Source organism: Pogoniulus pusillus, chromosome 25 (assembly GCF_015220805.1).
Source record: "Pogoniulus pusillus isolate bPogPus1 chromosome 25, bPogPus1.pri, whole genome shotgun sequence".
Taxonomy (NCBI): domain Eukaryota; kingdom Metazoa; phylum Chordata; class Aves; order Piciformes; family Lybiidae; genus Pogoniulus; species Pogoniulus pusillus.
This window is the reverse complement of record NC_087288.1, coordinates 17,491,591-17,605,361: the sequence shown is the minus strand read 5'-3', so window position 1 is coordinate 17,605,361 and position 113,771 is coordinate 17,491,591. Positions and strand designations below refer to the sequence as shown.

The following is a 113,771-nucleotide window of genomic DNA, read 5'->3' as shown; positions in this document are numbered from 1 at the left end:
TGGGCTGGAGGGCAGAAGGGCTCTGCAGTGGGACCTTGACCATCTGGACAGATGGGCAGAGTCCAAGGGGATGGTGTTCAATAGCTCCAAGTGCAGGGTGCTGCACTTTGGCCACAACAACCCCATGCAGAGATACAGGCTGGGGTCGGAGTGGCTGGAGAGCAGCCAGACAGAGAGGGATCTGGGGGTGCTGATTGATACCCACCTGAACATGAGCCAGCAGTGTGCCCAGGTGGCCAAGAGAGCCAGTGGCATCCTGGCCTGCATCAGGAATGGTGTGGCCAGCAGGAGCAGGGAGGTCATTCTGCCCCTGTACTCTGCACTGCTTAGACCACACCTTGAGTGCTGTGTTCAGTTCTGGGCCCCCCAGTTTAGGAGGGACATTGAGATGCTTGAGCGTGTCCAGAGAAGGGCAACGAGGCTGGGGAGAGGCCTTGAGCACAGCCCTACGAGGAGAGGCTGAGGGAGCTGGGATTGGTTAGCCTGGAGAAGAGGAGGCTCAGGGGAGACCTTATTGCTGTCTACAACTACCTGAGGGGAGGCTGTAGCCAGGAGGAGGTTGCTCTCTTCTCTCAGGTGGCCAGCACCAGAACAAGAGGACACAGCCTCAGGCTGCACCAGGGGAGATTTAGGCTGGAGGTGAGGAGAAAGTTCTTCCCTGAGAGAGTCATTGGACACTGGAATGGGCTGCCAGGGGAGGTGGTGGAGTCGCCGTCCCTGGAGCTGTTCAAGGCAGGACTGGACGTGGCACTTGGTGCCATGGTTTAGCCTTGAGCTCTGTGGTAAAGGGTTGGACTTGATGATCTGTGAGGTCTCTTCCAACCTTGGTGATACTGTGATGCTGTGATACTGTGATCCATGTTGCTTGCAGGCTCAGTGTGATTTCAAGAGCAATTTAGCCACTGCTGTAGTGTATGCAATCCAAACAAGCTTCCCAAATAACCTGACTTGGCAGCCTTGCTGTTTCCTCCCAGGACTGGGTATGCTGAGTTGTATGTAAGAAGTTAAACTGCATCCTACTGGCTACATCTGTACTTGTGGGTTAAAGAAGGGCAGCACTTGGGACAATTTGATCATCTAAATATTGTTAGAAGGAGCCATGGTATAGTTTTTGTGCAGGTCAGTTAGCATTCTTCCAAGGAATGGTCAGGCATGACTGGGGAGTTGGCACACTCCAGGAGCAGACAGCTTGCATGCAGCAAGTGTGCTTTGCAAGTTCACAGGATTTTTGTTAACACAGTCAGTTTAAATCAAAAAGAACCCTGGCACTGTACAAGTGAGCTAGCTCCAGCTCAGTTTGGACCTTGCCAGACATGAAATGACTCCATTCAGCCCTTGCTTCTGCACTGTGCTCTCAAACAGGGTATGATAACACAGAGGCAATATTGAGTCATCAGAGTTTGGTATGGGAACAATTTATTGGCTCTCAACAACCAGACCAAATCTGGCAGGGGCAAAAATGAGCTAGTGCTAACAAGACCAGCTGTAACCAAGCTGGTGTACAGATGGGCCTCTCTGCACTGGTCTCTGGTAGCAACATACCTTAGGAGCTAATTCATAACCCAAGTGGTCTGTTGTTAGTCTTGATCTTACAGGCTTGCCTACCACCCAGGGCACCAGTGGCCGTGTTGAAATAGCTTAGTGATGTTGAACAAACCAGCCCTGGCTCATGAGATTCAGTCCTGAGATACATATCCAGCTGCAGCTCAGGACACTTGATGCCTTTGACCTGTCAATCAAACAGAGTGATCTAAAATAGGCAGAGATTGTTGAGTATTTATGGAGAAGTGTATTTGCATATATATATGTAAAGATATACAGCCCCCCCCCCACACACACACATATGTATATATATGACAATACTATGGGGGGAAAAAAAAAACAGAACAACAAAAACTTTAAATTATTAAACCCCCTAAACCCTGACCACCTCTCAATACAAACCTCATACAAGACAAAACCATTTTAGACATTTGTTTCAGCCTAAAACTGACAGCAGAAATAAAGCTGCAAAACAGGATCACAGATCACAATTAGCTGCTCCAGTATGGGGCAATTGCATGGGGATTAATGCAATACTTATGTTACAATCCTCTTTTCATATATGTGGCTTTTATCTTTTGTAGGTTTGGTGTTTGGTTGGGTTGATTGTTTCCTTTTTGTCTGTTTTGTTGCCTGAATGTGTCCAGAGAAGGGCAGCAAAGCTGGTGAGGGGCCTGGAACACAAACCCTATGAGAAGAGGCTGAGAGAGCTGGGGGTGTGCAGCCTGCACAGTCTCAGGGCAGAGCTCATTGCTGTCTACAGCTCCCTGAAGGGAGGCTGTAGCCATGTGGAGTTGGTCTCTTCTGCCAGACAGCCAGCAACAGAACAAGGGGACAACACCTAAAGAACTTCCACAGGATCTTATATCCCTGTTTGGTTAGTGCCAGGCTGGATGGGTGGGCAGAGGCCAATGGGATGAGATTGAACAAGGCCAAGGGCAGGGTTCTGCACTTTGGCCACAACAACCCCAAGCAGCACTACAGGCTGGGGACAGAGTGGCTGAGAGCAGCCAGGAAGAAATAGACCTGGGGGTACTGGTAGAGAGTAGGCTGAAGATGAGGCAGCAGTGTGCCCAGGTGGCCAAGAGAGCCAATGGCATCCTGGCCTGCATCAGGCACAGTGTGGCCAGTAGGATGAGGGAGGTTCTTCTGCTCCTGTACTCAGCACTGCTCAGGCCACACCTTGAGTGTTGTGTCCAGTTCTGGGCTCCTCAATTCAAGAGAGATGTTGAGGTGCTGGAAGGTGTCCAGAGAAGGGCAACAAAGCTGGTGAGGGGCCTGGAACACAAACCCTATGAGGAGAGGCTGAGGGAGCTGGGGGTGTGCAGCCTGCAGAAGAGGAGGCTCAGGACAGAGCTCATTGCTGTCTACAACTACCTGAAGGGAGGCTGCAGCCAGGTGGGGTTGGTCTCTTCTGCCAGGCAACCAGCAACAGAACAAGGGGACACAGTCTCAAGTTGTACCTGGGGGAGGTCTAGGCTGGATGTTAGGAGGAAGTTGTTGGCAGAGAGAGTGATTGGCATTGGAATGGGCTGCCCAGGGAGGTGGTGGAGTCACTGTCCCTGGAGGTGTTGAGGCAAAGCCTGGCTGAGGCACTTAGTGCCATGGTCTGGTTGCCTGGATAGGGCTGGGTGCTAGGTTGGCCTGGATGATCTTGGAGGTCTCTTCCAAGTTGGTTGATTCTACGTTTCTGTGACCAGTCACACATCTTATCTGAACTCCAGGTGGTGCTCATTGTCACAATAGGTTGGATAGATGTTCATTCTGTGTAAGATGATCTTGGCCTCTGCTTCATCAGTCCAGAATGGTCATTAACAAAAGAAACTTTGCTCCCTGGAAGACAGCAGGGACTGTAGTTTACAATATATCTGCTAAACCAAGCAGCATTATCCCTGGAGAGGTGAACAGTTGTGTTGCTTGGCCCAGCTTGTTGCATTTTTGTCTTGTTTAGTTTGGGGTTTGAAAGTCATTGATGGCAACACAGGAGATACACCACAGATAATGCAGACATTCTGCCATAGTACTCTGCTGGTTCTTGCTGGTTCTCTCTTTCACGTAGTCTATTTACTTCTTGGGTCCAAAATTGTCCTTTCTTTGCCTTTTTCTTTCCCTCTTTTTTCTTTTTTTTGTTTAATCATGCATCACTTGGGTCCCTCCTCTTTGTGCTTCCAGCCTTTGTTGTTTGCAGTCTTTAACGATGACCTTTCAGTTAAGAGCTCACCAAAGTGTAGATCATGCTGGACGTAAAAGAAAGACACACTATGAAAGTATCCTTTTGAAGCACACAGAGCACTTTGATTTTTATAACCCTTTATTGCCTGTTCCCCAGGTCTGACTGTAATGGCCTGTCCTTCCCTTTGCCCTCTTTCATTCTCTCTAAAGCATCTTAATTGTGGTGTCTTCAGGACAGGCACCAAAAAGCACTTAAGAAACAACAAATTCATCATCGACATCATACTTCACCACAAGCTGTGTTTGAGCTTATCAAAGTGCAGTCTGATATCTGATTTTGAACAGTGAAGAAACAAAACCATTTTGCTTTGTTGGGCTTGATCTTTCTAACCCCAAGCAGCAATTCTCAGCAGGGCAGGCAAGGATTCCTGCAAAACTGCATTATTTTGTTTCCTTTGGGGGGGTAGGGAATAATTCCATGCAGTAGAAGAAACACAAAATGCAGATACTAGATGGAGTAAACCCATACCTATTAAAAACAGCTCTGAAAAATGAAGAAACTGGAGTGTATGAGCACAGCTCCATTTTACTGCAGTTCTAATTCTGACAACACCCAGGAGAGCACAGCAAAACTGAATGCAATTAATACTGTTTTGTTTAGCATCAGGCAGCAGATTTCGGATTCTGGCCACAGTTTAGGATGAAAGAAGCAAGGTTCAGAGGTAGCTGCACAGCAGTAGAGTCCCAGCTGAAATGCTAGACCACACTACAAAGCTGACTCTGACAGAGCCTTAGTCAAAACCAAAAGGTGGGATTAAAAATGCTTCTCTCTCCAACCGTGCCTTGCCATGCTTCTCTCTGCATCCAACTCCTCGTAGTACCACCAGAACCTGTCTAGCATAACTGCCAGTCTTTCCTGAGAAAAGGGCTGGAGGGCAAAGGTTCTCAGCCTAAACCCACAAAGCTACTGGATGCTAAGCTCTTGTTCAGGTTCTCATGCCCCATCCAGCTTAGTGTGTGATAGGCACCTGCCAGCTTCTCTGAGTCTGGCCCCTCTGACCTTTTCTCTCGCATGTGTGTAGCCACAGGGACACACACACACATGTGAGGTGGTGGAGGCACCGTCCCTGGGGGTCTTCAAGAAAAGCCTGGCTGAGGCACTTAGTGCCATGGTCTGGTTGATTGGATAGGGCTGGGTGCTAGGTTGGACTGGATGATCTTGGAGGTCTCTTCCAACCTGGTTGATTCTATGATTCTATGTGGACAGAAAACTTTATCCTCATAGTATTTAAAAGCACTATTGAGAAACAATAACCCACAGTAATGAGCCCTCAAGATGCTGGTAAAACCAGAACAGATCATGGAACAGTAATCAAAGAAGAAATAGTATTCTCCTCTTCCACCAGCATACAGACCTGTCTTAGAGAGGGCTAAGTGCAAGGTTGGCCTGAAGAGGTGCTCTAAGCAAAAACATTATGGGTGAAAGAGAAAGGCATCACCAAACAACATCTCCATTCAAAGCATGTTAACCTTTGATGGCAAGCAGTGTTATGGGGTGCTTACAGGGTTCCTGCCAAGGCCTTACCACAAATATGCTCCTCACATATTCTTGTACTGGGGATCTGTGGCTGTGCTCTAAAGACATCAGCCAGTGGAAAAGGCAGAGGGGACAGCACAGAACTAGTGTGTATCTCTTCAAGGATGTATTTACATTAGAGGTTTGGACCATGCACAGCCTTACCCTGCCAGGACAGCATGCCTGTAGGAATGACTACAAGCATGGGGCACCCCATCTTCCTGCCTGCCTCATCTACTTACTATTTTGAGCATCCCTGCACCAGCAGATGCTTTGGTTTTTGTATGATTCTATTGTATTAGAAGAACATTATCATTTTTATTTGATGTAAGGTAATTATCACAACATTTTCTATTTCACCCATCATAGGAGACCGAGCAGAGGAGCAGTAATCTTTTCTCTTGGGTTGGCCCTGAGATCTGGCTGAGGCCTTGGATAAAGGCTTAATACACTATATTGAGGTGTCAGTAGATACAAGCACATGCTGCTCTAAGTGGGAATCAAGATCAGAAGCAAGTTGTTTAAGAAAATGGGCCAAGTGGTTGCAGTTATTTCTACACACAATTCCAGGTGCCAAATGAAAAGCAGCTACTGTTTCCTTAGTGAAATGACCAGACTTACCAGTACAGGTAGTAGAAGAAGGAAAGGAGATAAAAAGCTAGTTTACACCAGGCTTCTTTTTGACAGTAACTCAAGGTATCTGCATTCATGACTGCAGGTGGATCATAGGCTAGCTCTGAACTATCTGCTGGGCAACGAAAATACCTGGAAGAGCAGGAGAAGACATCTGGAATGATTCTGGAATAGCATGTATTAAATATCTACAGACATACACCCTCCTGATCACCAGCTCAGAAGGCAATCCTCTTCCACAATATAGGCTCACAGGATGTCAGGGGTTGGAAGGGACCCAAAGAGATCATCCAGTCCAACCCCCCTGCCAGAGCAGGACAATCCTATCTAACACAGATCACACAGGAACACATCCAGACAGGCCTTGAATGTCTCCAGAGAAGGAGACTCCACAGCCTCCCTGGCAGGATGTTTTCAAGTCTACGATGCTAACCAAAGCAGACCATTCTGACAGTTCCAAGCCACAAATGAATGTGGACTTCCTGTGTTCTATGGCTTCTTCAGCTTGAAACAGCCTCCCTTCCTACCCAGTTATTTCTGCATTAACCAGGAATAACTTGCAGATTGAGAGTGACAATATACACTGGCTTGTGATCACAGCATGCAGGAAGGAGTACTGAGCTTCAACTGCACCTACACAACTGACTCCAGACATGATGAAAGGTGACAGTCTCAGCAAACTAAGAGCTCAGCTCCTCCAACTTTGAAAGGCAAAAAAAGTCAATATGGAGTAATGCTAATTGACTAATGCTTTCTATCTGATCTACAGCAACAAGCTGATCTAGTAGGTGTCCCTGCTCCCTCTCCCTGGCAGGGGGGGTTGGAAGAGAATCATAGAATCAACCAGGTTGGAAGAGACCTCCAAGATCATCCAGTACAACCTAGCACCCAGCCCTAGCCAGTCAACCAGGCCATGGCACTAAGTGCCTCAGCCAGGCTTTGCTTCAACACCTCCAGGGATGGTGACTCCACCACCTCCCTGGGCAGCCCATTCCAATGCCAATCACTCTCTCTGCCAACAACTTCCTCCTAACATCCAGCCTAGACTTTCCTCAGCACAACTTGAGACTGTGTCCCCTTGTTCTGTTGCTGGTTGCCTGGGAGAAGAGACCAAGCCCACCTGGCTACAGCCTCCCTTCAGGTAGTTGTAGACAGCAATGAGCTCTGCCCTGAGCCTCCTAAGAATTCTGTGATGCAGCAGTGCTCAAAAATTCATCACACAAATAATTTTGATTGGGAAATGTTTTTCTCTTCAAAGAGAAATTGTTCTCAGCAATGAGAAAATCCCAGCAAAAGAACTTTTGTTTTGGAAAAGGAGCTTTTTGTCTCAGTTGCTTTCCAGTGTGAGGAAGGGTAAGCCAAAGTTAATGAACTGCTTTAAGGTCAGCATGAAGCAGATTGCTGTCTACAGCTACCTGAAGGGAAGTTGTAGCCAGGTGGGGATTGGTCTCTTCTGCCAGGCAAGCAGCAATAGAACAAGGGGACACAGTCTCAAGTTGTGCAATCAGGGCAGGTCTAGGCTGGATGTTAGGAGGAAGTTATTGGCAGAGAGAGTGATTGGCATTGGAATGGGCTGCCCAGGGAGGTGGTGGAGGCACCGTCCCTGGAGGTGTTGAAGCAAAGCCTGGCTGAGGCACTTAGTGCCATGGTCTGGTTGCCTGGCTAGGGCTGGGTGCTAGGTTGGCCTGGATGACCTTGGAGGTCTCTTCCAACCTGGTTGATTCTGTGATTCTATTCTATGACTCTATTCACTGTCCATGGCTAGGATTGCTTATAGATGGACTTATAAACAGACAGACAGAAGGAGATAAAGTCCCAAACAAGTGACCGGTAGCAAACTTTGAAAGTTCATCTTCTCATTGTAACTTTGTCTTTCTCCCTTCCAGTACCAGCCACATCCACTTACAAACTCTAAAATACTACAATTTATCTTTTTTTTAAGAGAAACTTTGCTTCATTATCTTCCTCCCAATGAAGATACTAGGCAGTATCCTCCTGTGGTTTTGCGTGGAACTTTGCACGACGAATCCAAATCTGTCTGCAATAAAACCAGCAGGAGCTATGGAGTCATTGCAGCACAGCATATGGAGAAGCAAGGAAACAATGATAATCAAAAGTTCTCTCCAAAGGCTGATATCATTATGTACATTCTGGCCATTTTAACCTTGGACATAAGATTTTTTTTTCAAGTTGTTAATAAAATGCTTGAAAAAAACAGTATTGTTGTTAAGCCTTAGGCTGAAGCTGAGCCAGCAGTGTGCCCAGGTGGCCAAGAGAGCCAATGGCATCCTGGCCTGCATCAGGAACAGTGTGGCCAGTGGGACAAGGGAGGTTATTCTGCCTCTGTACTCAGCACTGGTCAGGCCACACCTTGAGTGCTGTGTCCAGTTCTGGGCCTCTCAATTCAAGAGAGATGTTGAGGTGCTGGAAGGTGTCCAGAGAAGGGCAACAAAGCTGGTGAGGGGCCTGGAGCACAAAGCCTATGAGGAGAGGCTGAGGGAGCTGGGGGTGTGCAGCCTGCAGAAGAGGAGGCTCAGGGCAGAGCTCATTGCTGTCTACAATTACCTGAAGGGAGGCTGTAGCCAGGTGGGGTTGGACTCTTCTCCCAGGCAAGCAGCAACAGAACAAGGGGACACAGTCTCAAGTTGTGCAATCAGGGGAGGTCTAGGCTGGATGTTAGGAGGAAGTTGTTGTCAGAGAGAGTGATTGGCATTGGAATGGGCTGCCCAGGGAGGTGGTGGAGGCACCATCCCTAGAGGTGTTGAAGCAAAGCCTGGGTGAGGCACTTAGTGCCATGGTCTGGTTGACTGGCTAGGGCTGGGTGCTAGGTTGGCCTGGATGATCTTGGAGGTCTCTTCCAACCTGGTTGATTCTATGATTCTATGAACCAGCACCCTAAAACAGTGTTGGTTTTACTGCACTCAACTATTAGGTAGGCACTCACAGCTTCACTTCCTTTAGCTTTCTGAGAGCTGTACTAGTTCCTTCTTTCGGGGTCCTCACTGAGATAATGAGCTTGCCTTCTTAACAGAATTACTCTTCAAGCTGCCTCACAACAGAAGGTATCTGCTACCATATGCATCCTTGTAACACAAAGAGACTCCTGACAGACCAAAACCATCACTTGTGCTTTTTTACACTGTGGAAACGCAGAACTGCTGAAGACTTCAGGCTGACAACCACAAAAGCTGCTACCTCTTGGCCAGCACGTGTGCTGAGGGGTAAACAAGGCTAACAAGAGGTTGGCATATAAAAGGTGAGCTTACCTCCAGAAGTGATAGAACAGCAAAGGAATATTTAACCCCAGCGTGAGCCACTCTTGTGCACACAAAAACATTATGCAGAAAAGACTATGGATAGAGTACTCTGGCAACACCAGCTGAAAAGAAAGGAGCAGAGATAACAGCTGTCAGTAAAACATCTCTCTGATTTTAGCCACTTAAGTAGTTTGTTTGGGGTTTATTTGGTTTTCCTTTTTTCCCACAAAACAAATGATCTGTGCAGTTCTCCTGTGTGTTCCTCTCCCTAGATCACAGTATCACAGTATCATCATCAGGGTTGGAAGAGACCTCACAGATCATCAAGTCCAACCCTTTACCACAGAGCTCAAGGCCAGACCATGGCACCAAGTGCCACGTCCAGTCCTGCCTTGAACAGCTCCAGGGACGGCGACTCCACCACCTCCCCGGGCAGCCCATTCCAGTGTCCAATGACTCTCTCAGGGAAGAACTTTCTCCTCACCTCCAGCCTAATTCTCCCCTGGCATAGCTTGAGGCTGTGTCCTCTTGTTCTGGTGCTGGCCACCTGAGAGAAGAGAGCAACCTCCTCCTGGCCACAACCTCCCCTCAGGTAGTTGCAGACAGCAATGAGGTCTCCCCTGAGCCTCCTCTTCTCCAGGCTAACCAATCCCAGCTCCCTCAGCCTCTCCTCGTAGGGCTGTGCTCAAGGCCTCTCCCCAGCCTCGTCGCCCTTCTCTGGACATGCTCAAGCATCTCAATGTCCCTCCTAAACTGGGGGGGCCCAGAACTGGACACAGGACTCAAGGTGTGGTCTAAGCAGTGCAGAGTACAGGGGCAGAATGACCTCCCTGCTCCTGCTGGCCACACCATTCCTGATGCAGGCCAGGATGCCACTGGCTCTCTTGGCCACCTGGGCACACTGCTGGCTCATGTTCAGGTGGGTATCAATCAGCACCCCCAGATCCCTCTCTGTCTGGCTGCTCTCCAGCCACTCCCACCCCAGCCTGTATCTCTGCATGGGGTTGCTGTGGCCAAAGTGCAGCACCCTGCACTTGGAGCTATTGAACCCCATCCCATTGGACTCTGCCCATCTGTCCAGGCAGTCAAGGTCCCAGTTGACAGCTTGTGTACTAAGCACAGGATGAAGTGCCAGGTTTACCAAGGTTCTAACCACAGCTGGATTCCAGGAGCTTGTTGAGAGGCATGGGACAAATCTCTTACTGTTTTAGCTGGTGCTCCAGACTCCTGCCTACAAAATGTTTACCAAAGTTCTAACCACAGCTGCATCCCAGGAGCTTGTTGAGAGGCACAGGACAAATCCCTTACTGCTTTAGCTGGTGCTCCAGATTCCTGCCTACAAAATGTAGGTTGTATTTCTGCCTTCCTCACAGAAGGACTGTGAAACAATGCCTGTAAAAGAGTTCTTAGAGAACTAGATTTCATTACCCATGCATTCCAGAACTGAAGTAATAAAGCTATTGCTGAAGCTTTGCTTCTATATTGGAGGAAATGTCCTTGGAAAAATAAAAGGCTGCTTCTACCATCTTGCTCTGTTATATACAATCATAGAATCATAGAATCAACCAGGTTGGAAGAGACCTCCAAGCTCATCCAGTCCAACCTAGTACCCAGCCCTAGCCAGTCAACCAGACCATGGCACTAAGTGCCTCAGCCAGGCTTTTCTTGAAGACCTCCAGGGACAGTGACTCCACCACCTCCCTGGGCAGCCCATTCCAATGGGAAATACACCCTAAAGAGAACAAATCCATTACTAAGTCAGCATTGCAAGCCAAACCTCACTAAGACAGGAAACTCACTTCCTTAATAAGTCCATGAGTTCCTACATTACTTGTTCCAGACCCAAGGATATTCATTCTATTAAAAGAGAAAGTGAGTGGGCAGCTGGCAGAAACAGGACTGTGTGTGATGTTGATTCACAGTAGTTATCTCTAAGGGTATTTTGCCTTCTTTCACTGCTTTCCCATTGCTTAGCTGTCTTTCTACTCAGGGGTGTATTAACAGAGGTGTGGCTACTAGGTCGAGAGAGGTTCTCCTCCCCCTCTACTCTGCCCTGGTGAGGCTGCATCTGGAGTACTATGTCCAGTTCTGGGCTCCCCAGTTCAAGAGGGTGAAGGAACTGCTTGAGAGTCCAGTGCAGAGCCATAAAGATTATTAAGGGTATGGAACATCTTTCTTAGAAGGGGAGACTGAGAGAGATGAGGCTCTGCTGCTTGGAGAAGAGGAGACTGAGAGGTGACCTCATTTGTGTTCATAAACATATGCAGGGTGAAAGCCAGGAGGCTGGAGCCAGGCTCTGCTGGGTGATGCCTGATGACAGGATAAGGGGCAATGGGTGGAAGTTGAGGCATAGGAAGTTTCATGTAAACATGAGGAGGAATTTTGTCACTGACAGTGACAGAACACTGGAACAGGCTATCCAGGGAGATTGCAGAGTCTCCCTTTCTGGAGACATTCAAAACCTGCCTGGATGCACTCCTATGTGATCTGGCATAGGTGATCCTGCTGTGGCAGGGGGGTTGGACTAGATGATTTTTCAAGGTCCCTTCCAGACCCTGGCATTCTATGTGATTCTGCTCTTACTTCCTCACAATGCATTTTCCCCTCAGAAATCCCTATTTATTTTCTTCAAATGATAGAAGAGATGATTTTCCAGCAGTGCCTGTCTCTGCAAGCGAGGCAATCCCATACGGAACTCATCTGCATCCCTCGCTGCACCTTGGAGCTACACCAACCAAATGTAAGTCACAAAAAGCATTTGAGGGGTTTAATGTTAATTCATTTTTGCCTGGCAAATAACTGAAGTGAGCTCTGTTTTTTAAAGCAATGTGAAACCTGCTTTAGAACTACTGCCAGTGCCTGCCTACTTCCATACAGCTGTGCTGCAATGAATTTCACTTTCTTGTTTCTAGGAGTCTTTCCACCTCACATGGAATGTATTTTTCCACTTTCATTGAACTTTACTGCTTGAAGTAGTTCACAGGATCACAGGAGGTTAGGGGTTGGAAGGGACCTAAAGAGATCAGCCACAACAACCCCATGCAGAGATACAGGCTGGGGTCGGAGTGGCTGGAGAGCAGCCAGACAGAGAGGGATCTGGGGGTGCTGATTGATACCCACCTGAACATGAGCCAGCAGTGTGCCCAGGTGGCCAAGAGAGCCAGTGGCATCCTGGCCTGCATCAGGAATGGTGTGGCCAGCAGGAGCAGGGAGGTCATTCTGCCCCTGTACTCTGCACTGCTTAGACCACACCTTGAGTGCTGTGTTCAGTTCTGGGCCCCCCAGTTTAGGAGGGACATTGAGATGCTTGAGCGTGTCCAGAGAAGGGCAACGAGGCTGGGGAGAGGCCTTGAGCACAGCCCTAGGAGGAGAGGCTGAGGGAGCTGGGATTGGTTAGCCTGGAGAAGAGGAGGCTCAGGGGAGACCTTATTGCTGTCTACAACTACCTGAGGGGAGGTTGTGGCCAGGAGGAGGTTGCTCTCTTCTCCCAGGTGGCCAGCACCAGAACAAGAGGACACAGCCTCAAGCTGCGCCAGGGGAGATTTAGGCTGGAGGTGAGGAGAAAGTTCTTCCCTGAGAGAGTCATTGGACACTGGAATGGGCTGCCCGGGGAGGTGGTGGAGTCGCCGTCCCTGGAGCTGTTCAAGGCAGGATTGGACGTGGCACTTGGTGCCATGGTCTGGCCTTGAGCTCTGTGGTAAAGGGTTGGACTTGATGATCTATGAGGTCTCTTCCAACCTTGGTGATACTGTGGTACTGTGATACTGCCATGGGCTGAATGCCACAGGCATCAGAAGAGACAGGGTGATGCTTAATGTAAGCCAATCCAACCTGTTTATTGCATTCCAAACCTGTGTTTCTATACCTTTCATCAGAAGGCTACAAACTGTATTAAACTGCAATTGGTTACATGTACTTGCATTAGAAATTACATACTGGTTGGCACAGACATGCATCATATTCTCTCAACAACACCTACACTGTGTCTAAGAATCTAAGTCAGCAGAGATAGGTGAGAACCACAGGCTCCAGCCTTGCATTTGTTTCTATTTGTTACACCATTCTCTAAGGTCATCCCAACCTTTTGTTTCATCTTATCTCAGTGCTTCTGAGCTCCTGCACTCTCACCTGCCCATGCCTTATGTTCCATGTATAATATTCAGACTATTCTATAGAATCACTACATTGAATATCACCATTCCCAACAGAGATCCAGTCCAACCCCCCTGCCAGAGCAGGACAACACTAACACAGATCACAGAGGAACACATCCAGACAGGCCTTGAAAGTCTCCACAGAAGGAGATAACAAGTTTGGATATTTCAGTGTCTGCACCTTCAACTTATTCTCAAAAGCTTATCTTAGGTGGATGACGAACCCCAATGCAATTACAATACATTGCCATCCAGATGGTAGTTATTTATCACTGCTGGATTATTTTATTCTTTCAGTTTTAGAAATGTCATCTACAACATTACTATAACCTTTCCCCACAGAGTGATTCATCCTCATCACAAAGTGCAGACAAGAAAGCTCTTCACGATGCAAGTCTACCCACCAACCACCACCAAGCTTGAAACCACATTACATTCACTAGCACATATTTGAGTCTCAATTTCAACACAATCCACAAGCATAGCAAGAACACAACCCTGGTGCCTGATCAGTGGGCTGGCTGGTAACAGCAAGGAATGAAATCCATGGTGAAAATGTATGCAGAGCTTAAAACCCAAAAGATCTGCTGCAAAGCTAGAAAGGAAGCAGTGGACTCTTAGAAGTGGACTCACTTTCCAGTCACAGTTCATGCTGTAAATTAAATCTACCTATGCTTTTGATAGAACAACAAATGTCTCTTTTATCACAGTATCACAGTATCATCAGGGTTGGAAGAGACCTCACAGATCATCAAGTCCAACCCTTTACCACAGAGCTCAAGGCCAGACCATGGCACCAAGTGCCACGTCCAATCCTGCCTTGAACAGCTCCAGGGACGGCGACTCCACCACCTCCCCGGGCAGCCCATTCCAGTGTCCAATGACTCTCTCAGGGAAGAACTTTCTCCTCACCTCCAGCCTAAATTTCCCCTGGTGCAGCCTGAGGCTGTGTCCTCTTGTTCTGGTGCTGGCCACCTGAGAGAAGAGAGCAACCTCCTCCTGGCCACAACCTCCCCTCAGGTAGTTGTAGACAGCAATAAGGTCTGCCCTGAGCCTCCTCTTCTCCAGGCTAACCAATCCCAGCTCCCTCAGCCTCTCCTCGTAGGGCTGTGCTCAAGGCCTCTCCCCAGCCTCGTCGCCCTTCTCTGGACACGCTCAAGCATCTCAATGTCCCTCCTAAACTGGGGGGCCCAGAACTGAACACAGCACTCAAGGTGTGGTCTAAGCAGTGCAGAGTACAGGGGCAGAATGCCCTCCCTGCTCCTGCTAGCCACACCATTCCTGATGCAGGCCAGGATGCCACTGGCTCTCTTGGCCACCTGGGCACACTGCTGGCTCATGTTCAGGTGGGTATCAATCAGCACCCCCAGATCCCTTTCTGTCTGGCTGCTCTGCAGCCACTCCGACCCCAGCCTGTATCTCTGCATGGGGTTGCTGTGGCCAAAGTGCAGCACCCTGCACTTGGAGCTATTGAACACCATCCCCTTGGACTCTGCCCATCTGTCCAGGCGGTCAAGGTCCCACTGCAGAGCCCTTCTGCCCTCCAACCCAGCCACATCTGCCCCCAGCTTGGTGTCATCTGCAAACTTGCTGATGACTGACTCCATGCCCTCATCCAGATCATCTATGAAGATGTTAAAGAGGATGGGGCCCAGCACTGATCCTTGAGGAACACCACTAGTGACTGGGCCCCATGTCTCATCACCTTTTTTCTTGGGAGTGCCATTTGTCTGTGGACATAAAGAAAGGATCGGTGCTGATCACAGGTCCTGAAGGGAATTTGTGCAAAGAATAAGAAGGAAGCCCAGCCTGTGGAGCAAACAAAGCCAATTGCCATTGACATTCAGGCAATTTACCTAAGAGACCAAATCTAAAGGGAGGTGAGAGAGCTGAAAGCATAAGGTGTAATGTGCAAAGGCAAAGGCTTATGAGGAAAAGCAAACTGAAGGAATAAAAAAGAACACTGCCTCAGCTCTTGGCTGGGAGAATCACCCTGCAGCTTGACACAAGGTCACCTGAAAACAATGGAAACTTCCAAACGACTTTACCCAGCACAGGATTCTGCTCCCGGAGAGAAGAGAAGCTGGCTGAGAAACAAGCAGCAGCCAACCCTTGTTCCTGCTGTTAGCTGCAGTACTAACGTCTGTGATACAAGAATCTGTGCCATAGGAAGTTAACTAAGGGGTTTAACTCATTCCTGGAAGAGCATAGGAAGCTGTCAGATGGTAAACATGCTTGGATATAAACAGTACATTGCTATTTTGAACCAGGAACAACTTGATTCAGATGACTTCTGCTTTCTGACACTGATGAAGTCTTAATACAGCTACAGAACATGCAGCTGAAGAAGAAATTGCAGAGCAGAACATTTCTCAAGGGCTACTGCTTGGTCACTTGGAGTTGCAAGCTAATGAACAGCATTAGGAATCTATCACCAGAAATACTGTGGGCTGACATTTGCAGGTGGAAGATCACTGGAAAGCCCAGAAAAGAATTCAGCTTCTAGACCAAAATGCTGCTAATCAGAAGCACATTTTGCTACAATGTGGAGTAAACTACTACACTTTTACAAGTTTTGCTTTGATAGATACAGGTAAGTAAATATCCACATCAGTAAATAGTCAACAGCTTTACTCAATTCCATCATTTGCATCTGAAATGTAAAATCTTAGCTAGAACCATAGAATCAAGCAGGTTGGAAGAGACCTCCAAGATCATCCAGGCCAACCTAGCACCCAGCCCTAGCCAGTCAGCCAGACCATGGCACCAAGTGCCCCATCCACGCTTTGCTTCAATATCTCTAGGGACAGTGCCTGCACCACCTCCCTGGGCAGCCCATTCCAATGCCAATCACTCTCTCTGCCAACAACTTCCTCCTAACATCCAGCCTAGACCTCCCCTGATTGCACAACTTGAGACTGTGTCCCCTTGTTCTGTTGCTGGTTGCCTGGGAGAAGAGCCCAACCCCACCTGGCTACAGCCTCCCTTCAGGCAGCTGCAGACAGCAATGAGCTCTGCCCTGAGCCTCCTCTTCTGCAGGCTGCACACCCCCAGCTCCCTCAGCCTCTCCTCACAGGGCTCTGCTCCAGCCCCTCACCAGCTTTGTTGCCCTTCTCTGGACACCTTCCAGCACCTCAACATCTCTCTTGAATTGAGGGTCCCAGAACTGGACAGAGCACTCATGGTGTGGCCTGAGCAGTGCTGAGTACAGGGGCAGAATAACCTCCCCTGTCCTGCTGGCCACACTCAGTACTACCTCACCATAAGCATCCAATGCATCCTCATACACATGTACCTAACAGGACACACAGATTCTCCCCCTCTAATCCCAAGGAGAACAAGGCATGCTTTGCTGTGCATGGATTGAACTAAAGCATGGGAAAACAAGCACTGAAGCTGAGCACCTGTGTGGTGGTTTAGGGGTTCCAGGTTATCCCTGATTTCCTGAGAAAACTACAGAGACCAGGATCTGTCACAGGGGACAAACTGGTCACCCCTGGATGTTGTGATTTTATTATTCAAATCCCATAATCCTGCAAGCACTTCCAAAGTCAGCAGCAAGGTCAGTTCTTCTCTTTTCTCCCTCCTCCTTTCAGCTCTCCGGAGGGATCCTTATCTGGGTAACTATGTGGGCATACCCTGTGGGCATTCAAGGCCATGGGCTGCAGGGAATCCAGCTTGTGGCCTGATTGGGAGACAGTGGAGGATGGGAGAAAATAAGCATTGATGTTTTGGTGATTTTGGTTTGGTTGGGGGGAAGGTTTTGGGGCAATTCTTATGTATCCTGTACCTGTATTAGGGGAGAAAATGAGCATTGAGGTGTTCAAGAACAGCCTGGCTGAGGCACTTAGTGCCATGGTCTAGTTGACTGGATAGGGCTGGGTGCTAGGTTGGACTGCATCATCTTGGAGTTATCTTCCAACCTGGTTGATGCTATGGTGTTTTGAGATTTTGGTTTGGTTGGGGGGAAGGTTTTTGGGCAATTCTTATGTATCCTGTACCTGTATTAGGGGAGAAAATGAGCATTGAGGTGTTCAAGCAAAGCCTGGCTGAGGCACTTAGTGCCATGGTCTAGTTGACTGGATAGGGCTGGGTGCTAGGTTGGACTGCATCATTTTGGAGTTGTCTTCCAACCTGGTTGATGCTACGGTGTTTTGGAGATTTTGGTTTGGTTGGGGGGAAGGGTTTGGGGCAATTCTTATATATCCTGAACCTGTATTAGGGGAAAAAATTATCATTGACCTTCTGGTGATTTTGGTTTGGTTGGGAGAAGGGCTTGGGGCAATTCTTATGTATCCTGTATCTCTATTAGGGGAGAAAATGAGCACTGACCTTTTGGTGATTTTGGTTTGGTTGGGAGGGAAAGTTTTAGGGCAGTTCTTATGTATCCTGTATCTGTATTAGAGGAGAAAATGAGCATTGACCTTTTGGTGATTTTGGTTTGGTTGGGAGGGAAAGTTTTAGAGCAGTTCTTATGCATCCTGTATCTGTATTAGAGGAGAAAATGAGCATTGGCCTTTTGGTGATTTTGGTTTGGGGGGAAGTGTTTGGAGCAATTCTTATGCATCCTGTGCCTGTATTAGGGGAGAAAATGAGCATTGACCTTTTGGTGATTTTGGTTTGGTTGGGAGGGAAAGTTTTAGAGCAGTTCTTATGCATCCTGTATCTGTATTAGGGGAGAAAATTAGCATTGGCCTTTTGGTGATTTTGGTTTGGTTGGAAGGGAAAGTTTTAGAGCAGTTCTTATGTATCCTGTATCTGTATTAGAGGAGAAAATTAGCATTGGCCTTTTGGTGATTTTGGTTTGGGGGGAAGTGTTTGGAGCAATTCTTATGCATCCTGTGCCTGTATTAGGGGAGAAAATGAGCATTGACCTTTTGGTGATTTTGGTTTGGTTGGGAGGGAAAGTTTTAGGGCAGTTCTTATGTATCCTGTATCTGTATTAGGGGAGAAAATTAGCATTGGCCTTTTGGTGATTTTGGTTTGGTTGGGAGGGAAAGTTTTAGAGCAGTTCTTATGCATCCTGTATCTGTATTAGAGGAGAAAATGAGCATTGGCCTTTTGGTGATTTTGGTTTGGTTGGGAGGGAAAGTTTTAGAGCAGTTCTTATGCATCCTGTATCTGTATTAGAGGAGAAAATGAGCATTGGCCTTCTGGTGATTTTGGTTTGGTTGGGAGGGAAAGTTTTAGAGCAGTTCTTATGCATCCTGTATCTGTATTAGAGGAGAAAATGAGCATTGGCCTTCTGGTGATTTTGGTTTGGTTGGGAGGGAAAGTTTTAGAGCAGTTCTTATGCATCCTGTATCTGTATTAGAGGAGAAAATGAGCATTGGCCTTTTGGTGATTTTGGTTTGGTTGGGAGGGAAAGTTTTAGAGCAGTTCTTATGCATCCTGTATCTGTATTAGGGGAGAAAATTAGCATTGGCCTTTTGGTGATTTTGGTTTGGTTGTGGGAAGGGCTTGGGGCAATTCTTATGTATCCTGTATCTGTATTAGGGTGGACAATGAGCATTGACCTTCTGGTGGTTTTGATTTGGTTGGGGGGCAGGGTTTGGGGCAATTCTTATGTATCCTGTACCTGTATTATGTGTTAAGGATTCATGTATGCAGCACATTTGTAAATACAACCTTTCTGTATTCTTCTCCAATTCAGTCAGAGCATTATTACTCTACTGCCTTTTTTCCTTAGGAAAAAACCTACAACAAGCTGTCAGCAGCTTCTTTGTGTTTATAGGAATACAAAGAGCTCTGCAGACTGCTGTGTTTGTAGGAATACAAAGAGCTCTGCAGATTGCAACTGCAGAAGAGCTACCTGAGGAAGCTGAGTTCTACAGGAGTTTATTCAGTTTCCCAATTCCTGAATACACCTTTTTGTTCTCATACAAAAGAGAAACCCCTCTTTTTCTGCCAGAGCTTTTCCTCCTTACTCTATTTACGGATATTTCCTCTACAAAAAGTAATTTAGGCTTCCCAGAACATTCCATTGTTTTTATGCAGAATGAGTCTTAGCAGCTTTTGTCTGAACAGTGAATGGAACATATAAACCCCTCACAGAAACCAAAATTGGAAAGATACTATAGCAGGAGTATCAATTTCCCTTCACCCCTGCCATTAATTCTTATGCTTAAAAAATCAGCTCAAAGAAGCTAATCAAACTATTTTCCCAGTCACTGTTAAGCCCCTGAGATGTCAAGACCTCATGCTTCTTCTCAGCACCTCTCTTAGGACCAGCACTCCTGAGTGCTACATGATAATAGTAATTCTCACAGACTTGCTGGGTTCCCTCCCCCCGCAAAATGACTCTGAGTCTATGTCAGTTCCCATCTCTGCACACCAACCTGCATGCTATAAGCACAGATTTTACATTAGACTCACAGACTTGCTGGGTTTTCCTGCACCAAAATGACTCTGAGTCTATGTCAGTTCCCATCTCTGCACACCAACCTGCATGCTATAAGCACAGATTTTACACTAGACTCACAGGCTTGCTGGGTTTTCCCCCCTCAAAATGACTCTGAGCCTATGTCAGTTCCCATCTCTGCACACCAACCTGCATGCTATAAGCACAGATTTTACATTAGACTCACAGACTTGCTGGGTTTTCCCCCACCAGAATGACTCTGAGCCTATGTCAGTTCCCATCTCTGCACACCAACCTGCATGCTATAAGCACAGATTTTACATTAGACTCACAGGCTTGTTGGGTTCCCCCCCCACTCCAAAAATTACTCTGAGTCTGTGTCAGTTCCCATCTCTGCACACCAACCTGCATGCTTTAAGCACAGATTTTACACTAGACTCACAGACTTGGTGGTTTTTTCCCCCCCAAAATGACTCTGAGTCCACGTCAGTTCCCATCTCTGTACACCAACCTGCATGCTATAAGCACAGATTTTACATTAGACTCACAGACTTGCTGGGTTTTCCCCCACCAAAATGACTCTGAGTCTGTGTCAGTTCCCATCTCTGCACACCAACCTGCATGCTATAAGCACAGGTTTTACATTAGACTCATAGACTTGCTGGGTTTTCCCCCACCAAAATGACTCTGAGCCTATGTCAGTTCCCATCTCTGCACACCAACCTGCATGCTATAAGCACAGGTTTTACATTAGACTCACAGACTTGCTGGGTTTTCCCCCACCAAAATGACTCTGAGTCCGTGTCAGTTCCCATCTCTGCACACCAACCTGCATGCTATAAGCACAGATTTTACATTAGACTCACAGACTTGCTGGGTTTTCCTGCACCAAAATGACTCTGAGTCTGTGTCAGTTCCCATCTCTGCACACCAACCTGCATGCTATAAGCACAGATTTTACATTAGACTCACAGGGTTTTCCCCCACCAAAATGACTCTGAGTCTATGGCAGTTCCCATCTCTGCACACCAACCTGCATGCTATAAGCACAGATTTTACACTAGACTCACAGACTTGCTGGGTTTTCCTGCACCAAAATGACTCTGAGCCTATGTCAGTTCCCATCTCTGCACACCAACCTGCATGCTGTAAGCATAGATTTTACACTAGACTCACAGACTTGCTGGGTTCCCCCCCCCCCCCTCCAAAAATGACTCTGAGTCCATGTCAATTCCCATCTCTGTACACGAATCTGCATGCTATAAGCACAGATTTTACACTAGACTCACAGGCTTGCTGGGTTTTCCAGCAACAAAATGACTCTGAGTCCATGTCAGTTCCCATCTCTGCACACCAACCTGCATGCTAAAAGCACATATTTTACACTAGACTCACAGGCTTGCTGGGTTCCCTCCCCCCCCAAAATTACTCTGAGTCTGTGTCAGTTCCCATCTCTGCACACCAACCTGCATGCTATAAGCACAGATTTTACACTAGACTCACAGACTTGCTGGGTTCCCCCCCCTCCAAAAATGACTCTGAGCCTATGTCAGTTCCCATCTCTGCACACCAACCTGCATGCTATGAGCACAGATTTTACACTAGACTCACAGACTTGCTGGGTTTTCCTGCACCAAAATGACTCTGAGTCCACGTCAGTTCCCATCTCTGCACACCAACCTGCATGCTATAGGCACAGATTTTACACTAGACACTGAAACTGCCACTCTGTTCCTCCCAAGGATTCTGAGACTCTTCATTATGCTGTTAGAGGCTGAGATTACTTCCTTTTTAATGCCTGACTTCTCCTCCCACCAAAGGCAAGGCAGAGTATCACAGTATCACAGTATCATCAGGGTTGGAAGAGTAGTGGAGGTTGAATCTCTTTCAGGTAACATAAGAGCTCTGGTGATCCACCTTACAAACAGACAAGCCCTTTTCCATCCATCTAACAGCAACAAGAAACAGAGAACACTGCATGCATGGAATCACTCCAAGGCCCCAGATTAAGGCTGCTCTAACTGCATGTTGCTTTATTCCAGTGGTTAATGCTACAGGACCTACTTTTACTAAAGGAGAGCTGCAATTTGTCACCATGGTGCTCACTTTGCTGCTTGTAACTAAAATATCTCTTGCTAAAGCTGACATACAGATTTGCTTTTCATCAGTGGACACAGTCTCAAGTTGTGCAGTCAGGGGAGGTCTAGGCTGGATGTTAGGAGGAAGTTGTTAGCAGAGAGAGTGATTGGCATTGGAATGGGCTGCCCAGGGAGGTGCTGGAGGCACTGTCCCTGGGGGTCTTCAAGCAAAGCCTGGCTGAGGCACTTAGTGCCATGGTCTGGTTGATTGGATAGGGCTGGGTGATAGGTTGGACTGGATGATCTTGGAGGTCTCTTCCAACCTGGTTGATTCTATGAGTCTATGATTCTAAGAACAACTCCTACAGATGACATGTAGCAGACTATCCAACATCTGGGCATTCCCTGGCTATGGCATTTCAGATACAACCAGCCAGGACATCTCACAGTTGGGTTATTTCAAGAGCTAGCACCATCTTTGCCTGCTCCTCACCCAAAACTGAAAAGAATGACAGTTAGTACCACAGCTGTTAGCTAGGCTCTAGAAAACCAGCCCCTCGTTTTACAGGCAGCTCTCCAACTGCAGAAATCTCAGTGATCATTAAAACGAAGTTCAGCCATCTGCACAGCACAGGAATGGCCCTCAGGCCTTCTCCTGGGGGTCTGCCTGAGATTGACAGCTTCACAAATGCTGAAAACTAAGTGTTCACGAAAGGGCTGTTTCTGTATCTGTCATGTAACAGCTGCCAGTCTGAGGGAGCAGATTTGGTACAATGCAGACATGGTAGAGACAGTCCCTGCCCTGCTATTCTAACAGCTTTATTGGAAACATCAGCATCTTAATGCAAGATAGGACATCTTGGTCCCAGCAGTAACAGTATGCATCTATGTAACAGGTACAGTGTAAAAATCATTGTGCTCTATTTTTAGCCATTATATTGCTTTTATAGGGTCTGCTCCTGACTTCAATCCACAAGGGGCATCCTGCTCAACATAACAGTGACATTCGATACAACTCCAGTTCCTTTAGTTCTATTAAAATGCAAATATTTACTTTTCTGCATAGCAAATCAGAGGTCCATTAGCAAGGCAAATTTTGTCAGTGTCTTCAACGTGCCTTTGAGGAATAAGATGCATAAATTCCACTACCCCAAGCAGCTGTGAAGCACACTGCTTTCAGGAGCACAAGTTACTCAGGCACATTTCCCCCTGCATTTTCAACCCTTATTCTGCTCTTATCTCTGATGTTTTGATATGGCAAGGGCATATATTTACATACCCTTGCTGTAAAGTAAGAGGTCATCTATTACAGGGTGATACCTGCTGTAAAGTAAGAGGTCATCTATTACAGGGTGATACCTGCTGTAAAGTAAGAGGTCATCTATTACAGGGTGATACCTTGTTTGCCACTTGGATTATTGAATAAACATCTAAAACACAAGATTCACAGCAAAACACAGTGAGATAACCTGAAGTACTTTTATGCATAAATATTTTCATGAGTAATAATTTAATGAGTTTCAAAAGAGATTTAAATGTCCATCAGGCACCATGCTAGCAAATCTTACTTCCACTCTGGAGTAAAAGGGGAGGTAAGGATCAACTGGATAGGGCTGGGTGCTAGGTTGGACTGGATGATCTTGGAGGTCTCTTCCAACCTGGTTGATTCTATGATTCTATGATTCTAACTCTCCTGGGGTACCCCAAATTCCTTTCTTCTCCTTCCTGCTCCCCAGGTTTGAACAGGAGAAGAAGGCACAAAAACTGCCTTCCCCTCCCTGCCCTGTGGGCTTGAAGGGGGAACAGCAAAAGGAGCCTTTCCACACATGGGCCAACCCATATGGAAGCCCATGCTGGAATCAGGCTGGTGGTTGGCTGGGTGTTTGCACCCAGTATAAATGGTAAATGGACACTTTGTCTAGAAAAGCATAAATAGAGCAAGGGAGAATGGGAAAAAGTTCCCACCTTGAGAGTTCCCTGACTTGAGAGAGCTCCTGATAGAGTGCCTGACAGGAGAGGTTCCTTCCCTGACTGGACCATCCCCGCTTTTGGGCGGCTCCTACTTTTTTATACGGCTCCTGGTTTTACCCTGTCCCCATTTTTGGATGGCTCCTACCTTTTTGCATGGCTCTTGGTTTTACCCCATCCCTGCTTTTGGATAGTTCTCCCCACTTTGCACCCTTCTGTGCAAACTTGTAGGCTGGGGTCCTCTGAGAGAGGCACCAATGACATTTGAAACGGACTCTCCCGGACCATATCAGCAGCCAGCTTCCTGGCTGCCTCCTGGACTGGGGGACGCTGGCAGTTTTGGCTCTTCCCTGATGCTTTGAAGCTGTGTTCCACAGCAGCATTGTTCCACAACCATCCCATTCATGGAAGAAGTGCTTGAGACATTGCTGAGTTTGGCGGCTCCGCCACTCACCTCAGGCTTCTGCTGCATGGACATACACTATTGGGTATTGCCTGCAGTGTCAGAAGGCTGCTTCTGCAGAGGAACCCAGTCAATGCCAAATGCTTATCTCACCTCTGTAAGACCTGCTGTTCCCTTCATCTTCTGCTCAGCCTGACTGATAGTGGGGTGAAGCCATGTTTATAGCTTAGCCTTTTTGTATAGGGTTAACACTCCAGGGGGAGAAACCCTGAACCTGACCCTAAGTGGTCTAGACCATTCCCCAGGAGTGGGTCTGAACACCACCAAGTGATGGTTAGCCCACTCCCCCCTCCCTGTCCCATAAAAGCAGGGGGACTTCCTGTTCCTCTCGCTGCACCAACTCAGCACCTCTCTGCATCTCCCTGCCTCAATCACACCACCATTACCAGCTGTTTCCACAGTATCACAGCGGTCACAGTATAATCAGGGTTGGAAGAGACCTCACAGATCATCAAGTCCAACCCTTTACCACAGAGCTCAAGGCCAGACCATGGCACCAACCTTGCCTTGAAGTGCCCCAGGGACAGTGACTCCACCACCTCCCCGGGCAGCCCATTCCAGTGTCCAATGACTCTCTCAGGGAAGAACTTTCTCCTCACCTCCAGCCTAAATTTCCCCTGGCACAGCCTGAGGCTGTGTCCTCTTGTTCTGGTGCTGGCCACCTGAGAGAAGAGAGCAACCTCCTCCTGGCCACAACCTCCCCTCAGGTAGTTGTAGACAGCAATAAGGTCTCCCCTGAGCCTCCTCTTCTCCAGGCTAACCAATCCCAGCTCCCTCAGCCTCTCCTCGTAGGGCTGTGCTCAAGGCCTCTCCCCAGCCTCATTGCCCTTCTCTGGACATGCTCAAGCATCTCAAGGTCCCTCCTAAACTGAGGGGCCCAGAACTGAACACAGCACTCAAGGTGAGGTCTAAGCAGTGCAGAGTACAGGGGCAGAATGACCTCCCTGCTCCTGCTGGCCACACCATTCCTGATGCAGGCCAGGATGCCATCAGGAATACCATGTGGCCATCACCCATGAGGCAGACAAAGCCATCACCATCACAAACTCGGGTTGTATTCGTACCTTTTGTATTTTGCCATTTTCCCTTCCCTCTACCTTTGTAACCTCCCTACCTCAGATACCTCCTTTCAGTTATTGTTAAACTTTTCATTTTAACTTCCAAATCGAATGAGATCAATTTATTTGGATGTGCTTACTTCTCTCTCCCTCTCCATCTAATCCCTTTCTTTTGGGAAGAGGGAAGGGCACTCTATAAAATTGTTATTGGTTCTATCAAACTTATCTGAGTCTCTGGAAATTTAAATAAGAACCCTAAACACTTTTCCATTTCCTGACTTCCTAAATCTCTACATTTGTCTATAATATCCTTTTTTAATTGGATGAAATTCCTGACCAAACTGAATCTGCCAATAAATTAATTTTTCTATATAGATCCAGGAAAATAAAATCATTCTATGTTGATAACTCCTGACTCAGCCACATTAATTCCCTGCCTCCACAGCACCAACATGTGACTGAGTCAAATTTGAACTCTTTCTCTTGCAATAGTTTTGTGCCCCTGCTCTGAACACTTGGTGTAGGCACAGCAGGATATATCTTTTCATTATCCCTAGGTAAGCACAGAGATAGCCTTAGGTAGCAGTTGCTAAAAGTAACAACCTTTATGTTCTAACTTCTCAAAAGTGCTGAATTCAGGAACTTGTCCATTTGACTAAAAATAGTGCTGGCACAATGCACACAACGAATGAGTGTCAGTAGTGAATTAATTGCCTGCCAGAAATAACACACTTCCTCTAAGTTCTGATCTACAGGACTTTCTTTCCAGGCACAAGGACACAACACAAGGGATTACATTCAGTATTTTTCCTGCAGTAGAAATATCTTTCAGTAAATATAAACCTGGTGTATTTATTTCACCAAAGAGATGCACTATCTCTATTCAAGCAACAATAACTGGGTTGTTTCTGCAGCAAGTTTGCAGATGACACTAAGCTGGGGGCAGATGTGGCTGGGTTGGAGGGCAGAAGGGCTCTGCAGCAGGACCTTGACCGCCTGCACAGATGGGCAGAGTCCAAGGGGATGGCTTCAATAGCTCCAAGTGCAGGGTGCTGCACTTTGGCCACAACAACCCCATGCAGAGATACAGGCTGGGGTGGGAGTGGCTGGAGAGCAGCCAGACAGAAAGGGATCTGGGGGTGCTGATTGATACCCACCTGAACATGAGCCAGCAGTGTGCCCAGGTGGCCAAGAGAGCCAGTGGCATCCTGGCCTGCATCAGGAATGGTGTGGTCAGCAGGAGCAGGGAGGTCATTCTGCCCCTGTACTCTGCACTGCTTAGACCACACCTTGAGTGCTGTGTTCAGTTCTGCGCCCCCCAGTTTAGGAGGGACATTGAGATGCTTGAGCGTGTCCAGAGAAGGGCAACGAGGCTGGGGAGAGGCCTTGAGCACAGCCCTACGAGGAGAGGCTGAGGGAGCTGGGATTGGTTAGCCTGGAGAAGAGGAGGCTCAGGGGAGACCTTATTGCTGTCTACAACTACCTGAGGGGTGGTTGTGGCCAGGAGGAGGTTGCTCTCTTCTCTCAGGTGGCCAGCACCAGAACAAGAGGACACAGCCTCAGGCTGCGCCAGGGGAAATTTAGGCTGGAGGTGAGGAGAAAGTTCTTCCCTGAGAGAGTCATTGGACACTGGAATGGGCTGCCCGGGGAGGTGGTGGAGTCGCCGTCCCTGGAGCTGTTCAAGGCAGGACTGGACGTGGCACTTGGTGCCATGGTCTGGCCTTGAGCTCTGTGGTAAAGGGTTGGACTTGATGATCTGTGAGGTCTCTTCCAACCTTGGTGATACTGTGATACTGTAATACTGTGATCCATGTTGCTTGCAGGCTCCAGCACCTCAATGCTTTTCTTGCAGTGAGGGGCCCAAAACTGAACACAATATTCAAGGTGTGGCTTTGCCAGTCATGAGTGGCAGGGGTTGGAAAGGACCTCCAGAGGTCAGCTAGTCCAATCTGCTACAGCAGATTCACCCAGATCAGACTGCACAGCAGCATGTCCAGGTGGGTTTTGAAATTCTCCAGAGAAGGTTTCACAATCTCTCTGGGCAATCTGTTCCAGTGCTCCAGCACCCTCAAAGGGAAGAAGTTAAACCTCCTGCGTTCTAGTTTGTGTTCGTTGCCCCTCACCAGTTTTGTGTCTCACCCACATTCAAAGTCCAAAGGACTTAAAAATGTCCTAAGTCATTTCAAATCCAAAAGAACTCGAATGAATGTAGAGATGAGAATGAGAGATGTTGCAATTACAGTCCAAGTCCTACCCAACAGAAAGCATAGAGCGTGGCACATTTCCATCCTCCAGGCTCTGCACATCTAATGAATGCTTTAGAAACAGCAACAGCCTTCATTTGGGTGCCTGCATGCAAACTCCAGAGTTACTTTTGATGCAGCTTAGGAGTTAATTGTGTGCAGATGTATATAGCAGAGGGGTGCAGCTCATTCTCACGACGATGTTGACAGAGATCTGTCTCTTCATAGTGTTTATTAGTGTTTCTCCAGAGCAAGCATCACGATTCCCTAGGCATACAACACCTGAGAACTCTACTTCCAACAGTCAGCAACTGAACTACAGCAGTTTGACTCCCACTCCAGACTGAGCTGGATTCAAACAGCCACTGTAGAGATGAAAGACTACCTGCAATTATAACTCAAAGCACTGCCTCAAAACCAGCAAACACATTTTTAGGTTCAATTTAAAAGACAAGCTTCTAACTATGCCTACTAACAAGAAAACTAAGCAGCACCCTGAGAAAAAAGATTTCCATCATGAGATGAGCTGCATGACCTTTTCTTTCCTGATATTTACAGGTCTTGTGAACCCACACGAATGCTCTTCATGTTTATTACCATGAGGCTTTTGCAGCACCTGGTACAATAAGGCAGCATTCTTCAACTGGCTCTGGAAGCATTGCTGTAACAGCATCAGTAGCAAAAGCACAATAGAAAATGAAAGACAATCCTTGCTGAAAAGAAATCTCTTGCCAAAGCCCAACAAAGATCAGAGTATTCAGCTAAGGACATTAAAAAAGAATGTGAAACTCAAAGACTGGTAAATATTAAGACAACAGAATATCTGCCTAAAGACAACAGCAGCAGCATTTTCTTCTGGAAAGAAGACAATGGAATAGCCTGAAACCATCCTTTTGAAGGTACTGGAAAGCAGCCCTGTGGAGAAGGACTTGGGGGTGCTGGTGGCTAGCAAGTTCCCCATGGCACAGCAATGTGCCCTTGTGGCCAAGAAGGCCAATGGCATCCTGGGGTGTATTAGCAGGAGTGTGTCCAGCAGATGAAGGCAGGTTCTCCTCCTCCTCTACTCTGCCCTGGTGAGACCTCAGCTTGAATACTTGGTTCAGTTTTGGGCTCCCCAGTTGAAGAGGGACAGGGATCTGCTGGAGAGGGTCCAGCAGAAGGCTAGGAGGATGATGAGGGGACTGGAGGGCATGGCTGATGAGGAGAGGCTGAGGGCCCTGGGGCTGCTTAGTCTGGAGAAGAGAAGACTGAGAGGGGATTTGATAAATGTTTCTAAGTATCTGAAAGCTGCCAGGAGGGGGGGGGACAGGCTCTGCTCACTGCTGCCTGGGACAGGACAAGGAGCAATGGGTGTAAGTTGCAGCACAGGAGGTTCTGCCTCAACACAAGGGGGAACTTCTTTACTGTGAGGGTCACAGAGCACTGGCACAGGCTGCCCAGAGAGGCTGTGGAGTCTCCTTCTCTGGAGCCTTTCCAGGCCTGTCTGGATGTGTTCCTGTGTGATCTGTGTTAGATAGGATTGTCCTGCTCTGACAGGGGGTTGGACTCAATGATCTCCTTGGGTCCTTTCCAACCCCTAACATCCTGTGAGCCTGTACTGAAGACAGTTTTTAAATGCAAAGAGTTTTAATACTATAATGCTAATTCAGAGTATCTCAGCAGTCCCAAGAACAGATGATATTTTTAAACCTCTGGAAAAGGTTTACTGAACAACTGTTTCATATTCATATTGTTTATCAGGCCAGTTAAGAGAGAGTTCAGATCTTCTAACCCACTGTATTCTATGATCTTGCTAAAGCTATGCCTTGCAACTTGATCAAAAGGCATCCTGATTTCTTGGAACCATGTACTAGCCACCTTTCTTCATGACAGAGTCCTCTCCAAACCCAAAGGGAAGGCAGTAAATGATTTCTCTAAGAATTAAAGCATTATTAGCTCAAATGAAGTGCTGCGAAAGGCAGGCATTGAATTAGCAGATCAAAACCTTGCATCTCTTCTCTGTGTTCTACTCAGCGTGACCCTTGTGGTTTCACAGTATCACCAAGGTTGGAAGAGACCTCACAGATCATCAAGTCCAACCCTTTACCACAGAGCTCAAGGCTAGACCATGGCACCAAGTGCCACGTCCAGTCCTGCCTTGAACAGCTCCAGGGACGGCGACTCCACCACCTCCCCGGGCAGCCCATTCCAGTGTCCAATGACTCTCTCAGGGAAGAACTTTCTCCTCACCTCCAGCCTAAATTTCCCCTGGTGCAGCCTGAGGCTGTGTCCTCTCGTTCTGGTGCTGGCCACCTGAGAGAAGAGAGCAACCTCCTCCTGGCCACAACCTCCCCTCAGGTAGTTGTAGACAGCAATAAGGTCTGCCCTGAGCCTCCTCTTCTCCAGGCTAACCAATCCCAGCTCCCTCAGCCTCTCCTCGTAGGGCTGTGCTCAAGGCCTCTCCCCAGCCTCGTTGCCCTTCTCTGGACACCTTCAAGCATCTCAATGTCCCTCCTAAACTGAGGGGCCCAGAACTGAACACTGAAATTCTGCCCAGTTGTAGAGATTTGGCACTAACTACCAAGAATCCATGACATGCTTTTTATCTACGAGGTGTCTAACATCATAGAATCACAGAATTGTTTTGGTTGGCAAAGACCTGTAAGGTTGTGGGCTCCAACCAAGTCTGGTGCTAAACTATGCCCCTTACCACCACATCTCTGCCTCTTTTAGACACCTCCAGTGATCCAAGCATCTCCCTGGGTTTGAGAACTCTTTCAGTGAAGGAGTCTCTCTAACATCAAAGCTAAACCTCCCCTGGTAAAATATAATGGTATCTCCTCTTGTCCTGTTGCTTGTTACCAGGGAGAAGAGACCAACACGCACCTCACTCCAACCACCTTTCAGGGAGTTGTAAAGATTGAGAAGGTCTCTCCTTGACCTCCTTTTCTCCAGACTATGAGAATTTCAAATCCATATCTTTGAGATTCTGGAAATATGTTTTTAAGTGCACAGTATCTACCTAAATACTTTTTACACACAGCAACGCCTGCTCGGGTACAAGCTTTTGTGTCACAGTGAGTCACAGGGAGATGCTGAGTAGCTACTTGGATACCTGCAGGATGTTTTGCATACACAGAACTCTATATTGATTCTTCAGCAGTTATCCACCTTGCCTCAATGAGGGCTTATGTTCCTAATCACTCAGTAGTAACATTCTCCTGGCAGTTATGCTGCTACCCAGATGATCAGTCAAAACTCTGTCGTTTCATCCTATTGACGAGGTATGAAACAAGAGAGCATCAGATACCTCAGGAAACACAGAGTGTACTGACAGACCTGTAACAATGATGAACTCTTTGGTCTTTAATGAGGATGGACTAAGTTCATGTGCTCCATCATTCTAACAACCACTGTAAATGGGAAACATGCCACAAGGTGCCATTTTTTTGCTCCCTTTGTGACCTTCGTAGCAGCAGCAGTTTGTCAGAACCCTGGAAACATCAACCTCCTTGTCCTGTCAGGCAGAGTACCACTGCTATTTCCACAGCCCCAAAAATGCCTTGTGACTAGACTACAGATTCTGTTTTCCTCTCAGATAACACAAACATCCTAAACTTCAAAGAGAAAGCCCAGACTAGCACTTAGGAGGTGCCGAATATAACACGGACCACAAATCTGCTATGTATTTACCCTGCAGACTTATTCCTATAGTGTGGCTATGCTGCAAGGCTGTCAGGCATAACTAAATGAGGAATTAAAACATCTTTATGTAGGTTGTAAAAAATTTATAGTGCTATGAAATATAAAACCACTGCTGCTATTCCCAGGTCAGCAACAAACTGTCTTATTGCTGTAGTTTCTGCCTATGAGGTTTTTCAACCCCAGGAAGAAATGATTCTTTCTTACCTAGGGATGGATACTCATCACTTCAAAAATTCCTTGTCATTGTACATCACATTTCCTACATTTGTTTCTATGAGCTTACATTAAGCATGTCAATAAACCATGCTATAGACTGACAGAAGTACTCTGATAATGAACATTGGCCTGTAGACTGACTAAAAGGAATGTCGTAGAATCACAGAATCAGGCAGGGTTGGAAGGGACCACAAGGATCAGCCAGTTCCAACCCCCCTGCCATGGGCAGGGATACCCTACCCTAGAGCAGGCTGGCCACAGCCCCATCCAGCCTGGCCTTAAATACACAGTATCACAGTATCACCAAGGTTGGAAGAGACCTCACAGATCATCAAGTCCAACCCTTTACCACAGAGCTCAAGGCCAGACCATGGCACCAAGTGCCACGTCCAGTCCTGCCTTGAACTGCTTGGACAGAGCCTCAACCACCTCCCTGGGCAACCCATTCCATGCTCTCAGCACTCTCATGCTCAACAACTTCCCCTGACATCCAGTCTGAATCTCTCCACCTCCAGCTTCACTCCATTCCTCCTAGTCCTCTCACCCCCTGAGACCCTAAAAAGTCCCTCCCCAGCTCTTTTGTAGGTCCCTTTCAGATACTGAAAGGCCACAAGAAGGTCACCTCAGAGCCTCCTCTTCTCCAGATTGAACAGCCCTAGGTTATCCTTCTTTGGCAGAGGGGTTGGACTCGATGATCTCACAGAATCACATCTCAGTGATCTCTTTGAGATCATTGAGTCCAACCTACCACCCAACACCTTCCAATTAACCAAGTGCCTCATCCAATTTCCTCTTAAACATCTCCAGGGACGGTGACTTCACCACCTCCATGGACAGCCCATTCTGATGCCAATCACTCTCTCTGTGAAGAACTTCTTCCTAACAGCCAGCCTAAAGCTGCCCTGGCACAGTTTGAGGCTGTGTCCTCTTGTTCTATCACCGGCTGCCTGGGAGACAAAACCAACCTCACCTGGCTACAACCTCCTTTCAGGCAGTTGTAGAGAGCAATAAGGGTCTCCCCTGAGGCTTCTCTTCTTCCAACCCCTAATATTCTGTGGCTAAATATCTACCACTACCACCACAGGTTCAGCTCCACTGGAAATCAGTGTCATAAGCACTAGAAGAGAGACAGCATTGGCAATCCCCCACCTCCTACCTACAGTGTTCAAAGTCAAACCAGATGAGGTGAAGCAGTTTCATGGTGGTCAGTGGCTTTGTTTCAAACACCCCAGCTCCTGATTTACATTCCACTGTTCACTGTTGCTACTACTGGAGTGCTGGCTAAGTTTGGTGACTCAAAAGTTGTCCCTGCAGGGTTTGTGAAGGGTTTTTTTTTTTGTCTCTGTGTTTGTATTTTTCAAGGCAGTTCAAGTTCATCCAGAACATCTTTGAGATTAATGTCACCTTGCCTGAGGTTAGATTTCCTGCTGAATTTTTTCTCTTCCAATCATCCCTTTAGGGCTTGCAAAAAAAAAAACAACCCAACACAAAAATCCAACCACAAACAAACAAAAAAACCCAAGAAAAAGGGTTGAGCTCTGGTACAACATTTTCTTACACTCACAGCCTAAGGAATTTTATACCTAATTATAATGCTCTGCTACAGTAGGAAAATAAAAGTCTGTCTTTTATCTGCTTCAATTCCCTCCCTGGTGAGTTCCAGTTCTGTTGTTCATCAGTCACTCTTACTTTAGCTTCATAGGGTTTAACACAAGTATTTGCTGGTATTTGAGGAAGGTCAATTATTGTTCAGCAGGAGCCAAATGAAGTCTGAAATAGTCCAGTTGAGAGGCATCCCTGCCCATGGCAGGGAGGTTGGAGTAGATGAATTCTGAGGTCACTTCCAACCTAGGCCATTCTATGATGCTATGATGAAATGTTTGCTGAGTAGGAAGCAAGTTCAACATCTTTGTGGGTGCCATGGGCAGAGGCACTGAGTGCAGCCTCAGCAAGTTTGCTGACCACACCAAGCTGTGTGGTGCAGCAGCCAGGCTGGAGGGCAGGGATCCATCCAGAGGGAGCTGGACAGGCTGCAGAGGTGGACACAAGCCAAGCTCAGGAGGTTCAACAAGATATCTGGGTCGGGGCAATGCGAAGCACAAATCCAGGCTGGGCAGTGAGTGGCTGGAGAGCAGCCCTGAGGAGATGGACTTAGGGGTGCTGCTGGACCAGAAGCTCAACAGGAGCCAGCAGTGTGCACTTGCAGCCTGGAGGGACAGCCAGAGCCTGGGCTGCAGCAGGAGAAGTGTAGCAAGCAGGGCCAGGGAGGTGATTCTCCTCCTCTGCTCTGCTCTGCTGAGACCCCACCTGGAGTACTGCATCCAGTTCTGGAGCCCCCATTACAAGAGGGATGTGGAGATGCTGGAGTGTGTCCAGAGAAGGGCCCCTGGGATGCTCAGAGGGCTGCAGCAGCTCTGCTGTGAGCACAGACTGAAGAGTTGGGGCTGTGCAGTCTGGAGAAGAGGAGGCTCCCAGGTGACCTTCTTGTGGCCTTCCAGGATCTGAAGGGGGCTACAAAAAAGCTGGGGATGGACTTTTTAGGTTACCAGGGAGTGACAGGACTAGGAGGAAGAGAGCAAAGCTGAGGATGGGTAGGTTGAGGCTGGAGGTGAGGAGGAAGTTGTTGAGCATGAGAGTGGTGAGAGGCTGGAATGGGTTGCCCAGGGAGGTGATTGAGGCTCTGTCTCTGGAGGTGTTTCAGGCCAGGCTGGATGGGGCTGTGGCCTGCCTGCTCTAGGGTAGGGTGTCCCTGCCCATGGCAGGGGGCTTGGAACTGGCTGATCCTTGTGGTCCCTTTCAACCCTGACTGATTCTATGATTCTATGAATACTCCTCCTCAGTAAGGATTTATCAAAATTAATTAAAAATTACAGTGCATAAACTAATCACAACTTCATTTAACTGCCCTCAAAGGTAAGGTAATATTATTACAGTGGTTGATTACTAAGATGGAGTGCTTTAATCCCACGAAATCCCTAATTGTCCTTAGTGCTAAAACACAAATATCCAACAGGAATCAATAAAAGTAAATAGATGTCTTGAAGTTCCACTGCAATTACCATTATATAACATTGTTGCCATCATGAACTGAATCTATTTCAGTAACCCCACCAAAATACCTACTCACAAAAATAACAGTTGACTTATATGGAACACTTCAGCCATCCATTCCTCAGGAGGACTAAATTGCTCAAGGAGCCTGTACTGCTGCATAGAATCATAGAATCAACCGGGTTGGAAGAGACCTCCAAGATCATCCAGGCCAACCTAGCACCCAGCCCTAGCCAGTCAACCAGACCATGGCACTAAGTGCCTCAGCCAGGCTTGGCTTCAGCACCTCCAGGGATGGTGACTCCACCACCTCCCTGGGCAGCCCATTCCAATGCCAATCACTCTCTCTGCCAACTACTTCCTCCTAACATCCAGCCTAGACCTCCCCTGATTGTACAACTTGAGACTGTGTCCCCTTGTTCTGTTGCTGGTTGCCTGGCAGAAGAGCCCAACCCCACCTGGCTACAGCCTCCCTTCAGGTAGTTGTAGACAGCAATGAGGTCAGCCCTGAGCCTCCTCTTCTCCAGGCTGCACACCCCCAGCTCCCTCAGCCTCTCCTCATAGGCTTTGTGTTCCAGGCCCCTCCTGGGGACTCAGGTTTCTGGGAGGGCTGTTGTGTTTCTGCATTACCTTTTACCTTGTATCTTTCAGTATATAGCTGTACACATAGCAAATCTCTGCTTGTACACTTGTGCTAAGCTCTAAGTATAAAGCTTTGCTCAATTTCCAGAGCCACTGAGTCTAGTCTGGGTATTTTACTTAGGGGGAGGGGGGGAACAACACCCAAACCATCACAACTACATCAAGTTATTTTTAGTGATTGATTGTCAGATTTCAAGACTACAAATCTCTGCAGTTACTGCACCTCTCTCCACTTGCATGTAGTCTCACAATTAAAGCAAATGTGTCCCCAAAGAACTTTGAAGAAGGGGCTGAATGAACAAGGTCTTTAAGTGAACCAGAAGCAAGCCAATCCCTTATGGATACAGAGCCTGTAATTAGCCATTCTGCTGTTCAGAGTGAGGCTGAGGCTCAATAAAATTAAACCCTGATGCAGGCAAGGCATTCCCATGGGGCTCACATACTTTAGTGTAGTACCACTCACTAGTTGCTTTACATCAAAGAAACTGGGACACAGCTTGAAATTGGCTGGCTGCCTATTAGATAAAATGGGAAGCTATTGGTGGTAAGTACTTCCTCTCATTTTCATATCCCTAGTGTCACAGAAACAGGCTCAGTACTTAAATGTGGCTCCTAACAATCACAATGCTCACAAGGGTGCCAAGCAGATACAACTCCAGGTCTGACTGAACAGAGAACAGCACTTCACAGTGTCACAGTATCACCAAGGCTGGAAGAGACCTCACAGATCATCAAGTCCAACCCTTTACCACAGAGCTCAAGGCCAGACCATGGCACCAAGTGCCACGTCCAAGCCTGCCTTGAATAGCTCCAGGGACGGCGACTCCACCACCTCCCCGGGCAGCCCATTCCAGTGTCCAATGACTCTCTCAGGGAAGAACTTTCTCCTCACCTCAAGCCTAAATTTCCCCTGGCACAGCTTGAGGCTGTGTCCTCTTGTTCTGGTGCTGGCCACCTGAGAGAAGAGACCAACTCCCCCTGGCTACAACCTCCCCTCAGGTAGTTGTAGACAGCAATAAGGTCTCCCCTGAGCCTCCTCTTTTCCAGGCTAACCAATCCCAGCTCCCTCAGCCTCTCATAGCTTGTTCACAGTATCACAGTTACACCTTGGGATCACCTCAAACCAATCATCTCTAGCCCTGACTTTCCCAAAGCCTCTAAGGATGAGGCCATCAGTTTCTTACAACTGCATCTGAATTTAGGTCTCAGCTTGATTAGGATGCAGTCAGTAGTCTGCACTTCAAGTGATCACCTTTTTAAGCAAGAATGCAGAATAATTTAGATGGCCTCATTACTACTCTGCAGAAGGCAATTTATACTAACTGAAGCATATATAAAAATACAGTTTAGAACTCTGATTAGTTTTCCTTCAGTGGGACAGAGGCAGAAGAATAATGAGTGTTTATGAAGGCTATCATTTAAGCTACAGAGGAGTAGCCCATCAATGTATCAATTCTACTATTTATCAGCTCCTTCAAACCTCTCAGGAACCGAGGCACTCAGCATCTCTCATGTCAACTTAACAGAAATTCTATATTCAGACATAGAAAACTTAAATATGTGGTCAATAAAATGTTTAGTTTATCAAACAGCAAGCCACAGCTCAAAAAAAAAAGGGGGGGGGGATTGTTAGGGAGAGACTGAGGGATTTGAGGCTGTTCAGTCTGGAGAAGAGGAGGCTCTGAGGTGATCTTATTGTGGCCTTTCAGTATCTGAAAGGGGCCTACAAAAAAGCTTAGGAAGGACTTTTCAGACTCTCAGGGAGTGACAGGACTGGGGGGAATGGAACAAAGCTGGAGATGGGTAGGTTGAGGCTGGAGGTGAGGAAGAAGTTGTTCAGCATGAGAGTTGTGAAAGCCTGGAATGGGTTGCCCAGGGAGGCAGTTGAAGCCCTGTCCCTGGGGGTATTTAAGGCCAGGCTGGATGGGGCTATGGCCAGTCTAATCTAGGGTAAGGTGTCCCTGCCCATGGCAGGGGGGTTGGAACTGGCTGATCCTTGTGGTCGCTTCCAACCCTGCCTGATTCATTGATTCTAGGGGCAAAAAAAAAGCATCTTTCTGAAGCTTGTACTACAAAAATACCAGGTGACAGGGCTAAAAGAGCAGCTCAAGCTGCAGTTGCAAAATGATTCACCACCTTCAAAGAGCATGCTCCAAAATGTATGGGCTGATCTTCTGAAGCTTTCAGGTCTCAGCCAGAAATCCTCTACCATCTAACCTTTTACCATGTGTCTTACTCTGTCCTTACAAGGTCATCAGGGCATCCACTTGGGCAGCAGAACTCAGCTTTTCATCAGTGGAGCACTAAGGTCATTCAAAGAGAAGATGCAGGCACAGGGTGGCTTTAACTCTGACAAACAGCTTCCCAAGCCCCAGGCTGGATGATGCTCACCTTTCGCAGGAGGAAACAAATGCGTTCAATATTTCGCAGCCGCTCTCTCTGTCAAGGAAAAGCAGGGAGAAGGCAGGAGATTAGGGGGTGTTAGGAAGTAAAGACAGTATATTACAACAGGTCAAGATCAGAATGAATGGCTGCAGGGAAGCAAAATCTGCTCTTCATCTGACTTGATAGTATGTTCTGCCTACCTACTGCTTTCAAGCCAAATGATTATTGATGATCTGGATGAGGCGATTGAGTTCAGCATCAGTAAGTTTGAAGATGACACCAAGCTAGGAGCAGGTGTGGAGCTGTTGGAAGGTAGGAGAGCCCTGCAGAGGGACCTGGCCAGGCTGGATGGGTGGGCAGAGGCCAATGGGATGAGATTGAACAAGGCCAAGGGCAGGGTTCTGCACTTTGGCCACAACAACCCCAAGCAGCACTACAGGCTGGGGACTGAGTGGCTGAGAGCAGCCAGGAAGAAAGGGACCTGGGGGTACTGGTGGATAGTAGCTGAAGATGAGCCAGCAGTGTGCCCAGGTGGCCAAGAGAGCCAATGGCATCCTGGCCTGCATCAGGAGCAGTGTGGCCAGCAGGACAAGGGAGGTTATTCAGCCCCTGTACTCAGCACTGGTCAGGCCACACCTTGAGTACTGTGTCCAGTTCTGGGCCCCTCAATTCAAGAGAGGTGTTGAGGTGCTGGAAGGTGTCCAGAGAAGGGCAACAAAGCTGGTGAGGGGCCTGGAACACAAACCCTGTGAGAAGAGGCTGAGGGAGCTGGGGGTGTGCAGCCTGGAGAAGAGGAGGCTCAGGGCTGACCTCATTGCTGTCTACAACAGGAGGCTGTAGCCAGGTGGGGTTGGTCTCTTCTCCCAGGCAACCAGCAACAGAACAAGGGGACACAGTCTCAAGTTGTGCAATCAGAGGAGGTCTAGGCTGGATGTTAGGAGGAAGTTCTTCACAGAGAGAGTGATTGGCATTGGAATGGGCTGCCCAGGGAGGTGGTGGAGTCACTGTCCAATGAAGGTGTTGAAGCAAAGCCTGGCTGAGGCACTTAGTGCCATGGTCTGGTTGCTTGGCTAGGGCTGGGTGCTAGGTTGGCCTGGATGATCTTGGAGGTCTCTTCCAACCTGGATGATTCTGTGATTCTATGAAAATCAGATTCCTTGGAGTTACTGTGAAAGATGCTACTGTTGCTCACACTGCAGAGAGGTTTTGCTGTCCTAGAAGACTCTCAGGTAATATTTTCATTTAGACATGGGGGAAAAAATATTCTGAACAATTACCTTTTTTAATAGGTAATGTATTATACCAATTTGAAAAGGCAACTCTACCTACACTTTTTGCCTTTCAGAACCTTTACATTTGCTCCAAGTTTGAGCTTCATTCCTATTTTCCACAGAATTGTCTCTTCTCCCTTTCTGTCCCCAAGTTTAAAAAGGTATCAGTGCGACAGTGGCAGCTTGATAGGTGCCAGACAAACACTGTGCCTCTCTCTGATGTCTGTGACCTAAAAGAGATTCAGCAGTTTTAGACTCATGGTTGCAAACTTGAGATTGAACACGTGTGGATGTGCCTGTGAAGCTGTAGAAATGTTCCCTGCCTGCAGTAGGAGGTATGTGGGGAGGGCAGGATAATCCTCTCAATGCCATTTAAAGACAGATGCCTGAGGCACCAAATGAGGTGCAACAAGGACAAGAGCAGAGTCCTGCACCTGGGAAGGAATAATAAACTGAACCAGTACAGGCTGGGAGGTGACTGCTGGAGAGCAGTCCTGTGGAGAGGGACCTGGGGGTCCTGGTGGCTAACAAGTTCCCCATGGCACAGCAATGTGCCCTTGTGGCCAATGGCATCCTGGGGTGTATTAGCAGGAGTGTGTCCAGCAGATCAAGGGAGGTTCTTCTCCCCCTCTACTCTGCCCTGGTGAGACCTCATCTTGAATACTGCCCCCAGCCTGTAGTGCTTCTTGGGGTTGTTGTGGCCAGAGTGCAGAACCCTGCACTTGGCCTTGTTCAGTCTCATCCCATTGGCCTCTGCCCACCCATCCAGTCTGGCCAGGTCTCTCTGCATGGCTCTCCTACCCTCCAACCCATCTAACACCTGCTCCTAGCTTGGTGTCATCTGCAAACTTACTGATGTTGGACTCAATCCCCTGCTCCAGGTCATCAATAAAGATATTGAAGAGGGCTGTGCCCAGCACTGATCCCTGGGGCACACCACTAGTGCCAGCTGCCAGCTGGATGTGGCACCATTCACCACCACTCTCTGGGCCTGGCCCTCCAGCCAGTTCTTCACCCATATCAGAGTGAATCTGTCCAAGCCATGAGCTGCCAGCTGTGGCAGGATATTCTTCAGATAATGTCTTCCTTCTGTTCTCATTCTGTGCTTATGTGTTAGTGAACAGTAATCAAGGCTCCCTGTTACGAGCCTAGACTCTTACAACCATCAGTCTTCTAAGCAGCAGCACAAACGCTCTGCTGAGCTATGAAACAAGGTGAAATGGCAAAGTCCTAACTGCTGAATTTGGTTAGAATTTGCAGACAATTAAATGACTTGATACCCAGCAGAGATCAGATTCAAGACCTGTCATAGCCATTGTTAATTCCAAGGGAGATGGCAGGGAGCCAAGTTCTGGTAGCATAAATCTGATGCACGTTTAGCTGTAGTCAGCTAAATCACTCTAGATTACAGTTTTAATTAACAGAGGAATTTTCATAGACCTGAATTTTTGGTTCATTAGGTAAAAGTGAGTTTGCACTCCCATGGTGATATTTAACCTTTTCCCTAGCAGATGCAGCAGAATCTGTTATTTGTTCTTACAGCATGGGAGAATTTAGAGTCCCTGCCACGAAACACAGAGCTCTTGGAACGAATCTCTTATCAAGTGCCTGCAAGACTTTGACTTGTTGACACAGGCAGTATGGGAGGCATTCCAGTATCTGAAGGGGGCCTACAGGAAGGATGAGGAGGGAGTACTGACAAAGTCTTGTAATGACAGGATGAGGGGGAATGGGTTTGAACTGGCAGAGGGGAGATTCAACCTAGATGTTAGGAAAGGGTTCTTTCCAGTGAGGGTGGTGAGACACTGGCACAGGTTGCCCAGGGAGGTTGTGGATGCTCCCTCCCTGGAGGTGTTCAAGGCCAGGTTGGATGAGGCCTTAAAGGACCTGTTCTAGTGGGGAGTGTTCCTGCCTATGGCAGGGGGTTGGAACTGCATGATCCTTGAGGTCATAAAATCACCGAATCAAGTTGGAAGAGACCTCCAAGATCATCCAGGCCAACCTAGCACCCAGCCCTAGCCACTCAACCAGACCATGGCACTAAGTGCCTCAGCCAGGCTTTGCTTCAACACCTCCAGGCACAGCGACTCCACCACCTCCCTGGGCAGCCCATTCCAATGCCAATCACTCTGACAACTTCCTCCTAACATCGAGCCTAGACTTTCCCCAGCACAGCTTGAGGCTGTGTCCCCTTGTTCTGTTGCTGTTTGCCTGGCAGAAGAGACCAACCCCATCTGGTTACAACCTCCCTTCATTTAGTTGTAGACAGCAACGAGGTCACTCCTGAGCCTCCTCTTCTCCAGGTCCCTTCCAACCTCAACCATTTTACGATTCTATTTCATAGAATCAACCAGGTTGGAAGAGACCTCCAAGATCATCCAGTCAAGAAGAAAACTCATGCCACAGAACAAAAAGATAAAAAGAAAGCATTAGCACTATAAATCCTTCAGGTTTTGAACTTCCCAATTGCTTTCCTGCCTCCTTAAGCAAAAAGGAAAGCTATTAGCACAAAGAGCTGCCATCTGGCTTCCTAAGACTGGCCCAACAAAGCAATATTCCAAGCTGCAGTTGTCTTCACAGCAGACTTTACACACTCATACTTTCACTGGGAGGTGAGTGCATCTCTCATTCTCCAGCAGCTGTGGCTTAGGCAGCCAGAGGTGGTACTCACTGCGTGGACTGGGTTGCACTGATCTATTGGGCTCTTGAAGTCTGTCCGGAGTTCATCAAAGGCAATTATCTGAAAAACAATGTTTTCAAGAGTTGCAATGAGTGCTCAGCAGCACCAGTGAGATGCATCACTTCCCTTCCTCCTGGCCATGGCAAAGACAGGAAACTAGCTTCCCCAACACCCTCCTGTCAGAACTTCCCAGGTAAAATAAATGATGGGATCATCCTGCATGTAGCACCTAGAATCCATTGTCCTGCTACTCCCTCAAACCTCATCTTTAGAGTATAGAATCATGGATTCATAGATTCATAGAATCAACCAGGTTGGAAGAGACCTCCAAGATCATCCAGGCCAACCTATCACCCTGCCCTATCCAATCAACCAGACCATGGCACTAAGTGCCTCATCCAGTCTTTTCTTGAAGACCCCCAGGGACGGTGCCTCCACCACCTCCCTGGCTGGAAGGGACCTCGAATATCATCCAGCTCCAACCCCTCACCATAGGCAGGGACACCTCCCACTAGAGCAGGTATTACACAGTATCACAGTATGACCAAGGTTGGAAGAGACCTCACAGATCATCAAGTCCAACCCTTTACCACAGAGCTCAAGGCCAGACCATGGCACCAAGTGCCACGTCCAGTCCTGCCTTGAACAGCTCCAGGGACGGCGACTCCACCACCTCCCCGGGCAGCCCATTCCAGTGTCCAATGACTCTCTCAGGGAAGAACTTTCTCCTCACCTCCAGCCTAAATCTCCCCTGGCACAGCCTGAGGCTGTGTCCTCTTGTTCTGGTGCTGGCCACCTGAGAGAAGAGAGCAACCTCCTCCTGGCCACAACCTCCCCTCAGGTAGTTGCAGACAGCAATAAGGTCTCCCCTGAGCCTCCTCTTCTCCAGGCTAACCAATCCCAGCTCCCTCAGCCTCTCCTCGTAGGGCTGTGCTCAAGGCCTCTCCCCAGCCTCATTGCCCTTCTCTGGACACGCTCAAGCATCTCAATGTCCCTCCTAAACTGGGGGGCCAGAACTGAACACAGGACTCAAGGTGTGGTCTAACCAGTGCAGAGTACAGGGGCAGAATGACCTCCCTGCTCCTGCTGGCCACACCATTCCTGATGCCACTCAAGGCTTCATCCAAGCTGACCTTGAGCACATCCAGGGAGGGAGCATCCACAACCTTCCTGGGCAACCTGTGCCAGTGTCTCACCACCCTGAATGTAAAGAACCCTTTCCTAACATCTAGTTTGAATCTCTCCTCTTCCAGTTTAAACCCATTCCCCCTAGGAACACTTCTCCCCAAGGTTTCAGAGAGTGCAGCTGAAGTGATCTGTAGCCTTCTCAGCATTGTTGCTTTCCAGATCTCTTCCCTCATATCAGCTACAATTCTCTTCTTCAGCTTCCATATGACATAAAATTATTTGCAGATGACATCAAGCTGTGTGGCAAAGTCAACTTGCTAGAGGGCAGAGATGCCATCCAGAGGGAGCTGGACAGGCTGGACAGGTGGGCCCAGGCTAACCTTGTGAAGTTCAACAAGGCCAAGTGTAAGGTCCTGCACCTGGGTCAGTGCAATCCCAGGCACAGATACAGGCTGGGTGGGGAATGGCTGAGAGCAGCCCTGAGGAACAGGACCTGGGGGTCTGGGGTGATGAAAGCTCAACATGAACTGACAGTGTGAGTGCAGCCCAGACAGCAACTGTGTGCTGGGCTGCAGCAAGAGCAGTGTGGGCAGCAGGGCAAGGGAGGGGATTCTGCCCCTTGGCTCTGCTCTCCTCAGACCCCACCTGCAGCCCTGGGTGCAGCTCTGGAGCCCCCAGCACAAGAGGGACATGGAACTCTTGGAGCCAGTCCAGAGGAGGCCACAAAGATGCTCAGAGGGCTGCAGCAGCTCTGCCATGAGGACAGGCTGAGAGAGTTGGGGGTCTGCAGCCTGGAGAAGAGAAGGATTGGAGGAGAACTTAGAGTGGCCTTCCAGTGTCTGAAGGAGGCTACAGGAAGGCTGGGGAGGGACTACTGACAAGGTCTGGTAATGACAGGATGAGGGGGAATGGGTTTGAACTGGCAGAGGGGAGATTCAACCCAGATGTTAGGAAAGGGTTCTTTGCAGTGAGGGTGGTGAGACACTGGCACAGGTTGCCCAGGGAGGCTGTGGCTGCTCCCTCCCTGGAGGTGTTTAAGGCCAGGTTGGATGAGGCCTTTGGTGACCTGTTCTAGTAGGAGGTGTCCCTGCCTAAGGCGGGGGGTTGGAACTGGATGGTCTTTGAGGTCCCTTCCAACCCAAACCATCCTATGATTCTATTTCACAGAAGAATACATCTCTGGACTTGATTGAAAAAGTAGTTAGCTTCCCTAAACACACAGAATGCATCAGATATGCTATTCCAGCTTTAATTCACACAAATATTAGCTGTTAAACTTGCTTCAGATGTTCATTTTGGACCAGTTAAGTTATTACTAAGCAAATATTCATTACCAAGCAAACCCCTGAAAAGGAAAACCACTCCAGAGCAAATCATGCCCCTCCTAAATTACACACACCAGGAATCCAAAGCAGATGTTGGCCATGATGACCTTTGAGAGTCCTTTCCATCCCAATGCAATCTGTGATCACATTAATGGAGAGATGTCTTTTGGTCATGTCCTTTAGTTTCCTCCACTAACTGATGGATTGAGACACGTTAGTCATCACTGTCAGATTTTAGAGCATAGCAGATAAAACTGCCCATGAATTTAATCACCACATGGAAGCACAGAATGCCAGGTTGGAGGAGATCCCAAGGATGATTTGGTCCAACCTTTCTAGGTAATAGTAGAGTTGAAATGAGATGGCCCAGTACCCAGTCAAGGTGAGTCTTAAAACTGATCAGTGTAGGGGAATCCACTGCTTCCCTTGGGAGAAAATGACAACAACATTTGTGGTTTGTATTACAGCTGTAATAACCCTCAGTATATTTCATTCAGAGATCTCAAAGCATGGTTTTAGCTTATTTTACATTTATATTCCAGTCATACTTTTTCTTCTGCTGGTTTTACCCAAAGAATGAAAGGTCACTGTGACAGACACCACATAAATAGATGTTAAAACAGTGATCCCTTTTTACACCATTTACAACCCAGGAAAGCCTTTGTTCTCAATAAAGCAATGATGGAAGTAAAAGATATGAGCACAACTACCATTCTGCATCATGTTACCACATGCCTGCTTCTGAGCTGTTCAAAGAACCAGCTGGGTGGCAGTCAGGAGGTACTCCTGCCCCTATGGGCTACCCTGGTGATCATAGAATCATAGAATCATAGAATCAAGCAGGTTGGAAGAGACCTCCAAGATCATCCAGTCCAAACTAGCACCCAGCCCTATCCAGTCAACCAGACCATGGCACTAAGTGCCTCATCCAGGCTTTGCTTCAACACCTCCAGGGACGGTGCCTGATGCCACAACCAGAATACTGCATCCAGTTCTGGGCTCCCCAGGTCAAAAAGTACAGGGTCGTGTAGGAGAGAAGAGGGTTACAAAGATGCTGAGGGGATTGAAACATCTCTCTTGGGAGGGAAGACTGAGGGAATTTGGTCTCCATATGTTGCAGACTGTGCTGCTTATTATGATTGCTTGCAGTGGGAACCATGGTCAAAGCCTGCAGATCAGTGTGATCAAGGCCTGGCCAGGCAGGACTCCTGACAATTCAGTGTGAATTGTGCCAGAGACAGATTTGTTGTGTTACAGCCCAAATATATACACTCAGCCAGTAGAGCACATGCCTACACATTAGCATAATTAGGCAAGGCCAAGCCACTCCATCAGCATAAACCATGCCTTGTTCCCCTCATTAACGAGGTGTCTGTTATCTGTCCCTTCTAAGATAAGGCAGACAGCAGCTGGTGGGAACCAAGGTCAGCATCCATCTGTTGTTATCCTTCTTCACTCCGTTCCCACAGCTCTTCTGCTTTGCATTCCCACATCCATAGTCTGGGGCAGACTGAAAGGAGGGATCTCATAAATGCTTATAAACTTTGAGCAAGCATCACTACCCAGCTGTACTACTTCTGCAACTTGTCTTCTTCCACTCCTGTCCACCATTTACCTAAACTGAGCAAGCAAATGTGTCTGCAGCTGCAGAGCTTAGGAGGCTTCACATGAAATCTTATGTATCACACTGTATCCATTACTGCTTTGGAAATCTCTGATAGTACCTCCTGTGCTCAGCAGGATGATGTTTGGTCTCAGGAAGCAGAGCTCACTATGCTTGATGGTGTCCCTGGAAGACAGATGCAATGGAAGAATCCCCCTAACTTCCTTGTATAGGGTTAACACTCCAGGGGGAGTGACCCTGAACCTGACCCTAGGGGTCTTGGCCCCTCCCCAGGGGTGGGCCACACTCCAGGTGATGGTTAGCCCACTCCCCCCACTTCCTGTGGTATAAAAGAGACAGGAGCTGCCTGTCTCTTGCTCTCTTTTCCTTCGCTCCCTCTTGGCACACACACTCACACTGCATACCAGCACACCCCGTGGCAGCCACAAGGCAGAGACACCATCACCTTACTCAGGTTGTATCCATCCCTTTTTGTATTTTGCTGTTTTCCCTTCCTTAGCCTTTGTAAACTCCCCTACCTCCAATCCCTTTTCTAAGTTATTGTTAAACTTTTCCTTTTTAACTTCCAAATTGAGTGAGATTGATTTATTTGGGTGTGCTCACCTCTCCCTCTCTACATCTAATTCCCTATCTCTGGGAAGAGAGGGGGAAAGAGGGGAGGGCACTCTATAAATTCTATAAATTGTCATTGGGTCTACTAAATTTATTAGAGTCTCTGAGAACCTGCATTTGAACCCAAGACATTCCTTCTTTCTCTTCATTCTTATAGCTGAGCTAAATATCTCTCTGGTCAGTCTGAGTCAGCTGGCTTGGCTGTATCCCCCCTGGCCGACCCTTAAACTACCTTAAACATAAGGCAAGATCTGGGGTAAGGTAGAGGGGTGGGAAGAATGTGGAAGGATGGTTGAGAGCTCGTCCTGGGGACTCAGGTTTCTGGGAGGGCTGCTGAGCTTCTCTTTTACCTTTTTCCTTGTCTATCTCTGTCTATAACTGTAACTACTGTAACTCTCTGCTTGTCTATTGTGCTAAGCTGTAAATACAAAGCTTCATTCAATTTCCAGAGCCACTGAGTCTAGTCTGGGTGATTTTCCAAAGTGAGGGGGCAGTGGGGAACACCCAAACCATCACAGAGGTATTTTCCAATCTTCATGACTCTGTGATTCAATTATAAGCAACCTTTGGCAGCCACTTTAACGCCCCAGGGCATTACGTGGCCAGAGCTGCCATTCTCCTCTACAGAATAAACCCCAAACTAATTGTTGTCTCCATGAAATGTTTCACAGTGCTTTCACAGGATGGGGGATGGGATGTTCTGGCCATACTCTAAAGTAACCATTTTCTACTCATTTACACTTCAGCTGTCTGCTTCCCATACATCAACATGTAAGAGTTGCTGGGACAGCATCCAGGTATCCTCAAGGTCTGCTTCACCTCGGAAATTGCCATACTTATCACACCTTGACAGAGTCATTCACTTGGAGGCAAACAATGTAATCCATCCCCATCAGGGCACTTCACCATCTCAGCTGCCATCGTTTTAACTTTGTAAATCAGTGTGTTCTATAAACCACTCAGGATCTAATAAATGCCCAACCTAATTTGATTCAGGGGGGCAATCACAGTATGACAGTATCACCGAGGAAGAGATCATCACAGATCATCAAGTCCAACCCTTTACCACAGAGCTCAAGGCCAGACCATGGCACCAAGTGCCACGTCCAGTCCTGCCTTGAACAGCTCCAGGGACGGCGACTCCACCACCTCCCCGGGCAGCCCATTCCAGTGTCCAATGACTCTCTCAGGGAAGAACTTTCTCCTCACCTCCAGCCTAATTTCCCCCTGGCACAGCATGAGGCTGTGTCCTCTTGTTCTGGTGCTGGCCACCTGAGAGAAGAGAGCAACCTCCTCCTGTCTACAACCACCCCTCAGGTAGTTGCAGACAGCAATAAGATCTCCCCTGAGCCTCCTCTTCTCCAGGCTAACCAATCCCAATCAAGACTACAAAACATACATACACATGGACATCAGTGACCCCATCTCTCTAAAGGCCACCCAATAAAGAGATCACTCCAGTGGAAAATTACTATCCTCAAGTCACAAAGTTAAACAGATAGTTAAGTGGATAGCAGCTTAGAAATATGCCAGGGACTGATTGTCTGGGTTCTGATTTAAATTTCCCAGAGACTCAAATGTAGTTGATAGAACCAATAACAATTTATAGGATGCCTTTACCTCCTCCTCCTCCTCCTCCTCCTCCTCCTCCTCCTCCTCCTCCTCTCTCAAAGAAAAGGAATTAGATGGAGAGAGAGAAAAGGTAAGTACACCCAAATAAACAATCTCACTTTGATTTGGAAGTTAAAAGAAGAAAAGTTTAACAATAAATAAAAGGTATATGAGGTAGGGAAGTTACAAAGGGAAAGGGAAAACAAGGTACAAAATGTGTAGATACTACCCAGATTTTGATGGCAGTGGGTTTGTCTGCCTCGTGGGTGATGGCCATGTGGTGAAACAAAGAGCAGCAGGAAAGGATGAGGATGATTGCTGGCAAGCAGGAGGCAGGAGAGAGAACAGAAGTCCTCCTGCTTTCATGGATCTTAGATAGGAAATGAGAGTGGGCTAAAACACCGTGTCTGCAGGGCTCTCCTACCTTCCAACAGATCAATGCCATAGCAGGTGTGGAGCTGTTGGAGGGTAGGAGAGCCCTGCAGAGGGACCTGGCCAGGCTGGATGGGTGGGCAGAGGCCAATGGGATGAGACTGAACAAGGCCAAGTGCAGGGTTCTGCACTCTGGCCACAACAACCCCAAGCAGCACTACAGGCTGGGGACAGAGTGGCTGAGAGCAGCCAGGAGGAAAGGGACCTGGGGGTACTGATAGAGAGTAAGCTGAAGATGAGCCAGGCCCCTCAATTCAAGAGAGATGTTGAGGTGCTGGAACATGTCCAGAGAAGGGCAACAAAGCTGGTGAGGGGCCTGGAGCACAAATCCTATGAGGAGAGGCTGAGGGAGCTGGGGGTGTGCAGCCTGGAGAAGAGGAGGCTCAGGGGTGATCTTATTACTGTCTACAACTACCTGAAGGGGCATTGTAGCCGGGTGGGGGGTGGCCTCTTCTCCCAGGCAACCAGCAATAGAACAAGGGGACACAGTCTCAAGTTGTGCCAGGGTAGGTATAGGCTGGATGTTAGGAAGAAGTTCTTCACAGAGAGAGTGATTGGCATTGGAATGGGCTGCCCAGGGAGGAGGTGGAGGCACCGTGCCTGGAGGTGTTGAAGCAAAGCCTGGCTGAGGCACTTAGTGCCATGGTCTAAGTTAGGGCTGGGTTGATTGGTTAGGGCTGGGTGTTAGGTTGGACTGGATGATCTTGGAGGTCTCTTCCAACCTGGTTGATTCTATGATTCTATGATTCTATGATCTTGGGAATAGTAATATTCAATGTAGTGATTCTATAGAATTGCCTGAATATTATACACTGGAATAAAGGCATGGACAGGCAAGAGTTCAGGAGCTCAGAAGCACTGAGTTAAGATACAACAGAAGGTTGGGATGACCTTAGAGAATGGTGTATCAAATAGAAACAAATGTAAGGCTGGAGCCTGTGGTTCTCACCTATCTCTGCTGACTTAGATTGCTTAGACACAGTGTAGGTGTTGTTGAGAGAATATGATGAATGTCTGTGCCAACCAGTATGTAATTTCTAACACAAGTACATGTAACCAGTTATAGTCTAATGCAATTTGTAGCCTTCTGAGGAAAGGTATTTACTAATATTTAATTGTTTGGAATGCAATAAATGAATTGGAATTTGCTTGCGTCAAGCTTCTCCCTGTCTCTTCTGATGCCTATGGCATTGTAGTCCATGGCACCACCACACCTGGTAGTGTTCAGACCCACCCCTGGGGAGGGGTCAAGACAGCCTGGGGCCAAGGTCAAGACCACTCCCCCAGGAGAGTTAACCCTGTACACTGATCTTGCACAGAGGAGAACTTTATTTCCATTCATAAAAAACTCATGTTGCACACAGCTTGATGGAAAGAGAGCAAGGATCTCTTGATGCTCCTGTAAGAACTCAATGAACAAACTGCAATCAAGCTATCTACTTCCAAAGCTACACTAAATAAGAACTCAATGAACAAACTGCAATCAAGTTATCTACTTCCAAAGCTACACTAAATAAGAACTCAATGAACAAAATGCATTCAAGTTATCTACTTCCAAAGCTACACTAAATAAGAACTCAATGAACAAAATGCATTCGTTATCTACTTCCAAAGCTACACTAAATAAGAACTCAATGATCAAAATGCATTCAAGTTATCTACTTCCAAAGCTACACTAAATAAGAACTCAATGAACAAAATGCATTCAAGTTATCTACTTCCAAAGCTGCACTAAATAAGAACTCAATGAACAAACTGCAATCAAGTTATCTACTTCCAAAGCTGCACTAAATAAGAACTCAATGAACAAACTGCAATCAAGTTATCTACTTCCAAAGCTACACTAAATAAGAACCCAATGAACAAAATGCAATCAAGTTATCTACTTCCAAAGCTACACTAAATAAGAACTCAATGAACAAAATGCATTCAAGTTATCTACTTCCAAAGCTACACTAAATAAGAACTCAATGAACAAAATGCAATCAAGTTATCTCCTTCCAAAGCTACACTAAATAAGAACTCAATGAACAAAATGCATTCAAGTTATCTCCTTCCAAAGCTACACTAAATAAGAACTCAATGAACAAAATGCATTCAAGTTATCTCCTTCCAAAGCTACACTAAATAAGAACTCAATGAACAAAATGCATTCAAGTTATCTCCTTCCAAAGCTACACTAAATAAGAACTCAATGAACAAAATGCATTCAAGTTATCTACTTCCAAAGCTGCACTAAATAAGAACTCAATGAACAAACTGCAATCAAGTTATCTACTTCCAAAGCTGCACTAAATAAGAACTCAATGAACAAACTGCAATCAAGTTATCTACTTCCAAAGCTACACTAAATAAGAACTCAATGAACAAAATGCATTCAAGTTATCTACTTCCAAAGCTACACTAAATAAGAACTCAATGAACAAAATGCATTCAAGTTATCTACTTCCAAAGCTACATTAAATAAGAATCCAATGAACAAAATGCAATCAATTTATCTATTTCCAAAGCTACATTAAAAAGAAAAAAGAGTATCATGTTCAGCAATCATTTTTATCATTACAGCAGAAAGGAGCCAGGGATTGAATTGTCAATAGATATTGAACCACTTTCTGACCTGGGGAATGTTGCCTCTGATTCCACATTGCAAAACACAAGCAGCGCTATAGGCTGGGGACTGAGTGGCTGTGAGCAGTCAAGAGGAAAGGGACCTGGGGGTACTGATAGATAGTAGCTGAAGATGAGGCAGCAGTGTGCCCAGGTGGCCAAGAGAGCCAATGGCTTCCTGGCCTGCATCAGGAGCAGTGTGGCCAGCAGGACAAGGGAGGTTATTCTGCCCCTGTACTCAGCACTGCTCAGGCCACACCTTGAGCGCTGTGTCCAGTTCTGGGCTCTTCAATTCAAGAGAGATGTTGAGGTGCTGGAAGGTGTCCAGAGAAGATCAACAAAGCTGGTGAGGGGCCTGGAACACAAACCCTGTGAGGAGAGGCTGAGGGAGCTGGGGGTGTGCAGCCTGCAGAAGAGGAGGCTCAGGGCAGAGCTCATTGCTGTCTACAACTACCTGAAGTGGAGGCTGTAGCCAGGTGGGGTTGGCCTCTTCTGCCAGGCAACCAGCAACAGAACAAGGGGACACAGTCTCAAGTTGTGCTGGGGAAAGCATAGCCTGGATGTTAGGAGGAAGTTGTTGTCAGAGAGAGTGATTGGCATTGGAATGGGCTGCCCAGGGAGGTGGTGGAGTCACTGTCCCTGGAGGTGTTGAAGCCAAGCCTGGCTGAGGCACTTAGTGCCATGGTCTGGTTGACTGGCTAGGGCTGGGTGCTAGGTTGGCCTGGATGATCTTGGAGGTCTCTTCCAACCTGCTTGATTCTATGATTCTATGTTCTGCAATCATTTTTATCATTACAGCAGAAAGGAGCCAGGGATTGAATCGTCAATAGATATTGAACTACTTTCTGACCTGGGGAATGTTGCCTCTGATTGCACATTGCAAAACACAGCATGAAGTTTGTTCTGCCACTGCCCTAGCCGTGCCTGTTTTTTTCCTCTCCTGCTGACAGAAGTGTCCTTGTGGGTGTTATCCACATGGGCTAGTTTGAAACCAGCTAGAATGTTTTGGTGAGAAGAACTAGATTACAGGCTGTGAAAGGGAAACAATGGTGATGTCTACTGCACTCATAGGCTTGCTGAGATGTATAAGAACAAGAACATAAATATAGCTAACAGAGTTGATGTCTGGGCTTTGAGCTGCATCTCTCTCTCTCTAACCTAACACGCAGTCTGTGTGACTAATCCCCCTCCTTCCTAATCCCTCTGACTGACCCTCCAATATTCCTTGGGCACAAGGCAACATCTAAGGTAAGGTAAAGAGGGATGGGAGAAGGTGGAAGGGCAGTTGGGAGCCCCTCCTGGGGACTCAGGTGTCTGGGAGGGCTGTTGTGTTTCTGTATTACCTTTTACCTTGTCTATTTCTGTCTATAACTGCATAGACTGTAACTATCTGCTTGTCTATTGTGCTAAGCTGTAAATAGAAGCTTCATTCCATTTCCAGAGCTGGCTGAGTCTAGTCTGGGTGATTTTCTTAAGTGTGAGGGGCAGGGAACATCCAAACCATCACACCAGCAAATCAAAGCTGAAGGTCTGTAAGAATACTGGTTGCATTCTCTGGTGATTCACACCATCTGCACATCTCAAAACTCCCAGGTGTTAAGTCAGCAAGGAGTTTGCCCCGGTTTAAACAGATACTGAGCAGATGAGATTGGGATGACAAAGGATGTTTCAGTGCACATACCACTGCAATGATATTTATAAAGCCTGTTCTCCTCACCTGCACTCTGCATTCATCTCTGCAGACAGCACCACCTCTGAATAACGAAGCAGGCACAAAAGATCGGACCTGAATTTTGTTTTCTTCCTATGCTTATGGACCCAAAATAGAAATTTCACCAATTAATGGCAGAGATTAATTAGGATATCTCTCATTTTAAGGGAACAGAAACCCTACGAGGAGAGGCTGAGGGAGCTGGGGGTGTGCAGCCTGCAGAAGAGGAGGCTCAGAGCAGAGCTCATTGCTGTCTACAACTACCTGAAGGGAGGCTGTAGCCAGGTGGGGTTGGGCTCTTCTCCCAGGCAACCAGCAACAGAACAAGGGGACACAGTCTCAAGTTGTACCTGGGGGAGGTCTAGGCTGGATGTTAGGAGGAAGTTGTTGGCAGAGAGAGTGATTGGCATTGGAATGGGCTGCCCAGGGAGGTGGTGGAGTCACCATCCCTGGAGGTGTTGAAGCAAAGCCTGGCTGAGGCACTTAGTGCCATGGTCTGGTTGACTGGCTAGGGCTGGGGGATAGGTTGGATTGGATGAGCTTGGAGGTCTCTTCCAACCTGCTTGATTCTATGATAAGTTTGCTCCCTTTTTAAATAATTGAGCTCTTACAGAGATGTATTTTAATTAAGAATGTGATGTTTTAGGGTGGCAGAGGAGTTGGTGTGAGTGTGAAATCAGTGACAGAACAGAAGTTGGATATTATTGCTTATTGGCACCTCAGACAGGATAAAACAGAACTTGCTGACAACCACACTAACCACAGCAATGAACAGTAACACTTAACATATGTTTCCTTGCTACCATCCTGTCAATGCACCACAATCCCATCTTGAGGAAACCATCTTCAATAGCTCATTTAAACACTTTTTTTACCCCACAATTCTTATATACAGCTTCCACAGCACCCATACCACCATGTGCTGGGCCCAGGACTGTTCAACATCATTATTGATGATCTGGATGAAGGGACTGAGTCCAGCATCAGTACCTTTGCAGATGACACCAAGCTAGGAGCAGCTGTGGGTCTCTTGGAGGGTAGGAGAGCCCTGCAGACGGACCTGGCCAGGCTGGATGGGTGGGCAGAGGCCAAGGGGATGAGATTGAACAAGGCCAAGTGCAGAGTTCTACACTTTGGCCACAATAACCCCAAGCAGCACTACAGGCTGGAGAGCAGCCAGGAAGAAAGGGACCTGGGGGTGCTGGTAGATAGTAGGCTAAGAATGAGCCAGCAGTGTGCCCAGGTGGCCAAGAGAGCCAATGGCATCCTGGCCTGCATCAGGAACAGTGTGGCCAGCAGGACAAGGGAGGTTTTTCTGCCCCTGTACTCAGCACTGGTCAGGCCACACCTTGAGTGCTGTGTCCAGTTCTGGGCTCCTCAATTCAAGAGAGATGTTGAGGTGCTGGAAGGTGTCCAGAGAAGGGCAACAAAGCTGCTGAGGAGCCTGGAGCAGAGCCCTGTGAGGAGAGGCTGAGGGAGCTGGGGGTGTGCAGCCTGCAGAAGAGGAGGCTCAGGGCAGAGCTCATTGCTGTCTACAACTCTCTGAAGGGAGGCTGTAGCCAGGTGAGTGTTGGTCTCTTTTCTGAGGCAACAGAACAAGGGGACACAGCCTCAAGTTGTGCAATCAGGGGAGGTCTAGGCTGAATGTCAGGAGGAAGTTGTTGGCAGAGAGAGTGATTGGCATTGGAATGGGCTGCCCATTCCAATGGGAGGTGGTGGAGTTATCATCCCTGGAGGTGTTGAAGCCAAGCCTGGCTGGGGCACTTAGTGCCATGGTCTGGTTGACTGGTGTGCTAGTTTGAAGCAGGGTAGAACGTTTTGGTGAGAAAAAGTAGATCAAAGGCTTCATTTACACTCCCAGAGCCAGCTGAGTCTAGTTGGGTATTTCTAAAAGTGTGTGTGTGTGGGGGGGGGGGCAGGGTACACCCAAACCATCACAACTGGCTAGGGCTGGGTGCTAGGTTGGACTGGATGATCTTAGAGGTCTCTTCCAACCTGGTTGATTCTGTGATGATGATTCTATGATGATTCTCCTCAGCCTAGGTTAGTATAGCCATGCAAGGTCAGCCAGCATGGGGGACAAGAAGAGGAGAGGGAGGCAAGAAGTGGCAGAGAGAAGAATGGTTTGTGCAAGAAATTATATACTAGCCCAGCAAATGAATCAAATGATATGGAGTAACCTATTACTTTTCTTCTGTAATCAATCTTCTATTTCATTTACTTCCTACCTTCTTTTTGGGTTCAACGTTTATCATTTTGAACAAAGCTAGAGAGTTAACTCTAAAACCACCACAACATTCAAACTGCAGTGCTGGAGGATTTAAGACAGCAGGAAAGAAAACTGAAGCTGCAGTGTGACCAAGATGTGGAAGTTAAAAAGGCATACAAACTGTTGAGGCTTATTTTAACCTCCTGTTTCAACCAGAAAGACCAGCTACCAGTGATCTTGCACAGTGGCATTGTGTCAAGCAGCATGAGCAGCCAGATCTTCATTTCCAGTAAGAAGGGTGCAGGTATCAGCTTTTTCACATAATATGTTTTCTAAGTCAGAAGAACAAATATTTATGACATTCCCAATGAATTTGGAAAGTCTTAGAGAAGAATTAGAGGTGAGGAATGGCTGAGAGCAGCCCTGAGGAAAAGGACCTGGGGGTCTGAGGTGAGGAAAAGCTCAACAGGAGCCTGCAGTGTGAGTGCAGCCCAGACAGCAACTGTGTGCTGGGCTGCAGCAAGAGCAGTGTGGGCAGCAGGGCAAGGGAGGGGATTCTGCCCCTTGGCTCTGCTCTCCTCACACCCCACCTGCAGTCCTGGGTGCAGTTCTGGAGCCCCCAATGCAAGAGGGACATGGAACTGTTGGAACCAGTCTGGAAGAGGGCCACAAAGATGCTCAGAGGGCTGCAGCAGCTCTGCCATGAGGACAGGCTGAGAGAGTTGGGGCTCTGCAGCCTGGAGAAGAGAAGGATTTGAGGAGACCTTAGAGTGGCCTTCCAGTATCTGAAGTGGGCTACAGGAAGGCTGGGGAGGGACTATTGACAAGGTCTTGTAATGACAGGATGAGGGGGAATGGGTTTGAACTGGCAGAGGGGAGATTTAGACTGGATGTTAGGAGGAAGTTCTTTGCAGTGAGGGTGGTGAGACACTGGCACAGGTTGCCCAGGGAGGTTGTGGCTGCTTCCTCCCTGGAGGTGTTTAAGGCCAGGTTGGATGAGCAACCTGCCCTAGTGGGATGTGCTAGTTTGAGCCTAGCTAGAATGTTTTGGTGAGAAGAACTAGATTACAGGCTATGAAAGAGACAAAATGGTGGTGTCTGCTTCACTCATAGGCTTGCTGAGAGGTATAAGAACAAGAATATAAATACAGATAAGACATTTGGTCACTACCTGAGCTTTGGGCTGCATTCTCTTTCTCTAACCTGACCTGATTAATCCACCTGCTTCCTAACCCCCCTGGCTGAACCTCCATTCTTCCTTGGGTACAAGGCAACATCTGGGGTAAGGTAGAGAGGAGTGGGAGAAGGTGAAAGAGCAGTTGGGAGCCCTTCCTGGAGACTCAGGTTTCGGGGAGGGCTGCTGTGTTTCTGTATTACCCTCTGTTTGTCTATCTCTGTCTATAACTGTATATCCTGTAACTCTCTGCTTATCTATTGTGCTAAACACAAAGCTTCATTCCATTTCCACAGCTGCTGAGTCTAGTCTGGGTGATTTCCAAAGTGTGGGGGGGCAGGGAACACCCAAACCATCACATGGGAGGTGTCCCTGCCTACAGCAGGGGGTTGGATCCTTGAGGCCCCTTCCAACCTAGACCATTCCATCATTCTATGAATTCTCTCTATGTTCCCTCTTGGTTTTTTTTAAGACCAACAGCAAAATTTTCTTCCATTATTGCTTTAGAATTAATTTTGCTTTTAGGACAATCTGATTATATGACATACCCCAATATTTATTTATTTGTGATTTATTTATTTCATAGAATCATAGAATCAACCAGGTTGGAAGAGACCTCCAAGATCACCCAGGCCAACCTAGCACCCAGCCCTGTCCAATCAACTAGACCATGGCACTAAGTGCCTCAGCCAGGCTTTTCTTGAAGACCCCCAGGGACAGTGCCTCCACCACCTCCCTGGGCAGCCCATTCCAATGCCAATCACTCTCTCTGCCAACAACTTCCTCCTAACATCCAGCCTAGACCTTCCCTGATTGCACAACTTGAGACTGTGTCCCCTTGTTCTGTTGCTGCTTGCCTGGCAGAAGAGCCCAACCCCACCTGGCTACAGCCTCCCTTCAGGTAGTTGTAGACAGCAATGAGCTCTGCCCTGAGCCTCCTCTTCTGCAGGCTGCACACCCCCAGCTCCCTCAGCCTCTCCTCATAGGGTTTGTGCTCCAGGCCCCTCACCAGCTTTGTTGCCCTTCTCTGGACATGTTCCAGCACCTCAACATCTCTCTTGAATTGAGGAGCCCAGAACTGGACACAGTACTGCAAAGAAACCACAGTGCTTAGTAGAGACTGAAGCATTTTTCCCCCCCTGGCTTTGTAGATCTCTTGTTACCCTTATAATGAAACAGTAAAGCCAATAAATGTTCTAATTTATTGTCTCTTAACTGTCAGAACAGAATCCAGGAAATAGAGCTGAAGGGGACTTCCTGGGCTGTCAGCTTCAGCCCTCACTTTCTGCAGACACCACATCAGAAGATCCAAGTGGTAAAGACAGCAAGCTTATTTTTAAAGCAGAGAGGAGGCATATGATTTCTCACTGCTCCATTTGGAACACAGCACAAAACCTGCTGTGGAAGTTTGGGAGTCTTCTCCTAACTTCTGAATTTGTTCAGAGGTAACACAAATCATGTACAGCACTGCCAAGGTTGTTTCATTAGTAGAGCTGCTTAGCAAAATGAGAAGAAGTTCTATTTTGTGGCAACTTGCAACAAAATTGGTATGCTGGAAAGCAGCCAGGAGGAAAGAGACCTGGGGGTACTGATAGATAGTAGGCTGAAGATGAAGCAGCAGTGTGCCCAGGTGGGCAGCAGAGCCAATGGCATCCTGGTCTGGATCAGGAGCAGTGTGGCCAGTAGGACAAGGGAGGTTATTCTGCCCCTGTACTCAGCACTGCTCAGGCCACACCTTGAGTACTGTGTCCAGTTCTGGGCTCCTCAGTTCAAGAGAGATGTTGAGGTGCTGGAAGGTGTCCAGAGAAGGGCAACAAAGCTGGTGAGGGGCCTGGAACACAAAGCCTATGAGGAGAGGCTGAGGGAGCTGGGGGTGTTTAGCCTGGAGAAGAGGAGGCTCAGGGCTGACCTCATTGCTGTCTGCAGCTACCTGAAGGGAGGCTGTAGCCAGGTGGGGTTGGGCTCTTCTGCCAGGCAACCAGCAGCAGAACAAGGGGACACAGTCTCAAGTTGTGCTGGGGAAAGTATAGGCTGGATGTTAGGAGGAAGTTGTTGGCAGAGAGAGTGATTGGCATTGGAATGGGCTGCCCAGGGAGGTGGTGGAGTCACCATCCCTGAAGGTGTTTAAAAGGAGACTGGATGAAGCACTTGGTGCCATGGTTTAGTTAATTAGAAGGTCTTGGTGATACGTCTGACTCTATGATCTTGAAGGTCTTTTCCAACCTGGTTAATTCTGTGATTCTGAGAATATTTGTGTGGGTTTGTAGTTAAGATAAGGAACCTACCAACAGAGTTTATAATAAATACTGCCTGCCTAGGACACATTCTGAGCTTTCAGAAGCTCCCAGTGGCATGCACAAACGATGACCTTTGTCTCCTTGTAGCAAGTAGAACACTGCAAAATACGTGCAAGTTTAAACAGACATGACTCCAAAAAAACATTAAAGCCAGAAAGACAGAAGGGCTCTGCAGCAGGACCTTGACTGCCTGGACAGATGGGCAGAGTCCAAGGGGATGGTGTTCAATAGCTCCAAGTGCAGGGTGCTGCACTTTGGCCACAGCAACCCCATGCAGAGATACAGGCTGGGGTCGGAGTGGCTGCAGAGCAGCCAGACAGAGAGGGATCTGGGGGTGCTGATTGATACCTGCCTGAACATGAGCCAGCAGTGTGCCCAGGTGGCCAAGAGAGCCAGTGGCATCCTGGCCTGCATCAGGAATGGTGTGGTCAGCAGGAGCAGGGAGGTCATTCTGCCCCTGTACTCTGCACTGCTTAGACCACCCCTTGAGTGCTGTGTCCAGTTCTGGGCCCCCCAGTTTAGGAGGGACATTGAGATGCTTGAGCGTGTCCAGAGAAGGGCAACGAGGCTGGGGAGAGGCCTTGAGCACAGCCCTACGAGGAGAGGCTGAGGGAGCTGGGATTGGTTAGCCTGGAGAAGAGGAGGCTCAGGGGAGACCTCATTGCTGTCTACAACTACCTGAGGGGTGGTTGTGGCCAGGAGGAGGTTGCTCTCTTCTCTCAGGTGGCCAGCACCAGAACAAGAGGACACAGCCTCAAGCTATGCCAGGGGAAATTTAGGCTGGAGGTGAGGAGAAAGTTCTTCCCTGAGAGAGTCATTGGACACTGGAATGGGCTGCCCGGGGAGGTGGTGGAGTCGCCGTCCCTGGAGCTGTTCAAGGCAGGATTGGACGTGGCACTTGGTGCCATGGTCTGGCCTTGAGCTCTGTGGTAAAGGGTTGGACTTGATGATCTATGAGGTCTCTTCCAACCTTGGTGATACTGTGACACTGTGAAGTCATCACTCTCCTTAAACGTTACTAAGGTTGTAATTTCACAAGGACACATTACCCCAGTAGGTGAATTATGCAACTCCACATTTCATGTATAAGAATAAACCCCTAAGTCTATAGCTGATGATAGTTCCTTCCCCAGCCCCTTTATTTGACTGTTTATAACTGCTTATCTCTGAAACCCAGCAAGTGCTCTGATATTTGTAACACCACTTCCACATGAGCCAGATGGGTTGTTGTGGTTTAACCCCAGCTGGCAGCTAAGTACCACACTGCCACTCGCTCACTCCCCCCTAGTGGGATGGGGGAGGGAATCAGAGAAGTGAGAAGAACTCATGGGTTGAGATAAAGACAGTTTAATAGGTAAAGCAAAAGCTGTGCATGCAAGCAAAACAAAACAAGGAACTCATTCACACTTCCCACCAGCAGGCAGATGTTCAGTCATCTCCAGGAAAGCAGGGCTTTATCATGCATAACCTGGGAATACAAAAGCCATCCCCCACTTCTCTCTTCCCCAGCTTTATATGCTGAGTATGATGTCATATAGCAAAGAAATATCCCTTTGGTCACCTGGGACCAGATGCCCCAGCTGTGTCCCCTCACAACAACATATGAGCCCACAGCCTGCTCACTGGTGGGGTGGTGTGAGAAGCAGAGAAGTCTTTGACTCTGTGCAAGCACTGCAACGTCTCTGTGTTATCAGCACAAATCCATAACACAGCCCCTGCTGTGAATCAAATCAACTCTATCCCATCCAAATTCAGCACATGGGTGTGTCAGTCAATGTCCCAGTGTAATCCCATATAACTTAGTTCTCTCCATCTCAGCTACAAACCTGCCTGGTAATTTAAGTTGCCATATTGGGGCACAATTGCATCCTAGTTATATTTAGACCGAGGCTTAAATCCCTCTAGAAGATGCAGTCAAATAACCAATGAAGCAATGACAAGGCATAAAGCAAACTAAATTTCAAGTGGTCTTTGCACTGTCAAGTGTAATTCTGGTGGAAATCACTCCTCCTGACTTCCTATTAGTGTGAAGAGCTCTCCTTACCTCTATTAGAGAGCATGACAGTGCTGAGAAAGATTATTCAACATTGGATTAATGGATGGGCAACCTCCCTCAAAAGCCAGAGTATTTAACCCTTTTTGTCATATTCTACTCCTTGTCTATACCCTTTTGGGGAGCATCTTGTAACAAAACAAAAAATGCTCAAGACAGAGTGGCTAAGAGCAGCCAGGCAGAAAGGGACCTGGGGGTACTGGTAGCTGAAACTGAGCCAGAAGTGTGCCCAGGTGGCCAAGAGAGCCAATGGCATCCTGGACTGCATCGGGAGCAGTGTGGCCAGCAGGACAAGGGAGGTTATTCTGCCCCTGTACTCAGCACTGCTCAGGCCACACCTTGAGTGCTGTGTCCAGTTCTGGGCCCCTCAATTCAAGAGAGATGTTGAGGTGGTGGAAGGTGTCCAGAGGAGGGCAACGAAGATGATGAGAGGCCTGGAGCAGAGCCCTGTGAGGAGAGGCTGAGGGAGCTGGGGGTGTGCAGCCTGCAGAAGAGGAGGCTCAGGGCAGACCTCATTGCTATCTACAACTACCTGAAGGGAGGCTGTAGCCAGGTGGGGGTTGGTCTCTTCTCCCAGGCAACCAGCAACAGAACAAGGGGACACAGTCTCAAGTTGTGCAATCAGGGGAGATCTAGGCTGGATGTTAGGAGGAAGTTGTTGGCAGAGAGAGTGATTGGCATTGGAATGGGCTGCCCAGGGAGGTGGTGGAGTCACCATCCCTGGAGGTGTTGAAGCAAAGCCTGGCTGAGGCACTTAGTGCCATGGTCTGGTTGATTGGCTAGGGCTGGGTGCTAGGTTGGCCTGGATGATCTTGGAGGTCTCTTCCAACCTGCTTGATTCTATGAATACCAATTAACAATACCCTACAGTTACAACTCTCTCAGGGCAACAAAGGCACAGAAAGTATCACTACCAATATTTTTACACAAGGGGGAAAAGGAAGCTCAGAGAAATGAAATGATTTGCAGAATCAGTGCCAGAAGAACCAAAGCCACCAGATTGCTGCAGAGCACTGCTTTAAGATGTGCTTTTCTGGTTTAAAACTGCAAATGGTTTTAAACTGCTCAGGAGTAGAAAACTGTTCTATTTGTCAGATTTTACACTGGCAATTGTATGGTATTTCCTTGCTCTTCTCGACTTGAACTCCATATGCTACCACTACTAAACAACTTCCCATGCTGAAAGCACATTGGTAGCGCTAACAAAATTCTTGCAGCTCCAATCCAGGGCTGCAGAGAGATACTTTGTGGGAATGCAGAAGAGTTGTGGGGTGCAGGTGCAGGACAGCTGTGTGAGTATCAGGGGAGACCTTATTGCTGTCTACAACTACCTGAGGGGAGGTTGTGGCCAGGAGAAGGTTGCTCTCTTCCCTCAGGTGGCCAGCACCAGAACAAGAGGACACAGCCTCAAGCTGCGCCAGGGGAAGTTTAGGCTGGAGGTGAGGAGAAAGTTCTTCCCTGAGAGAGTCATTGGACACTGGAATGGGCTGCCCGGGGAGGTGGTGGAGTCGCCGTCCCTGGAGCTGTTCAAGGCAGGATTGGACGTGGCACTTGGTGCCATGGTCTGGCCTTGAGCTCTGTGGTAAAGGGTTGGATTTGATGATCTGTGAGGTCTCTTCCAGCCTTGGTGATACTGTGATACTGTGAATGGAGTGAAGAGAAGTGACAACAGACAGATCCTTGTAATAACAGACCTTGGCTCTCACCTGCAGCTGGCCACCTTATCTCAGAATGGACCTTCGTTAACGAGAATAACAAGGTGTGTATGTATGCAGATGTGGTGGGGTGTCCCTGACTAAGTATGCTAATGTGTAGGTGTGTGCTCTACTGGCTGAGTGTATAGATTTGTGCCGTTACATCAATAAAATTGGCTTCTGCATAATTCACATGGAATAGACTGGAGACCCTCACGGCTGGACCACAACCACACTGGTCTATGGGCTTGTTTACTGCAGCCCCACAGCAAGCAGAGATAGCAGGCAGTGCAGTCTGCAACAATACTTGAGCACCTGGTCATCACTGTTTTGTTGAAGTTCTTCTGTCTGTAAAAGGATGTGTGCTAGTTTGAGCCTAGCTAGAATGTTTTGGTGAGAAGAACTAGATTATAGGCTGTGGAAAGAAAACACGGCTGATGTCTACCTCACTCATAGGCTTGCTGAGATGTATATATATATATTCCTGACTGGGCCATGTTAATTCCCTGCCTCCACAACAAACTTCCACTCTAAAACACCCCCTCCAATCCAACAAGAAGCAAACACAACAAAAACTTCCATGCATATAGAAGGTTCATAGAATCAAACAGGTTGGAAGAGACCTCTGAGATCACCCAGGCCAACCTAGCACCCAGCCCTAGCCAGTCAACCAGACCATGGCACTAAGTGCCTCAGCCAGGCTTTACTTCAGCACCTCCAGGGTTGGTGACTCCACCACCTCCCTGGGCAGCCCATTCCAATGCCAATCACTCTCTCTGCCAACAACTTCCTCCTAACATCCAGCCTAGACCTCCCCCAGGTACAACTTGAGACTGTGTCCCCTTGTTCTGTTGCTGCTTGCCTGGCAGAAGAGACCAACCCCACCTGGCTACAGCCTCCCTTCAGGGAGTTGTAGACAGCAATGAGCTCTGCCCTGAGCCTCCTCTTCTCACACCCCCAGCTCCCTCAGCTTCTCCTCATAGGGTTTATGTTCCAGGCCCCTCACCAGGTTTGTCACCCTTCTCTGGACATCTTCCAGCACCTCAACATCTCTCTTGAATTGAGGGGCCCAGAACTGGACACAGCACTCAAGGTGTGGCCTGAGCAGTGCTGAGTACAGGGGCAGAAGAACCTCCCATGTCCTACTGGCCACACTACTCCTGATCCAGGCCAGGATGCCACTGTCTCTCTTGGCCTCCTGGGCACACATAGATGGATGAAATCAGTATTACTGCTTCAGCTACACCAAGTCAGATTTCCAAGCCTGTAAAGAGGTGCAGGAGAAACTACCAAGAACAAGGCAGGATTGGACGTGGCACTTGGTGCCATGGTCTGGCCTTGAGCTATGTGGTAAAGGGTTGGACTTGATGATCTATGAGGTCTCTTCCAACCCTGATGATACTGTGATATAGATCTAAGTAGGTGCATTCTCCTGTCCTTGCTCTTCCTCAAAAACACAAATCACTTCTAATTCATCCCACCTTAAATGCAATGTGCTCTTATGCAACACTTCTACTTGTCTTCTCCTTCCCATCAAGCCTACAGTATGAGGGATATGTTAGGAGAAAGATACAGGCACCTTTAAGCCACCAAAAGTTCCATCTTCATAAATTATGCTCACAATGAACTGAAGCCCTTTTTTTTTCCACTAGTTAACAACACAAAGCAGTTAATGCTGGAGCTAGGAATAAACAGGGTGTTTCTGCAGAACAAATGCAGGGAAAGTGTGGTCAACAGATGGGAAAGTGAGCCAGAATAGATACAACCAGTAAAAATATTTGCTCTAAAGAAGGAGGTAAGAGAACAAGACCAAAATATTTTTTTTCAGTATCAGGAAGCTAAAAGTCAAGTATCAGTGGAAAAAGAGCCATCAAAAAGCATGAGGTTGGCCAGCCAGCTCATGCTGTCTCTAAGCAAGTTTTCCATCTTCTCACCCCACCACAATTCATTCTATTCTTGAGCTTTCAAAGATTCTTACATGTTGTCACGTTGACATTTTTCATTTCTGTCACACTGATCCATGCTTGGGAGAGGCATCACCTTTCTTTTCACAGTAGCACAGTAGCACCAAGGCTGGAAGAGACCTCACAGATCATCAGGTCCAACCCTTTACCACAGAGCTCAAGGCCAGACCATGGCACCAAGTGCCACGTCCAATCCTGCCTTGAACAGCTCCAGGGACGGCGACTCCACCACCTCCCCGGGCAGCCCATTCCAGTGTCCAATGACTCTCTCAGGGAAGAACTTTCTCCTCACCTCCAGCCTAAATTTCCCCTGGCACAGCCTGAGGCTGTGTCCTCTTGTTCTGGTGCTGGCCACCTGAGAGAAGAGAGCAACCTCCTCCTCGCCACAACCACCCCTCAGGTAGTTGTAGACAGCAATGAGGTCTCCCCTGAGCCTCCTCTTCTCCAGGCTAACCAATCCCAGCTCCCTCAGCCTCTCCTCGTAGGGCTGTGCTCAAGGCCTCTCCCCAGCCTCGTTGCCCTTCTCTGGACACGCTCAAGCATCTCAATGTCCCTCCTAAACTGGGGGCCCAGAACTGAACACAGCACTCAAGGTGTGGTCTAAGCAGTGCAGAGTCCAGGGGCAGAATGACCTCCCTGCTCCTGCTGGCCACACCATTCCTGATGCAGGCCAGGATGCCACTGGCTCTCTTGGCCACCTGGGCACACTGTTTTCCCCTACACACTCCTATTTCCTCACAGGTTTCACATTGCTGCTGCTACTTCTTCTCCCCCCCTCCATTCTCTTCTCCATTCCTATCAGCAGTGATTGGAGCACAATCATCCAAATCCAGGAAACCCATAATGGCATCTGGGCTCTGTCACTAAAAAAAACCTGTTCAAGCTTGTCACAATATTACACCATACCCACACAGGGAACTCATCACACAGGCAGTCCAAAAATGTTCACCACCTGAATTCAACCATAGCTTCTGGATTCAGGCAGCCTTCTCTTCTCAGTCCTCCCAAACAAGAATTCTGTGCTCTCAATCTTCCCTTGTTAGTCATTTACTCATATGTCTTGGAAAATTCCTTCATTTCTTTGCCCCTGAACTCTTCCCTCCCACAGTCCCATTTCTCCCCCTTTCCACACCATCTTCATTCCCCATTAGATACATGGGGCCCTACCAATTCAGTGTAAGAGAGGAGTCTGCTGTTGGGTGACAAAAATTTGTGTGCCCTGCCTCCCCAGGACCATAGCACAAGCCCAGATGGGCCAGTAAGAGGCTGGGCAAGAGGCAGTGTTTCTTCTAACACAGGCAGATTCAGGCAGAGATGACCACATTGGAGATACAGTCCCTTTTTACAAGGAGTGACATGGAAAAGACAGGGGACAACAGGTACAAGTAATTCCTGGGGAGATTCCAACTGGGATCCAGAAGAAAGTCCAGTTAAACACTGGCATCACTTCCAAAGGGAAGTCATAGAGTCCTCTACATTCCCTTTTTACAAGGAATCACATGGAAAAGACAGGGGACAATAGGTGCAAGTAATTCCTGGGGAGATTCCAACTGGGCTCCAGAAGAAAGTCCAGTTAAACACTGGCATCAGTTCCCAAGGGAAGTCATAGAGTCCTCTACTTTAGGGGACAGTTTTTAGACTCAGCTTGACAGGGTGCTAGGCCATCTCACTTCAACTACACTGTTACCTAGAAATGTTGGAGCAGATGGTCCTTGAGGTCCCTCCCAACCTGGCATGCTGCAGCCCTGTGAAGATTTTCTCAGGTTTGCTTTCCTTCCTTCCTTCCTTCCTTCTTTCCTTCTTTTCTACCTCATTCCCTTTCCTTCCTTCTTTTCTTCCTTCTTTTCCTTCCTCCCTTTCTTTCTTTCCTTCCTTCCTTCCTCCCTTTCTTCCTTCCTTCCTCCCTTTCCTTCTTTCCTTCCTTCCTCCCTTTCCTTCTTTCCTTCCTTCCTCCCTTTCCTTCCTTCCCTTCCTTCCTTCCCCCCTTTCTTTCCTTCCTTCCTTCCTTCCTCCCTTTCTTTCCTTCCTTCCTCCCTTTCTTTCCTTCCTTCCTCCCCTTCCTTCCTTCCTTCCCTTTCTTTCCTTCCTTCCTCCCCTTCCTTCCTTCCTCCCCTTCCCTTCCTTCCTCCCTTCCCTTCCTTCCTCCCTCCCTTCCCTTCCTTCCTCCCTCCCTTCCCTTCCTTCCTCCCTCCCTTCCCTTTTTTCCTCCTTTCCCACAAAGAAGCCAGGCAGAACTTGAAGGGAAGAACTCCACAGCCAACACACACACACACACGCGAAGTGGCCATGCAGCTGTGTTTGCAGAGGCAAAGTGAAGCAATGCAGCAGCAATACAGCTGTGGTTGCAGGAACAGGGCAAGTGGAAGGGACACAGAGGCTGACAACAATGACCAAACATTTAAAGTAAAATAACAGGAGCCCAAAAACCATCCTCATGCATTCCTCTATGCTCTTATGAATTACAGGAGCATGATTAAGATACAGCGCAGTGCAACTCCAAACAAGCCTGCCACTTAGGTGGTCAGCAGATCAGTTTTCCAAAGGATCTGCTAAGGATGTTTATGTAATGCTGAGGGAAACACAGCTCTGAAGTACATGAAATGCACTGGTGGGAGGCCTTGAGCACAGCCCTACGAGGAGAGGCTGAGGGAGCTGGGATTGGTTAGCCTGGAGAAGAGGAGGCTCAGGGCAGACCTTATTGCTGTCTACACCTACCTGAGGGGTGGTTGTGGCCAGGAGGAGGTTGCTCTCTTCTCTCAGGTGGCCAGCACCAGAACAAGAGGACACAGCCTCAGGCTGTGCCAGGGGAGATTTAGGCTGGAGGTGAGGAGAAAGTTCTTCCCTGAGAGAGTCATTGGACACTGGAATGGGCTGCCCGGGGAGGTGGTGGAGTCGCCGTCCCTGGAGCTGTTCAAGGCAGGATTGGACGTGGCACTTGGTGCCATGGTCTGGCCTTGAGCTCTGTGGTAAAGGGTTGGACTTGATGATCTGTGAGGTCTCTTCCAACCTTGGTGATACTGTGACACTGTGAAATCAAACTGATCTCAGTGAAGCCTTCATTAGGCTTGCTTATGAATCCCCACTCTGTGGAAGCACAAGGCAGTGGCTGCTTAGCCAGTGTGACACAATGAGAACCATTCAGCCAGAACTCACAACCCAGTGAAGTCATCATGCAACAGAAGATTGACTACACGATCAAATGCTTGAAACAGTGACTCACAGCATGAAACTGGTTGGTATTTAAATGCATTGGAAAAAAAAACAAATCAAAGATCATTCCAGTAGGAAAAGAAAAAGGCAAAGCTATCAACAGTGCCTGGCACTTGCACAAGTAGCTGCTGTCAAAGAATTGCAAGGATTACAACTTCATAACTCTCATCAGCTAGCAGGAGGTTGTCTTAACTTTTTTCTCATTCAGTTCATATGTTTGCAGATGACACCAAGCTAGGAGCAGGTGTTAGATGTGTTAGAGGGTAGGAGAGCCCTGCAGAGGGACCTGGCCAGTCTGGATGGGTGGGCAGAGGCCAATGGGATGAGATTGAACAAGGCCAAGTGCAGGGTTCTGCACTTTGGCCACAACAACCCCAAGCTGCACTACAGGCTGGGGACTGAGTGGCTGGAAAGCAGCCAGAAGGAAAGGGACCTGGGGGTTCCCCTGAAGATGAGCCAGCAGTGTGCTCAGGTGGCCAAGAGAGTCAGTGGCATCCTGGTCTGGCTCAGGAACAGTGTGGCCAGTAGGACGAGGGAGGTTATTCTGCCCCTGTACTCAGCACTGGTCAGGCCACACCTTGAGTGCTGTGTCCAGTTCTGGGCCACTCAGTTCAAGAGAGATGATGAGGTGCTGGAACAAATGTGTCCAGCTTCTCTAGCAGCATGCTTAGATTTCAATATATATATAATTTTTAAAGCAATCTATCTCAAGTAGCCAGAACAGGACATGACCCACAAAAACACAGAAATACAAAAAAGGATCCAAAACCAACTCAAAGTTTTTTTAAGACCTATTGGGTCAGTGAGGAGTTGCAAGCAGTGTACTATGGGACAGCTCAATGAAAGCACTATTTCTTTGCCTCCTTTCTTCTTCATGTGCTCGCACTGTCAAAACTGGAGCTGAAAGTTCAGCACCTCTGCAGTATCTTGCTGAGAAAACCTACTTTCATTGTAAATGCTTTGTGATTTCTCAGTGCCTTTTATTGTAACTTTTCACAATGTCATTCCTAAAATAAGTCCTTGCTTTATATAGTAGCACTTTTTCAGTGGTGGAGAGCAGCCAGGAAGAAAAGGACCTGGGGGTACTGGTAGAGAGTAGGCTGAAGATGATCCAGCAGTGTGCCCAGGTAGCCAAGAGAGCCAATGGCATCCTGGCCTGCATCAAGAGCAGTGTGGCCAGCAGGACAAGGGAGGTTACTCTGCCCCTGTACTCAGCACTGCTCAGGCCACACCTTGAGTACTGTGTCCAGTTCTGGGCTCCTCAATTCAAGAGAGATGTTGAGGTGCTGGAAGGTGTCCAGAGAAGGGCAACTAAGCTGGTGAGGGGCCTGGAACATAAAGCCTGCAAGAGGCTGAGGGAGCTGTGGGTGTTTAGCCTGGAGAAGAGGAGGCTCAGGGCAGAGCTCATTGCTGTCTGCAACTACCTGAGGGGAGGCTGTAGCCAGTTGGAGTTGGTCTCTTCTGCCAGGCAACCAGCAACAGAACAAGGGGACACAGCCTCAAGTTGTGCCAGGGTAGGTCTAGGCTGGATGTTAGGAGGAATTTGTTGGCAGAGAGAGTGATTGGCATTGGAATGGGCTGCCCAGGGAGGTGGTGGAGTCACCATCCCTGGAGGTGTTGAAGCAAAGCCTGGCTGAGGCACTTAGTGCCATGGTCTGGTTGACTGGCTAGGGCTGGGTGCTAGGTTGGCCTGGATGATTTTGGAGGTCTCTTCCAACCTGGTTGCTTCTATGATTCCATGATTTTTGTCCTGCCTTCACAAAGTGCATTGATGTTCCTCTGTAGTTCCTTAGGCACACAGAAAAAAGACTAAGATGACGTGTCCCAACAGAAAAGTGTTGTACTAGGAGGACAAAACAGGCAGGCTACAAGGTGCAAAATTGAAGAGGTAGTGGTCACTGAAGCCTGACTCATGTCCAGTTAGGAGTTGAGTCGCTCAGGTATCGATACTGGTGCAGGTTGACATTTTCATCAGTAACTTGGAAGAAGAGACAGATGTGGCAATTTTGCAGATGACACTAAACTGGGGAGATCAGCTGACAGAGGAAGGCATGGCTGTTCCAAAGAGCAGCCTTGACAGGTTAGACCATCCAGCCATCAAGTCACAGTCAACCAAGACAAAGTTGCACATGCAACACTACGACCTGGGAGCAACCAATGCAGCAGAAAAGGACCTTGTCGTTCTGCTGTGCAACAGGAGTTTGGAGCATGTAGCACACAAGGAAACTTAGAGAAGTTGCTTTGGCTGTGGTGGGATCTAATCACTATGTTCACTCTCCTGAGGTGAGTACTGCGTTCAGTTCTGGGCCCTCCAGTTTAGGAGGGACATTGAGATGCTTGAGCATGTCCAGAGAAGGGCAACGAGGCTGGGGAGAGGCCTTGAGCACAGCCCTACGAGGAGAGGCTGAGGGAGCTGGGATTGGTTAGCCTGGAGAAGAGGAGGCTCAGGGGAGACCTCATTGCTGTCTGCAACTACCTGAGGGGTGGTTGTGGCCAGGAGGAGGTTGCTCTCTTCTCTCAGGTGGCCAGCACCAGAACAAGAGGACACAGCCTCAAGCTGCGCCAGGGGAAATTTAGGCTGGAGGTGAGGAGAAAGTTCTTCCCTGAGAGAGTCATTGGACACTGGAATGGGCTGCCCGGGGAGGTGGTGGAGTCGTTGGCCCTGGGGCAGTTCAAGGCAAGGTTGGATGTGGCACTTGGTGCCATGGTCTAGCCTTGGGCACTGTGGTAAAGGGTTGGACTTGATGATCTGTGAGGTCTCTTCCAACCTTGGTGATACTGTGATACTGTGATATTTACGTTCTTGTTGCTATCCAGCTCAGCAAGCTTATGAGTGCAGCAGACATCACCATTGTTTCCTTTTCACAGCCTGTAATCTAATTCTTCTCACCAAAACATTCTGTCTAGCCTCAAATTAGCACAGAGACCTGGTTTCACTGCCTGGTAAAGTCACCTCCAGCTGTCAGCAGCAGCACTAGTTATAAACGAGCTGCATGTCAAAGGCACCAAGGGAAAGGAATGGGTCAAAGACAAGTATAGCATCTGGAAGGAAGAGACTGTAATTCTCTGCTGAGCTTCCTCCTTTCTTTGGAAAATCTTGGATAAAGAATATTTATGTTGCATTGGGAGTTTCAATGAAGCCAGAGCTCTGGGGGTTGAATTCCATGTTTGAAGCGTGGTTTAATGTAGTATGTGGTGGCTGAAAAAAAACCCCAGATGTAACAAGAGCTAAGATCTCATGCCCCAGACTCCATCTAAGAGTTGTACTCATGGTCTAATAAAATATGACAGCTACATTTTCTTGGTTATTAACAAGCACAGCAGTGTGAAAAAAAAAAGGCACTAGAAATAAGTATTGACCAATTTGGATATAAAAATCCCTTTAGTAAGTAGAATATCCAGCTAATCTTAAGAGAGGAAAACAAATTATATAAATATATGAGATGTGACAACCAACCAACATTTCTGTGGGAGGCACAAGACTCCCCAGAACAATTTCCTGAGCACAGAGAGTGGAGCCATGGTGACTTGTGAAGCATCTGGAGCTGCAGCCAGTGATAACCACACACAGTTTAAAAGCCTTTCTCCAACATAAATCTCCTTCTATCACAGTATCATCAGAGTTGGAAGAGACCTCACAGATCATCAAGTCCAACCCTTTACCACAGAGCTCAAGGCCAGACCATGGCACCAAGTGCCACGTCCAGTCCTGCCTTGAACAGCTCCAGGGACGGCGACTCCACCACCTCCCCGGGCAGCCCATTCCAGTGTCCAATGACTCTCTCAGGGAAGAACTTTCTCCTCACCTCCAGCCTAAATTTCCCCTGGCGCAGCCTGAGGCTGTGTCCTCTTGTTCTGGTGCTGGCCACCTGAGAGAAGAGAGCAACCTCCTCCTGGCTACAACCTCCCCTCAGGTAGTTGTAGACAGCAATAAGTTCTCCCCTGAGCCTCCTCTTCTCCAGGCTAACCAATCCCAGCTCCCTCAGCCTCTCCTCGTAGGGCTGTGCTCAAGGCCTCTCCCCAGCCTCGTTGCCCTTCTCTGGACACACTCAAGCATCTGAATGTCCCTCCTAAACTGGGGGGGCCCAGAACTGAACACAGCACTCAAGGTGTGGTCTAAGCAGTGCAGAGTACAGGGGCAGAATGACCTCCCTGCTCCTGCTGACCACACCATTCCTGATGCAGGCCAGGATGCCACTGGCTCTCTTGGCCACCTGGGCACACTGCTGGCTCATGTTCAGGTGGATATCAGTCAGCACCCCCAGATCCCTTTCTGTCTGGCTGCTCTCCAGCCACTCCGACCCCAGCCTGTATCTCTGCATGGGGTTGCTGTGGCCAAAGTGCAGCACCCTGCACTTGGAGCTATTGAACACCATCCCCTTGGACTCTGCCCATCTGTCCAGGTGGTCAAGGTCCTCCTGCAGAGCCCTTCTGCCCTCCAACTCAGTCACATCTGCCCCCAGCTTGGTGTCATCTGCAAACTTGCTGATGACTGACTCCATGCCCTCATCCAGATCATCTATGAAGATGTTAAAGAGGATGGGGCCCAGCACTGATCCCTGAGGGACACCACTAGTGACAGCTGCCAGCTGGATGTGGCACCATTCACCACCACTCTCTGGGCTCAGCCCTCCAGCCAGTTCCTAACCCAGCACAGGGTGTTGCCTTCCAAGCCAACAGTTGAAGCATGGACAGAGATGCACATTAATCTTTCCACAGCATTTAAATCTGTGCTAGACCCCAAAGATTTTTTTGTAGGTATTATTTAAGCATGCCAAGGTAACTAAACTGAAACAGATTTGTTTTCCAACACATGTAGCTTGCTCCACAGCCTGTGCTGCCGGCCCTAATATCTGCCTGCCAGCGTGAATGTGACAAACTTCTGAAAGAGAAGTTGTAAGGGAACTGTCAAGCAATGTTATAGCCAGACCAATCTAGCTGGGCTCTGTCTTTCAGAGGGTGGAAATATCAGACTCATTCCTTTAACTGTCATGACTAGGAAACCTTCAGGGACAATGTGCTTAGCTGCTTAGAGAAGGAAAAAGAAATGTCTTGGAGAAATCTGTGTAACATACATCAGCAGCGCTTGTGCTCCTGTTCAAATGTTAATCTGGGTTTATTTTTAATCATGCAATGATCCAATATCCTCAGAAATGAATTAATGACTCATTAAAGGACAACACTGAATGTCAATGTCTGAGAGAACATTCAAGCCTGACCACAAGCCTGCAAAGTTACTTTCAAGACATGCCCTAAAGCATTGCAAAGAGGTTAAATTGAGATGATTGGCAGCCTTTAGTAAAGAGAAGTGTTGCTGAATTTGCTGCTTGTTTGATTGCTTGCTGAGGGAACCGTGGTCAAAGCCTGCAGATCAGTGTGATCAAGGCCTGGCCACGCAGGACTCCAGACGATTCAATGTGGATTATGCCAGAGACAGATTTGTTGTGTTACAGCCTGAATATATTTAGACTCAGCCAGTAGAGCACATGCCTACACAATTAGCATAATTAGGCAAGGCCAAGCCACTCCATCAGCATAAACCACGCCTTGTTTCCCTCATTAACGAGGTGTCTGTTATCTGTCCCTTCTGAGATAAGGCAGCCAGCAGCTGGTGGGAACCAAGGTCAGCATCCATCTGCTGTTATTCTTCTTCACTCTCTTCTCACATCCTTCACTTTGCATTCCCACAGAGAAGTGCAGGTTCAACTGAGGTTGTGGCTCTCTTTGCTGGTTTTCAGGTGAGACAGATAGCTATCTTCCAAACCTACATTACAGAAACTACTAAAGACACTGACACACAGAAAGCATTGATAGATTAGCATCTACTTTGTGGTTGAAGTGTTTTGCTCATTGGAATTTGCTGTGAACCCAAATTTTAAATGGTTCTCTGGGGTACTTTGCATTTACCAAACAGAGAGGGATCTGGGGGTGCTGATCGATACCCACCTGAACATGAGCCAGCAGTGTGCCCAGGTGGCCAAGAGAGCCAGTGGCATCCTGGCCTGCATCAGGAATGGTGTGGCCAGCAGGAGCAGGGAGGTCATTCTGCCCCTGTACTCTGCACTGCTTAGACCACACCTTGAGTCCTGTGTTCAGTTCTGGGCCCCTCAATTTAAGAAGGACATTGAGATGCTTGAGCGTGTCCAGAGAAGGGCAACGAGGCTGGGGAGAGGCCTTGAGCACAGCCCTACGAGGAGAGGCTGAGGGAGCTGGGATTGGTTAGCCTGGAGAAGAGGAGGCTCAGGGGTGACCTTATTGTTGTCTACAACTACCTGAGGGGAGGTTGTGGCCAGGAGGAGGTTGCTCTCTTCTCTCAGGTGGCCAGCACCAGAACAAGAGGACACAGCCTCAGGCTGTGCCAGGGGAGATTTAGGCTGGAGGTGAGGAGAAAGTTCTTCCCTGAGAGAGTCATTGGACACTGGAATGGGCTGCCCGGGGAGGTGGTGGAGTCGCCGTCCCTGGAGCTGTTCAAGGCAGGACTGGACGTGGCACTTGGTGCCATGGTCTGGCCTTGAGCTCTGTGGTAAAGGGTTGGACTTGATGATCTGTGAGGTCTCTTCCAACTTTGGTGATACTGTGGTACCTTTAAAACTGAGGTTGTATAATTTATCAGAAATTAGGCTACAAATATTATGAGGAAGCCTGAGTCAGACACCAAATACTCAAATTCCACAGGCAGAACTCTTTTAAAGAGCTTCTGAATCTTTTACCTACACTACTTCAACTTACTAACAAAATACAGCCCACATCTCCAGGACCAGTACAGTGACAAAGAACTGAAGTGGCAACATCTTCTATGCACATAGACATTCTGTCAGAAAGCAAAGCCATTTTAGGGGCAGATGTTAAACAAGATGACATGCAGTACTTGGAGTTTATGTCTGTTACCTACACACAGTAAATGACAAAACAAGGCACAGATAATTCAAGCTGTCTGTTAAAACATAATAGACAAAGCCAAAAGGAGCAACAGCACTGCACACAGATTTCCCTGGGGTTTACACACACACAAGAAAGATGCTTTAATTTATAACCAAAAGTCAGTCTTAGCCTATATTACTCTGGAGAGATATGGATTTGATGGGTGAACTGTCCAGTGGATAAAGACTTGGTTGGATGATCTCATACAAAAGGTAGTGGCAAATGACTCCATGTCCAGATGGTGACAGGGGACAAGTGGTGTCTCTCAAGGGTCCATACTGGGACAAGTGCTGTTTATTATCTTCATTGATTATATAGACAGTGAGACTGCAGATTGATACCAAGCTGAGTGGTGTGGTTGATAAGGCTGAAGGATAGGATGTCACCCAGAGACCTGGACAGAGGAGGTGGGCTGAGAAGAATCTCATGAAGGTCAATAAAGCCAAGTGCAAGATCCTGCAGCTGGGTTAGAGCAATCATAGAATCAACCAGGTTGGAAGAGACCTCCAAGATCATCCAGGCCAAAATAGCACCCAGCCCTAGCCAGTCAACCAGACCATGGCACCAAGTGCCTCATCCAGTCTCTTCTTGAAGACCTCCAGGGACAGTGCCTCCACCACCTCCCTGGGCAGGCCATTCCAATGGGAAATCACTCTCTCTGTGAATAACTTCCTCCTAAGATCCAGATTGGGGGACTATGAGATTGAGAGCAACCCTCCAGCAAAGGACTTGAAGGTACAGGTGGATGAGAAGCAGGACATGAGACAATGCACACTTGCAGTGCAGAAGGCTACTTGTGTCCACGGCTGCATCAAAAGAAGTTTGGCCAGCAGATAAGAGAAGTGATTCTGCCACTCTATTATGCTCTGGTGGGACCTTACTTGGAGTACTGTGTCCAGCTCTGGGGCCCCCCAGCACAAGAAGGACATGAGCCTGCTTTAATAGTTCCACAGGATGGCCACTAAGATGATGTGAGGAATGGAGCACATCTCCTGTGAAGACAGGCTGAAAGAATTAGGGCTGTTCAGCCTGGAGAAGAGAAGGCTCCAGGGAGACCTCATAGCTGCATTTCAATATCTGAAGGGGACCTACAGGAGGGCTAAGATCTGTTTAGAAAGGCTTGTGGTGATAGGACAAGGGGTAATGGTTTAGAAAGCAGAGCAGGGGAGATTTAGGTCAGATGTTAGGAGGAAGTTCTTTACCATGAGGGTGATGGAACACTGGCACAGGTTGCCCAGGAAGGTAGCTGAAGACATTCAAGGTCAAACTTGATGTGCTCCTGAGCACATCAAGTCTGGCCTTGAGCTCTGTGGTAAAGGGTTGGACTTGATGATCTATGAGGTCTTTTCCAACCTTGCTGATACTGTGATACTTGGTTCAAGTAACTGTCACTAATTTCAGCACACACAACTCTCATCAGGCCACGGAGATGCTCTCAGATTCATTTGAGCTCATAATTACATCAGAATACTCCAAAATGCATTCAAATTGGTGTAATTTCTTAGGCAGGCATCATTAAGCTTTTCAGTGGCAGGATACTCCTAATACTTTCTGCCAAGCCTTAAGGACTACCGGTGAGAAGCAGCTGCACACATCTAAAGATATGCTGGTTTGAGTGGAAGAGGTATTCAGAAATTGGGTTACTGCTGTATTATAAAATACACTTGGAAAAGCTCTTTTCTCAAAGGAGAAAAAGGCAGATAAAACAAAGGGATTACCCAAAAATTGTGCTGCAGGACTCCACATAAGCATGTCACATTTTAAGTGATGACAAATAAGCCACAGTTTGGTCAGCTTCAATCACTTCACTTCAGACACAACTCAGTGGAGCTACAGTAGCAATTAACATGATAATCTGGTTAGAAGTTCAGACAGACTTGACAGAGCTCAGTTAAATGTTAGCTGGAAGCTAAATCTTAGTTTAGGAAAGGAGTAAGAGTGGTTAGTGAAGAGCTGTTTATAAGGAAGAACAAGAGCTGAGGACAGGAAAACAAAGTGTCTGTGTTCATTAGTAAAAGCCCATATACTCTGTTCTTGGGGTCACAGTGAGGGGAAATGGGGTTCAGATGGAAGAGGGGAGATTTACACCAGATGTTGGGAAGAAGTTCTTTACAGTAAGGGTGGTGAAACACTGAAACAGATTGTCCAGGGAGGTTGTGGATGCTCCCTGCCTGGAGGTGTTCATGGCTAGACTAGACGAGGCCTTGAGTGACCTGTTCTAGTGGGAGCTGTCCCTGCCTATGAGGTTGGAACTAGATGATCTTTGAGGTCCCTTCCAACCTAAAATCATTCCATGACTCGACGATTAGTTGAGAACATAAAATCATGTAGCCAGCAGACCTAATTCTTCCGTTAGTTGCATCACACAACTGCAACAAAGCACATTCAGCTGCACTGGCTCAGATGAGAGGACACCTTGGCTGAAACATTTGAATGATAGAAGCTGCTTTCCAGTACCTGAAGGGATCCTACAGGGAGGCTGGAGAGGGACTTTACATAAGCCCCAGGACAAGAGGGAATGGTCTTAAGCTAAGACAGAGTAGTTTTAAATTGGATCTTAGGAAGAAGCTCTTCAGTATGAGGGTGGTGAGACTGTGGGATAGGTTGCCCAAAGTGAATCACAGAATCAAGCAGGTTGGAAGAGACCTCCAAGATCAGCCAGGCCAACCTAGCACCCAGCCCTAGCCAGTCAACCAGACCATGGCACTAAGTGCCTCAGCCAGGCTTTGCTTCAACACCTCCAGGGACGGTGACTCCACCACCTCCCTGGGCAGCCCATTCCCATGGCTCTGTAACAGAACTGTAAATTCCCAAAGGAAGCGAGGCTTCAACGTGCTATGATCATCTTTATACTCATTTGTATCTCTCCCAAGTCAAAACCAAGGTACATAAAGCCACTGCTCCTGCAGGCCCCACATGCATGACAACGTCCAACATACCTTCAGCCTGACGAAATCCATCACCCAGCCTCCACGCTCCAGCTTCTTGTATAGGGTTAACACCCCAGGGAGAGTAACCCTGAACCTGACCCCAGGGGTCGGTCTAAACACCACCAGGCGATGGTTAGCCCTCTCCCTCCCTTCCTGTCCCATAAAAGCAGGGGGACTTCCTGTTCCTCTCTCTCTCTGCATCTCTCTCTGCATCACTCCGCTCCCTGTGTACCATCTGTTCCTGTTTTCTCTACCACGTGGCCATCACCCACGAGGGGGACAAAGCCATCACCATCACAACCTCAGGTTGTATTTATACCTTTTGTATTTTGCCATTTTCCCTTCCCTATCCTTTGCAAACTTCCCTACCTCAGGTAACTTTAAGTTATTGTTAAACTTTTCCTTTTAACTTCCAAATCGAGTGAGATTCATTTCTTTGGGTCTGCTTAACCTTTCCTCTCTCTCTACTTCTAATTCCTTTCTTTGGGAAAGGAGGGGGAAGAGGGGAAGGCACTCTACAAATTGTTATTGGTTCTATCAAATGTATTAGAGTCTCTGGGAATTTAAATTAGAACCCAGACACTTCTCACTACCCAACCTTGGGGCTGAGAGCGAATGAAGAGTGGTTATGGACGCCTCCTCCTGGGGGTCACTTAAGGCCAGGTTAGATGAGACCTTAAGCAGTCGAGTCTAGTTGAGAGGCATCCTTACCCATGGCAGGGAGGTTGGAGCAGCTGATCTCTAAGGTCCCTTGCAACCTAAGCTATTCTATGATTTGGAGGCAGTCTCATTTTGTTGATAAAGATTTGGCTAATATGGCTTCAAAGACAACCAACTCTATCAAACCGTTTACTTGTGAGAATTCTGAACTCAGGGAAAGGTTTCCCTGACTTTTGAAAGGACTCATTCACAGTGCTATAGGAAGTTTAGTCTGAACACCAGAAGTAACAGATCTCGGAATGCAATGTTTATTCAATTCCAGAGACTGGTTAGAAGGAACCAAGCAGAAAGTTCAGTGCTTTTCCACAACAGTGGCATGAGAACATCCATTTCTATGAGATGGTTCTAACAGACAGAGGTAACATGGTCATTGAACAATGTAAATGCTTTAAAAAATCTCCATCAGGCCACACCTGGAGTGCTGTGTCCAGTTCTGGGCCCCTCAATTGAAGAGAGATGTTGAGGTGCTGGAAGGTGTCCAGAGAAGGGCAACAAAGCTGGGGAGGGGCCTGGAGCACAAAGCCTATGAGGAGAGGCTGAGGGAGATGGAGTTGTTTAGCCTGGAGAAGAGGAGGCTCAGGGCAGACCTCATTGCTGTCTGCAACTACCTGAAGGGAGGCTGTAGCCAGGTGGGGTTGGTCTCTTCTGCCAGGCAAGCAGCAACAGAACAAGGGGACACAGTCTCAAGTTGTGCCAGGGGAGGTCTATGTTGGATGTTAGGAGGAAGTTGTTGTCAGAGAGAGTGATTGGCATTGGAATGGGCTGCCCAGGGAGGTGGTGGAGTCACTGTCCCTGGAGGTGTTGAAGCAAAGCCTGGCTGAGGCACTTAGTGCCATGGTCTAGTTGACTGGCTAGGGCTGGGTGCTAGGTTGGCCTGGATGATCTTGCAAGTCTCTTCCAACCTGGTTGATTCTATGATTTCTCCATGATGTTCCTAATAATGTGTCATTGCAGACAGAGGTAATGTGGTCACTGAACAACCTAAATGCCTTAGAATTCCCACAACACAGAGACTTGTATCTGTACTATGTGGAGATTGTGACTTTTCAGCCCTTTTCCTCACTGAATATGTAGGAGTGAAATTCCAGCCTATGACAGGGGGTTGGAACAAGATGATTTTTGAGGTCACTTCCAACCTAAATCATTCCATGATTAGTTGAGAACGCAAAGTTATGTAGTCAGCAGATAATGCATCAAGATAAAACTCATGCATAGCTCCAACAAATGTTTCTGATGGTATCTAACCTGAGGGGTTGACCTCATTGCTGTCTACAACTACCTGAAGGGAGGCTGTAGCCAGGTGGGGGTTTTGTCTCTTCTCCTGGACAACCAGCACAAGAACAAGGTTCTTTGTCCTCTTTCCTGTGGTTTCTATGATTCTATGGTCTAGTTGACTGGATAGGGCTGGGGGATAGGTTGGACTGGATGACCTTCTAGGTCTCTTCCAATCTGGTTGATTCTATGATTCTCCCCATAGCAGAAGGAGGGAGAGCAGAAAAACATGTCTGGGCAAGCCAGGACACGGACAAGCCTATTTTGGCTTCTTCAGGCTTACCATGACAGCTGCTACTAGGTTTCTCCAGAGTCTTCTCTTCTCCAGGCTGAACAATCCCAGCTCCCTCAGCCTGACCTTACAGAAGAGGTGTTTCAGCACCCCAGTCATGTTCGTGGCCCTCCTCTGGACCCACTCCATCAGGTCCATGTCCTTCCTGTGTTGAGTGAGCTGAATGCAGTACTCCATGTGAGGTCTTATCGAAGCTAAGTGGGAGACCTGCCTCTTCTCAACCCTCTGGCCACACTTCTGTTGATGCAGCCCAGGATGATGCAACTGACTACTGGGCTGCAAGTGCACACGGCTGGCTCAGCTTCTCATCCACCAAAACTCCCAAGTCCTCTTCTGCAGGGCTGCTTTCTATCATCCCATCCCCCAGCCTGTACTGATAATGAGGATCGTTCTCACCCAGGTGTAGGACCCTGCACTTGGTCTTGTTGAACTTCATGAGGTGCACCTGGGCCCTCCTCTACAGCTTGTCCAGGTCCTCCTGGATGACATGCCATCCCTCTAGCATATAGTTTCTAGAGCTACAGCTCTTTTTTGTCCTTCAAAATGATTTAAGTTCTTATTCAGTCAAAGAAACTCATAAATCTTTCAAAATGAAAGGAAACTTATCAATTGTGGGGCTTAAAAACCAGAAAAATACCTTAAAAAAGAAACATTTTAACAGGAAAAGATAATTATTTAAATTCTCTACTTCTTTGATGAGAACCTACTTAAAATTGTCTCCTCTCTTTTACAAGTATATTATAGTGGGGGGAAAAAATCAGGTCACAGGGAAGGAGTAGGAGTTTTGTTTCTTGGGAAGGTTTTCACAACAAGATGTTTAAGGTAAAAAACTCCTATGACTCAATATATAAGCTACATGTTAGACTGCATTTCAGAAGAAATAAGAACTGTTATAACCCAGTTTCTTATAGAAAAGATAATAAAAACAGGCTCTGCTTGCTTGCTCCCCTGTGACAGGACAAGGAGCAATGGGTGTAAATTGCAGCAAAAGAGGTTCTGCCTCAACACAAGGGGGAACTGCTTTACTGTAAGGGTCACAGAGCCCTTCTCAGCCCTTCAATACTTGACCTGACCAGAGAACTTGACATCACCAATCACACTTTTGTAGCTTTGTTAGTAAGAAACAACATTTTTTAAAGCCTTGTTCAAACTAATTCTATTTCAAAGAATTCTCACCACAGTGTGATCTCTTTCATACTTCTAATACACTCACAACTAAGCTAGTGGCTTTATTCTTGTTTCAATAAACTCTGTATCTCCATTTCTTGTCAATGAAAAGAAAGGGATTCCATCTTACTCCATCAAGTATCCACAGCATCATTTTGATTGGAAAAGATCAGACTCCATCTACCAAGTTTGTCAATCAAAAGAAGGAGATTTTATCTTACTCCATCGAGTATCCACAGCATCATTTTGATTGGAAAAGATCAGACTCTCTTTATCAAGTTTGTCAATCAAAGGAAGGAGATTTTCTCTTACTCCATTGAGTATCCACAGCATCATTTCGATTGGAAAAGATCAGACTCTGTCTACCAAGTTTGTCAATCAAAGGAAGAAGATTTCATCTTACTCCATCAAGTATCCACAGCATCATTTTGATTGGAAAAGATCAGACTCTGTCTACCAAGTTTGTCAATCAAAGGAAGAAGATTTCATCTTACTCCATTGAGTATCCACAGCATCATTTTGATTGGAAAAGATCAGACTCTGTCTACCAAGTTTGTCAATCAAAGGAAGGAGATTTCATCTTACTCCATCAAGTATCCACAGCATCATTTTGATTGGAAAAGATCAGACTCCGTCTATCAATTTTGTCAATCAAAAGAAGGAGATTTTCTCTTACTCCATTGAGTATCCACAGCATCATTTTGATTGGAAAAGATCAGACTCCATCTACCAAGTTTGTCAATCAAAAGAAGGAGATTTTCTCTTACTCCATCAAGTATCCACAGCATCACTTTGATTGGAAAAGATCAGACTCTGTCTACCAAGTTTGTCAATCAAAGGAAGGAGATTTTCTCTTACTCCATCAAGTATCCACAGCATCACTTTGATTGGAAAAGATCAGACTCTGTCTACCAAGTTTGTCAATCAAAGGAAGGAGATTTTCTCTTACTCCATCAAGTATCCTCAGCATCACTTTGATTGGAAAAGATCAGACTCCATCTATCAAGTCTCATGCTAAACCATGAGACTTGCTCTGTTTTTCAGCTTGATCCTGTTCCATCCCGAATGCTTATGGCATGAAGGTGTTTGGGGAACACACAGCAGAGGGGATTTCAAAGTATGAAATCATTTAAAAGAATTGCAAGTTACCCAGGAGAATAATTTCACTGATGCTGAAAAACACTTTCTTAGTGATATGCTCACACCTGCCACAGTCATGCAGTGAACAGTAAAGAGAGAGCACCACCACTTTGGAGTGGAATAAGGCTGCTACTCCAATACGCAGTTCATAATGCATTAGAGGGACAAAGTTTCACCTTAAAATCCGACTTAATCAAATTATTAACGTAGTAATTAATGAAGGAAAACCAACTTAACTGCTTCTTCAAGTCTGGGGTGGTTTCCCCCTGACAACGCTACATTGTCAGACAAGAAAAAGAGTTGCTCTTACCGCGAAGACCTCCGGTTTCTGAACGGTCAGCGGCAGAGCCCACTGAGCACCTTTGAGCTCAGCCAAAAACCGTGAGCCCAGGGAGGTCTCCACAGGAACAGGGCAGCACTAGGGCTGAAAGCTCTTTCCAGAGGAGCGGACGGACGGGCAGCTACATTTTTAGCTACACCATTGGTCTTTACTCCTAAAAACACCACTTAATAAACACAACACTCCACGCAGAGGTTCCACGCCGCGGTCCGCCTGCCCTGGCGCGGCCGCTGGTGCGAGGCTGCCACGGCAAGGACAGACACCGGCAGTGGGGGCTTCGCCTCGGCTTGCCGGGTGCGAGGTTGCCCAGCTCAGCCTCAGCCGTCCGCTCCCTCCACGGCACGACCGACCGACCTAACTCACTCGTTCGCTGCCCCCTCCCTCCCTCCCTGAAGCTGTTTTTAAGGGTCCCCAGGGACGGCGGAGCGGCAGGGTACTCACATGCCAGATGGCGAAGAAGATGAGGGCGGCGCAGAGGACCAGCGACAGCATGTAGCAAAAAGCGGCGAAGGTGAAGGCCATGGTGGGGAGTGCCCTCTGAGACCCCCGCCGCCGCCGCCCAGTGGCGGGGGAGGGGTGGGGAGGGGTGACAGTACCGGCGGGCTGCCGGGCAACCGGCGACCCCCGAAATTACAGCGGGCAGAGGGGCGAACTGCCCGGGCAGCCTGACACGCGAAGGCAGCGAGCTGGGACAGGTAGGTAGGTAAGTAGGTAGGTAGGTAGGTAGGCGGACAGGCAGGCAGCGAGGCCGGACGGCCGCCGCGCCCCGTTCCACCTAGCCGGTACCGACTCCTACAACCGCCGCCAAGCGTCAGAGACTGCCCGCCCGGCTCCGCCGCCGCCGTTCTCCCCTCCCCGCTGAGGCGCGGCCGTGGGCGGCCCCCGAGGGGCGGGTCCCCTCGGCGCGGGGCTGCGCGGCGGCACCGGCAGGGTCCTGCTGCCACGGCAGCCTGCGCTTGGCCGAGCTCATCCTCTTCACAGTATCACAGTATCACCAAGGTTGGAAGAGACCTCACAGATCATCAAGTCCAACCCTTTACCACAGAGCTCAAGGCCAGACCATGGCACCAAGTGCCACGTCCAGTCCTGCCTTGAACAGCTCCAGGGACGGCGACTCCACTACCTCTCCGGGCAGCCCATTCCAGTGTCCAATGACTCTCTCAGGGAAGAACTTTCTCCTCACCTCCAGCCTAAATCTCCCCTGGCGCAGCCTGAGGCTGTGTCCTCTCGTTCTGGTGCTGGCCACCTGAGAGAAGAGAGCAACCTCCTCCTGGCCACAACCTCCCCTCAGGTAGTTGCAGACAGCAATGAGGTCTCCCCTGAGCCTCCTCTTCTCCAGGCTAACCAATCCCAGCTCCCTCAGCCTCTCCTCGTAGGGCTGTGCTCAAGGCCTCTCCCCAGCCTCGTTGCCCTTCTCTGGACACGCTCAAGCATCTCAATGTCCCTCCTAAACTGGGGGGCCCAGAACTGAACACAGCACTCAAGGTGTGGTCTAAGCAGTGCAGAGTACAGGGGCAGAATGACCTCCCTGCTCCTGCTGGCCACACCATTCCTGATGCAGGCCAGGATGCCACTGGCTCTCTTGGCCACCTGGGCACACTGCTGGCTCATGTTCAGGCAGGTATCAATCAGCACCCCCAGATCCCTCTCTGTCTGGCTGCTCTCCAGCCACTCCAACCCCAGCCTGTATCTCTGCATGGGGTTGTTGTAGCCAAAGTGTAGCAAAGTGCTTCAGGATCCAGGGCATCTGCCGAGGCAGGACTCGATGCCCAGGACCAGGTGCCTCGCTCGGCTGCGCCGAGAAGGGAAGAGCAACTGGCAAGCCGAGATAGGGCAGAGCGTCAGCTGGAGAGGCGAGGTCGGCGCTGGAGTGGCCATCCTCTGATTGAGACAGGGATAGGTAGGACGTAACGAGCTGCCACGGAGTAGTTCAGCAAAGTAGGATCAGCTCACCATTTACCATCAGATGAAAAAGGTGTTAAACCTGGACTCATCGAATGGTTTGGACTGGAATGGATCTTTAAGGGCCATCCAGTCCACCCTGCTGCCTGCAGTGAGCAGAGACATCATTAACTAGACCAGGTGTCTATATTTAGCCCAAATCTGGGGCTAAGCTATAGCAGTTCCTCTGTCACATGATGACCCCTCTGCAGTGGAGAAGGCGAATCAGGAAAAGAGGTTCCACAGACTGAAATGAAAATGGATTTAATGAAGCAGCCAAATTTATACCAATGTCCATGTAAGATAAAGTTGTACTCAGCCCAGCAAAGGTGTAGCACTCACACTGATGTAAAAGGCATGCCTCCAGAGCAAGAAGAGAAGCCCAAGTAGGAGACTCTAGCAAACTCCTCTACACTGGTTGTGATGCTCGTGGTCTGGGATACACCTGTAGCCAACTTCAATCTGCTGTCCTGGCTGATGCAGGACTGCTAACAGGTGAAAGATCTGCTTCAGTGCAGCCCTGGCCAGCCTAAACTAATTGGAGGTGTCCCTGCTCACTGCAGGAGGGTTGGACAACATGAGCTTTAAGGGTCCCTTCCAACCCAATGCAACCTGTGGTGCATGTGGAAAGTTATATATTGAGCCAGCAGTGTGCCCAGGTGGCCAAGAGAGCCAATGGCATCCTGGCCTGCATCAGGAGCAGTGTGGCCAGTAGGACAAGGGAGGTTATTCTGCTCCTGTACTCAGCACTGCTCAGGCCACACCTTGAGTACTGTGTCCAGTTCTGGGCCCCTCAATTCAAGAGAGATGTGGAGGTGCTGGAAGGTGTCCAGAGAAGGGCAACAAAGCTGGGGAGGGGCCTGGAGCACAAACCCTATGAGGAGAGGCTGAGGGAGCTGGGGGTGTGAAGCCTGCAGAAGAGGAGGCTCAGGGCAGAGCTCATTGCTGTCTACAACTACCTGAAGGGAAGCTGTAGCCAGGTGGGGGTTGGTCTCTTCTCCCAGGCAACCAGCAACAGAACAAGGGGACACAGTCTCAAGTTGTGCTGGGGAAAGTATAGGCTGGATGTTAGGAGGAAGTTCCTGCCAGAGAGAGTGATTGGCATTGGAATGGGCTGCCCAGGGAGGTGGTGGAGTCACCATCCCTGGAGGTGTTGAAGCAAAGCCTGGCTGAGGCACTTAGTGCCATGGTCTGGTTGACTGGCTAGGGCTGGGTGCTAGGCTGGACTGGATGATCTTGGAGGTCTCTTCCAACCTGCTTGATTCTATGATTCTATGATTTTGCACCTGAAATCCTGCTGAGTGTATGCTTGCAAAAGCCAAAAACCCAAACCCATTTGGTTTATTCATAACCACACAGTTTGAAAAGAGATGTAAATTAGGTAATATCTTCAGGGAGGTTTTTTTTTTTGTTTGTTTGGTTGGTTGGTTTTTTTGACCACATTAATCATAGAATGGCTTTGGTTGGAAGGGACTTTAGAGATCATCTACTCAAACCTCCCCACCATGGGCAGGGACACCACTCAACTAGACTTGGTTGCTCAAGGCCTCATTCAAAGTGGCCTTGAACACCCCCAGGGAAGAGGTATGCACAACCTCCCTGAACAGCCTATTCCAGAGTCACACCACCCTCATACTGAAGAACTTCTTTCAGTCTAAACATACTCTCACTGAGCTTAAAACCATCCCCCCTTGTCCTCTCTGTAGACACCCTTATGAAAAGTCCCTCTCCAGACTTCCTGTAGCATCCCTTCAGGTATTGTAAGGAAGCTATAAGGTTTGCCTAGAATCTTCTCTTCTCTAGGTCGAACAATTCCAGCTTTCTTAACCTGTCCTCACACCAGAGGTGTTCCAGCCCTTGGATCACCTTTGCAGCCCTCATCTGGACTTGTTCCAGCAGCTCTGTGTCATCTTTGTGCTAAGGACACCAGAAATGGACACAGTATTCAATGCTGGGTCTCGCAAGAGCAGAATAAAGGGGAGGAATCACCTCTCTTGACCTGCTTTACTTTAGCATCTGAATATATATTACCTATGTTAAACCTCAACACAGAAAATCTGATGCTCCAAGAAAATGCAACATTTCTTTCTGGAGCATTGATGTGTACACATACACACACACATATGCTTCTGTCTAAAAAATATACACTCTATGTATCATAAGCTGTCAGCCCATGGCTTGGATGGCAGCACTCTGTGCTGGGTTAGGAACTGGCTGGAGGGCTGAGCCCAGAGAGTGGTGGTGAATGGTGCCACATCCAGCTGGCAGCTGTCACTAGTGGTGTCCCTCAGGGATCAGTGCTGGGCCCCATCCTCTTTAACATCTTCATAGATGATCTGGATGAGGGCATGGAGTCAGTCATCAGCAAGTTTGCAGATGACACCTAGCTGGGGGCAGATGTGGCTGGGTTGGAGGGCAGAAGGGCTCTGCAGCAGGACCTTGACCGCCTGCACAGATGGGCAGAGTCCAAGGGGATGGCATTCAATAGCTCCAAGTGCAGGGTGCTGCACTTTGGCCACAGCAACCCCATGCAGAGATACAGGCTGGGGTCGGAGTGGCTGGAGAGCAGCCAGACAGAGAGGGATCTGGGGGTGCTGATTGATACCCACCTGAACATGAGCCAGCAGTGTGCCCAGGTGGCCAAGAGAGCCAGTGGCATCCTGGCCTGCATCAGGAATGGTGTGGTCAGCAGGAGCAGGGAGGTCATTCTGCCCCTGTACTCTGCACTGCTTAGACCACACCTTGAGTGCTGTGTTCAGTTCTGGGCCCCCCAGTTTAGGAGGGACATTGAGATGCTTGAGCGTGTCCAGAGAAGGGCAACGAGGCTGGGGAGAGGCCTTGAGCACAGCCCTACGAGGAGAGGCTGAGGGAGCTGGGATTGGTTAGCCTGGAGAAGAGGAGGCTCAGGGCAGACCTTATTGCTGTCTGCAACTACCTGAGGGGAGGTTGTGGCCAGGAGGAGGTTGCTCTCTTCTCTCAGGTGGCCAGCACCAGAACAAGAGGACACAGCCTCAGGTTGCACCAGGGGAAATTTAGGCTGGAGGTGAGGAGAAAGTTCTTCCCTGAGAGAGTCATTGGACACTGGAATGGGCTGCCCGGGGAGGTGGTGGAGTCGCCGTCCCTGGAGCTGTTCAAGGCAGGACTGGACGTGGCACTTGGTGCCATGGTCTGGCCTTGAGCTCTGTGGTAAAGGGTTGGACTTGATGATCTGTGATGACAGTTCCACAGCCCAACACTTCCAAGCCCACGCAGTCTTTCCTGGCATTGACTCTGAAACATATATTGCCCATTAGCTATATTTCTAGTCATTAATCATCACAAGTGGCCGACCTGTTACAGAAGTTTCAGATACACAGTGCAAAGAAAAATCTATCAAGATGGGTTTGGGACCTTTTTGTCCTGCTGACTTCTTACATTATACCAGGAGAATAGTTTAACTATCTTGAGATATTTAAATGTTGGGCTGTGGTGGAAGCATTTACCCTTCACTCAGCAGTTCTCTGAGATTTGACTCAGTAAGCAGTTTAGTCTTCCTTACTCTACCTCATTATGAGCTCATTACAGCTTTCTGTGGCATGAGGTCCTCCCAGCAGAGAGCTGTTCCTTTGTAACTTCTACATGAGACTACTGCAAACCATGGCAAAATTCAAGGCAAAAGGTGAGAATCACATGGATGTGCCTGACCCTTTCCTCACTGGTTTAAACCTCTGTGAGCACTGCAGGAACCTCAGTCTGTTTATTAGAGCCCCATGCACTTCTAAGGTCTTGGTCCTAATCTTCAAACAAACTGATGGATCTGATCCTAGCTGCAGGAAGTTACAGTCCAGCACCCAGCTGTGCTCCTTTGAAAGAATGCAAATCAGAGAGACCAGAACACAGGGTGTGGGAGCTGAGGATGCAGCTTTATCAATGGGAGGGATCTGGAATAGACAGCCCAGACAAATCAAGGTATAACCAACTTCAGAAAAAATCTTCTTACTTCCAAAGCTGCTGTTTTAATGTTTCTTTTCCCCACATAAACAAAATTACATTCACACAGTGAATCATAGAATTATAGAATCAACCAGGGTGGAAGAGACCTCCAAGATCATCCAGGTCAACCTAGCACCCAGCCCTAGCCAGTCAACCAGACCATGGCACTGAGTGACTCAGCCAGGCTTTGCTTCAACACCTCCAGGGATGGAGACTCCACCACCTCCCTGGGCAGCCCATTCCAATGCCAATCACTCTCTCTGCCAACAACTTCCTCCTAACATCCAGCCCAGATCTCCCCTGCCACAACTTGAGACTGTGTCCCCTTGTTCTGTTGCTGGTTGCCTGGGAGAAGAGACCAACCCCACCTGGCTACAGCCTCCCTTCAGGTAGTTGTAGACAGCAATGAGCTCTGCCCTGAGCCTCCTCTTCCCCAGGCTAAACAGGCCCAGCTCCCTCAGCCTCTCCCCATAGGGTTTGTGTTCCAGGCCCCTCCCCAGCTTTGTTGCCCTTCTCTGGACACCTTCCAGCACCTCAACATCTCTCTTGAATTGAGGAGCCCAGAGATGGATTGACACAGACCTAATTTTCTTCTCCGCTACTAGAAATAAAAAGTCCAGAAGCTCTGCAGCAGTCCTTTAGGGAATGCACTCATCTTTGCTCTTTGGAGTTGAGCAGCTGTGTTTAGCAGCCCCAGGCTCAGATTTTGTGCCTCATCTTTCATTTACCTGTCTTATTTCCACAAATGCTCATGGTTATGTATTGCCAAGCTGCTCCCAGCAGCAACTGCTGTCCTCACCCTGCAGCATCTGTGACCCAGGCTTACAGCAGCAGCAACGTATTCAGAAAGCTGATGCATGAAGATGAATTTAAGACCAAGTAGAAAGTCAGCAAGAAACAGAAAGTAAATTCATATTCAGGTTGATAGAAAAGGAGATTGTATTATCTCATCTTTAACCAAAAGCTCTTTCTTTTTAGATCTGCTTGCTGATGTCACACAAGGTACCTCAAGCTTCACATCACCTCCTGTCACAAGTTTTTATGTGAACTGGTTTAGCAGGAGGAAGCAGATCATGACAGTGTGTTTGTAAAACCTTTGGAGAAAGGGATTTCACAGAGGACTGTAAGGGTCCTGGCTTTACTTGACCAGATTCAATCTTGGAATGGTGCAGTTATCATTTAAGAATGTTTTATTGTTTGGGTTTGGTGCTTGTAAACAGAAAGTGTTTGTCTTTACCATGCATGTTTACTGGAAAATGGGACTGCAGGTTCCTGAAGGAATTAGAAAGTCATAGAACCACAGAACTGTAGAATCAAGCAGGTTGGAAGAGACCTCCAAGATCATCCAGTCCAGCCTAGCACCCAGCCCTAGCCAGTCAACCAGACCATGGCACTAAGTGCCTCAGCCAGGCTTTGCTTCAACACCTCCAGGGATGGTGACTCCACCACCTCCCTGGGCAGCCCATTCCAATGCCAATCACTCTCTCTGACAACAACTTCCTCCTAACATCCAGCCTAGACCTCCACTGGCACAGCTTGAGACTGTGTCCCCTTGTTCTGTTGCTGCTTGCCTGGCAGAAAAGACCAACCCCACCTGGCTACAGCCTCCCTTCAGGGAGTTGTAGACAGCAATGAGGTCTGCCCTGAGCCTCCTCTTCTCCAGGCTGCACACCCCCAGCTCCCTCAGCCTCTCCTCATAGGCTTTGTGCTCCAGGCCCCTCACCAGCTTTGTTGCTCTTCTCTGGACACCTTCCAGCACCTCAACATCTCTCTTGAATTGAGGGGCCCAGAACTGGACACAGCACTCAAGGTGTGGCCTGAGCAGTGCTGAGTACAGGGGCAGAAGAACCTCCCTTGTCCTGCTGGCCACACTGCTCCTGATGCAGGCCAGGATGCCATTGGCTCTCTTGGCCACCTGGGCACACTGCTGCCTCATCTTCAGCTACTCTCTACCAGTACCTCCAGGTCTATTTCTTCCTGGCTGCTCTCAGCCACTCTGTCCCCAGCCTGTAGTGCTGCTTGGGGTTGTTGTGGCCAAAGTGCAGAACCCTGCACTTGGCCTTGTTAAATCTCATCCCATTGGCCTCTGCCCACCTATCCAGCCTGGCCAGGTCCCTCTGCAGGGCTCTCCTACCTGCCAACAGATCAACTCCTGCTCCTAGCTTGGTGTCATCTGCAAACTTACTGATGCTGGACTCAATCCCCTCATCCAGATCACCAATAAAGATATTGAACAGGACTGGGCCCAGCACTGATCCTTGGGGAACGCCACCAGTGACAGCTGCCAACTGGATGTGGCACCATTCACCACCCCTCTCTGGGCTCTGCCATCCAGCCAGTTCTTGACCCAGCACAGAGTGAATCTATCCAAGCTATGAGCTGCCAGCTTGGCTAGGAGCTTCTTGTGGCAGACAGTGTCAAAGGCTTTGCTGAAGTCCAAGTAGACTACATCCACAGCCTGCCCCACATTCACCAGGCAGGAACCTGATCATAAAAGGAGATCAGGTTGGTGAGACAGGACCTGCCAGAGATCAAAAGAAGCATTTCATACTGTTAAAGCATTATCATTCTTTCAAATCACCTACAGATTCCAGATGATACAACTCTATTACTTCAGGGCCAGTCCATTTTGTAAAGGTCACCTTTGCAATAAAGGCAGGTGACACTTTGTTAATGGGTGTTATCCTCCAACACTACTAATAGGATAGCTCCTGAACCCACTGACAATGCTTTTACTGCTAGGTGAATAAATGTGCTGTTTCACCAGCTGTTAGCAAGAATTTCCACTATCTTTTGCAGGAACCAGACGAGTAAATGTTGACTACATCATCACAAGGTCATGGGAAACTTTATATTGGAAGGGACCTCAGGAGGTCTCTAATCCAACCTCCAGACTCCTGCACAACACAGAGTGTCTCAGTTCTAATTTAAGTGCCCAGAGACTCAAATATATTTGATGGAACCAATAACAATAATTTTTAGAGTGGCCTTCCCTCTTCCCCCTTTTTTCCCAAGAGAAAGGAATTTGATGTAGAGAGAGGAGAAGCTAAGCACACCCAAATAAATAATCTCACTTTGATTTGGAAGTTAAAAAGAAGAAAAGTTTAACAATAAAATGAGAAGGTATCTGAGGTAGGGAAGTTACAAAGGTATAGGGAAGGGAAAACAGGTACAAAATGTGTAAATACAACCAGATTTTGATGGTGATGGCTTTGTCCACCTTGTGGGTGATGGCCATGTGGTAGAACAAAGAGAACAAGGAAGAGGATGGTGATGGTGATAAGCAGGGAGGCGCAGAGAGAGAGTGAACAGAAAGTCCCCCTGCTTTTATAGACCTTTAGACAGGAAAGGGGAGAGAGCTAACCATCACCTGGTGGTGTTCAAACCCACCTCTGGGGAGGGGTCAAGACCACCTAGGGTCAGATTCAAGGTCACTCCTCCTGGAGGGTTAACCCTGTACACAAGGCCAAACGCAAGGTCGAACTGGTTGCTCAAGGGCTTCATCTGATCAGGTCTTCAAGACCACCAAGGACAGAGATGGCTAAGCCTCTCAGGACAACCTGTTCCACTGTCTCTCTTGGGTCTTCTTCAGCATACTTGTCAATTCTCAGCCTGTAGCATTGATAGACTTGTGCACTTATTCCTCCCCTAGCACATGACTGTTGCAGCTATGCTGATTGCAGCAGTGGGAACATAGAATCATAGAAGCAACCAGGTTGGAAGAGACCTCCAAGATCATCCAGCCCAACCTAGCACCCAGCCCTAGCCAGTCAACCAGACCATGGCACTAAGTGCCTCAGCCAGGCTTTGCTTGAACACCTCCAGGAATGGAGACTCCACCACCTCCCTGGGCAGCCCATTCCAGTGCCAATCACTCTCTCTGCCAACAACTTCTTCCTAACATCCAGCCTATACTTCCCCTGATTGCACAACTTGAGACTGTGTCCCCTTGTTCTATTGCTGGCTGCCTGGGAGAAGAGGCCAACCCTCACCTGGCTACAATGTCCCTTCAGGTAGTTGTAGACAGAAAGCTCACACAGATCAGTGTGATCAAAAGCAATGCCACATGGACTCCAGATCATTCAATGTGAATTATACCAGAGACACTTTATTGATTGCTCTGATTCTCATTATATAGTCTTGAGCATGGAGCACACACCTGCATATTAGCACAACTAGGCAAGAAAAACCCAGTCCTTTGCATAAACCATGCCTTGTTTTTCTCATTAATGAGCTGTCCATTTACCTATCCTTTCTTCAGATAAGGTAGCCAGCAGCTGTGGGAATCAAGGCCAGCACTTGATTGTTATCATTCTTCTCACATTGCATTCCCACACATGACTTCGTTGTCATCCTCATTGAATTTCATAAGGTTCATGTCAGGCTATGATCTCTGTGTTCCATTATTGAAGTACACTTTAAAAAGCACAGACTGATGTGCAACACAGAAATGTTCCTAGAGAGCAAAATTAGACTGTTCAGAGAGTGACACTACATTGTTTTGCTTCTACTCCTCACTTAGCAGCTAATATCTGAATTGGGGCAATCCCAAGCACAAATACAGGCTGGGTCAGGAATGGCTCAATGGCAGTCTTGAGGAGAAAGACTTGGGGGTGTCAGCTGACAAAAATCTCAACATGAGCTGGCAATGTGACCTTGCAGCCCAGAAGACCAACGTGTCCTGGACTGCATCAAAAGAAGTGTGACCAGCAGCATGAAGGAGGTGATTCTGCCCCTCTGCTCCGCTCCTGTGGGACCTCATCTGGAGTACTGCCCTCAGTCCTGGTGCCCCCAGCATAAGAGGGACATCAAACTGCTGGAGCAAATCCAGAGGAGGGCCTTGAAGATGATCATGAGGCTGGAGCATCTCCCCTGTGGGGACAGGCTGAGAGAGTTGGGACAGTTCAGCCTGGAGAAGAGAAGGCTTCATGGAGACTTTATAGCAGCATTGCAGTCCCTGCAAGGGACCTGAAAGGCAAGGAGGGACTTTTTATAAGGGCTTGTAGTGATAGAATATGACTGAAGCTTGAGGAGGGCAGATATAGACTGGATATTTTCTATAGAATCACAGAATCATAGAATCAACCAGGTTGGAAGAGACCTCCAAGATCATCCAGGCCAACCTAGCACCCAGCCCTATCCAATCAACCAGACCATGGCACTAAGTGCCTTATCCAGTTGAAGACCCCCAGGGACGGTGCCTCCACCACCTCCCTAGGCAGCCCAATCCAATGCCAATCACTCTCTCTGTGAAGAACTTCTTCCTAACATCCAGCCTAGACCTCCCCTGATTGCACAACTTGAGACTGTGTCCCCTTGTTCTATTGCTGGTTGCCTGGGAGAAGAGGCCATCCCCCACCTGGCTACAGCCTCCCTTCAGGTAGTTGTAGACAGTAATAAGATCACCCCTGAGCCTCCTCTTCCCCAGGCTAAACAGGCCCAGCTCCCTCAGCCTCTCCTCATAGGATTTGTGCTCCAGGCCCCTCACCAGCTTTGTTGCCCTTCTCTGGACATGTTCCAGCACCTCAACATCCTTCTTGAATTGAGGGTGAAATTCTTCACAGTGAGGGTAGTCAGACAATGGAACAGTGTGGGAATGCAAAGTGAAGGATGTGAGAAGAGAGTGAAGAAGGATAACAGCAGATGGATGCTGACCTTGGTTCCCACCCGCTGCTGGCTACCTTATCTCAGAAGGGACAGATAACAGACACCTCGTTAATGAGGGAAACAAGGCATGGTTTATGGTGATGGAGTGGCTTGGCCTTGACTAATTATGCTAATGTGTAGGTATGTGCTCTACTGGCTGAGTGTATATGTTTGGGCTGTAATGCAACAAATCTGTCTCTGGCATAATCCACGTTGAATTGTCAGGAGTCCTACCTGGCAAGGCCTTGATCACACTGATCTGCAGGCTTTGACCAAGGTTCCCACAGCAAGCAAAGCATATAAGCAGCTAAGTATGCAACAGAACAGGTTGCCAAGAGGTTGTGGATGCCTCCTCCCCAGAAGTGTTCAAGGCCAGGTTAGACAGGGCCTTGAGCAACCTGGTGTAGTGGAAGGTGTCCCTGGCCATGGGGGGAGGATTGGAACTAGATGATCTTTATGATCCTCATTGCTGTCTACAACTACCTGAAGGGAGGCTGTAGCCAGGTGGGGTTGGTCTCTTCTCCCAGGCAGCCAGCAACAGAACAAGGGGACACAGTCTCAAGTTGTACCTGGGAGAGGTCTAGGAAGGATGTTAGGAGGAAGTTGTTGGCAGAGAGAGTGATTGGCATTGGAATGGGCTGCCCAAGGAGGTGTTGGAGTCACCATCCCTGGAGGCGTTGGAGTCACCATCCCTGGAGGTGTTGAAGCAAAGCCTGGCTGAGGCACTTAGTGCCATGGTCTGGTTGACTGGCTAGGGCTGGGTGCTAGGTTGGCCTGGATGATCTTGGAGTTCTCTTCCAACCTCCTTGATTCTATGACTCTATGATCCCTTCCAGCCCCAAACCATTCTGTGAATCTATGAATTCTACACTTTTACACTCGTGCCTGTAATTGCCACTGACAAAACTGGGGCTTCAGATTTGCAGCTCAGATCACTCCCCTGATCTAAGAGATCTCAGTAACTGTCCTGTCCCATGCTTTCATAACCAGCACCACAGAGGCATGATACACATTCTGACTCCTCGTGTCACTAACAATTTGCTAGGCAATAGAAGTGCTTGACAAGAGAGACTTTGAGACTTCTATCTGCAGAGTTATTGGAGCAATTTTGTGAGCATATATCCCACTGCACTTCTTACAACCCTAAGATATGTTTTCCTGCCCTGTGTTCTCCAGCCTCTCCTTTCTACCACAGTTCTTCCCCACTGAACTGCCTTTTCCTTATCTTCTTGCTAGTTCACAATCTCAGCCTGGTCTGTCAACTACCTCCCACTTCCTCACCTCCTCCAGATTCAGCTTTTGTTCCCTGGGAATTCATTAGGACTGTTTCCTCACCCAGGATAACGCTATCTGACAGCATCCTGAGCACTCCAGAGAGACAGGATCTCTGCTCTTGATTCCAGGATGGAGTAGCAAAACCGAGTGGAAAGACTAATTGCTTTGTAGCCAGCCAAGTGGAATGGGGGAAATCTTTGCATGGTTTCAACAGATCTCTAATAACTGTGTCACAGTTTCAGAAGGATGAGAATTAATTGAAGCCCACAACTATTCCATGGCACCAGAAGCAGTCATGTTTCATAGGATCTTAGAATCATAGAATGGTTGAGGTTGGAAGGGACCTCAAGGATCATCCAGCTCCAGCCCCCTGCCATAGGCAGGGACACCTCCCACTAGAGCAGGTTGCTCATGGCCTCATCCAACCTGGCCTTGAACTTCTCCAGGAAGGAAGCAGCCACAGCCTCCCTGGGCAACCTGTGCCAGTGTCTCATCACCCTCATTGCAAAGAACTTCCTCCTAACATCCAGTCTAAATCTCCCCTCTGTCAGTTTAAACCCATTCCCCCTCGTCCTGTCATTACAAGCCCTTGTCAATAGTCCCTCCCCAGCCTTCCTGTAGGCCCTCTTCAGACACTGGAAGGCCACTCTAAGGTCTCCTCTTCTCCAGGCTGCAGAGCCCCAACTCTCTCAGCCTGTCCTCAGAGCAGAGCTGCTGCAGCCCTCTGAGCATCTTTGTGGCCCTCCTCCAGAGTGGCTCTAGCAGTTCCATGTCCTTCTTGTGCTGGGGGCTCCAGAACTGCACCCAGGACTCCAGGTGGGGTCTGAGGAGAGCAGAGCCAAGGGGCAGAATCCCCTCCCTTGCCCTGCTGCCCACACTGCTCTTGCTGCAGCCCAGCACACAGTTGCTGTCTGGGCTGCACTCACACTGCAGGCTCCTGTTGAGCTTTCATCACCCCAGACCCCCAGGTCCTTTTCCTCAGGGCTGCTCTCAGCCATTCCCCACCCAGCCTGTATCTGTGCCTGGGATTGTACCCACCCAGGTGCAGGACCTTACACTTGGCCTTGTTGAATGTCATCAGGTTGGCCTGGGCCCACCTTTGCAGCCTGTCCAGGTCCCTCAGCCTCTCCTCATCAGCCATGCCCTCCAGTCCCCTCATCATCCTCGTAGCCCTCCCCTGGACCCTCTCCAGCAGATCCCTGTCCCTGTTCAACTGGGGAGTCCAAAACTGAACACAGTATTCAAGCTGAGGTCTCAGCAGGGCAGAGCAGAGGGGAAGGAGAACCTCCCTTGATCTGCTGGACACACTCCTCCTAATACACCCCAGGATCCCATTGGCTTTCTTGGCCACAAGGGCACATTGCTGTGCCATGGGGAACTTGTTAGCCACCAGCACCCCCAGCTCCCTCTCCACAGGGCTGCTCTCCAGCAGATCACCTCCCAGCCTGTACTGATGCAGTTTGTTATTCCTGCCCAGCTGCAGGACTCTGCACTTGTCCTTGCTGAACCTCATTGGGTTCCTCTGTGCCCAGCTCTCAGTCTGCCCAGGCCTCTCAGCACAGCCTGCAACTGTATCAGCCAAGCCTCCCAGCCTGGTGTCATCAGCAGACTTGCTGAGCAGACTCTGTCTGTCTGTCTGTCTGTGCCCTCATCAGTGTCACTGATGAAGATGTTGAACAGGACTGGCCCCCAGCACTTCATTTGAAAATCAAACTGGCAACAGGCACTAGCACCATTCTTCTGGCCAAGGAGTTCAAAGCTTCATGCCTCCGTTGACCAGGCAGGCAGGGTGAGGGCAGCACAAGACACCTGACACTTGGTGCTAAGCACCCTAGCCCTCCAGGCTTGGCTCAGCTGACTCACTCCTGGACCCCAGCTTGACAGAAGGAGGAGAGCCAGGGTTAAACCTGCCTGGCAGGATTTATGCCCTACCAGGACAACAACACATCTACATTTTTTCTGAACTGTTCCAGACTTTTAGCCTGGAGAGGAATCCCAACACAGAAAGGGGAACCTATGTGAGGTATAGAAAGTGAGATCTTAATGTGGAACACCTGAAACAGTCATATTTGCCTTTGACATAACCTGTTTTGCTTCAAACTAATACATGGAAACTTTACACCAATAATTCTTCCTAACAATGCTTAATCCTGCTAAGAAGGCATTTGATTTGGGTGTGTGCTGTGGAGAGAGTGCCCTTCAACTTTACCAGTTCTGAATAACTGAATTCCATCAAAGGCATGAAAATCTAGTTACCAGTTTCCAAATACCTAACCTATGAGTAACCCTTCCTCAGCCACAGAAGGTCCTGCAGAGCTGGCTGTGCTAGTGAGACCATTCCCATAAGATGTGCACTTGTCTAAACATCACATCAACATTCTGGACCAGATTCTTCTGATTTTAACAGTGCTTCATTTCTTCCCACCCCAGAGGCTGGAATATTCAGCTAATCTGGATGATGGAAGGTGTCCAGAGAAGGGTGACGAAGATGGTGAGGGGCCTGGAGCACAAATCCTATGAGGAGAGGCTGAGGGAGCTGGGGGTGTGCAGCCTGCAGAAGAGGAGGCTCAGGGCAGAGCTCATTGCTGTCTACAACTACCTGAAGGGAGGCTGTAGCCAGGTGGGGTTGGTCTCTTCTCCCAGGCAGCCAGCAATAGAACAAGGGGACACAGTCTCAAGTTGTACCTGGGAGAGGTCTAGGCTGGATGTTAGGAGGAAGTTGTTGGCAGAGAGAGTGATTGGCATTGGAATGGGTTGCCCAGGGAGGTGGTGGAGTCACCATCCCTGGAGGTGTTGAAGCAAAGCCTGGCTGAGGCACTTAGTGCCATGGTCTGGTTGACTGGCTAGGGCTGGGTGCTAGGTTGGACTGGATGATCTTAGAGGTCACTTCCAAGCTACTTGATTCCATGATCTACAAGCCCTGCTGGTCACTTTCTCCCGTTGCAGGCTGTATTGGATCACATCTCATGGCTCCATAGTTCTGAACAGAGAAGCCAGAATAAAGTCATATGTGTGATGCCCTTCAACAATTCTGCTTCTCAGGGGAAGATTAAATTCTCTCATATTAAACCAAATGCTCTTCCTCTTTATGTCTTTATACTGAGACTGCTAACTGAATGCTCATCCCTGCTGTTCAGAAAACAACAATCTGCTACAGTAATCTAAGGCCTGGTGCCTTTGCTGTGGTTTAGGGGGAAAGAAATCAGTACTTCACCAAACTGACACATGTGTTCTAACTGAATAGTCTTAGTCATTTTTGACTTGCATGCCTGAATGAGTAGTTGCAATATGATTGTGCTGGTTTGAGCCTAGCTAGAATGTTTTGGTGAGAAGAATTAGATTACAGGCTGTGGAAAGGAAACAGTGGTGATGTCTGCTGCACTCATAGGCTTGCTGAGGTGGATAAGAACAAGAACATAAATATAGATAACAGAGTCACTCTCTGGGATTTGTGGGCTGCACCTCTCTCTCTAACCTAACCTGCCGTCTGTGTGACTAATCCACCTGCATCCTAACTCCCCTGGCTGACTCTCCAAACTACCTTAAACATAAGGCAAGATCTACAGTAAGGTAGAGGAGTGGGAGGAAGGTGGAAGGGTGGTTGGGAGCCCCTCCTGGGGACTCAGGTTTCTGGGAGGGCTGCTGTGTTTCTGTATTACCTTTTACCTTGTCTATTTCTGTCTGTATCTGTATATACTGTAACTCTCTGCTTGTCTATTGTGCTAAGCTGTAAATACAAAGCTTCATTCAATTTCCAGAGCCCCTGAGTCTAGTCTGGGTGATTTCCAAAGTGGGTGGGGGGGTGGGGAAACACCCAAACCATCACAATGGTCTGCATAAACCCCATTGTTGACTAATGAACACATAAACATAACTTATGGCTGTATTTATTTAGGACCCAAAAATGTTTTTACTTTTGATACAGTTTATGCACATCCCTGATGGGATAGGAAGGGTAAGCTATGCAGACGTACAGCACCACATGGTGCAGTGACAGTACACAGACTGGTTGCCATCACCCTGTCTCCTCTGCCTCTGCTAAATTAGTCTCAGGATTATTGACCTCTGTTTGAAATTAAAAAACTATCACTTGCCCCAACCACACAGGTTGTTATTATCAGCATGTTGATAACAAAACTCTTTGTCAAACACTGAATTTCATTAAAGACCATCTTTGTGTAACTTTGAAGCAGTCCTCAAATTGATACCAGAATCACAGAATCACTGAATCATAGAATAGAATCATAGGATCAAGCAGCTTGGAAAGGACCTCCAAGATCATCCAGTCCAACCTAGCACCCAGCCCTGGCCAATCAACCAGACCATGGCACTAAGTGCCTCAGCCAGGCTTTGCTTCAACACCTCCAGGGATGGAGACTCCACCACCTCCCTGGGCAGCCCATTCCAATGCCAATCACTCTCTCTGCCACCAACTTCCTCCTAACATCCAGCCTAGACCTCCCCTGATGGCACAACTTGAGACTGTGTCCCCTTGTTCTGTTGCTGGTTGCCTGGCAGAAGAGACCAAACCCACCTGGCTACAGCCTCCCTTCAGGTAGTTGTAGACAGCAATGAGGTCTGCCCTGAGCCTCCTCTTCTGCAGGCTGCACACCCCCAGCTCCCTCAGCCTCTCCTCACAGGGTTAGTGTTCCAGGCCCCTCACCAGCTTTGTTGCCCTTCTCTGGACACCTTCCAGCACCTCAACATCTCTCTTGAATTGAGGAGCCCAGAACTGGACACAGCACTCAAGGTGTGGCCTGAGCAGTGCTGAGTACAGGGGCAGAATAACCTCCCTTGTCCTGCTGGCCACACTGTTCCTGATGCAGGCCAGGATGCCATTGGCTCTCTTGCCCACCTGGGCACACTGCTGGCTCAGCTTCAGCCTACTCTCTACCAGCACCCCCTGGTCTCTTTCTTCCTGGCCGCTTTCCAGCCACTCTGTCCTCAGCTTGTAGCCCTAATTGGGGTTGTTGTGGCCAAAGTGTAGAACCCTGCACTTGGCCTTGTTCAATCTCATCCCACTGGCCTCTGCCAATAGGAAAGAAAGAAAATGAAAAAAGCCATAGCTTGGGGTATTTTTCAGCCATGGGAGTTAAAGCAATGATATCTGCACCACTTAGTACTTCTAGTCACTTTATAAAAAACATTTCAGCATTCGACAACAAGAACTGAAGAATTCACTTTGTAAACTGGAAAAATACCAGCAGACAAGGTTGGAGGTGGCAATGGAGGAGTAGGAACATGTTTAGCAAGAAGTCTCATGAGAACGCTGTGCTGAAAGATCATTCTTATTCTAAATATAGACCTCCAGCACATTAGCCATCCTCATTTTTAACATCCTATAAATGATTATTGTGTTCTCTCTTTTTTCTTTCTGTTATCTTGTAACATCATTTTCAGTATCTGAAGGGGACCTACAAAAGAGCTGGGGAAGGGCTTTTCAGGATACCAGGCAGTGACAGGACTGGGGGGAATGGAGCAAAGCTGGAGATGGGTAGGTTCAGGCTGGAGGTGAGGAGGAAGTTGTTGAGAATGAGTGTGGTGAGAGGCTGGAATGGGTTGCCCAGGGAGGTGGTTGAGGCTCTGTCCCTGGAGGTATCACAGTATCACAGTATCATCAAGGTGGGAAGAGACCTCATAGATCATCAAGTCCAACCCTTTACCACAGAGCTCAAGGACCACGTCCAATCCTGCCTTGAACAGCTCCAGGGACGGCGACTCCACCACCTCCCCGGGCAGCCCATTCCAGTGTCCAGTGACTCTCTCAGGGAAGAACTTTCTCCTCACCTCCAGCCTAAATTTCCCCTGGCACAGCTTGAGGCTGGATGTGGCTGTGGGCAGCCTGATCTAGGGTAGGTTGTCCCTGCCCATGGCAGGGGGGTTGGAACTGGATGATCCTTGTGGTCCCTTCCAACCCTGCCTGATTCTATGATTCTATCTAAATAAATTTACTTAAACCATAAAGGTCAAACAATGAAAATTTGGTTTTGGATCTTTAATAAACATTCAGAATGCCATCTGAAACATTCCAATTAACTCTAGGAATAGCTAGAAGAAACAGTGATTTTCATGTAGTAAGTAAACATTCTGCCCTCGTTGGGCTTATTTTTGGAGGTTAGAACAAAATGTACATCATTGGGTGCTGTGTTTTTCCCAGCCCTGTTTGTCTCATAGCTACATCACTCGCTAAGAACAAGGTATGCTTTGCCTTGTTAAACCAGCTGCCCCTTTTATTTCTGACACAAAAGTGGCTGAGCATTAGCAGATGCCAGCTCCAGTCAGCCACGCTCTCCAAGGGGAAGTATTTTGTGTTATTTCACAGTATCACAGTGTCACCAAGGTTGGAAGAGACCTCACAGATCATCAAGTCCAACCCTTTACCACAGAGCTCAAGGCCAGACCATGGCACCAAGTGCCACATCCAGTCCTGCCTTGAACAGCTCCAGGGACGGCGACTCCACCACCTCCCCGGGCAGCCCATTCCAGTGTCCAATGACTCTCTCAGGGAAGAACTTTCTCCTCACCTCCAGCCTAAATCTCCCCTGGCACAGCCTGAGGCTGTGTCCTCTTGTTCTGGTGCTGGCCACCTGAGAGAAGACAGCAACCTCCTCCTGGCCACAACCTCCCCTCAGGTAGTTGTAGACAGCAATAAGGCCTCCCCTGAGCCTCCTCTTCTCCAGGCTAACCAATCCCAGCTCCCTCAGCCTCTCCTCGTAGGGCTGTGCTCAAGGCCTCTCCCCAGCCTCGTTGCCCTTCTCTGGACATGCTCAAGCTTCTCAATGTCCCTCCTAAACTGGGGGGCCCAGAACTGAACACAGCACTCAAGGTGTGGTCTAAGCAGTGCAGAGTACAGGGGCAGAATGACCTCCCTGCTCCTGCTGGCCACACCATTCCTGATGCAGGCCAGGATGCCACTGGCTCTCTTGGCCACCTGGGCACACTGCTGGCTCATGTTCAGGTGGGTATCAATCAGCACCCTCAGATCCCTCTCTGTCTGGCTGCTCTCCAGCCACTCCCACCCCAGCCTGTACCTCTGCATGGGGTTGCTGTGGCCAAAGTGCAGCACCCTGCACTTGGAGCTATTGAACCCCATCCCCTTGGACTCTGCCCATCTGTGCAGGCGGTCAAGGTCCCGCTGCAAAACCCTTCTGCCCTCCAACCCAGCCACATCTGCCCCCAGCTTGGTGTCATCTGCAAACTTTCTTAAAGCCTTTGCTTGTCACTCAGAACTCTGAAGCAGTTTTTCATTGGAGATCCACAAAATACAAGTCCTAGAGATTGCTAGAGAAATGGAAGTGCTAAATGTGATCTTAACTACTTATTACCTGGGAAGAGAACAATGACTCATGTCAACTGCACAAAGTAAAACAGCCTTTACAGAAACTATTATGACTCATAAGTACTGATCACACACACACACACACACATAAATCTGTTTCTCAGTAGAAGGCATTTGGTTTTTCTATAGAGAAACCAAGTCCTCTTCTCCTTGAATCTGCAATAACCTTGCAGTAATGAATTTTCTTTGGTATCAGCCAGCTAATGAATTGAGGCCTCGTAGGCTTTGAACACAGCCCTACGAGGAGAGGCTGAGGGAGGTGGGATTGGTTAGCCTGGAAAAGAGGAGGCTCAGGGGAGACCTTATTGCTGTCTACAACTACCTGAGGGGAGGTTGTGGCCAGGAGGAGGTTGCTCTCTTCTCTCAGGCGGCCAGCACCAGAACAAGAGGACAGCCTCAAGCTACGCCAGGGGAGATTTAGGCTTGAGGTGAGGAGAAAGTTCTTCCCTGAGAGAGTCATTGGACAGTGGAATGGGCTGCCCGGGGAGGTGGTGGAGTCGCCGTCCCTGGAGCTGTTCAAGGCAGGATTGGACGTGGCACTTGGTGCCATGGTCTGGCCTTGAGCTCTGTGGTAAAGGGTTGGACTTGATGACCTATGAGGTCTCTTCCAACCTTGGTGATTCTGTGATACTGTGAGAAAGATAGATGCTATATATGTGCTTCTTGCTGACTGGGTGTTGTGGATATGTCTGACGTGGTCTGTCAGCAGGCATTTGCTGTTATTGTCTCCACAGAATTGGAGGAGCAGGAGCCAGGCATGTTAAAGGAGTGCCTTAATGCTCTGATACGCAGTCTTTCACAATCCATATTTCACTTTCCAACTTGGGTTGTGTGTGGCCCAGGTAGGGAAGTCACACTCTGTACTAAGAATCATAGAATCATAGAATCAAGCAGGTTGGAAGAGACCTCCAAGATCATCCAGGCCAACCTAGCACCCAGCCCTAGCCAGTCAACCAGACCATGGCACTAAGTGCCTCAGCCAGGCTTTGCTTCAGCGCCTCCAGGGTTGGTGACTCCACCACCTCCCTGGGCAGCCCATTCCAATGCCAATCACTCTCTCTGACAACAACTTCCTCCTAACATCCAGCCTAGACCTCCCCTGATTGCACAACTTGAGACTGTGTCCCCTTGTTCTGTTGCTGCTTGCCTGGCAGAAGAGACCAACCCCACCTGGCTACAGCCTCCTGTTGTAGACAGCAATGAGGTCTGCCCTGAGCCTCCTCTTCTGCAGGCTGCACACCCCCAGCTCCCTCAGCCTCTCCTCACAGGGCTGTGCTCCAGCCCCTCACCAGCTTTGTTGCCCTTCTCTGGACACCTTCCAGCACCTCAACATCTCTCTTGAATTGAGGAGCCCAGAACTGGACACAGCACTCAAGGTGTGGCCTGAGCAGTGCTGAGTACAGGGGCAGTATAACCTCCCTTGTCCTACTGGCCACACTGTTCCTGATGCAGGCCAGGATGCCATTGGCTCTCTTGGCCACCTGGGCACACTGCTGCCTCATCTTCAGCTACTCTCTACCAGCACCCCCAGGTCCCTCTCGTCTTGACTGCTTTTCAGCCACTCTGTCCCCAGCCTGTAGTGCTGCTTGGGGTTGTTGTGGCCAAAGTGCAGAACCCTGCCCTTGGCCTTGTTCAATCTCATTCCCTTGGCCTCTGCCCACCCATCCAGCCTGGCCAGGTCCCTCTGCAGGGTTCTCCTACCTTCCAATAGCTCCACACCTGCTCCTAGCTTGGTGTCATCTGCAAACTTACTGATGCTGGACTCAATCCCCTCATTCAGATCATCAATAAAGATATTGAACAGGACTGGGTCCAGCACTGATCCTTGGGGAACACCACTAGTGCCAGCTGCCAGCTGGATGTGGCACCATTCACCACCTGGTAGGTGGGACAGAACTGTACCACCACGCTGGATTACATGTATTTTTAACCTCATGCCGAGGGTTTGAGCAGGGCTAACTGAACTGACTTAGGCAATTCTGATAAGGAGGCACAGCTGCAGAAAAGTGGCCTTGGGAGACTGGCAGAGGAGCTGCTCTCTGTAGCTGAGCTGTGCGAGGAGGGCAGGCTGCTCAGCCCTGGGAACTAGCAATGCTGTGGCTAAGCGGCTGCAAAGAGGGATTAAGGGGGGCAGTTGGTCAGGTCTGCCTCTGTGCATGTGGACAGCCCATTTCTGCCTGTGTAAGCCTATCAAAGTACACACCCCTCTACCAAACTCCACGAGGCTTAGCTTCAATAAACAGACTGACCTCCTATGTACCATATTGGTATAAGCTGGTGTCTTTCCCGCTCCCACGCAGCCTAAGGAGGCCAACTCAACAACCTAGAAACCCACAGGAATGAACTTTTTCTTCTCCTAACAGATAATGTAAAAAATTGATTTGGATTGCACCTCTCAAAATCACTAAATTTGGAAAAGACCTCTATGATCATCAAGACCAACCTTCTACCCAACACCTCCATGACCACTAGACCATGTCCCAAAGTGCCACATCGACTTGCTTTTTTAATACTTCCAAGGATGATGACTCCACCACATTCCTGGGCAGCTTGTCTCAATGTCTGACCACTCTTTCAGTAAAGACATTCTGCTTCATATCCAACCTAAACTTCCTCTAGTGCAGCTTGAGGCCATTTTCTCTTGTTCTATCACTGATATTAGGGAGAAGAAACTAACCTCCACCTCAATACAATCTCCTTTCAGGTAGCTGTAGAGAGAAATAAGGTGTCCCCTTAGTCATCTCTTTTCAGGCTAAACAACTGCAGATCCCTCAGCCATGTTCTCCAAAACACTCACCAGATTTGTTGACCTTCTCTGTACCCCCTCCAGCACTTCAATCTCTTTCTTATACCGTGGTGCCCAAAACTGGACCCAGGACTAGAGGTGTGGTCTCACCAGTGCTCACTGCAGGTTTTCTGGGCAGGTTTTCCTTGTGGACATGGTTATCTAAAAGAAAAATATCTTTCAGTGAGTGAGTATTTGGAGAGGAGGAGGAGGGAGAGATATTTTGGCTTCTGAAGCATTCATTCTAGTGACAATAATCCTGTAACCATTGAAACAATTATTATCATCAGTGAAACTACTCAGTTAAGCAAAACTAATCCTTTCAAGACTCAGGCTTGAAATGGAAGCAAAGATGACATCTTAGCAGTACTGGCATTTACAGCTCATATTAATGATCTACCACTTACTGCTGTCACTAACATGTGCATGTTACCTTCTGAGAAGTACTTCAAACATTCAGATAACTGAAAACCAGAAAGCATTTTTGTTGCTTTGAATTATGGAGGAGTTTTTCACCGTGATGAACTGAACAGAAACAGACAAATCTCACTGGAGATCATACTAGAAGAAAAGGTAATACACTGGACAAGCCCCTGAGTATTCTTCCTCTCTTTACTTTGTCCTTGATGAAGAAGCTAATTTGTGATAATTAGGGTGTAAATTTCCAAGCATTGCAGTTTAGCTGCCCTAATTCCCACTAAGGCCACATTATCTTGCTAGAAGAAAGTAATCTTGCTTTGAAAATAGAGGAAGCTCTTTTGCATTTAGCACTGAAGTGTCTCCAGCAAGAATAGTATCACAGTATCACAGTATCACAGTATCACAGTATCACAGTATTATTAGGTTTGGAAGAGACCTCACAGATCATCAAGTCCAACCCTTTACCACAGAGCTCAAGGCCAGACCATGGCACCAAGTGCCACGTCCAATCCTGCCTTGAACAGCTCCAGGGACGGCGACTCCACCACCTCCCCGGGCAGCCCATTCCAGTGTCCAATGACTCTCTCAGGGAAGAACTTTCTCCTCACCTCCAGCCTAAATCTCCCCTGGCACAGCCTGAGGCTGTGTCCTCTTGTTCTGGTGCTGGCCACCTGAGAGAAGAGAGCAACCTCCTCCTGGCCACAACCTCCTCTCAGGTAGTTGTAGACAGCAATAAGGTCTCCCCTGAGCCTCCTCTTCTCCAGGCTAACCAATCCCAGCTCCCTCAGCCTCTCCTCGTAGGGCTGTGCTCAAGGCCTCTCCCCAGCCTCGTTGCCCTTCTCTGGACACGCTCAAGCATCTCAATGTCCCTCCTAAACTGGGGGGCCCAGAACTGAACACAGCACTCAAGGTGTGGTCTAAGCAGTGCAGAGTACAGGGGCAGAATGACCTCCCTGAGTGAGGCACTCAATGTGGCTTGGGGCTAATGGCAGGCTAATAGGTGGTCAGAAAGAAGTCTATTACAACAGCAACTGGGCAAATTAAGATCACAGAGTCATAGAATGGTAGGGGTTGGAAGAGACCTCAAAAGATCATCAAGTCCAATCCCCCTGCTGTCGGGGTCCGGAGGCTGGCGAGAGGCGAGGTCAGGGTACTGACGACGCGACTCAGCAGCTTGCTATGCATCAGTGCACTTTATTAGGGCAGTGCAGTGTCTTATATAGCGCTCAGAGGAGGTGTATCCAGCCAGCCTGGGGCTGGCACAAGTGGACAGTACAGATTGGCCCCAAGCCACGTGCAGGGTGCAGATAGGTTACCCTGTAGCAAAAACAACCTGTGGTTCCCACCCCAGGGGGATGGCAGGCTCAGCCCCCTGGAGCTGGGTCCAGCCCCCTGCAGGTGTGCGTGGGTTGCTCACAGTCCACAGCCTAGCTTCCTGAGCCAGCAAGCTCAAGGACATCTCCCTCATGTTTACAGCTCATGTCCCGCTGCGGGAGAATTCTCCCACAGCCTGCCAAAGCAGCATCACCTAAGGTAGGTCACACAGGAACACATCCAGACAGGTTTTCAAAGTCTTCAGGAAAGGAGACTCCACAACCTCTCCAGACAGCCTGTTCCAGTGCTCCGTTACCCTATCTGTAAAGAAGCTTCTCCTCGTGTTGAGATGAAACCTTCTATGTTCCACTTTGTAACTATTGCTCCTTGTCTTATTGCTGCTGAACTGCAAAAAAAGAGATTGGCCCCATCCACTTGGCACTCACCCCTCAGATATTATCATAGAATATCATAGAATCAACCAGGTTGGAAGAGACCTCCAAGCTCATCCAGTCCAACCAATTTGTATACATCAATCAGATCTCCTCTCAGTCTTCTCTTCCCCAGACTAAACAGACCCAAGTTTCTCAGTCTCTCTTCATAGAGGAGATGCTCAAGTCCCCCAATCATCCTCCTGGCTCTCTGCCAGTATTTATATTTCAAAAGTTGCTACAATCTCAGACCAAGTAACCAAGTACATGTCTGAGAAACCCTGACAGATAGATGAGATTCTAGAAGACAAAAACCATCTCCAGAAAAGGGAATGGCCCAGGAATCATAGAATCATATGAATCATAGAAACAACCAGGCTGGAAGAGACTTCCAAGCTCATCCAGTCCAACCTAGCACCCAGCCCTGTCCAGTCATCTAGACCATGGCACTAGGTGCCTCATCCAGGCTTTGCTTCAACACCTTCAGGGATGATGACTCCACCACCTCCCTGGGCAGCCCATTCCAATGGCAAATCACTCTCTCTGTAAAGAACTTCCTCACATTTTGCCATACCTCATTATTTAGTCCATTATTTTTCTGTTAATTAAAACTAAAAAAGTACCTAGAAGAGAGAAAGGGGAAAAAAATAACAAGGATCAATAATTAATCCAGGTACAATTGCACTGAACTGAATAAAATTCTTCCTATAACAAAGTCACAGAGTTTGGGAAAAGCAATTAAACCCACATATGCTAACTCTGTGATTTTGACACTGTTGCACAGTGCTGTCTGATTGTTCCTACTCTTAATGTTGTGTATTTCACTATTCCTACCTAAATGCAGTAGTTCTCACTTTCTTTATTGAGTTGCATACACCTCTCACACTGATTTCTTCACTTGTCGTGATGACTCTCCATTTGCATCCTACCCTTTCACAGGCAGCTAAGGGATCCTCTGCAGCTGATGACTGAATGGTTTTTAATAGTACTTGCTATTGAGTTACCCAAAATATTAATGGAAGTTTTGACAAGTGCTAGACCTGAGGTAGAATCCTACACAATCCCACATGCAGAATCCTTCCACTTTGTCAGGGAATCACGAATAGCAAAACCAGCTGCGTGTGGAAAGAGACCAAACCCCACTTCAACCTCCTTTGAGACAGTTAAGAGCCTCCTCTTCTGAAGACTAAACAATCACAGCCTCCTCAGCTATGCTTCAGCAGACTTGTGTTCAAGACCCTCACCAGCTTAGCTGCTCTCCTTTGGACCTCAATGTCATTCCTGAAGTGAGTGACCCAAAACTGAATCCAGTATTTGAGGTGGTGACCTCATCAGTGCTGAGTAGAGAGGGCAATTACATCCCTAGATTTGCTGCCTACAATATTCCTAATATGGAGCTCTGTTGCTGCTATTGTCTGGGCTCCAGTCACTGCCAATAAGACCTTATTTTCCTGCTCTCTAAAACACCAGTGACTACCTGGAAGAATATGCTGTTGTGGAAGGCTTAGCAGGTATCTAGGACAAGGGAGGTTATTCTGTCCCTGTACTCAGCACTGGTCAGGCCACACCTTGAGTGCTGTGTCCAGTTCTGGGCTCCTCAATTCAAGAGAGATGTTGAGGTGCTGGAAGGTGTCCAGAGAAGGGCAACAAAGCTGGTGAGGGGCCTGGAACACAAAGCCTGTGAGGAGAGGCTGAGGGAGCTGGGGGTGTGCAGCCTGCAGAAGAGGAGGCTCAGGGGGGACCTCATTGCTGTCTACAACTACCTGAAGGGAGGCTGTAGCCAGGTGGGGTTGGTCTCTTCTCCCAGGCAACCAGCTACAGAAGGAGGGGACACAGTCTCAAGTTGTGCAATCAGGGGAGGTCTAGGCTGGATGTTAGGAGGAAGTTGTTGGCAGAAGAGTGATTGGCATTGGAATGGGCTGCCCAGGGAGGTGGTGGAGGCACCGTGTCTGGAGGTGTTCAAGCAAAGCCTGGCTGAGGCACTTAGTGCCATGGTCTGGTTGACTGGCTAGGGCTGGGTGCTAGGTTGGCCTGGATGATCTTGGAGGTCTCTTCCAACCTGGCTGATTCTATGATTCTGTCTTGTTTATCTATGTTAGCCAATGAGTGATTACATTTAAAGTAGATAACTAAGCCTGGAAGCACTATTCAGCATGCCCTTAACCAGCTGAACTTACAATTCAAATAATTAAATGCCTCTATGAGCCCAACCCTCAAATGACTTATCAAAAATCACAGAATGAGCAGTCATGTCTCAGTCCTAGGCTCCCATCTCAGTTGCATGACTTTCTTTTCTGCCTCATTATCTCTCTCTGTGGCTTGATTTTTCAAAGGCAGTGACTGTAAATTTAGATGAAGACAAATCCAAGATTGGGCATGCAAAAACTAACTAACTAGCTAAATAAATAACAAGACCATGTGGTGAACAGCTCATCAAGGTTTGAATGTGTGTTTTCATCTTTCCAGCCCCTGGTTGGAGTAGAGATACACTATTAGTAGTTAGTTCTTAGTTAATAAATTTCTCGAGGTGCCTGCCAAACAGCAACGTTACCTGTCTTTGTGTAGTAGCAAATCAGGATGCAACCATCCAACACCATCCCAAATACAAATTAAATGTATGTATTATTTACTCTGCTCTCCTCAGACCCCACCTGGAGTACTCTGTACAGTTCTGGAGCCCCCAACACAAGAGGGGCATGGAACTGTTGGAGCCAGTCCAGAGGAGGGCCACAAAGATGCTCAGAGGGCTGCAGCAGCTCTGCCATGAGGAGAGGCTACAAGAGTTGGGGCTCTGCAGTCTGGAGAAGAGAAGCCTTAGAGGAGACCTTAGAGTGGCCTTCCAGTATCTGAAGAGGGCTACAGGAAGGCTGGGGAGGGACTATTGACAAGGGCTTGTAATGACAGGATGAGGGGGAATGGGTTTAAACTGGAAGAGGAGAGATTTAGAGCTGTTGTTAGGAGGAAGTTCTTTGCAATGAGGGTGGTGAGACACTGGCACAGGTTGCCCAGGGAGGTTGTGGCTGCTTCCTCCCTGGAGGTGTTTAAGGCCAGCTTGGATGAGGCCATGAGCAACCTGCTCTAGTGGGAGATGTCCCTGCCTATGGCAGGGGGCTGGAGCTGGATGATCCTTGAGGTCCCTTCCAACCCAGACCATTCTATGATTCTGTTATATACACAAATATACACAACCACCCAACATCATCCAAAATACAAATTAAAAGTATGTATTACATATACAACCACCCAGCATCATCCAAAATACACATTAAAAGTATGTATTACCTATACAACCACCCAGCATCATCCAAAATACACATTAAAAGTATGTATTACCTATACAACCACCCAGCATCATCCAAAATACACATTAAAAGTATGTATTACCTATACAACCACCCAGCATCATCCAAAATACACATTAAAAGTATGTATTACCTATACAACCACCCAACATCATCCAAAATACACATTAAAAGTATGTATTACCTATACAACCACCCAACATCATCCAAAATACACATTAAAAGTATGTATTACCTATACAACCACCCAGCATCATCCAAAATACACATTAAAAGTATGTATTACCTATACAACCACCCAGCATCATCCAAAATACACATTAAAAGTATGTATTACCTATACAACCACCCAACATCATCCAAAATACAAATTAAAAGTATGTATTACATATACAACCACCCAGCATCATCCAAAATACAAACTAAAGGTATGTATTACATATACAACCACCCAGCATCATCCAAAATACATATTAAAGGTATGTATTATATACACAAATATACACAACCACCCCACATCATCCAAAATACAAGTTACAGGTATGTATTATAGACAAAAATAATAAGTTTCTCTTTTCTAAGTGTACCCAGAGGTGTTCCATGGGTGCGGACTACTGATATGAAGAAGACTTTTCAGTCAGATTTCACATATCTCACAGATGTAATGCTCAAAGAACAGTGGCAAGATACATTTTGTGCTTCATTTTGCAGAGGGATTTCTATTTCATTAAAAAGTAAGTTGTTGCAAAGCTGAGTACCAACTTCTGCAAAAGAACAGAGGCAGAGCTAAGCTACATCACTTATCCTAAACTTGAAAGCATTTTGCATGGCCATTGAGAGGTTCAGTTCTTCAGAATGTCCAACATTGATTTCAGGACAAAATCTATTCACAATGCCAGCATACTTTGGAACTGAAAAGCAAAGCTTTCAGCTAATCCAATTCTGCCAATACAAACATGATCAGAGAGACCATCTTCTTGGGCAGGAGCTTTGGAACATACAGCTCCAGGTAGGGAAGAACAAGATGACAACTGGCAGGAGAAAGGTCTGCTACTGGCCCAGATTTCTACATTTGTGCAAGTTGGACTCTCACTTTCACCATTGTAGCTCCTGAGAAGCAAACAGGTATCTTAGGAAATACCAGAGCTGGAAAGAAAGTCCAGTTGCTAAAAGTGGAAGTGTGCATAATAACTTCAATGTGATGAGCATGGCCCTGGATGGTGTCACTTGAGTAGAACTATGCATATTTGGTGCCCCCTGCTGTCTTCTCTTTTACTGCCAGAGTAATAAAGGCACTGAACTGCACAAAGCAAACCCAAAAGGCAAATTAAGGACTCTGGTCAAAAGAGCACACTTCAAGCAGAGCGTGAGTCCTCAGACTGTCTTGGTAAAGCATTCAGGAGCTGAGAAAAGCATAGCTGTATGTCGGCAGAGCAATCATTCAGAGGCATCAAGTGCACCATCACCACTGGGAACTGCAGAGACACCTAAGCCTCAGCCTTGGCACACCTCCATTGTTTGAAAGTAGGATCACAGAAAAGACTCAGTCTTTTGTTGGGATGAAACCACATTAAATCCCCATAGTCTGTCTTTCCATCATTCAACACTGTGTCTACTACATTCCTGACTCTCACTCCCCAGACCACACTTTAAAGAATTCCAAATACTTTTTCTAGATGGTAGCATCTAAAGGTCTCAGAACATAGTAGTTCCAGTGCTACCCTCAAGTAGATACTGGGTGTATCTATGCACTTTTTTTATCAACTGGACTGGAGGATGTGACCCTGCATGGACAAGTTCACATCTAACCTAGTGTGCTAGTTTGAAGCTAGCTAGAATGTTTTGGTGAGAAGAACTAAATTACAGGCTCTGAAAAGGAAACAGTGGTGATGTCTGCTGCACTCAGAGTCTTGCTGAAGAAGAACTGAAAACATTAGATAACACTCAGGCCATTTTTCACTCTCTCTGACTGGGCTCTGACTGAGCTGCATCTCTCTAACACACCTTCCACTCACCTTTCCTTCTTAACCTCTGGCTGAACCTCTATTCTTCCTTGGGACTGGGGTAAGGTTGAGAGGGGCAGGGGGAAGGTGCAGGGGTGGTTGAGAGCCCCTCCTGGGGACTCAGGTTTCTGGGAGGGGAGTTGTGTTTCTGTATTACCTTTTACCTTGTATATTTCTGTCTATAACTGTATATACTGTAACTATCTGCTTGTCTATTGTGCCAGCTGTAAATAAATAGCTTCATTTATATTCCCAGAGCCAGCTGAGACTAGCGTGGGTGACCTCTAAAGTGTGTGTGTGTGGAGAACACCCAAACCATCACACCTAGAGTGAAATTCCTCCAATGCACACAGCACAGGTTTGGGGATGGCAGAACAAACTGTTCCTCTCTCCTGAGAAAATCTTCTTGGGCATGCTAAAGTAGATGTGCCCACTTAAGATAAGACTCGCTGGCTGACTCTCGCTGCTGCTGAGGGCAGTTGTCTAACCCTAACCCAACCCTAACCCTAACCCACTCCCTCCCTTTGGCTGCTTGTTCCCAGTCCATCTGTTTTGTTAGCACCACCAACTGTCTGGCAGCACACAGGGCTTGCTTAACTTCCAAACTCAATTAAAAATTAATCTTCCCCTGCCTCCCTTTTTTACCCTTTTGGTTTTTTTTTTTTTCAGGGGCTCATTTTCAGTTGGGTCTGTTTATTGTATGGTCATGTGGGTGCTTGGTCTGATGTAACAAGGGGGAGGAACGTCCTCTTGGCAGGAGTATAACCTTAGATTGGCTTTATCTAATCATGAAACTTCTGGCCTAAATCAAATAAAGGTGTGAGGTGCCAAAAGGTGCAGTGGCTTGTCCAAAGTAATAGAGCACACTTCTAGCACAGCTGGGTTGAAATCCTGTTATGATTAGTGGCCATGACTTTGTCTCTCTTTTTCCCCAATTTCTCCATTGATCATAGAATCATAGAATCATAGAATCAACCAGGGTGGAAGAGACCTCCAAGATCATCCAGGCCAACCTAGCACCCAGCCCTAGCCAGTCAACCAGACCATGGCACTAAGTGCCTCAGCCAGGCTTTGCTTCAACACCTCCAGGGCTGGTGCCTCCACCACCTCCCTGGGCAGCCCATTCCAATGCCAATCACTCTCTCTGCCAACAACTTCCTCCTAACATCCAGCCTAGACCTACCCTGGCACAACTTGAGACTGTGTCCCCTTGTTCTGTTGCTGGTTGCCTGGGAGAAGAGGCCACCCCCCACCTGGCTACAATGCCCCTTCAGGTAGTTGTAGACAGCAATAAGATCACCCCTGAGCCTCCTCTTCTCCAGGCTAAACAGGCCCAGCTCCCTCAACCTCTCCTCATAGGGTTTGTGTTCCAGGCCCCTCACCAGCTTTGTTGCCCTTCTCTGGACACCTTCCAGCACCTCAACATCTCTCTTGAATTGAGGAGCCCAGAACTGGACACAGCACTCAAGGTGTGGC

General features: G+C 48.1%; 1 protein-coding gene across 2 annotated transcripts; it reads right to left on the bottom strand.

The window, feature by feature from the left end:
* Nucleotides 1-3,155: 3,155 nt before the first annotated feature.
* CNIH3 (cornichon family AMPA receptor auxiliary protein 3) lies at nucleotides 3,156-82,718 on the bottom strand. Of its 2 annotated transcripts, XM_064164588.1 has the most exons (6): nucleotides 82,309-82,718; nucleotides 41,426-41,494; nucleotides 37,490-37,537; nucleotides 9,190-9,302; nucleotides 5,912-6,055; nucleotides 3,156-3,779 (listed from the first exon to the last, which is right to left on the bottom strand). In XM_064164588.1, exons 1-6 carry the CDS (start codon nucleotides 82,387-82,389, stop codon nucleotides 3,752-3,754), a joined length of 483 nt encoding a protein of 160 aa, XP_064020658.1. In that variant the 5' UTR covers nucleotides 82,390-82,718; the 3' UTR covers nucleotides 3,156-3,751. The 2 variants fall into 2 exon arrangements, with proteins under 2 accessions (XP_064020658.1, XP_064020659.1); XM_064164589.1 differs by lacking the exon at nucleotides 41,426-41,494.
* Between the last annotated feature and the right edge of the window lie 31,053 nt (nucleotides 82,719-113,771).

Bases quoted from the DNA above. Each gene is read 5' to 3' on its own strand.
- CNIH3 (XM_064164588.1), bottom strand. From the start codon at position 82,389: ATGGCCTTCACCTTCGCCGCTTTTTGCTACATGCTGTCGCTGGTCCTC. The intron at 9,303-37,489 runs GTGAGCATCATC...CTTTCTTTTCAG, and splicing joins TTTGTTTCCTCCTGCGAAAG to CTGGTGTTGCCAGAGTACTC. The intron at 6,056-9,189 runs GTAAGCTCACCT...CTGCTCTTCCAG, and splicing joins CTGTTCTATCACTTCTGGAG to GTATTTTCGTTGCCCAGCAG.